Consider the following 144179-nt stretch of genomic DNA (forward strand, 5'->3'; position numbering starts at 1 on the left):
CCAATGTCACCTCCTTCTCCTGGGGTCAGCCACCGTTGCTCCCCCATGGTCTGCAAGGTCCTTGTAGCTGGAACTGCTTGTCTCCCTGCGACATCTAAAGCTTTCTGCTCAGGCTTCAGGGACCTCCAGCTCTGACCAGAAGTAGCCCAAGACTGCTCTCGCAGATGTCCCCAGGTCTGCCTGGACAGATGGAGGTTCAGCCCAGGTCCAGCTTGGAGGCCACCCTCTAGGGACCACAGCCCAGGGAACCATGTGAGGGGGCCAAGTGTGCCTAGCTTCCTTTGCCCCCGGATGGGCCTGGAAGGATCCCCAGCGCCTATATGGGACTTCGTGCTTCCCTTTCCATAGGAACCCAGGTTAGGTCAGGAACAGACAGTATCCCAGCACCCTTTTCAGCATGGCAGTGGTGGCGCCTCTCTTCAGCTGAAGGTTTCTCTTGTACAACAGGAACATGAGGGGGTAGCTTGGGACGTTTCAGGGACACCTCCTCCCCCTGTGCACAGTAACATCCACCTAGCCCCTTTCGAAGCCACACCAAATAAAAGTGGAATCTAAATAAAAACAGCGTCCTTGCTATTTAAGTACAACTTTAAGCCAAGTCATGCGATGAGAGGTCTCTCCAGCTTTCAACCAAAGCCCCATCCATATGGACGTCCAGGAGCCATCTTTCCTCTGATGTGGTTCCTGGGCCGTCAGTCCTGGAAACCCAAGGCAGCCAGTCCCTCCTGGACTCAGCTTCCTGTGGCAAATTAGCGTCCTCTGTCCTGCTGCTGACCCCAAGATTCTATTAGGACCAGAAGCCCCAAGAGGCCCCTTCTGGATACTCCACAGGCTTCTAAGAACATTCATGAAGATTTTGCATGTGATACCAAAGCCTCCAAGCCGACCCTGACTCTCTTCACTTGCTCTCTTGAAATTCCTTCAGCCTCCATGTTTATATGACTTGCAGACAATCTTTGATCAGAAAAAAAAAAACAAAAAACAAGAAAAAAACAAAACACCAAAAAAAAAACACCACCAGCAGAAACCCAGCCACCAACTTCTTGCTTGGGCAGTGGCACAATCCTCTGTAAGGCTCTGTAAAGAGCCTGTGCCCTTTCCCCAAATTCTTCAGTGTGTCAGTTGTGCAATCAAGGGAGTTTGCGCCAACTTCCTATACCTCATTTTCCTTTTTTCTAAAGGAGAGGTGCTATGGGAACAAGGCTTACTGTGGTACACTTCTAACCCCAAAGTGAAAATCAGCGCTGCGGCCTCAGGCAGAGAATGGGGCAGGCTGAGTGTGTAACTGATCAGTTCATCGGCACACCGTTCCTGGATCACATTTGCCCAAACTGCCTTTCAGAAGGAAGTCATCTGTTCTTCCTTCTTGGGTTTCTCTTACCTACCGAACAAGCTGTCATTTCAAAGCAATGAAGATTTGCCAGACTTGAAAAGAGAAAGAGAATTCTGAGAGTGGCACAAAAATAAATATTTTCCTACCACCACATGGCGTTTGCACCACCGATCATGACATAATATGTTGGCTTTTAAAAACCACTTTGATTACTTAACTGCAATTTATTCAATGTGCCATGGGAGAAGTTGGAGACATAAAGGTGAAAAACCAAAACCAAAATCACGGGGGTTCCAGTTTCTGAGCTTCTATCATGCCACGTGGGGACGGACCCACACAACTAGGAACTGTAGAAAGAGACTGTTAAATACAATCCATTGTGCAGAATTACAGTTGCAGTCTTTGATGACGAACACCAGCTGATAATCTCAGAGCAATACACATACACTCATATTTGAGAGTGTTTCCTCCTAAAGCATTGTATCCTTACAGGATCATGGCAGGAATAGAATATTGTGGAAGAGCATTGGACTATAAAGCCAAGTTCCGGTTCTGCCATCAAGCAGCTGCGTGGCTCAGGTGAGACCCATAACCTTCCAGGTGTCTGCTTCTCTATGAGTCAAATGAGGAGCTGTAACTTCCCATCAGGGAGCCCCAGAGCAGGCCGATCAACAGGATCATCTGGGGAGCTCTGAAACGTGCGGCTATCCTGGCTCTACCTGGAACTGCTAATTAGAATCTTTGGGGATGGGCTCAGGAATTCACACGTTTTTAAAAGTTCTGTCACATGTTTCTGATGATCCACCGGTTTAAGGAATGCTTTGTTAGAACGCTGGCCACATCTGGCCTTCCTTTAACCCGCCTCTTTTCTCACCCTGCTTGAAAAGATGTCTCTCAGTCTCACCAGGTTTCCGTGGAAAATCTGCTCCCTGCTCTGGGATTTCATGACATACCCCTTTGCATCTGTGGCCTTATTAAACACACACCTCTGCTCCTTCCGTGTCCTCTGTTCCCTCCTCCCCTGGGAGCCCCACACTGCCCTTACTGCTTGGGTTCCTGTCCCCCGCAGCGGACTGATCCCCATGGGTGAGGTCACCTATCAGGATGAAGCCAGCCCCTCTCTCACCCCCACCCCCACCCCCCACACATCCATACACCCAAGCTCCAGGGCCAACCCTAGCCCAAGACAAAGGCACTCCAACTATCAACTCAAGGATTCAGTGTCCAATCAAGGGGTACAGACAAGATCGTTTCCCACTGTGGTTAAAGTGGGGGCCCTGCGATGAAATATGGGGGTCTGAACACTTGTTCCACCACTTACTGGTTGTGTGACGTGGACAAGTTACCTAACCTCTCCATAACCCCCTTTCCTCACCTGTAAAATGGGAATACAAATGGCTTCTAGCTCACAGGATGCTGGGAATGTGAAATGAGATCATGTATCACAGCTAACGTTTTTTGAGTGTTTGTTATGGAGCAGGCAGGGCTGTAAGCATTGTATGTGCATTAGGACATTTCGCTGGTGCAGGGCAGTCTCAAACCCGGGCAGGGAAGCTCAAAATCCACAGTCTCAGCCACTGCTCTATAATTTATGTAATATACTTGCTGAAATGCCTAGCATATGGTAAGAGTTGAATAGATATTTAAAGAAAATCCAGGATCTGGGCTCTTGCTTTGTACACTGTGACTATTCCTTTATCTTATAGTTCAACTTCAGCCAGACTCTGATTTGTTAATCCCAGACGCCATCTTCCCACTTTGTCTACTTACCCAGTGGCCCCAGGACTCAGCCACCTCCTAAGAGCTTCCTTTTATTTTATTTTATTTATTTTTTTTTAAGAGCTTCCTTTTATAAGGTCTTCCTTCCTGACCTTGTGTTTTTAACCCCACGTGGTTTCTCTGCTCTTCTGCCATTAGTATGAGAAGGACATGACTGTGCTAGCCCGATGGAAGGTGGGAGACCCACAGAAGGGACTCATGTCACACGGGTCCTCCTGGCCAAGGCCATCCTAGACCAGTTAGCAGCCAGCGGGTCCTCAGACCTGTGAGCAAATTCAGCCAAGATCAGCAGTCACCATGCTGACTCGCCCACAGGTTAATATAAACCCTTATTGTTGTATGCCACTGAGGTTTTGTAGTGCTTTCTTACACAGCCTTACTGAAGCAATAGAGGACTGGTGCCACCAGTGATATCATGGTGATATCACATGGATGTAGTAATAAAGGTAGAAAGTGGGGAATCCTACAGGATAAATTATCCAGTTTCTTCTCTTGTCCTGTAGAATTCCCCACATTCTGAAGGGAGAAATGTTACAGATTAAAGGAGACTTAAGAAACAGATGAGCCAAAGGCAATATCTGGATCTTAGATGAACCTCATTCAAATAAATCTGCTATTATAAAATATTTATGAGACAACCAGGGAAATTGAACACTAATAGGATAGTTGATAATATTAAGAAATTATTGTTAAATTTTAGGTGTTATAATGGCAGTATAGTTTTTTTTTTTAATGATTTTATTTATTTGACAGAGAGACAGAAAGAGAGGGAACACAAGCAGAGGGAGTGGGAGAGGGAGAAGCAGGCTTCCCACTGAGCGGGGTACCTGATGCTGGGCTCAATCCCAGGACCCTGGGATCATGACCTGAGCTGAAGGCAGACGCTTAACAACTGAGCCACCCAGGTGCCCCTATAGTTATCTTATTTTTTAAAAAAGGAAACCATATCTCTGAGAGACACATACTGCAACATTTATGGATGAAACTATGTAATGTCTGGAATTTTCTTTAAAATAATCCAGTGAGGCAAAAAGTAGGGGAGAGTTATTGGTGAAATAAGATTAGCCATATATCGGTAAGTACTAAAGCTGGGTGATGGGTACTAGAGATTCATTATACTATTCTCCATAGTTCTGTGTATGTTTGAAAATTTCCATTACAGGGGCACGTGGGTGGCACAATGGGTTAGTTGTCGGACTCTTGGTTTTCGCTTGGGTCTTGATCTAGGGTCATGGGATTAAGGCCCATGTCAGGTTCCACACTCAGCATGGAGTCCACTTGAGATTCGCTCCATCCCTCTCCTGCTGTCCCTCCCACTCATGCTCAAATAAATAAGTCAATCTTTAAAAAAATAAAAAAGAAAATTTCCATTATAAAAAGTAAGGAAAAAAGGAAAGAAAGAAGGGAGGAAGGGAGAGAGAAAGGAAGAGAAGAAAATGAACAAACTGTTAGGGATGAGTGACGAGTCACAAAATAAGATCAGAACTAAAGACCTGTCACCAGTGTCACTTACGGTAGAACCCCAAGCTGAGCTCTTAAGACCTAATTCAAAGCTGTGGATCCTTCCATGTTAAAGGGGAAGCAACTATGATATGGTCTTAGATATATATGTCTTAGATATATATGAGGAGAAACTCACAATAGAATATGCATGCAAGGGGCACCTGGGTGGCTCAGCGGGTTAAGTCTCTGCCCTCAGCTCAGGTCATGATCTCAGGGTCCTGGGATCGAGCCCTGCATCGGGCTGTTTGCTCAGTGGGGAGCCTGCTTCCCCCCTTCTCTCTCTGCCTGCCTCTCTGCCTACTTGTGATCTCTGTCTGTCAAATAAATAAAATCTTAAAAAAAGAATATGCATGCAAATAATAACCTCAAGGTCAATGAGGGTCTAATAAAGTCAACAGATCTAGGAAGTGGCAGAATCCATATCCAAGGACATAAATACAATACAGCAAGTCTCAGGACATTAAGAAAAAAATAGCAAGCATAAAACAAAAACTGGAAGTTATGAAAAAGAAATCTTATAATTATGAAATAGGAGTAGGACAATAAAGAATAAGAATTAGAAATCATGAAGTGAAAAATACAGTTGATTATACGTACTGTTAAAAAATTCATTGGATGAGGGGCGCCTGGGTGGCTCAGTGGGTTAAGCCTCTGCCTTCAGCTCAGGTCATGATCTCAGAGTCCTGGGATCGAGTCCCGCATCGGGCTCTCTGCACAGTAGGGAGCCTGCCTCCCTCCCTCTCTCTCTCTCTGCCTGCCTCTCTGCCTACTTGTGATCCGTCTGTCAAATAAATAAATAAAATCTTAAAAAAAAATTCATTAGATGAGCTTGCTAGTATAACTGAAGAAATATTTAGTAAATTGGAAGAAGGAATTAAGCAAATCTCTCAAAATGTAGCTCAGAGAGATACAAAATGGAGAACATAAAATAGATGAAGAAACAAGGAGAAATCCAATTGGAGTTCCAGAAGAAAAGGAAAGTTTTTATAATAAAGAGGCAATCTTGGGCGCCTGGGTGGCTCAGTGGGTTAAGCCGCTGCCTTCAGCTCAGGTCATGATCTCAGGGTCCTGGGATCGAGTCCCACATCGGGCTCTCTGCTCAGTGGAGAGCCTGCTTCCCTTCCTCTCTCTCTGCCTGCCTCTCTTGTGATTTCTCTCTGTCAAATAAATAAATAAAATCTTAAAAAAAAAAAAAAGAGGCAATCTTTGAAAATGTAATTGCTAATAATTTTTCAAAACCTAAAAAACAAGGGAGTACCAAGAAGAGTAAGAAAGCTCTATGTAGAAAATTCTATGTCCAGCTTTATCACGGAAAATTTAAAAATAATAAAGATGAAGAAAACAAAATCTTAAAACCTGCTAAGGGGAAAAAAAAGGCAAAACAGGTAAAAGAATGACAATTACATTGATGGATTTCTTGGCAGCAGATGACAGAGTAATAAAAGTGCTGAGGGGAAAATGATAAATCTAAAATTAAATACCCAGCTAAATCATCATTCAAAATCAGGGTGAAACAAAAAAGACAAGCATAGATCTACAGAGATTCAGAAACTACTAAAAGATACACTTAAAAAAAAAAAAAAAAAAAAAAGATGAACCCAGAAGGAAATGGCATAATGAAAGAAGAAATAGTATCGGAAAAGTGTTGGTAAATCTAAGTATTGGCCCAAAGCACTTTATTTTATTTTATTTTTTACAAAGATTTTATTTACTTGTCAGAGAGGGAGAAAGAGAGAGTGAGCCAATGCACAAGCAAGGAGCTGATATGGGACTTGATCCAAGGGCTCTGGGATCATGACCTGAGTCACACGGGCATCCTGAAAGCACTTTATTTAAATATAAGTACTATAATGTGTTTGATTACATTTTTCCCCGTCTCCACTATCATTACTCCTTAGGACCGAAGTCAGCTCTCACCTAGATTACTAGTTTGGTTACTGATAACCACTTTCCCTGCCTCTAGTCTTACTTGTCTTTCTTCTCCATTCTGTAGCCAGAGTGAACTCTCTATAGCATAAATCATAAAGCCCTTTGACAATTTCTTAAGGGTTTTAGGAAAGAGGTCTTAGAATTACATGTGTGAGCAGATAAAATACAACACCAGCTTGAGTTTTGTTTTTGCTGCTCTAGATACTTTTTCCTTCTCCATCCCAGGAAAGAAGTTAGATCTCTGTGTTCACTTGGCTCTGTGTTGGAGAACTAAAAAGAGAGGTTACCAGTAAGAAGACAACTCCAGGTTCAGATTTCACTTGTGACATTTGGGCTCATGAGTGTCGGCTTGTCCCACAAAGGGAGAGGAAGGGCAGAAGAGCTGAGGATTTAAGACACAGAAATAGCCAAACTAGAGGGGTGAGAGAGATTACCATAGAGAATAGATCAGATTCTCGAAGGTTTCGAAGCAGGCAGAGACCCAGGTTCACTTATTAGCAACACTTGAGACTAAGCACTGATGGAGAATGCCGAAGTCAGGTAAAGGGAACAAGGATGAGGCCACATACACACAGAGATATCTCTTTCATATCCAAGGGGAATATTTCTGCAGACCCAGACTTGGCACTGGTGTTGATGACATCTGCCTTCAAGGGAGAATATGGCCTTGGACAATGGGCACGCCAGTAGAGGCCACCATACAGACTAAGCCCAGAGTGTCGTGGCTGAATAAGCCTCCAAGACTCTCATATGACCTGGATAAAGTGGAAAGGAGCCTCAATAAGGACTGACAACCAAGTGGGATAGAGACTCAAAATAAACTAAGTTTGATTTATTGAAATAAAGTCAACATGCCCTTATGGTGTACATTAAAATTCCTCTCCATTCCACTTAGGTTACCATCTCCGCATGACATAGCTCCCATCCCCCACCCCTAACCTATCTAGCCTCCCCCTTCACAGCCTACCCTGTGCTCTGCACTCTAGGCCCCCAGATCTGTTAGCCTGAGTACACCATGTCCTCTTCAACTCCAGGTGTTTGCACACGCCCCATTCACTCCTTCCCCAGGCAGTCCTTATGTGGCAAACTCCAAACTTTCTCCACTTCAGGTCTCAGCTTCTTTAAAGCCGCCCATGTTATCCTATAATGTCCTGCCTGTCCCCAGTATAGCTCTCATCACACGGGGTTGTAATGGCCAGATAATTTATTGTCTTTCACAATAAGGTCTATAAACTCTGGGAAGACAGAAATAATGCCTACAATACATCTAATCGTTTACCAATGCACAAAGCCTGGCACACAGTAGATAGAATCCCAGTTGATATTTTGGAGGTGAATAATAATAATGATGTTAGTAATACATAATTACTATTAATATAATAAAAATGTTGTCAGAAACATTTGTTGAAGTCTTTACTCTGTGCCAGCCTGGCTGCTGAGCACTTACCCCAGATTTTTTTTTTATTCTCATAATACTCCCATTTTATAAATGGGAAAAATAAGGTACAAGAAATTAAACAATTTGCCCATCCAGTAAGTGATCATGATGGGACTGACCTCAGGCAGTCTAACACCAAAGCCCATGGAGTTAACCACTGCCTTCTAGTCCTAAAAGGAGCATGGACCCTGGTAGGCCAGATACCACATGCTCCCAGCCTCCAGCAAGACTACCATTCTGCTGAGAGGCCCAGCTCACCGTTCATGACCACTTCTGGCAACCCGTGCATGCTGCCTGCTTTTCCCTGCCCCTACCTCTACCACTCATGCAACCTTCCCTCATCTCGACAAACATGTACACTTGTGTACTACCCTCGTGTCTAGGATGCTGCCTTCTAAGGTGAAAACCTACTGAACCCATCTTCTTTCATGCGCACGGGGGAGGAAGTTCTCATTTGTCTCTCAGCATATTTGAATCCAAATGATTTGTGATGAAGGATTTAAAGGATAATGTGATAATGTGATGAATGGTGCCTCGACTGACTCCACTCATTTAGTCAGGTTATTGCAAATCCTGAGTCCAATCTCGTGATTCAGTCAAATGATGCACTCGACAAGGTGTATTCCTACAAGAAAACAAAGCCCTTTTACTGGGTTTGTGGAAAAAACAAAAAACAAAAACCCACACTAGGAATGGCATTAACTGCCAGGTCTCCCATATTCCTTCTCCTGATGCCTGATGGAAGTCTCTTGTGTTCTTCATCTTGGCTTATTGTTGGCTTCCCTTGGACTCGCTGTTACTATCCTTCCAAGGTGGGGATTCAACTCTCAGCATCCTCACCTTTCCCAGCTCGGAGAGACAGGAAGTAGAGACAGGTCTTGGCCATCATCTAGGAGGATGTAAAGCCAGCCCCAGAATCCATGGGGCTCAGACTCCACTGCCGCCCACTCTCCCTACTGTACTTAAGTTCTCATCTCTATTGCAGCTCCCATCCTTCAGAGAACAGCCAGTTTCCTATTGGGCTCTGTTAACTGAGAAGTAAGGGGCTTCTCCCTCACTTGTCTTATTTCATTCCTAAGGTCCAAACAGAAGAAAGATGATCCATCTTATCTTACTTAGGCAGACAAATTTAACAAGACACTCTTCCCATGGGTCGTGAAACACTTAGGTGTCTTTTGACTCTCAAAACACTTTGAGCCAATGTTTGCCTTCTTCTAAACCCCAACTACGACTGTACTGCTATTTATCTAATGGGAAAGAAAGGTATCAGTCTCAGAAAATCATTAAAATACAGTCTGACACCTATTTTACATTTTTTTCTCCCTAACTTCCAAGGTTAGATCATCACAAGGAAACTGACAATTTTATTTTTTTATTTTTTTTTATTTTTTTTTTTAAAGATTTTATTTATTTATTTGACAGAGAGAAATCACAAGAGAGGCAGGCAGAGAGAGGGGAAGGGAAGCAGGCTCTCCGCTGAGCAGAGAGCCCGATGTAGGACTCGATCCCAGGACCCTGAGATCATGACCTGAGCTGAAGGCAGTGGCTTAACCCACTGAGCCACCCAGGTGCCCGGAAACTGACAATTTTAAAGGCAACTTCCCAACTTTGGTGTTTAGTGTGACTGAATGACTAATCATAGAACTTCAGGTCAGGGAGAAGTAAAGAACAGGGTCACAGCTTGATGGGCCAATAGGGTCTTGGGTTATTGATCCTCCAAAGGATCTCCACTGCCTACACTCATAGACCACTGCATACTCTGTGATAGGTAGACTTTATTTATTTATTTTTTTAAAGATTTTACTCAAATTCTAGTTAGTTAACATACATTATAAAATTAGTTTCAGATGTACCATTTGGTAATTCAACACTTACATACAACACTGTGCGTTCATCACAACAAGCACATGTCCCAATCCCCATTCCCTATTTAACCCAACTCTCCCCACCCCCACCACTGCCTCTCTGGTCTCCATCAGTTTGTTCTCTATAGCTCAGAGTCTGTTTTACGTTTGTCTCTCTCTTTTTACCCCTATGATCATTTGTTTAGTTTCTTAAATTCTTCATATGAGTGAAACCATATGGTACTTGTCTTTCTCTGACTGACTTGTTTCGCTTAGCACAACACTCTCTAGTTCTATACATGTCGTTGCAAACGGCAAGATTTCATTCCTTTTTGTGGCTGAGTAATATTCCATTGTTTATATGTACCACCTCTTCTTTATCCAGTCATTACTTGATGAACATTTGGGGTCTTCCCATCATTTGGCTATTGTAGATAATGTTGCTATAAATACGTTGGGGTGTGTGTATCCCTTCAAATTAGTATTTTTGTATCCTTTGGGTAAATACCTAGTAGTGCAATTGCTGGGTTGTAGAATGCACCAGTTTGCATTCCCACCCACAGTGCAAGAGGGTGCCCCTTTTTCCACAGCCTCACCAAGACCTGTGCTGTTAATTTTCGCTGTTCTGACAGGGGTGAGTTGATATCGCATTGTAGTTTCAATTGTATGTGGAATCATGACTTGTATGCATATAAATGAAAATATTTGATTCATTTTATCAACTATGTTGAATTCATCAACATGTTTCATATCTATACTTTAGTAATTTTTCCTTAGATGTTGAAAGCCTCAGTGCTGGAACCTGGAAATAAGAAAATACACTAAGCTGAGAGTCAGGTGCTAGATCATTATTCCTGTGATTCAGAGCTTGCAAACCCTGTCACATGGAAGCTCCTTTACTGTACTAACTAAATGCCTCTGATGACTTTGGGTATGCTAGTTTGGGCAACCAGACATGCTGTACAGAAAAAGGGGGAAGAACTTGGAGTTTGCAGAGGCATCTTTGGGAGAGAGGGGGATGAGGAGGAGAGCAAGTAGGAAGCTGAGGTGATGGCTGTTGGTGAAATTCTTCTTTCCATTCTACTAGAACCAACTCATTTGGCACAAGTGGATTTCCGTGGAAACTGGAGAAAGGGCTGAGTTTAGGCTGATGCAGCATGACAGAAGAGCTAGAGGCAGAGGAGAACATGGTGGCAGGATTTTCCACCCTGAAATATTAGAAAGGGGTTTGAACTTCCACTCACCATGGAATTGCGTGTTTATCCAAGTTTGACAGAGTTCCCAGGGAGCAAGGATCTTCCCAGATTACATATAGGCTGCAAACGAATGCTTTGTTTCTTTCACGTATTTTCATTTCTTATATATTAACTTCAAAATGGAAGTAGAAAAGTGTAAGTTTTACTCGCCATATTTTAAAATCACATCCTTGGGGCGCCTGGGTGGCTCAGAGGGTTAAAACTTCTGCCTTCGGCTCAGGTCATGATCTCAGGGTCCTGGGATCAAGCCCCGCATCAGGCTCTCTGCTCGGCAGGGAGCCTGCTTCCTCCTCTCTCTCTGCCTGCTTCTCTGTCTACTTGTGATCTCCATCTGTCAAATAAATAAATAAAATCTTTAAAAAAAAAAAATCACATCCTTGAGTGTTTCTTCCAAATGCTAGATAATAGTAATGATAGCAAATATTTATTGTGGCTCACAATGAGGCAGGTTTTGTTATTTCTGTTATTTTATTTATTATTCAGGCCAAACTTAGGAGGATGGCACTATTGTCATTCTCATTTTTTTATTATTTTATTTGTCATTCTCATTTTTTAACCTGAGAACCATAAGAGTTGAGAAACTTGTTGAAATTCACAAGGATAACTACTAGAGCCAGGACTATTCACAAGGATAACTACTAGAGCTATCCTTGCCTCTCGCAAGCTGCTCCCTGAACTATTATGAAAATGTTTAATGTCACATATGTGCTATAATTTCTTTCTAAATTAGCTATGTAGTTATACATCTCTTAAATTTATTTTGTCATTTGATGTATATCTTCTTAAGTCTGGTTTAGGGAAGGATCTTCCTTAGAATGGGTGGTTTAGATATAATCTCTTCTGAAAACAATTGGTAAAGTTAGATATCCTCTCTATGACATTTCTACTGCCAATCATCGAATACTATTTGAGTACTTAATATGTAGGTACTATGACAGGCACTGGGATAAATCCACAGTTTTAGTATTCAATATACATTTTAATATCATCTTTACGTAAATCTTTTACATCTGAATGTGAAAAACTTCACTATTTGACTCCGAATTAGAACAAAGATTTAAACAACTCTAGTCGTATTATTCAGGTATAAGTCCACTGGTTTTTAGTACCATAATATCTGTTATGAGACTCTTCTGTGTGGGGGTCAGATATTTTTCTTAAATGCGTATTGTGTTAATGGTTTGACTTTTCTAGCCATCCTGCGTCAAATGCGTTTTCTTTGGTCAGGCAGAAGAACAAAATAATATTTGCCCCATATATCTTCTTAATTTTTGTATCAAGGGTCTTATTGGAGGGAATATTAAAGATGGCTATAATTTCTTTCCTATTCTCTCTCTCTTTTTTTAAAAGTTTTTATTTATTTATTTGATGGGCAGAGATCACAAGTAGGCAGAGAGGCGGGCAGTGGGGGTGGGAAACAGGATCCCTGCTGAGCAGAAAGCCTGATGCCAGGCTCAATCCCAGGACCCTGGGATCATGACCTGAGCCAAAGGCAGATACTTAATGACTGAGCCACCCAGGCACTCCTGCTTTGTTTTTGTTTTAGATTTATTTATTTATTTGAGAGAGAGAGAGTGTTTTTACATGTTAATGGGGGAGAGGGAGAGGATCTCAAGCAGACTTCCTACCACGTGTGGGGGCCAGAGGGGAGAAGGGGTTTCGATCGATGACCCTGAGATCATGACCTGAGCAGAAACCAAGAGTCAGATGCTGAACAGACTGAGCCACCCAGGTGTCCCTAGGGTCGTTTTTAACACAAAAGCAAATAACCGGAACAAAGATTTTCAAAATACTTCATAAACAAGTCATTTCTCTAATAACTAATATGGTTACAATTATATTTGCAAATCAAAGCAGAATGAGAAAATTAGAAAATTTTCAAAACATAATTCGGGCAGGAACAGCATGAGGGCAGACATGTATAGGTCTCCCATATTTCAGGCTCTTCATACACACACAAGCTGCAACTCAAAGCAGCTGTGGTTTTGGCCTTTTTTCATTCTCATTTGTTCCCTTACAAATGTTTTCTTATTCTTTATCAAAGTAATACAATGCACATGGCAAAATGTATAATAGTCATGACAACTTATAATGAAAGCAGTACCCTCCATCCTGCTTCTCCCCTTCCACTAGCCTCCTTTTTCAGAGTCAACCACTTTCAACCTTTTCTGGTTTGGGTCCCTCCCGTGACTACTCCCCCAGTAATAGGCCTCCAAAGCCACCTATTGATTTATCGGTTTAAGACATTATCTCCTGATGAATGAGGAGGATAGACAGACAGACAGCATGAGGATGATGTTCATCACTACAATCCTCCCCTCCACTTCTAATTTGGAAAGTCCTTAGGGTTCCTTGTCTAATTGTTGCTTTTGTGCCTTTAAATAGTATTCCTTTTTTATGCACTATCTTAGAGTTTTGTTTAAAGAAATTGGTTCATCGAAACGTTGAACACTGCTGATAGCCATCACACTATAAAACCAGGTATTTGTTTTTGCCAAAGGTCTAGAGAAATTTATGTTCAAAAAGTAAATTGGTTTCAGGAGTGAGTTTAGTATGCCATTATAGTAGATCACCAGAAGGGATTCCGAAAGGAAATTTACTTTCATGCTGAAATCTATTTTCCTTGAGTATAAAACACTTCCCTATAATCTCTTATGTTACACCAAACTAAAAAGATGCAGGGACAATCATGAGTTATCACATGCCAACTCAGGGTAATATTCTGCTTAGCATTCATTACAAAACTGTCCGCTAGATAACTGAGCCACAATCTACCTTCCTTGCTGTTTTTTCATGGTAAGACGTATCACATATAGATAGGAGAAGGCGTAAAACATTTATAAATAGTTTAAAGGATCATTATAAAGAGAATACCCAAGTAGCCACTGCCCAGGTCAAATACAGAAACACAGACAGCACAGTAAAGCCCACAGGTACCCCTCCCCATCACAGCCCCACACCAACCCCCAAGGTAACTACCATTATCCCGACATCGGTGATGATTTTTATTTTCTTTATAGCTTAAAACTTTATGGATACATCTCCAAGCCACTTAGCTTAGTGAAACTTTAACTTTAAATAACTAGAATCATTCTATCTCTACTATTTTACAATTGTTTCTTTTGCGTGGTATTTTTTATGAGAGGCATCCATACTTTTCCAAAGTGGTTAACTGTAGTTGGTTTAATTCTTTTTGTTGCATAGCATGTTATTGTATAAATATATCGGGATTTATTCCTCTGTTCCACTACTGAGGGGTGCTTGGGGTTGTTCTTATTTGAGGCTCTTACGAACAACACTCCTATGAACATTTTTTTGTAACTGTCTCTGGCTTCTCTAAGAATTGCTAGGATCCAGCCTCCACATATCTTTGTCTTTCCTAGAAAAACGTGTGCTTTCCAAAGTGTTTGTACCAATTTAGACTCCTGCTAGCATTTCCATTGCTCTACACACTTGCTGACATTAAACATGGTTGGACTTTTATTTTTGCTAAGTTGGTAGGTGTACAGTATCCCACAGGGGCTTTATTTTGCATTTCTCTGATGACTAATGAAGTTGAACACATTTTCATACTTTCACTGACAACTCTAGGTCAAATTATATAGATATCTTATAGATTTTTGATACATGTAGCTAAACTGCCCTCTAAAATGTTATACCAAATTACTTCATCACTAACACGCTATAGATTTTAAGTATCTTCAACAATTGGAAAGATCAAAAATGATGTTTGGTATTTATTTCAAATTCTTTTGGTTACTAGTACATTTGAGTGTTTAAAATTATTTTTCTTTTTTTTTTAAGATTTTATATATTTATTTGACAGACAGAGATCACAAGTAGGCAGAGAGGAAGACAGAGAGAGAGAGGGAAGCAGACTCCCTGATGAGCAGAGAGCCCGATGTGGGACTGGATCCCAGGGCCCTGAGATCATGACCTGAGCTGAAGGCAGCAGCTTAACCCACCGAGCCACACAGGCACCCCATAAAATTATTTTTCTAAGGCCCTGTACAGGGACATTCATGTGTTCTTGTACAGTCCTACTGTAGATGGATTATTGGGTGATATTCCAGGTATCTGATTTTTTAAAAAGATTTCATTTATTTATTTGACAGAGATCACAAGTAGGCAGAGAGGCAGGCAGAGAGAGAGGAAAGGAAGCAGACTCCCTGCTGAGCAGGAAGCCCGATGTGGGGCTTGATCCCAGGACCCTGGGATCATGACCTGAGCCAAAGGCAGAGGCTTAACCCACTGAGCCACCCAGGCGACCCCAGGTATCTGATTTCTAATCTAAAGTCCCGAATCTAAAATTTCACAGGTATTAGTAAGATTAAGACACATCTGACTATTTTACGTGGGGCTTAGTTATAATAATGATTCTAAATGACAATATTTAAGGCAGATTTTAGGGCATTAATGTCTGTGAAGATGCTGCAAATGTTCAGAAAGAATAAAACAAAGGGGAGAGACTCCTGCTTCCACAAAGGTGGAATAGACACACTTTTCTCTATTCCTCTTGCTAAGTACAAGTAAACATTATATGTAAGACAATGATAAGACGATTAAAGGTGGAGAGAAGACGCCAGACCAGATAGGAGCCTCAGAAGTTGAAGAACAACATGCTGGTGAGTTCCCTGGGTTTTCTTTTTGCCTCATAGATCCTAGATTGAATGCTAGAGAAGCTGACAAGCCAGAGATGCTGATGGACACAGACCAAAAAAGCCCCAACAAAAACATGCTCTTTCTGGTCAAAGAACAGGGAAAATGTCAAGACAGATATGTTAAGAAAATAACATCTTGGGCGCCTGGGTGGCTCAGTGGGTTAAGCCTCTGCCTTCAGCTCAGGTCATGATTTCAGGGTCCTGGGATCGAGCCCCACATTGGGCTCTCTGCTCAGCAGGGAGCCTGCTTCCCCCTTCTCTCTGCCTGCCTCTCTGCCCACTTGTGATCTCTGTCTGTCAAATAAAGAAAATAAATAAATAAATAAATTAAATAACATCACATCTCTACTAGAGCCAAAAAGCAAAGAAAAAACTGTGGCCCTAGCCCCTACCCAGCAAAGGCTCAGTAGGGACCTAAGCTTCCGTCCTCTCCAGTGTCCCCAAATACCCACCAGGGTGATGTTGGAGAAGGCAGAGGAAGGCGCCAGAACTTTCATCCTGGCTGGGTCGTAGTGGGGCCCCTCATCTCCATGGTATCAGTGGAGACCACGTGGGGAGCCCAGACTTCCACCCCTACCCAGCAGTAACAAGCTGTCCCCCTCTCTCTCTGATAGGATGGTATCAGATGGAGCCTAAAGGAGAGTCAGGATTTTCACCAGCAGCCCCCAAAAAGGAGGCACTTCTCTGCCCTGCTTCCTTCTCACTGTAGCTTCAGCAGAAGCCACAGGGGAACAGTAATAAGATGCTCCTACCTCCCCCCCCCCGGCCCCCCCAAGCTAGGGGTTATCAGTAGAAGCCTAGTGGAGAGCTGGAATGTCCATGTCTGCCCACCTGTACCGAGCCATTCCTTTAGGTGTCTACAGAGGCTAGGTGCTGGCCAAAGGTACCAGGAGACTTGGATTTCTTTGGGGACCTATGAGGGTAATGATATTTTTTTCCCTTTTGTTTTTGCTTTCAAGAGTCCCAGAGTCAAATCTGGTATATCATAGGCCTACACATTCATGTATTTACTTTCCCTCAATCTGATATTCTATTTCTGATGTTCTTTGGATGAGTCACCCTGGCTTGGCTACATTCTTCAGTTTTTCAATCAAACACTAATCTAGGTGTTTTTGTGGAGGTATTTTTTAGCTGTGATTAAAGTCTGTGACCAGTTGACTTTAGGACAGGGAGATTATCCTAAATAATCTGGGTAGACATGATTCAATCAGTTGAAAGGCCTTCAGAGCAGAGCTGAGGATTCCCTGATGAACGAGAAAATCCACCTGTGGATAGCAGCTTCACCGCCGCCCACCCATGCCCAAGACTTCCAGCCTGCCCTTCCTGACGACCTGCCCTAGGGATTTCTACTTGCCTAGCCAGCCTCCACAAACACAAGAGACAATTTCTTGCAATAAATTTCATAGCACCCATATATCTCCTTTTGTTCCCTTGGCTGAATCCTAAGTGGTACTCATATTTTCCTAATTTATAGTATGTATTACAGTAGCTGTCTCTAACCCACTGTGGAATGAACCAGAGCATGTATAATAGGTATATGTTCCTTATATATTTCATTAGTCTCCTCAAGGGTCAAGTTCAATTGTTGTGTGTTCCATTACTTTCCCTCCTAAACTCTAATATTTTCATCCTTCCTCTTCTTTCTTCCTTGGTTCCATCCCCTCAAGCCCCCCGTACATCTTTACTTCATTACTGTCTCTCTCCAATATTCTCTTAGATTACAAAAAACTCATTTGACACTTCAATCCCTATGAATTCCCATACTACCTCTCTCTCTCCCTTCGCCTCCACACTTCCTTTTCCTCATTCCTAGCCACTACTGCCTGGTTTCTGTATCTACGACTCTACTGAAACTTACCCCCTCAACTTTCAAGGTTCAAATACTTCCAACTCACCAAATCTAACTACAGCAGCACCTGCTAGTTGCATTCCGATATCCATTCTCCCCTTCCTCCTTGGTAATAGAATCCTGAAAAACCATCTAGCCTCAAAGGTACATTTCTCAACTGCCTTTTCCCCTAGGAGAGGCCTGTTACTCAACTGTGACCACTGAGATGTAGCATTATTACGGAATGGCATTTCTATAACCCTCTTTAAAGGATGGTACACTCCCATTGCTTCCCATCCTTTCTCATTCTTTCTCAAATACAGATGAAATGTCTGGAGCATTAGCATCCCTCATGGGTCAAGGAATGACCTTTCAGGACATAAGTTGAGAAGGATGGGGCAGAGAGATAATAAGGAGCTCAGTTTCTTCCTTAAGGACATGAGAGAGTTGCCAAATCAATGTTGGACTGACTGCTTTCAGACCCACATAAGAAAATAAATGCCTGCGTGTTGAAGACACTGTAACGGGAGTCTCTGTTACCAGCCGCTAAATGCTATTCCCTAATGGATACACCAGTGGTCTCTCATTGTGCATGTATCCATCCATTATACCAACATTTGTTAAGTACTATTTTGTGCCAGTCACCATTTTAGGCATGGCATACAGTGCAAATAAGACAGGCAAAGCTGGCCAGGTTTGAAATGTTTAGATGTATAAATAGGGAAATCGCAGTGCAGTTATTTTCTTTTAAAAGCAGTTGCTTAAAGAAAAGGATGGCAGATCGCTTCTCGGCCTTTTGGCTAAGATCAAGTGAAGAAAAGGATGGCAGTGTGTAGTTTTGGGGTTTATTAGACTACATTTGCTACTTAAAATTTCAATAAAATTATTTTGGGAAAGGATGCAGAAAAAGAAAAGTCAGTCTACAAGTGAGCCCTGGCACACTCCAGTGTTTGGAGGTCTGCAAGGCCGGGGCAGAGAGGCCAGTGGTGGAAAGAGCCAAAGCAGTGTCGTCTCAGGGAAGCCTGGAGGAGATGGTGTTCCAGGGGGGAACGAAGCATCAGCGCACATCCTGAGAGACAGAGCCGGGCACAGACCGAGAACTGGCCCAACCTCATCCTCAAAGGAGATCAACTGTGAGGCTAACAAAACCTTCAGTTTCACCACCTCCTTCCAGTGCCTATACCTAATTTTGTATCTGCAGTTTTGTATTCTTTTGCTCAGATGATTCTCCAAATTGTATAAACTCAAGCCCCACAAAACCTCAATCTAGCCCTCTTCACGTCCTTCACCCCTCTGTGACAACCTGACCACATAGCCTGCACCAACATCTTTTCTTCCTGAGCTTCTTGGGACACGTGACCCTCTGCCACTGTTCTCTCCTCCACGCCTGCTATTCTGGAAACGAAGATAGGGGCTAATACTTGGCCTTAACCTTGTTCTTGATACACTATGCCTCGGTGAACTTATTCATCCTTCTCATCCCTGCAGAAGAACTCCCAAATTCCTACTTCCAACACTGATCTCTCCTACCCATACGTGGGCAAAGAATTATGCCCTTTCGAAAATAATTTGCCATGATAAAAATGTATCTTTTTATAAAGCTCAGGAGCAAAAGATGAAATGGCATGCTTGGCTCAGTCAGCATGAATCACTGGCATGCTCTTTCAGGAAAGAAATAGAAACCAGCCTGTGTTAGCACGATGGAAGTCAGTTTTTTATAACCCTAATCTGCAAAGTGACATCCATCACTCATGCCTTACGCTCCTGAGCGCTCTGGCCCCCATACAGGGAGAGGATCACAGAAAGCAACCAATACCCGCAGTCTGGGGATCATTGGGCGCTAATTTAAAAGCTGCCTACCACAGGGCCCCTGATCTCCAGGAACCCCCAGTATGGCCGAGAAAGTATTATGTTAAGTACCTGAGAAAGACAAAGGTCTTGCCAGCGCAACCGCCTATCTCTGTAGGTGTATGTTATTCTACGGTTGAGACACTGTGTTCCCATCAGAGTACTTGCGACATGTTCTAGATTGTCACTAATCTTTGGTGTATTTGGAGAAGCATTTCACAGAGGATGCCCTCCTCCCCTCCCACTTCAGAATAATTACTATAATAATGGAAAGCGTAAGCTTAAAAATCTTACTAAGAGCCGTTCTGTGTAGTTATCCGACAGTCCCCGTTCTTCCTCGCCTTGCAGCTAACTGTGTACAGCGTACGGCGTCTCCGTTTCACTTGTCATGCTGTGTCAAGGCTCCACCGCAACAGCCCTGTTCATTAAAGCAGGAGACAATTTGAGCAGGATATGAATTACCGGCATTGACCCAGACACTCAAGTTTCTCAACTCATCGGTTGAGTTTTCCTCGTGGCATAAGGAAAAAAATAGACCAAAGTGCGTACTTTCATCTCTCAGGAAGCAACTCAGCGATTTAATAATTCGCACATGGGCTCGTCATGAATGGTAGTAAACAGGCGATGGGTGCGTCGTACCGGCCTGCTTCGCGCGCACCGTGCGTCGGCTTTGCGCGGCCCTGGCGCGGTGCGGATTCTTGACCGCAGTCCCCCCTCATGTAGTTCCACCCCACACCAGAGGGGGCAGAGGCGGGCCCGGCGCGCCCCGGTTTGCGACCCCGCTCTGTCTCGGGCAGACCCGACCAAGTCAGTGTGAGGTGGGGGGGAGGCCGTACAGTCGGCAGCCCCGGGTCCGGGCTTCCTTTCTTAAAAGGCTCTTGCTCTTAAAAGGTGGGCGACTGTAAAACACATTAGAATCCCGTGGGTCCCACCTCGTGGCGCGCTACCCGCGAACCCCCGGCCGGCTCGTGCCAGGCGGGCCGTGCCCTCTCCCCGCGCCCGGCGGAGGAAGGTGCGGTCCGGGGAGGGAGCCGACGCCCGACCCGGAAGCTGCCGCGCGGGCTGCGCTCGCCTCTCGCTCGGGGAGCTCGGGGCTGGCGGAGTCCTTGGGCCCGCCGCGGTCTCCTTCCCCGGGCCTCACGGGCCCATGGGTCTCCATGGCGACGTCAGGGGCCCGGCCCGGGGGCGGGCAGCCCGGGTGGGACCGCGGCGCTCTGGGGGTCTCTGCGGCGGCGTGGCCGTATTCGCCGCCGTGGCCGCCGTGTTCACCCTCACGCTGCCCCCCTCGGTGCCGGGGGGAGACTCGGGTAAAGTATCTCAGGGCCGCCCTCCCGCCCCTCTCCCTGGTGGGTAAGCTCGCGCCCCCCGCTCCGCCCGCCCGTGCTCCGTGCCGGGTTCTGCGTGCCAGGACCACCTTCTGTTTTACATTCCCGTAACTCGTGCCTGTAGTTGTCCGACTTTGAAGAAGGGACTGGCTGGTTTCGCCTGGTGGGACTTAGCGACCTCTGCACCTGGCCAGGTCATTTTTCGGGACCCGAGTTTTCCCTTTCCATTCCCTTTAGCCCACCGATGTTACTTACTGAGTCCTCATTGCGTTCCAGACAGAAGGGGTCACAGTGGTGGGGACCAAGTATCATGGGGAGTGTTCTAGGTTGGGTGGAGACAGTACACACACCACTGACCAAACAGCGACGCACCGTCGGAGGGAAGGTGAGATAGACGGGGGCGTGGGGCAGAGTGCCGCCTCCAGAATGGCCAGTCGGGAAAGGCCTCCGAACGCGGGATTTTAGTGTAAACCTGCATGTTGAAAAGGAACCGGCCACGCTGAGTATTTGAGGGAGAACACTTAAAAGAATGGAAGCCAGTTGTGGCTTAAAGCAAGCTGCTTCTGGTAAAAAGAAAAGTGCGGACCACTGAGATCACATCAGCAATTGTTACCTATTTGTTACAGGATTGGTACACGTTTGGGATGAGGAACAAGAGCCGGCGTTCGTTTTTGGTTTTGTCTTGCTGGCAGGTTAAGTGCCCATCCGATAATGCCAGTAGTGCTGTAACTTCTCAAGGGGAATCTATAGATTGAAAGAATGGAGTGTACTAGTTATGTCTTGCTTCATAACAAGATGACCCCAAAGTTAGTGGCTTAAAACAGCAGATGTTTGTTATCTCACCTTTCCTGTGCATCAGGAATCTCGGTGAAGGTTAGCTCCGTGCCGTTCCTTGGGACAGGGTTGTTGTCATGGGTGGGCGGGAGCTGCGGTCTTCTCAGGGCTCATCCTGGGGGAGGATTCAAGCTTCTCGCCTCAATCCCATTCTTTGCCACGTGGGTCCCTTGGGAAGCCGACTGTTGTGAAGAGAAAGGGATGGCACCTTCATCTCACACGTCTGTCATTTCCTGAACCGAATCGTGGAAGTGATTGATAGACCACTGCCCCATTTTATTCTTGGCAGTTCGTCTGTAAATCCAGCCCACGCTCACGGGGGAGAGGATTATATGGCGAGAATACCAGGAGTTCGGGATCACTGGGGGCCATCTTCCCGGGCTAACTTCTAACTGAGGCTTCTTGATGTTCCTTTTATAAATCATTGCCTTTATTTTTTCTTTCAAATCCTACTGACCAAATAGGAAATGTGTTTCATTAGTATAGTTGGGAATGGAGTTACCATGTTTCCAAGGCTTACATTAAATAATAGAAATACCTGTAGTTGTGAGAGTTTTGACAGTGGAGAGCATTACTTAATGTACCTTGAGAGAAAGAGAGAGAAAGAAAGGAAAATAGAGGAAGGAAGAAAACATTGACAGTTGCTTACCGTGGTTCTTCGAGCCTGAAGTTTTGGGTGAGATGAATAAAAATAATTAACACTTACTGAACACTTACTATAGGCCGGGCACTATTCCAGGTGCTCTACATGTATTGTTGTTTTAATCCAGTTCTTAACCTTGTGAGGTGGTTACTATCAGTATCTTCCATCCAAAACTGAGGCTAAGCTGTGTCCAGAATCACACAGCTAGAAAGCAGGGGCAGTCGAGGAAAGAACTCAGGTAGATTGACTTTAGAACATATACTCTGTTAACCTCTGCTCTAAGTTCTTTGTTAAATCTGTCATCCCATATATAGTGTTATTTAAAATCTATGATTGGTGTCTTTATTAATACTGTTATTTTTTCCCAGTAGAATAAACTTACTTATTTACATTAAGTTACCAGACTCTTTAGGTATTCTCATTTGTTTAGTTTGATGCTAAATAGTGGTTACATCTAATATTTTGGTGTTCTTTGTTGGGAATGATAAACTTTTCCAAGTATTGCCAGTAAAATTTGTATAATGGTATCTTTGGTAATCTTGTTTATATGTTGAAGGTACTGTCCTCCTTGAATGTTGCGTTTTTTTTAAATCAATAAACAGAACACATCTCAAAACCAATATAAAGTATGTATTTTTCTTCTTAATGAGTCTTAAATTATGCTCCATAAATCTATCACATTGGGTAGCCTTGCCAAAATTATTTTTTACATTCTTTGATGCACAGTTGGTTTACGGGTGGGAACACTCATGATCTTTTGGAGGAGAGTATAGGAATCTCGCCTCCACATCATTTGTTACACTTGGGAAAAATAAAGTAGCCTATTTGTGTGTTTATGTGTTTGTATATTTTAAGGATACTGTCTAACAGACTTGATAGATGAGAATATAATTATGTAATTAATATTAAAAGTATACACGGAGCTGGTTTTTGTAAAGGTTAAGCATAGTCACATTCTCTTTTCTCTTTGTCATACTCAATTTTAAGAATAATGTTTCCCCTTTAGCTTTTTTCAAGGATATATTTATAGACGTTGAACTGTAGCTATCTTCCCTATTTAGATTTTAGTTTAACATTTGATAAGAGGAGGTAATGGAAGTTTGTCACATTCCTGATTTTTATACCTACAGAACTTCGGTAGAGTAACAGCATTATGATTTTTTAATGGTAAGAAGTTAGAGAAAGTAGGCTATTTTTCTTAATGTTAAGTGCAATTCTAAATACATTTTACATGGAGGAGAATAAACATTGACTTTGAAAATTTGAACTTAACTGTGTTTCACCATACCAACAGAAATACCACAAAGCTGATTAAAGCAGTTTGGGACTGAAGACAAGCTAATCCATTCTGGATAAAATGTCTTTGACAGTAGTTACAAAGGGAAGTTAGTTTAGATATTTTTAGACCATAAACTATTTCTTTAAAGAAGTCTATTAAGACACCAAAAGTGCCTTTGGTTTCCAAAATGGTCTTGAATATGTCCAGAAAACTTGAGGGTATCCTTGAGTTATCTAACTGACTTAGATAAGTAGTATCTGTCTTATGAGGCTTCCATGACACAAGCAGTCGTTTGCCCTAAGATAGGGGTGTTTGAGTAGCAAGGATGACAATAGGATTTGTCTTAACTGTCAACCTCTGTATGCAGGACTTGAATTAGTTTCTTTGTGGGACCAGAAGAAGGAGAGGTGGTGGTGTCTTCGACAGGCCCCTGAAATGGATAGGATAATATTTTCAACTTAGAAAAGACAGAAATGAAAACAACTAACTAGAATATAAAGCAATCTAAATGAGTGCTAAATAGAGAAGTTAGAGCAGGTTCTATGGAGGAGGAAGAAGTGATTAATTCTACTGGGGGAGGTTGGGGAGGAGTGTGTATAAGGAAAGGTGTCACTGAGAAGGTGGCAATTGAACTAGGCTCTGAAGGATTTCGGAGAGAATACTGGATGAGAAAATGAGTGATAAGAGGTGCAAAAGAACCATTCCAGAGGAACAGTGGGTAATCAGATTTGACTGAAGCAAACAGGTTTCACTCATCTATGCCTTAAAAAGCAACCTTGGAGCCTTTAGAGGGCTAGCATGTTATGCTAAGGAATGTGAACTTCATTTAGGAAGCAAAGAGCAGCCATTGAGAAATTTTGGATTAGTGATACAATCCAATCTGTTTCGGGGAGATGGCGTGCGGCAAGAGGTGATTTAAGTAGGAAGATGAAGTAGAAAACTGGCCAAAGCTCTTGCTGTCATCCGGGCCAGAGGGTAAAGATCTGCATCGTGGCTGGGACCTAGAAATTAAAGAAGCACTGATACCCATCGAAGGGTAGAAAATGGACATTAATACATTAACTAATAAATTCTAGTAACTCTCATAAGCCCATCAACACTGATTTCTTACATTGTCCTGTACTGCAGTGTCCAGGAATGAGTCATAAATAGTCCTTGTGCTCTGCATACTTAAAATATTAACAAATAGACATTGAATTACTGCATTGTAATTTTAGAAATAATCATGGGTGGTGAGGAATTACAAGGACTATGTAAATAATATAATGATTTAGTGGTTTGCAAAAATATATGGTAGTCAGAGATTACCAAAATAACCTGGAGCTAATAAGTGCTTGGCAATTATTTAAAGATATCCGATGTAATTAATGTAGAGAAGGTATTCAAATGCCAACTTAGGGCAGAATGGTACATGTTATGGAGTGTCCACACCTCAGAGGTCTGCACATTTTACATTATCATAAACTTGCATCTTTGTAGACATTTTTATACTAAATTCTTGAGGACCATTACAGCATATTACACTAACATTCTATGAGAAGTTTCTATGTTTTTGCAAGTGTGCACAACTTCTAGGAAGGAAAATAAGCACTTTTTAAAAACCAGAATTCACCTATGTTTCCACTGACCAGTTATTAAAGACTCTCAAAGATCATTTGTTCAGTAAGACCTAAGAGAGAAAATATCCTTAGACTATTTCATGCTGTTAAATCTCTACAGATTTACAGTTTTATCCAGTCAAATTAATGCAAAACCCCAGTGCAAGCATTTGGATTTTGAAAACTTTGGAGGAGTGTCATTTTCTAATAGTAATTATTGGTTTTACATTATTTTTTCACAGGGGAACTGATCACAGCCGCACATGAGCTTGGAGTAAGTATTAGTTTTATTGTTTAATCAATGCTCTCATTAACAGTTTTAGGAATTAAGAAAGTTTAATTAAGCATGGAGTAAAGTAGATTAATTTATTTTCAAACCCCAGTTTTTAGTAACTTATAAGTACAGTACGTGACAATTTACTCTAAGTTTTAAATCCAATTAAACTAAATTATAAGGCAAAGCCTTTACTATATATACAGTAGCTAGCTTATTATCACCCCAAATTTTGTATAAGCTATGGAGAATAAAATAAATCGGGTTAACAGTTTTAATAAGTTTATTATTTAATAAACTTTATTATGGTTCATGATCCCTTTAGGCAAGACCTTAGGACTGTCAGCATGGGGGTAATCCGATAGCGGTGTGGTCTTTCAACTTTCTAACCAATACGAAATTTCAGAACCTGCTTTTTTTCAATAGCCTTTTAAATGACCCTAATGTACTGTGAACCCAGAGAACAAACTGCTTAAGAACTGACAATGAAATATGTCACCCTTTCTCTAGGTGACACACCATGTGATAGACGCTGCCAAATCCGCTAAAGGAAATATTTATTTGTATTGGCACAAAAGGATTACAATAGAAAACCACTATTCAAACATGTAGTCCTCGCCTCTTAGTCTTTATACTTGCCCGAGCAAAGGGCTACTTTGCAATTAAAGCCAGTGTGACTCTTGCAGAGGTGAAAACCTTCTAACTCGCTGATTTTTCCATAGGTTGCCCATCCTCCTGGCTATCCTTTGTTCACACTGGTGGCTAAACTGGCAATTACACTCTTTCCTTTTGGTTCAGTTGCCTACCGTGTCAATCTCCTGTGTGGCTTCTTTGGAGCAGTAGCCGCGTCATTACTTTTTTTCACCGTTTTCAGGTAAAGTAGTTGATGAGTTAATATTAATCTTGGCTAATTGGAGATGGAGCGTCTGATGGCCTAGGTACATACATTAAATGAAACCCCCAAAACAAGACTCTTTCATTGCTTGAATGTTTTTTCCTAATCACTGCTGTGAATTCACTTTCTTAATTTCCAGTAATTTCATATGCACTTGAGCCCTCAGATGATTACACAGTTGAATGTGCTTCCTGCAATGGAGTCAAGGTGTCACCAGTTCATTATCACAGTTCTAGAGTTAGGCAGAACTAAAAAGGTTTGTCATTTTATGAAGGTGCAGATGGGCCAGTTTAATTCAACAATATGAAGTCCCTGTTTTGGTAAATGGTAAATATCATTTAATTACTCACAGTGTAGCTGATGAGTAGTTGCTTACCAGGTCCAGAGTTAATGCCTAATTATATTCTAAATATATGCATCTTGTATACTCTTTGAAATGAGGCTGTTAACTAAGGAAATCAGTGTGGGATATAGTTTTGGTAAGGTTTCACTTTGTTCCCTTATAGCCGTAGGGAAAGTATGCAAATTAGACCCCACTTACTTAATTGATGGAAGATTTTCTTAGTTTGGAAGGCTACCTTGCTTTTACAAAAATGGGTCATTAGTTTAGGACGTTGGTAAACTTCTTTGTCTTTGCTGCTCCTGTCTCCTTCATTCTTAACCAGTCTAACCTATGCCTAAGGAGAGTACAGTAAAAAATACAAGTTATGCTTTCTGCAAAGGGAGAACCAAATTAAAACACTTTTTCAAAAACTACTGCAGTTTTTATTATAAAAACAATTTTTTGTATGCAAATATAATATAATTTGAATGGACAATTTCAAATGCCATTTTTGGAGATTAATGTTTTTATTTGCGTTAGTCGTAAAATTGCCCTTTGACTAAATTCTTTCTAAATTTCCTTTTTAATTATTTATAAAAGGGTAAAAGTTAATATAATTATAACCCTAAAGCTTACTTTTAAATTTATTTGTGGAAAGCTTTCAGATTCAAATGTTGTAACTGTTGATCATTTACTACATTTGTATCTGTATTATTTAATTCATCTTTATTTCAGTCTTAGAGGTTTTCAGTGATAGCCAATCTTTCAGTATGAAATGATGAAAATAATATCTCTGCTTGGATTGATTAGTATTATGAATACTTTCTTTTTCTAAGTAATTAGAATAATCTTTAGAATTGTTTCTCCTGAATCCTATAATTAATAATCTGTTGTTATCTCTATGGAGAGAAAAACTGATCTTTATAAATTTTAAATATATAGGATGAAATGTAGAACTACTTGTCTTGTATTGAATGTGTGAATTGATAATCTTCACAAGACATTTAAGACAAAGGCATTTAAAGAAAATTAATACTTGTATTTATTTTGGTAGTTCATCTGTAATTTACTCTTTATTTGTTATTTTTTATCTGTATTTTAGAAGATCATTTCTATAACCTTTAAATGCTATAGGGCTATCAAAAGCTCTTATGCAAATAAAGTAATTTGTTTTCTGAGGAAACTTTTCCATGCTTTTCAATATGTTGATTGGTGATACCATGCCACATGAAAACCACTGTAAAAATCATACATAAAAATCATGATTTTACAGAATCCAAACAGCTTTGGACAATAATTTTCCTTTGAGTTGTCTACATTTTAAAATAGCTTTTATCCTCCATGATTGTAATGGGTTTTAGATTAGCACTTAACCTGTGACCCCCTTTTTTTAAATACAGTCTTAATGGTAAATTTGTATATTTGCTGGCATAGGCTTTAAATCAAAAACCCTTAATATGACTAAACTGGATATATGAGTGGTTTAAGAATGTTTGAGTAATATTGTGCTTGGGAAAGTTGCTTTCTTTCAGAAAAGGGATCTCACAATATTATCTCTTACATACATTTTAATATGAAAATACTTCATTATTTTGAGTACAAATAATTGACAAGGTACACGTCCTCTGGGAACAACCCAGTTCAAGTGGCAAATCTGTTTTGTCAAACAATAGACACCCTTCAGGAAAGAGCAAGCCATCTCTATGGTAATAGGACTAACAGTAGCCTATTGATTGAGTGGAAGAAGACATTATACAATGTCAGCTGGCTTGTTACAATTTCATTTGTTGTATGACCTGAACTTAACCTTTAAAACCTTTCTTCTGTGAATATAAACCCAACAGCAGGACACAGTACCTGTGCAGCCATTACAGTGACAGCTTTTTTCCAGTCCAGCGTATAGTAAATGTATTCCTTCACAGGTTGCCTCCTTTATTAGAATTTGTTGAGGAGACATTTTACTACTTTATTCATTGACAGGCCAAATCATCATTCCATTTTGTTGTGGAATATTGGAGGGTTTTGATCCAGGAAACAGTTTGATTCTTTCTCTCCCCCATCACTTCAGAGAACATTACTGTACACGTAGGATTAGCGCTGACTGGTGTGCAGTGAATTAATTCTTTTAACAGGTTTAGGTTTTTTTCAGGTAATTGTTCCCATGGCATTCACTATATTTAGCTCTTCGGGTGGACATAAAGACCTTCTGTACCCTTTAAACAAAGATTGTATTTTAAAAGCAAATTTCTGTTTAAATGTGTTGATGTAGAAAGCTCCATTTTTTTCAGTAAACATGACTTAGATTGAAAGAACAATTTATTCGTTGCTTCCAATTACTATGTAATTTTTGCCTTCCTTGCATCTTTCTCTTGCTTTTAAGAGCCATAAGATGTCATTAACACTGCATTTTTTGTCAGTCTTTCCTAATGGTTGACAAGAACTCATGTATATTTGCTTCGCCCTAATGTAGGAAAGCATAGGAGTAAAACAGCACTTTGAAAGCTGTATTCGTTTCTATACTTTATTGAATTAAAAATAGTCAGATTATGGCATTTATTTATATATTGTCTCCTTCAGGGGTATTTTTCAGCATTCACAATGTGAAGGGAGTTTAATACATTTCATTTATATGAAATAGTATTCGTTTTATTAACGTGTACATCTGTGTTTTTAAGACTACCTAACACAGGGATTTGTAGGAACTGGGATTTTTCTCCTTTAAGGCCATTGAAGTAAATGATTTTTTAAGTTTGATGGTATGATACCTTAAGTGTCATTTTGAAATTCACAAATCTTAATAATATGAAATTTTAAAAGTTACAGGTCAGATAAGTCACTGTATATGAATGTGATTTAGCGTTGCTTAGTACTTGAATTTCAAACTTATTTTCTAAGCAACCTCAGACTAAGTCCTATGTACTTAATAAGGAAGGAACACTGAAATTACTATCTTGAAACATCAACATGCTTCCATTTCTTATGCTTTGGTATCCCTAAAAGAGAATGGGGTATGTTGATAGCATTGTATAAAAATTCTTTACCTCAGGGAGGATTTAAATTGCTTATGATCTCAGATGAGGGCATATCTTGTATCGTTTATTTTGGTAGGTCGAGGGCAGGAAATCTATTCTCAGTAGGCTTGAGAGTCAGCGTATCCTTTCCAAACTATTATGGGCCAAATGGAAGTATGGAAGAATTCATTAACAATGTTTGTTGAGGACTTTTGTAAATCGAAATAAAACTATTTTAGTTTTTATAACCAAAATTCAGTGTTTATTTAAATTAAGACAAAGTCACTAACCATTGAATAAACAGTTTTTCAGGTATTTTTTTTCTAGAAGGTACTGTTCTAGGAAACTTGCATTAAAAAACTTTCTAACACCTTTAACATTGTACAGGAAGAAATCAGATCTCTTAATGTCCACCAGGTTACCTAGAATATATGAATGTTAATGATATTGAAACTATGCCTGCTCATTACAAAGAACCAACAACCAATTTCAGTGATATTTAAATATCTTCTGGCAGATCATTTTGTGCCAGTATTTTACTTATGGGGTAAGTATGGGGTTTCCTTTATTTTTTATAAGTTACATAATTCTAAACATTATGCTGCTGCTAAAAATTAATTCGATTAAACTTTCAGAAGAGGAATACTTGATTCGGAGCGTTGTGTCTGCGATTCTTAGAGCTCCAGCTAAGATTCCATTCAATAAAGAATAGGAAATTAAAATGCCATACCTTAGAGAATGTAGAATCTCCTGCTTAAGGGACATTTGGATTTTCCAGCTCAAAGAGTATTTTAGATTATTGCCATAGAGAATAATGTCAAGTGCTTCCTAATTTCAGAGGTAACTATGCATAAGTAACAAATAGTCACCAAGTTTTTGTAGTTGAAGAAGAATGGAAAGTACTGGAGCATTAATTTCCATTCAGGAGAATATCTGTCTTGATCCCTGGTTAATTGATCACATATTTCTCTCAAACTTGTCTTAAAATTGCATTGACTCAGACTGGTTAAGCATATTAAGAGCTTGGTTCATTTGCATTTTCTTCTAAGTAGAGGGACATATTAGGCTCAAATAGCAGCACTTCATTCTGAAGGGGGGAGAAAAGCAGGGCAAAAACTCTTTTTTAAGACTGTAGAGTCTTTTCTGACAGCTAGTCAGAGTTAGAATTAGTTCAAGGAAATGTTAATAATGCACTGCCTGGCCTAATCCCTTTGATATCACCAGGTATCCTCCTGTTCATGGGTTAATTGCTTTAAAAGCGAAGGCAATATTCTGAGCGGTGGGCCGCTTCACCTTTTCACAGCTGTTACCATTGAGTGACAACTAAATCCCATGTGTAAGATGAGGAAGAGCTCAATCTCCAATTGGGAGAAAATTTATGTAAACCACAATCCCTTCAGAATGTGCGGAAGTCATAGACTTTCTTGATTTACTCTGCTTTTCCCAGAAAGCTCTATTGTTCACTTTCCTAAGTCCCATCAACCCTTTGTAGCAGAATATCACAGCGGCAGCAGATAGCTTGAAATATATAAATGCTATCATAGCTCTGATTAATAGCAGTGCTTATGAGTCAAGTCTGATAACAGTGCAGCTCTCCACTCAATTTCAGATACTGCTAATGGAATCTGTCTTCTCCAATTGTAATATGAGAAGGCCTAATTTGCCATGGAGCTTGGAGCTGTCACCAGTAGGGGATTGTGGGGTCAGATGGGAGCTGCCAGGTTTTTGCCCTGCAGCTTGTATCTCTCACTTTGAATAGAGCAGCCCCCTGCCTGCCAGTTAGCTGATAGGCCGCTGTGGGGTTTATGCCACTATATACAATAGGAAAGGGCTACATAGGCTGACTTTATAATTGTGAAGCTAGCTCATATTTCCACAGCTACTGTGCTGCATAATTTCTAATAAGTGGTTTTAACAAATGTCAGATTATGAAAAGTTTCCTCAATTACAAAAACTTATAAAACATTCAAATGGCTAAATCTGTTTCCTGCCGAGATTTTGCCACCGGAACTAGGCATCAGTCATTACGGCTATAATATTTCTTAAAATTACAAATAAAATTCTAGATTCATAACTCACATAGATGGGCTGCCTTGCAGAGCCATAAAAACAGAAAGCGGTCTTAAGGAACTGAAGTACCAGGATATGCTTCATAACTTTGCCTGATAAGACTACTTAATATTAAGTGTCTGTTGTTTATCGAGTTGGTTAGTGTTGCTGATGGAAACTGTTCCATACCCTCATTCTGCTGATTTTAGTTATTTGGATCTTTTAAGTTTACCGCACCTACATTTAGTATTTTAGTGTTTTAAAAAAGTGTGCAGCACCTTATAAGTTTTGAGTGAAAAGGGACTTAGTGTAATGACAAGGCAGGGCCAGGGCCTCTGTGAAGAATATGCTGGGAAATACATTTTAACCATTCAGGTTAGCTGCTGAACACAGAGTAACACTATCAAGCTTGAGGAACAAGGTTATTTGAGGTCTTCTGTGTTTTTAAACATTTTGAACAAGATATGAAAGTTTGTAATTTGAGAGTTATTTTAAACCAGCCTGTGCTTTCAGAAGAATTGCCTCTCCTTGTACGAGTTATTTGGCATACCATGAGAACTTAGTAAAAAAGTAAAGTGTATGATGGTGAAAAAAGCCCAGCGTTTTTTCTTTTAGATAATCAGGTAGAAGTTGATGAGATAATAAAAGGTATTGTTCTAAACCTTTATGATTTATTGGTTAGTGCATAAATCTGAATTTTAATGGGAATTGTGTGATTACATCTTATTTTCAGATGCTATTCATAATCTTACTCCCTCCCCGTCAGTTGTGGGGTGTTTTTCTTGTGGATGGTTTTGTGTGTGTGTGTGTGTGTGTGTGTGTGTGTGACCGTACAGTTTTTTCTCCAATTTTATTTAGTGGTTTAAAATCAGGAATAATACTTTGTACTTTTAGTGTACCGGTAGTTGGTATTTATGTAGCTGAAAATTCAGGCCAGAACCTGAATTGAATCTCGTGAAATAGAACAAACCTTGGCAGGATTTTATCTGGAGTGAAAGTAAATTTTCATTAAATGTGGGAAAGGGATTATTTGCAAGTTTATTAAAGGTAGAAGTAAGTGTTTTATATCTTTTTTAGGTGCAGTGGTGGCAGCTTCCACGATGTTATTTTAATATACCATGCCCTAAATGATTGACTTATGTTAATTGGGTCCAAGCTTTAAAATGAACAGGAAAGTTTAGGTTCTACTGTCTTCTACATGGCCACTGGCTATAATTTGCCCACAGAGTGCCTGGAACATATTAGATGCTCATCGTGTTTTTGCTGCCACTAGGTTGAGTGAACTACCATGGAAAGAGAGGCTCAGCAGTAGCTAGCTTCCCAGTTTGACCTTTTTTCAGGTACACAGAAGAGATGAATATATGGGTGTTGATCATGTGATTGAGCCAGAAGGTAACATTTATATATTTTCATAAACAAGACCAGAAAGATAAGCACTCAGGTGGACGGGGGTGGTAGATTTGCTGTTCGTTGTGTCCTGCTTTACCTTACTTCTCCCCTCTAATCCGTTACTTTTTTTTAAGTCATCAATGGGAGTTGACACTGATAGCCATTTATTTAATGATCAGTCTCGGAGGCTGCATCGTGGCCTGCCTACTCGATCCTACAGCCTTCCAGCAGGAGTTTGCAGCGTAGAAGGAGGGTGTTGTACCCTCCATGTTGGGTTCTCCGCATGCAAGGAACACTGAAGACAAACACATCCGTGAATTTTATGAGGCACATCAAATGTGTGTTCTGAAAGAATTTCAGGTTTCTATTATTTGCCTTTTGATTGAGGGTTAGACAAACATGTGACTACACATGAAAATCAAATACCACGTAGTGGAAAGAAAAATATACCTTATCATCAATAGCAAACCTGTGTCAATGGTGTAAATTGTAACCTCCTGATTTATCCATTGTGTCAACAGATGAAGAGTATTCCATCAGTGAGAAAACTCCTGCACAACCAGTACCTTTCCTAGGAATCTTATCTAGGTTTCATGGATGTCGTGGACCAAAAAGAATGCAGTTATGTATTAACCATAGAATTCTGAGCTTCACGTTTGTTAGGATGATCTTAATCCTCACCCCATATTCGTTAACTCAGTGGAGAATTTTTGTTATTTGTGTTGTCTGGGTGAGATTTTAAATACTTGACCACCCTTCCCGTACCATCTGTCGTACTCTTGGTGTGTCTCTCCCTATTGAGTAACCACTGCTTTACTAGAATGGGAGCTACATGATGTCAGTGTTAACCCAAGCAAAGAGCAATCAGGAAGACTTATTTACCGCAAAAATCCTGGAAAATATATTACGTGTCACATAAGAGTGTTTATTTATATAAAATATATTTCAGTGACTTTTAGGTTATTTGATGTTATGAATCATCTGTATGATTGCTTTAGGCTGTTACGAGGAGCCCTTAAATTCAGCATACCTCTTTCACAGTGTAAAAACTTGATTTTGATTGTTAGTAGTAACATGTAACTCTCTTTTACAATGTAATGGTTGTGTTATTAAAATTACCACAGTCAGGGTGCCTGGGTGGCTCAGTGGGTTAAAGCCTCTGCCTTCGACTTAGGTCATGATCCCAGGGTACTGGGATCAAGCCCCACATCGGGCTCCTCTGCTCAGCAGGAAGCCTGCTTCCACCTCTCTCTCTCTCTGCCTGCCTCTCTGCCTACTTGTGATCTCTGCCTCTCAAATAAATAAATAAAATCGTAATAAAATAAAATAAAATTATCACAGTAATGGTGGTGTAAGTATGCGATCATTTCTTCATATAGCCTCATAAGATGTTATCTTCTAGAAATCAGGTTAGATTCTAAATGTATGTATTTCAGTTGAAGAAATGTCTTTTTTGATCTCCTTCTATGGGGCTTTATGAGAATCAAATTGAGAATGGGAAATACTTTTTCTTATATTGTATCTAATTTATCATAAGTTGTCCTTAAGTTAAAATGGAAAATAGTGGAGACTATTTTGCAATTTATTCTTGAGTTCTGATGAAAAGACTTCTTATTTTATTTACAACCTCATTTGACTTTCCTCTTTCTTTTTTGTTGAAGTCGTTTCATCGATGTCAGTAGAAAAATCTGTATCTTTTAATTTAGGGAGCTCATTTTAAGATGCCACTTTATCACGTTAAATGTAGATAATTAAATTCCCTAACTCTTTAGTTGCTTTGGAAAATAATAATAAGCATGTTTATTCAAAAGAATAAAATGAAAAGTAGGACTCTTTGATTGCCAACTGAAATCACAATAGTGTTTTTGATTATGTCAGTTTCATCTGGAAAAAAAAAAAAAAACCAGACCGAGTCTAGGAGTAGATGACTGTTGTTTTGCCGTATTTTGGTGCTACTTATATTTTTAGCTCATCTGTACATCTGACCTTATGGATGATACCAAATAGCTCATTTTGTGAGTTCAGAACAACAATTTCATTCAAAACCCATGCTTTAGGAATAAAATAACATAAATAAATAAACATTAGGAATAATGTCGGATTGGCTATTCTTTCCATATGCTTTAAAAAAAAAAGATTACTTAGCCAGAAATTTAATTTAGACTACCAATTCATTTAACAGTATTGCATGCAGTAAAGTATATGAATAGTGTTTCCTTCTACTGACATAATTTAACTCTGCATCTCCTCACCCGCCCTGCGCAAAATTATAAATATTTGTTACAGCCTCTTCAGGAAAAAAAAATGGTGGAGCATGTGTTCTCTTTAGAATTATTCGCCAAAAGAAGTTACAACTAACTTGTCTAATCATTCACTCTGCAGAGAACACCCTTCCCTGAGAGGGATCCTGTTTGGCCAGTCTCATAAACTAACAAAGGCCCCAGCAATCAGAATAGACGATGGATTCATTGGAGGCTCTAGGTATTCTGTGGATTCGTACAAAAATACTCTTCTGAAGATACACAGATAATAAAAGGATTTGTTCAGAATTCTTGTTTGCTTAACAAGTTTATAAATTAGATTCGCCTTCAGCCGTATTCACCAGTGTGATTTTTACAGCATCACTTAGGTAAATCTGCACATTTAATGTCTTCTATCTCAGACTTGCAGTGACTTATTGAATTGGGTGGTTCATTAATATTTGGCTCAGTAAGACATAAGATGAAAAATTTGAGGTGTTTTGTTTGAAATTTCAGAAAAACATGAGAGAATGTAAAGGACTTTATTTACACGTCAGTATGCGAAAGACAATATGTATGAATAACTATAAACCTGTATTTTCTCATTTCCTTTGAAATATTTTATAGACAAGGAATAAAGTAATCTAAAGGTTATTTTAAATAAATTATGATTTCTGTGCTCTTGTCAAAAGAATATTTAAGCACTTGAATTAAAGTACGGGGTGGAGGGAAGCCTGGGTGGCTGAGTTGGTTAAGCCTCCAACTGTTGGCGGCTCAGATCCTGACCTCTGTGGTAAGATTGAGCCCTACCCTCAGGCTTCACAGTCCGCCGGGAGTCTGCTTGAGACTCTCTCTCCTTCTACTCCCTCTCCCGCACTCTCTATTTCTTAATCTCAAATCTTAAAAAAAAAAAAAAAAAGTATGGGGTGGAGAAATTATTATTCCTTAGTTTCTGTAAGATATATCCATATAGACATCACTTGATTTTTTAAAAAATTGATGTAACAAAAATTAATGTTATAACAAAATCAAAATGAATCCTTTAATTTTTCCCTCAATTTCATTTGTCACTAAGCCACCGCTTTTATTATTTTTTTTATTTTTTTTTTTTTAAAGATTTTATTTTATTTATTTGACAGAGAGAGATCACAAGTAGCCAGAGAGGCAGGCAGAGAGAGAGGAGGAAGCAGGCTCCCTGTGGAGCAGAGAGCCCGACGCGGGGCTCGATCTCAGGACCCTGAGATCATGACCCGAGCCGAAGGCAGCGGCTTAATCCACTGAGCCACCCAGGCGCCCCAAGCCACCGCTTTTATAAAGCACAGCACCAATGAAGGATTTGGTTGTTAACATTTATCCCAATACCAAACCATCATTTCTTTCAAAAATTTTTTTGCAATTAAAAAAATAAAGAATAAATTCTAAATAATAGCATAAATAACTTTTTTTTTAGGTTTTATTTATTTATTTGACAGATCACAAGTAGGCAGAGAGGCAGACAGAGAGAGAGAGAGGAGGAAGCAGGCTCCCCACTGAGCTGAGAGCCAGATGTGGGGCTTGACCCAGGACCCTGATATCATGACCTGAGCTGAGCTGAAGGCAGAAGCTTAACCCACTGAGCCACCCAGGCATCTCCATAAATATCTTTATAATAAAGCATTATTTGGAAATACTTGAATATAGGTTGAGATAATTAAAAACTTTAGTTATTTGAAGAGCATTAAAAACTAAAAATAGAGTATGTCTGAAATATATAGGTGGAAAAACATTTAGCTTCCCCAAAATCAAAAGGCTTTTGTAGGGACACACACACATAAACATGTGAAGTGAAACAGACTTATTTTTAAAATGCACGAATAAGGGCGCCTGGGTGGCTCAGCGGGTTAAAGCCTCTGCCTTCGGCTCAGGTCATGATCCCAGGGTCCTGGGATCGAGCCCCACATTGGGCTCTCTGCTTGGCTGGGAGCCTGCTTCCTCCTCTCTCTCTCTCTGCCTGCCTCTCTGCCTACTTGTAATCTCTATCTGTCAAAAAAATAAATCTTAAAAAAAAAAAAAAAAAAGATCTGCGTCAAGGCGCCATCATGAGATTTTAAAATGCACGAATATGGGGCGCCTGGGTGGCTCAGTGGGTTAAAGCCTCTGCCTTTGGCTCAGGTCATGATCCCGGGGTCCTAGGATCGGGCCACACATCAGGCTCTCTGCTCAGCGCGGAGCCTGCTTCCCCCTCTCTCTCTGCCTGCCTCTCTGCCTACTTGTGATCTCTGTCAAATAAATAAATAAAACCTTAAAAAAATAAATAAATAAAATGCATGAATATGCTGAAATGGCTATATCAGTAGTCCAAAAATAATTCTCTTGGCTTTTTAGAGGATTTTAAGTTCCCTAAATCTGATTTCCTTGCTATGTTTATATTAGGTTACAGTTAAAAATTTCTATTCCTTAGGTTTGCAAAGTTTTAGAAATACAGAAAAACCTGTCTATTCAGTATCCATTTAATATATTTAATAGACTCTGGAGAAGGGGAAACACCCTGGTCTTAGTGAAACTACTTTAGGAAAAACTTCTTGTGGGGCGGCCAAGGGGCTCAGTCAATTAAGCATCTGCCTTTGGCTCAGGTCATGATCCTACAGTCCTGGGATTGAGCCCTGCATTGGTTCCTTGCTCAGCAGGGAGTCTGCTTCTTCCTCCGCCCCTCTCCCTGCTCACGGGCAAAGTGAGTTCCCTCTCTCTCTCATAAATAAGTAAAATAAAATAAAACCAAAAAACCAAAAACTTCTTGGAAAGGTATGCCTATGCTGAGTTGGAGACAGGCAGGGGGGATCATCCACATAAAGGCAAAACAGAATTCCTCATCTGCAAAAAAATGCAGAGAAGAAGGAGAAAGAGCTTGTAAATACGGGAACTTACAATTCATTTAGTGTTGTCAGAACACAAACTATGTGATGGGTTATGTCAAAAAATGAAGCTGCAGGTAGGCAGATCATAAAAGATCTTCTCTGTTGTAATGAGCTTGTAATATGCTTCTTTTTCTTTTTAAGATTTTATTTATTTGAGAGAAAGAGTGTGTGTTTGAGAGGAAGGAGGGGGGAGAGAATCTGAAGCAGACTCTGCACTGAGCACAGAGCCCTACACGGGGCTTGATCTCACGACTGCGAGATCGTGACCTGAGCTGAAACCACAAGTTGGAAGCTTAACCAACTGATCACCCTGGTGTCCCTTTGTTATGTTTTATAATCAAAGAGGAGTCCTTATGGGGTTGGAGGCAGAAAAATGCAAGATCAAATATGGTTTAGGTCCTTCACTCTGGTGGCAGTGGTGGGCTTAGGGCTGGAGGCAGACCACATACAAAGCTGTTGAATTGGGGTGAGCCTGACAGCGGAGGTAGGGCAGTGATGATATGCATGGAGAGGAGGGTGAGTTTTTAAAATGTTTATGAAGTAAAAGTGGCAGGATGTGGTATGTATGATGGGGAGAAGGGGACAGGAGCTTTGACAATGACTCTTAGGTTTCTTATCTCAGGTAACTAAACTAGGTGGATATGACGATCACTAAGACAAAACTAGAACAGGAATCATTTGGGGAAGAGGATGAGAAATTACCTTTGCACGTGTTGATACTAAGGGTCCGTGGGACACTGAGAGTTGGAGTGGCTTTGTGGTGAGGTGTAAAGCAGTCCATTGGAGATGTGTCCCTTTGAGACTTAAGGGGGAGGTAGCGCTAGAGAGAGATTTGGTTATTTCAGTTTGTGGTTGGCAGGTGACATCAGGATAGCAGATAAGGCCACCCAGGTAGAGTATGTCAGAGTGAGAGGAATTGTGTGAGAGTGAAATCTTGGGAACACCAGCTTTAAAGGAGATGATGGAAGAAGAGGAGCCATTCAGAGAAAACAAAGATGGAAGATCCAGAACCCCAGAGGGAACACCTGAGGGACGTGGAGCCCAGTTCAGCTCAGTAGAGTGTGCTTGGGACTGGGATCAATCCAGCAGCGAGGTCCTGAGAGCCTGTTATATGTGGCAGTTAGATGGCAGCTGGGTGCTATTTTAATAGAATGCTAGGGTGATTACAGAGCATAGAGGCAACAGATGTGGACCGCAGGAAGCTAACACTGAGCCTCACCATGATCCTGAACTGTCTTCGTGAAGTCATCTTTGACTTCAGCTGGTCTTTAGTCATTTATCTCTGTCTTATTAGGGTGAAAGGAAGCAAGCTCAGATAATATAATATGCCTTGCGCAGTACAAGTACTGCCTACCTACAGAGTCAGTGAATGAATTGAAGACCTCCAGAGTCTTCAGAAAGTCCTCATGACTTGGGGCATCTGGGTGGCTCAGTCAGTGAACTAAAAAAGTCGCCTGACTTTGGCTTAGGTTGTGATCTCAGGGTCTTGGGATGGAGCCCTACTTTGGGCTCCTCATTTAGCCGGGAGTCTGCTTCTCCCTCTCCCTCTGCCCCTCCCCCCTGCTTATGCTCTCTCTTATCTCTCTCAAATAAATAAAGTCTTAAAATAAATAAATCTCAAATAAATAAAATCTTTTAAAAAAGTCCTCATGCTGACCCCTGCTGATGTCATCCTTTGCTTGTTAGCAGATGAGACTCAGCTCTCAGCTTGCTGACGTGGGCCCTCACCCCTCCCTGATAGCATGCATACAGTGTCATGGCCCTGGGCCACACATCCGTCTTCCTACGAGCACTCACCCTGCAGACTTACTAGTGTATGCTGTACTGCTTGTCTTTGGGACAAATACTTAGTTTTACTGAAAATCTTACAATTTTGAAAACAGCTTTGTTAAACTATTTTCCATCACAGGCTGCCCTCAACAACAGTCTTGTTTAACTGAAGCGTGTTTCATCCTTTAACGGTTCCAGTGATATTAAGGGTCAACCCATTTTCTACTACCTGGCCTGACTTTAGCTTTCAGTTCACTCATCTCCCTGATGCCTCTGCACTTATATTCCATTTGACTGAGACCTAGAACCCTTTGCTCTTCTTTTTATTGCCTTCATCAGCCCCTGCTGCTTTGCTTTCTTCCCTATCCAGGGTATGCCCACCCTGGCTTATTTCAAACTTCCTTCCCTCTTGTTCTCTCCTACCTGTGTATTGAAGCCGTTAACCCGGCTCTCCCCAGCCTTTCCCGGCCAGCTCTGGCTGCTTCAGACCTTACATAGCTGTGCTGACAGATCCCGCCCCTCCTTAGCCTCCGCTGAGCCATTACTGCTGCCTACAAATCCTTGTAGGTATCCTTCAACTTGCGGAGTTTTTCCGCAACAGGTGTTTTGCGTTTTCCCTGGTTTCCTTAGTCCCCTAGTTGATACATTTACATGGCCCGTGAATGTTAATTTATTCTGAATCTTAGCATAAAGCAAACTTAAAGGCAGTATGTTAAAATACATATGTTTCAATGGACATTCACAGTTTAGTAAAGTTCAATGAAGTTCATTCAAGCTTAGCTTATATACAGTAGCCCCATGAAAACTCCACATCGAATAGTAAGATGATGAAGCCTCCAAAATGTTTTCTTTCTTTTTTTTTAAAATTTATTTATTTGACAGAGAGAAGTCACAAGTAGGCAGAAGTAGGCAGAGAGAGAGGGAGAGGCAGGCTCTCTGCTGAGCAGAGAGCCCGATGTGGGGCTCAATTCCCAAGACCCCAGGATCATGACCTGAGCTGAAGGCAGAGGCTCAACCTACTGAGGCACCCAGGCGCCCCTCCAAAATGTTTTCTATACTATATATCCTATATATGGATGCACACGTAACTTTTTGTTCTTGGACATACTGCTCTCTTCTGTTTTTCACAAAGCTATGACCTCTTCAGCATTTATTTTCAGAATTTGCTCATACAGTTTCAAGTTGCCTTGAAACCTTAATAGGAACAACAAAAAGGGAAGGCAGTGTGTTTTAGCCAGGGCTCTTAGGTGCAAGCAATGGACTCTGGCTGTGTTTAGCAGGAGAGAAATGTAGGGAAAGGAAGTTGAGAAACTCTACAATACAGAGGACAATCTAATTTTTAAGCGGGGTGTGGATGTGAATAAACTTCTCCAAGGAAGACCTACAGATAGCCAATAAACCCTTGAAAAGATGCTCCATATCATTGGTCACAGACTGTATGTGTGTGTTGTTTTGTTTTTAACCATTTAAGAGTAAGCTGCATAGATGCTATCCTTTACCCTTAAATGCTTCATAATATGTTTCTTAAAAACAACACATTTTCGGGCGCCTGGGTGGCTCAGTGGGTTAAGCCTCTGCCTTCGGCTCAGGTCATGATCTCAGGGTCCTGGGATCGAGCCCTGCATCGGGCTCTCTGCTCCGCGTGGAGCCTGCTTCCTCCTCTCTCTCTGCCTGCTTCTCTGCCTAGTTGTGATTTCTCTCTGTCAAATAAATAAAAAAATATTAAAAAAAAAACCTTAAAAAAAAAAAACACATTTTCTTACATATCTGCAATATAGTTCTCAAAGTCAGGAAATTATCACTAATACAACATTGTTATCTGTGGAGGTGATTCAGATTTTGCCAGTTGTTCCCGTAATACCCTGTTTAGCAGAAGAGAATTCTAGATCATGCCTTTTATTCTGTTGTCATTTCCCTTTAGCCTCTTTCATATAGACTCATGGTCTTTTGCTTTTCGTTTTTGTCTTTCAAGACCTTGACATTTTCTTTGATCTATATCGGCCGGTTATTTTGTAGAATGTTCTTCAATTGAGTTTGTAGGTTCAGGTAATACATTTTGGCAAGAATACCATAGAAATAATGTTCTGTTCTTTTCATTGGAATAGATCAGGAAGTATATGAAGTTTGTCCCATTACTGGTCTTTAACTTTGATCATGTGGTTAAGATTGTATCTGCCAAGTTTGCCCCTGTAGAGGCGTTTTCCCCTCTGTGATTAATCTATTTACAGGGAGATACCTTTAGACTACATACATATTTCTGTAAAACTTTTACTCACTAATATTGGTATCCATTATTACCATAATGGCTGTCAAATTCCATCGTTTCTTCTACAGTTATTAGTTGTTGACTTTCTGTGGACTTTCTCTTCCCCTGTTTATTTATTTATATAACTTTAGATTCATAGATTATTTATTCATTGGGTTGTAATCTATTACTGTAAATATTGTTGTTCAGATTATCCCTGACTTGACCCATTTAAGCTGGATCCATGTCCTTTTTGTCATGTCCTCTTTTGAACCCTTCCTTACTTTCTGGCACAAGAGATTTTGGTTTCATTTTGTACTTGACCTACCCCAGATCTGGAATCAGCCATTTTCCCAAGGAAGCTAATTTATGTTTTAAGTAGAGGAAGGACTCTTGTATCTTATGCTGACTTTCCAAAGTAGTATTGGCAGATGAAACAGAAATTTCTTTAAAAGTGTTACTCATCCTTTAAGATTCATTCATTCATTCATTCATGAAGTTTCCTTTCTGTGCTTGGAGTGAAAGACTTCCCATATAAATGAAACTTAATTCCAGTTCACATTTTAAAAACAAAGTTGAAGTAATTATTAAAGGTAACTACATGCTACACATGTCCCAAAATGAGCTAGAAACCTGGGAATTAGAAAGAAATTTGAGAAAAGAGTAAGGCTTGAATATAGAAGGAATCCGAGAAGACATTCGGTTCATGGGTACACCATGAGCGAAGGTGTGGCGCTGGGAATAGGCATGTCTTATCAGGGGATTTTGAGGAACCTAACTGGGTGATGGAGATAATAATATTGGTGATTAGTGGCTGGGTACCATTTATTGGGAATTTTAACTTTATTTTTTCTGTGATGCTTGATTAAAAGGCATAGAATGCTCCACAACTTTTTATCCAAAACAATATAGTTTAGTTTAAAAGTGATGATTTAGGGCCATATATTATCATTAACTAGTAGACATGGTAATACTTGCTGAATCATAACACTTATTATCTATTTGGTAATAGATATTTAACCATTTTAGATTTATGGGGAAATAGGAAGTTGTTTTGCTTTGATATGCTCTATCTACCACATTACTAGTCTCACATCAAATCTTGGAATTGAGATCCAGATTCCTGACTGATTTGATTGATTTGATTGATTTGAAATGTCTGGCTTTCACTGGCGTTGGGGTTGATAAATTTATTTCCAAGTATGGCTTTTGATTCTTTTTGTGCTATTGAAGTTCACAGCCCCATCCCTGTCTTGAAAAAAATACGTCATTTTCAACTTCAGCTGTGTGTAAAGAAGAAATCACTAGAAACTAAGGACTTAGCTTTCAAGATCTTAAAATCACTAGATAGTGTGACAAAGACATCTTTGCCGTATGCTGGGAGATAAACTTTAGTGAGGGCGTGTGGAAAGTGCCTAGGCCCAAACATTCCACAGGAAGTGAGAATGAGTATTCCTGAGTAGATATTTTGCCATTTCATTAATTCTTACAATTCAGTGTAGTTCCATCTTAACCAAACCATCCTTCTAATTTGTGGGTTACAGGTTTGTTATCTCTCTAGCTACTGTCTCTTCAGGCTTTCTGAACTGGCTAGAATCCTAGAGGTTCCATCTAAGAACTAAACCTCCTTCAGTCCATAGGAGACTGAATGAATTTTGTTCATTTGTTTGTTAATAAGTTAATATATGGACTTCCTAATTAAAATCTGTTGGAAGAAATTATTATACGAAGTCATGTATTAACCATATAATGTGTTGGGATAGTGCTGGGCGACTGTCATAATTTCTCCTGCTACAGTTTATAAAAAGGGAAAAAAAGTCGGTTCTTTTTGTTGGGAAAGAAGATTTCATGTTATCTGTATTTGCAGGCTTTCTGGCTCACATGCTGGAGGAATTCTTGCTGCGGGGGTGTTTTCGTTTTCTCGTCTAACATGGCAGTGGTCCATTGCAGCCGAGGTTTTTAGCTTAAACAATCTGTTTGTGGGGCTGCTTATGGCTCTAACTGTACATTTTGAGGAGGCAGCAACTGCAAACGAAAGATCAAAGGTAACCTATTTTGATCAAAGTGAAATCACTTTTTGTTTTAATTTTTAGACAGATGCTGTATTTCTTTTTAACGTTGGGTGCTGTTTATCTGTCCTGATTACCGTCAAGGTAATCTGGGCGCATTGAGAGAGAAAATATTCTGAGTTCTTTTACTGTGAACCATGATAACCTTTATAAAGCATGGGGCTTTTTTTTTTTCCCCTCTTCTTCCAGAGTTCAGAAGTTTTTTGGAGAATGAGAGGATCGAAATCCCCTCTGATTCCTATGGGAAAGTTAAGCTTGTGGGTTAATTCTACCATCGTGCATGTGTGCGTGTGTGTGTGTGTGTGTGTGTGTGTGTGTGTGTGTTAGTAAGATGCCAGATTTTATTTAGATTGACCACCTTAAATTATATACCATTATGGTACATTGACTTACTGTCTAACTGCAAAAAAAGACCAAATTTGTACTTTATTTTTTAATTATCAAATGTATAAACGAAGTAGTTCAGAAGAGGTTCCAGTGAATTATAAAGCAAACGCTAATATCAAGATCAGTTGAAATGTGAGGGAACCCTGTCTTCTAAGAGCTTACAGTCTGTACAATGGGATGTATCGAACCGTCTTAGTAAAGGCGGCCTTTTGTTGTTAAAGAATATACAAACGGAAGAACACTGTGGTTCCCATAGACAGATCTATGCTGCTATTAGAGTTCATTTTTGGTCTAAAGTAAACTTTCTTCTGATTATGAAAATTGCACAAGTTCAAAGAGAGCAAAAACAGCATCCGTAACCTGGTTTTTAAATCGAAAGTGTTCTATTTTATTTATGTAATTTAATAGGAGAAAAAGTAAAATGGAAAGAATGCTCGAGTTTTAGTTTTAGACTTTAATAGGAATTACACAATATCCTATTACTGTAGGACTTACCTAGTTATCACGCAGGACTTTCTAAAACTTACTTTGAAGACAGTCATATCAGGTCAAACTGCAGTGATGTGATGAGAATGGACAATATTATTAAAAAAATAGCAGTGCTAAATATTAGTGTCTGTGAAAGTGAGACTGTGTCTGAAGTTGACTTGAGCCTGACCTATGGTACAAATGCTTGGTTCTCATATAAAGACTAACTTTTTACTGTTGTGCTTACTTAAGAGTTTTAGATAAATTTTTAACTTAGATTTTTTTTTTCCAGGTAGCTAAAATTGGTGCTTTCTGCTGTGGCCTTAGCTTATGTAATCAGCATACAATAGTACTCTATATTTTGTGCATAATACCATGGATTCTCTTCCGACTTTTAAAAGAGAAGGTAGGTTTTGGATGTTTTTAATGAAAATTCATAATATTTTGTTAAGGCCTGATATAACATTTATGGCATAAAACACGGGGCTTTCAATTTTTTTTTTTTTTTTAGTTTTATATAAAGTGTAAGTGACCCAAGGCTCTAACAACACTGACTGAAAAAAAAATAGGATTTACAAAAATTTTGCGGTATTGATTGCAGTGACACCTGGTCTGATTCATAATTTTCTTACTGATTCTGAGCAGCACCTTGATAATAATAGGCTAAAAGGAGTGAAAACGAAATAACAGATTTCCTTGATTGTGTTATTGTATGTCCTAAAACAAAGGATAGTGTATGAATGAGAGTTTATTCATTTATCCCGCTGTCTGTTGAGGACCTGATCAATGCCGATCTAGGTGCTAGAGATTGAGCTCTCCCGACAAAACAGACATCATCACTGCTCTCATGAACCAAGTAACAAAATCTCTGGAAAATCACAACCCTGTTTTCTCCTAACAGGTTTCTCTAGAATAAAAATGATTTATTATAGTTTTCCTTTTCCCTCAAAGGAAAAATGATTATTGATTGAAATGGTGGTGTAAAGTAATGTAAGAAAATTACTATACTGTGTAAGTCATTATGAGAGGACTCAAGAAGCAGGGAGCTGAGTTAGACATGAGGTTTTGGAAAGACAGAAGCTCTTTATTCTGTCAGTCTTGCTCCTAGAGGTTAAAACAATCTTAAATACAAAGCCAGTACTGGAGTCGTTTTACTTATTATTTCTTTGTATTGTTTGTATTATTATACCTCAGCTGCATGTATTTGTTTCTCATTTCATTCTTTGCTGCTATAGTCAGAATTACATTAGAAAACACAGGTTTAGTAAAATTATTATACAGAAATAGGGAAATTATGACAAAACTTTAGGTGATTGTATTTACTGTACTCGAATATATTTTGTTTTTAGCTTCTGGCAACAAAGCATAAAGGATAATGTGGAGGTTATAAAATTCTTACTACATGTTAGAAAAAAATGAAATAACAATTGACAGGGAAGATCAGCTTTTTCTTGGAACTGAGTTCTGTGAAGTCAGTCACGTCCAACCTTATATGAGGAATACCCAGCAGCATAACAGGTTGTGTCTAACTGAGGTTTCGTAGAATATACAGAAAGTTCTTTATCTGGTCTTTTATTATATAAACGCTTGATTTTAAATAATGGAGATGTAACTTAAACAGTGTAATTCAGTGAAGACTTTCCCACAGATTGCAAACCTAAAGAGGCCCAAATACTTTTCTTGTGGATTGATGGATGGGTAGATGGGGATGCATTAACATCCTGCTGTGAGTTATCTTAGCCGGGCTTTTTTTTTTTTTTTTAATTCATTCATTTCTTTCTCTCCATTTTTTTCCCCCAGCTTATTGATATACAGTTGACATATAACATTGTGTAAGTTTAAGGTGTACAACATGACAGTTTGATATATGGAGAGATGGTAAAATGATCACCACAGTGATGTTAGTTAACACATCTATTGCCTCACATAGGTACGCTTGTGTGTATGGAGAACTTCTAAGATCTACTCTCTTAGCATCTTTCAAATATCTGGTACAGTATGATAGTCCCCATACTGTACACTACATTCCCCAGAACTTGTTCATGTTATAACTGGAAGTTTGCCGACTTTGACCACCTTTTACCCATTTCCCTCACTCCCTACTCCGCGCCTCTAGTGATCACCAGTCGGCTCTCAGTTTCTGGGAGTTCCGTTTTTTTTCAGTTCCACTGTAGGTAAGGTCATACAGTATTTGTCTTTCTCTATCTGACTCTTTTCATTTAGCATAATACCCTCTTAGCATAATACCCTCAAGTTTTGTCCATGTTGTTGCAGATGGCGGGATATTCTTGTTTTCTTGTGTCTGAATAATACTCCATAGTATGTATGTATATGTGTGTGTGTGTGTGTGTGTGTGTGTGTGTGTGTGTGTGTGTGTATCTGTTTTCTATGTCTTAGGAGTTTGATGGTTTCAGGTCTTACAATCAAGTCTAATCCATTTTGAGTTAATTTTTGTATGTGTTATAAGACAGTGGTCCATTTTCATTCTTTCGCATGGGACTGTCCAATTTTTCTAACACCATTTTTTATTTTCCATTTGAATATTTTTGCCTCTTTGCCATAAATTAATTAATCATACATGCATGGGTTTATTTCTGGGCTCTTATGTTCCAGTGATTTATGTATCTGTTTTAATGCCAATATCATACTGTTTTGAATACTGTAGCTTTGTAGGATAGTTTGAAATCAGGAAGCATGGTGCCTGCAGCTTTGTTGTTCTTTTTTTAAAATCGCTTGGACTATTTGGGATCTTTGTAGTTTCATACAATGGATTGTTTGTTCTATCTCTAAAATGACTGTGGAATTTTGTTAGAGATTGCATTGAATCTATAGATTGCTTTGGCTGTTTTAACAATACTAATTCTAACAATCCATGAGCGTGGAATATTTTTCCATATATTTATATCTTCTTCAGTTTCTGTAATCAGTGTCTTATAGCTTTCGGTGTACAGGTCTTTCACTTCCTTGGTTAAATTTATTTATAGCTATTTTATTCTTTCTGATATACTTATAAACAGAATTAGTTTAATTTCTCTCTGATAGTTCATTATTAGTGTGTAAAAAAGGCAATAGCACCTAGGTGGCTCAGTGGTTAAAGCCTCTGCCTTCAGCTCAGGTCATGATCTCAGGGTCCTGGGATCGAGTCCCGAATCAGGCTCTCTACTCAGCGGGGAGTCTGCTTCCTCCTCTCTCTCTCTGCCTGCCTCTGTGCCTACTTATTATCTCTGTCTGTCAAATAAACAAATAAAATCTGAAAAAAAAAAAAAAAAAAAAAAAAAGGCAACAGATTTTTTTTTTATATCGATTTTGTACCCAACAATTTTACTGGATTCAGTTAGTCGTTTGAACAGTTTTCTGGTGGAATCTTTAGGGTTTTCATTATATAAAATCATGTCATTTACAAATAGTGAAAATTTCGCTTCTTCCTTTCCAGTTGTATGCTTTTTATATTTTTTTCTGCTCTGACTAGGACTTCCGATACAATGTTGAGTGAGTGGGCATCCTTGTCTTATTCCTGATCTTAGAGGAAAAGCAGCTTTTAGCTTCTCACTGTTGAGTATGATGTTAGCTGTGGGCTTGTCATATATGGCCTTTCAATGGCCATATAACTACTTTGTTGAGAGTTTTTATCATAAAAGAATTTTGTAAATTTTTCTGCATTTATTGAGATGATCATATGATTTTTATCTTTCATTCTGTTAATGTGTATCATGTTGATTGATTTGCTGATGTTAACCACCTTGCATTGATAAAAATGAGGTATTAAAGTCCCCTAGTATTATTTTTATTCCTGTCATTTTCTTCCTTTAGGTCTGTTTGTATTAGCTTTATGCATTTAGGTGTTTCTCCATTGGGTACATAAATATTGATAAATGTTATATCTTTTGCTGGATTGACCTCTTTATCATTATGTAATACTTGTCTTTGTTATTATAGTCTTCTTTTAAAATCTATTTTGTCTGATGTCACGATAGTTAGCCATGCTTTCTTTTGGTTTCCATTTGCTTGAAACATCTTTCCATCCTTCATTTTAAGTCCACGTATGTACTTATATCTGAAGTGAGTCTCTTGCAGGCAGCAGATAAATGGGTCTTGTTTCTTTATCAGTTCAGCCACTTTCTGCCTTTTGATTAGAGAATTTAGCCTATTTACATTTAAAGAAATTGATGGCTATGTATTTATTGCCATTTTATTGATTCTTTTAATCTGTTTTATAATTCCGCACTGTTCTTTCTTCTCTTGATTTCTTATCTTGCAGTTTGATTACTTTCTGTAGTGTTACACTTAGATTCCTTTCTCATTATCTTTTGTCCATCTACTATGGGTTTTGCTTTGTGGTTACCATAAGGCTCATATATAACAGCCTGTGTATGTATAAATAACAAGCTATTTTAATTTGATAACAAGTTATGTTTGAATGCATTCTAAAAACTGTATTTTTATTCCTCTTGCCCTGTGGTTTATTGATGTCATACTTTACATCTTTTTATTTTGTGTATCCCTAAACTAATTATTATATCTGTAGTTATTTTTACCACTTTTATCTTTTAACCTTCATACTAGCTTTTTCTTTTTTTTTTTTTTTAAGATTTATTTATTTGTGTGTGTGTGTGTGTGAGAGACAGAGAGAAAGAGGGAGAAGTGGATGGTCAGAGGGAGAAGCAGACTCCCTGCTGGAGCAGGGAGCCTGATGCGGGACTCTATCCTGGGACTCCAAGATCATGACGGGAGCCGAAGGCAGTCGCTAAACCAACTGAGCCCCCCAGACGCCCCACCTTCATACTAGCTTTATAAGTGATTAAACCACAACTATATGTTTATATATAAACATCCCTTTATATATATATTTTTTATATTTATTTATAAATATTTAAATAAATAAATATTTGTTTATTTATTTATATTTATTTTTATTTATATTTATATATAAACTATATGTTTATATATAAATATCCCTTTACCAGGGATATTTAAAACAATTTTTTTCTTTTTATAATTAATGCCCTTTTCTTTTAGCTTAAAAAATTCCTTTAACATTTCTTATAAGGCTAGTTTAGTGTCAGTGAACTCCTTTAGTTTTTGTTTATCTGGAAAGCTCTTTATCTCTCTGAGTGATAACTTGGCCAGATAGAGTATTCTTATTTGGAAGTTTTTTCCTTTCAGCACTTTGGATATATTATGCTGTTTTCTTCTGACCTGCAGAATTTCTGCTGATAGCCTTATGGGGATTTCCTTTTATGTAACAAGTTGTTTTTTCTCTTGTTTTTATCCTTAACTTTTGACATTTTAATTATATATCTTGGAGTGGTCTCTTTGGGTTCATCTTCTTTGGAATTCTGGGCTTCTTGGATCTGGTTGTTTGTTTCCTTACCCAGGTAAGGGAAATTTTTGGCAATTGTTTCTTCCAATAAGCTTTCTGCCCTATTCTCTCGTCTATTTCTGGAACTCCTATAATACACGTTATTCTGCTTGATATTGTCCCATAAATTTCTTAAACTGTCTTCAGTTTTGTTTTTTTTCTTCTTCTTTCTGTTGCTTGGTTTGGATGAGTGTCATTGCCCTGTGTTTTAGCTCATTTGATTCTGTCTGGTTCATTTAGTCTGCTGTTGAACTCCTCTAGTGTATTTTTCAGTTCAGTTATTGTATTCTTCAGTTCTGTGACTTCTGTTTGGAACTGTCTTATGTTTTCTCTGTCTTCATTGCAGTTCTTGCTGTGTTCATCCATTCTTCTCCCAAGTGTGGTGAGCATCTTTCTGACCATTACTTTTAACTCTTTGTCAGGCAAATTGCTTATCTCAGTTTCATTAAGATTTTTTCCCAGGGTTTTATCTTGTTCTTTGGTTTGAAATAAACTCCTCTGTCTCTTCATTTTGCTTGATTCTCTGTGGTTGTTCCTAGGTATTAGGCAAAATAGCTGTCTCTCCCAGTCTTGCAGGAGTGGCCCCATGTAGTAGGTGAACCTCACTGTTTAACTTTGCTTTAGCTCTTGGCTGTCTCTCAAACCTTTATGATTGTTTAAGCAGCCTGAGTTTCTCTTGGTAGGTTCCAGTTCTTCTGTCAAGACCTGTGAGGGTTCCTGAAGGAGGGATTTCAGTCAGCACCTAGTTTCAGGCTTGGAAACTAGCCCCTCAGTCAGCATCTTCAAGGTATGCAAATATATACAGTCATGGGAGCCTGCCGTCATAGACCCTGCTAGCTTCCAGACCAGGTGATCTGGAGGGTCTCCCCTTAAGGACTGTTGCAAATTCAGGGTTCCCGAGGGATGTTTGAGCTTCTTTCTGAGACGTGCCAGCAGGCTGTGGTGAGGCCAGCTGAGAGCTCAAAGATGGTCTCCTTCAGCCAGTGTTCACTGAGAGCACTTCTGTAGCCTTTCCATGTGTGGTAAACCTGAAACCTACCCTCAGGCTGAAGTTTTTTCATAGGAAAACCAGGGGTGGTTTTAGTCTGTTGTCAGTGCAGTCCCTTGGGGATGGTAGCCTGCCAAGAACTGTCTATCCAGTTGTTTTAGACCCATAGGACCCAAAAGTGCTATTCCCCTTGGCCACCAGATCCAGACCCTTCAGGGGTATCCCCCGTGTAGGCTGTGCACCCTGGCTGACTGTGGTGGAACCCTGGTGGAGTGGTATGTGAGGTCGGGCATTTGCGTGGCTGGATTTGGCAGAGCTGCGATGGAGTGGCGCACAGGAGTGGGCACACTCACTGGCACTAGCACGATAGAGGAAGAATGCCAGAACTGGCACCCTCCAGCATCTCTGTCCCCAGAGAGAGTCCTACCAGGCTTCTGCCCTTACAGCAGACATTTTAAGATTAGCAAATGAATCTTCTTCCCTTACGGTCTAGCACTTTCCAGACTGCTGCTTCTGTACCAGGTTCTGCAGCGAGTGAGTCTGCCTGTGAGTCCTTAAGAGCAGAGTCCCTGTCCCCTACAGTGCTATAATTTTCCTGAACATTTGACCTGTTGGCTTTCAAAACCAGACATTTGGTGGGGGATTATCTCTCTGGTGCAGGTCCCAAAGGTTGGGGTGCCTTATTTGGGGGCATAAACCCCTTGCTCCTCAGGAAGAAGTCCTATATTTACAAGCCCTCCCTCCTGACTGTGGATTGCAGCACTGGGGTGGGGTTTCGGTAAGACCACGTCCCTGCTTCTTCCACACGTGTTCATGTGGCCCTTTTATTCTTGGTTGTGGAGGCCCTTGTTCAGATAGTTTCCACGTCTTTGTAGATTTGTTGTGTCTGCGGGAGGGAGTTCAGAATCTTTCTACCCTGCCATCTTGAACTCTTGATGACAATAGGTTTACAATGTGCTTTGACATCGGAAGTGTCACGCCTCCAGCTTCAGTCCTCTTTTGCAAGATTAGTTTGGCTATTTGGGGTCTTTCTTGCCCCCATACAAATTTTAGGATTTGGTTTTCTATTTCTGTTAGAAATGCCACTGGAAGCTTGATAGGGGTTTCACTGAGTCTATAGATGGCTTTGTGTAATATGGACATTTAAAAATATTAATTCTTCCAGTTTGGGAATAAGGGGTATCTTTATTTATTTGTATCTTGGTCATTTTCTTTCATTAGTGCCTCGTAGTTTTCAGTGTACGGATTTTTCACCTCCTTGGTTAAATTTATTGTTACGTATTTTATTGTTTTTGATGTTATTGTAAATGAGATCATTTTCTTTTTTTTCAGAGTTTATAGTTATATTGTTAGTGTGTAGAAACACGACTAATTTTGGCATTAGTTTTGTATCCTGTAACTTTACTGAATTCATTTATTAATCTAACAGGTTTTTGGTAGAGTCTAGGATTTTCTCTATAAAAGATCATGTCATCTGCAAATAGAGACAGCTTAACTTCTTCTTTTCTGATTTGGATGCCTTTAATTTTTTTATCTTGCCTGAATACTCTGACTAGGATTTCCAGGACTGTGTTGAACAGGAGTTGGTAAGAGCAGGCACCCTTGTCTTATTCCTGATGGGAGGAAAGTTTTCAGTCTTTCACCATTAAGTGTGATAGCTATGGACTTGTCACATGTGGACTTTATTAGGTTAAAGTATGCCCCAGATCAAGTAAATCAGAATTAGTTGAGGGTGGGATCAGCTCCTGGCTCAGCTCTACAGATGGACAGGGGGGCTTGGCTAGGAGCTCTGCTTGGGCACAGCTGCAAGCAGGAACACCGTCCTCCAGATCTGAGCGCTGGTTGCCGAAAGCCCTGCTCGCCTTCTGTCCACATGATCCCCAGTGGCTGAGCCCAGCAGACTCCTTCCCACCATGGTCGTCAAGAGGTGAGAACTGAATGAGCTCGGGAAGTGTCCTGCTGTGCTGGGGGAGCTGGATGTCTGCCTTGGACTCTCCTTTGCCACTAGAAAAACCGTTACCCCCAGGGAGTGCTGTTAGTGCTGAGCTGGGCTGGTGTGGGGGAGGAGTGATGCCGTGATGTCTTATCTGTAGATAGTCGCTAGCTGGTCTTTCTGTGAGGAAGACTGAAGTCAGGAATGATCTGTGTTGCCCTCCTGATGTCCTTACTCCTAGACAGGCTTCTGACATCAGAGCAGGTGCATTCAGATAATAGAGAGGTGCAATTGGCTGACTGACAGGAACTTAAAAAGTAAATATTTTGTGTTAGTTAATGGAAAGAAGAGCCATGTGCTTGTGTCAAACATGGAAGACTCAGAGTGGACAAGTTAGGAGGCTGGTCTGAGGACCTGTTTATTTTGTGCTCAGGTCAGCAGCTGAGGAATGATGAAATGTGGGCAGGTATGACTCTTTAAAGGACATTTCATGTTCGCTAGTTAAATAGCAGAGGCTAAAAAATAAGGCCTACCAATGAAATGACAGGGTTGGATCTCACTGGTCAGATGACTTGAGGCAGAGTAAGAAGTCCTGAGTCAGGGGGCTCCTGGGTGATTCAGTGGGTTAAGCCTCTGCCTTCCGCTCAGGTCTTGGTTTCGGGGTCCTGGGATTGAGCCCTACATCCGGCTCTCTGCTCGGCGGGGAGCCTACTTCCCCCTCTCTCTCTGCCTACTTGTGATCTCTTTCTGTCAAATAAATAACTAAAATCTTTAGGGGCGCCTGGGTGGCTCAGATGGTTAAGCATCTGCCTTCAGCTCAGGTCATGATCCTAGGGTCCTGGGATTGAGCCCCACATCGGGCTCCTTGTTCAGCGGGGAGCCTGCTTCTCCCTCTCCCACTCCCCCTGCTTGTGTTCCCTCTCTCACTGTGTCTCTCTCTGTCAAATAAATAAAATCTTTAAAAAAAGAAAAAAAGAAAAAAAAAAGGAAGTCCTGAGTCAGTTGGTTGCAACCCTGGCTCCTCAGATGATCTGGGGACCTTTTAAAAAGTGTGTGTATGTGTGTACGTGATGTATGTGCATGTATACATACATATATCTTTATATGTATGTATATTTATGCTGACCCCACTCCAGAATAATTCTCATTTAATTGGTCTGGGGTGAGGCCCAGACATTGATATTTTTAAAAAGCTCTGCAGGTGATTCTTGTGTATGTACAGCTCAGACTCAGAGCCACTCTCCTTCAGTCTTTGAAAAAGCTCTCGTGTAATCGTCTCTCTGTTGATTTCTCGCACAAAAGGAAAAGTCTCCGGCAGGTGCATCATGCCACTCGAAATCATACTTTAGAACATGCAGAGAATATCAAAATAGAACATTTGCTTTTTTAAAAACTACTTTTAAGAAGAGCAAAGGCATATTGCTCGATTAGTTATTTCTTACACTCCCTTCATGCCATTATTTTTATGCATCTCATTACCCCTTTAGAAATAGCAAATGAAATCAGTCCTGTAGTAAAAACACTCCATTTTCAATGAAGAGTGTTTATTTGAAAATGCTAATATAAGTCAACTGCTTGTTCTCTTTCAGGTGAATATGAACCTTGGTTCTTGTAGTCATATGAATTTTACCTTGTATACATATGAATTTTCCCCTTTTTATAAAGGACAAGTTGGCAATTTCCAGTTATGATATTTGTAAGAGATCCCCTTTCCCAATTACTAAAGCAACCACTATTTGAATCTTTCAGTATGCCAGGATTTTTGTGGATATAATCTTTGTAAGACTCTGTCAGTATTTTCCTTTGTTTTAGAAGAAAGCAGATGAGGGGGTGTCTACCTGGCTCAGCGGGTTAAGTGTCCAGCTCTTGATTTCAGCGTAGATCATGATCTCAGGGTCATGTGATCAAGTCCCGTTTAGGGCTCTGCCTCAGCGGGTAGTCTGCTTGTCCCTCTCCCTCTTCCTCTCCCCCGTTCTCTCTCTCTCTCTCTGAAATAAATAATAAATCTTAAAACACATACACAGATGAGAGATACATTCTCTTATGAGGCAACATTGTTACGCACAACAAATTTCCGTTGGTACTCCTTGTATGTACACTGAGGAAAAAGAGCATTTGGATGAACTGGGAGGTTATGTAAAAGCTAGCTTCATTTGTGACAAATATTTCCATGAAATATCCAAAACCCTTGCAGAAAGAATCATACCATCAGTGTGTAATCATAATAGAGAATATAGTTGAAGTCTGCTTCTGGTGACGGTGAGGAAGGGAGTTGTATTGGAACAATATTTTGGGTATGTTCAAAATCAGCCAAACAATCATTTGCAAGCGTGTTATCCCAGACTTATAATGCTGCATGTATGACATGGTTTTAAATGTAAATATGATACTCCGGAGTCTTCCCTAATATTATTTGCTTCACTTTGATTTCCCCTGCCATGCAAAGGAGTTCAGGCTGATGCAATTTTCTAGTAATCCACACCACTCAGAAGGTTTAACATAGTATTCTGTGGTGACTTAATAGAAATTGAGAGATCAGCTCTGAGTAAACATTTTGATGTTTTCCTTGATGTGTTCTTGAAGTTCCAGGGTGAATGGACTAAAAATAAACATTGTTATATGATGTGCTTTGCTGCAGGAACTCTCCCTGGGCTCTCTGTTGAAGTTCAGTCTCTACTTCTCTGCTGGTTTATTGCCTTACATCTACCTTCCTATCTCATCCTACCTCAATCAAGCTCGTTGGACCTGGGGAGACCAGACGACGTTGCTAGGATTTTTGACACATTTTCTCAGGGAAGAATATGGAACATTCAGTCTGGTAAATTTATATTAAAATTTCTTTTAAGGAAGTAAGTGATGAAGCTTCAGTGTTCTGCCTGGGCCTTGACTGAAGGAAAACAATGCCTATCAATGACAGTACAGAATTTTCATTTCCGTTTTTTGTGTAACAAACTTGCTCCTTGGAATGTGGCCTTTAGCGTACATTAGGAAAAACTTGGAATTACTTAACCTGACATCATAATGTTGTATGTTCTGAATATGTTTTTCAGGATAACAAACATTAAAAAGACTCTGCTGCCAACATTTGAAGCATTTCATTCTTATTAGCATTGGGTACCATTTTGGTCCCTTGCTCTGTGATTTAAAATATTTGGAAAAGATTAGAAGGAAAAAAAAAAAGCCTCTCAAAATTTTTAATGTACCTTGACCAAAACACTTTCTTTTTTCATATTTGACGAATAGTGTTCATGATAGTATTTAGTGTAATACCTGTGTGTAAATACTTTATAAGATATAATTTCACTAGAAGTATTTTTTTTTTAAAGATTTTATTTTTATTTATTTGACAGACAGAGATCACAAGTAGGCAGAGAGGCAGGCAGAGAGAGAGGAGGAAACAGGCTCCCCACTGAGCAGAGAGCCCGACGCGGGACTCGATCCCAGGACCCTGAGATCATGACCTGAGCCGAAGGCAGAGGCTTAACCCACTGAGCCACCCAGGCGCCCCTAGAAGTATTTTTTTTAAAGTTCCAAAGGCCTTGCTTTCCCTGAAACATAAATTAGGGAAAAAACACTGTGGTTAGAGTAAAGGTTATCTGAAAAATAAAAGGACAAACACCTATATATATATTTTTTTACTTTAATAAAAACATTGGATCTTTCTCTCATGGTTTGTGCTTTTTGTCTTAGGCAAGAAGGCAGATCTCTGAAGACTACATATTATATGACACCGCTGATACCAAATTCTAAACCAGGCAAAACAATCTATTGCTCAAGGAGGCATAGGGAAGAAGTAGAACTATGTATTTTTAGGAAGTAGGGAGTAATTAACACGAAATTCAAGGTAATAGTTATCACTAGGGGGTGAGAAAAGCGAGGCCTGTGAATGCTTTGTGAGATACTTCATGGTGTTCATGCAGTTCTGGTTCTTAAATGAATGGTGGCTCTATAGATTTTTAAAAACTCTATCCCTGGGACACCTGGGTGGCTCAGTTGGTTAAGCTGCTGCCGCCTTAGGCTCAGGTCATGATCCCAGAGTCCTGGGATCGAGTCAGCCCCAGTCCTGGGGCTCCTCGCTCAGTGGGGAGTCTGCTTCTCTCTCTCTCTCTCTCTGCCTTGTGCCACTCTGCTTGCTTGTGCTCGCTCGCTCACTCTCTCTCTCTCTGACAAATAAATAAATAAAATCTTTAAAAAAAACCAAACAAACCCTTAATCCCTTAAATATACGTTATATGTGTTGTTTGTGTGGAGGAGATATTTCATAATAAAATAATTTAATGAAAGGATAATTATTAATTACTTTTTGACTTAGAGAGTCTGATACTTTAAATTTATGCTCTGGCTTACTTATATTGGTTATTCCATTACAATATTGCTTGAGGGCCATTCCAGATTTGGAACCTGTATAATTCACACATAATTGTGAAATTATAGACTAACATGTGATAATGAGCTCTAATCAAAGTGCCTTAAAGACACTCTGTAACAAAAGTGTCAAGTCAGTTAATTCATCATGTGTTAAATCGTTCCTACCGGAATGATAGTTTGACTGGTTTTTAGCCCGTCGTTATTTCTGCAGTTCTTCCTCAAGTATGTGTGCGTTTAGTTTCCAGTGACTTCCCTTCAAAAACTCAGCAAGGCTCTGAAGCAAAGACTGAATGAAGAAAGATGTTGCATTGTCTACTTGGAACGTGTATATTCTTTTTTTTTTTTTTAAGATTTTATTTATTTATTTGACAGACAGAGATCACAAGCAGGCAGAGAGGCAGGCAGAGAGAGAGAGAGGAAGGGAAGCAGGCTCCCTGCTGAGCACAGAGCCCAGTGCAGGGCTCAATCCCAGGACCCTGGGATCATGACCCAAGCCGAAGGCAGAGGCTTTAACCCACTGAGTCACCCAGGCACCCCATGAAACATGTATATTCTAAATCCAGATAGTTAAAATGCAATAGCTTAACACAGCTTCACCTGAAGGCTTACGCAAATAAACCTCTCTTTTATGTTTAGGCCAAATCGGAAACAGGATCCAGTATGTCTAAAATTTTGCTGTGAGTATGAAATATTTGAAACTGGTTTTAAGTGAATTCTCTGTTAGTTTCTAGACGAAATGATTTTGGGGGCTTCTGGGCTTGTCTTTTGTGAAGCAGTGTGTCTGAGAAGTGGCTCTCGCGGGTACGGTCACTAGTTGTGTAGGCTGTCAAACGTTCTAGCATTTCCTTCCATAAAAGAAAGCTGAGAATGAGTGATAAATACAACAATTAGTAGTAGACTGTCAACACTAGAATGTTTCCACTTCCACGTGGATATGAAATGACCCATTGCACTGTTGCTTTACATATCATTTATCCTTTGTTCTGGTTTCATCTCTTTTTTGCAGAGACATTTTATAAAATTGTATTTAGCAATTTGATTGTTTTCTTTTTAGGATTGAGCTGTGTTCTTAAATTCTTTAGAGTTTCATTTGTTTAATGTGTCTTAAGCCTTTTTCTTTAGGCTGTCCTTAAGCTCTGTTTTTGACTTAAATTAATATCCAACTTTTTAGAGCCAGTTAAGCAAATATATTTCATCTGTATCACCTACTAGGGTTCTTTGAAAAATGGATCAATAATTGCTTTAAAACCCACACTGATTAAGACAACCTAGTAAATATCCAAACCAATCCTGTATTATTTTTATAATATTTTCAATATAAAATTATGGAAGAGTAGTCTTCTATAGCACTAAAGTGGTCTCCTAACTGATTATTAACTTGTGATTCCCCAGAACTGTTGGAAAACTGTTTTTAAAATATAGGGAGAAACAATGAATTTTGGAACACTGAAAAAAAATTAAATTAAAAAAAATCATGAAAAAAAAAAATGGGGAGAATATTTCAACCTTGTATGTGAGGCAATTCATAGGTTCTCACAGTTTCCCTCTTGCTAACTTGCTAGCTTGTTTGCTTCCTTCCATCCATCCTCCTTTCCTTTTTAAATGTCCCTTTCCCCTGCTCCCAAAATGTGATACAAAGTAGAAAGTTTATTATTATTATTTCATTATAGAAAGTTTAGAAAACCCAGGTAAGCGAAGGTAAGAAAATTAAAATTACTATAATTCCAACGTATAGAGATAACCACTGTTGTTAACCCATTAACATTTCTGTCTGTATCCTTTCAATATTTTTTATATTTTTATTTTTAAAAATGAGATCATAATGTGCACACTGTTTTATTAGCCCGCTCATTTTCATTTTTTACTGTATCTTGAAAATATTTTCCTGCCACCAGTTATTTTTATATAACCTTTTGTTGGTTCTCACAACTGATTTTAAGTATTTTTTTTTAATATCCAACTGAAACCTTTATGGCTCCTTTTCCTTTTTGATTGGGGAAAGGTAGCAAGAAGCTCAGTTACAAAGATAGCTTCACCAACGTCTGTGGGCTTTTATGGTATTCTGCTTCGCTGCAGGCCCGAAGACTTACTGCCTGTTCTTTTTAGCTTACCTTGTAGGGTTGTGATCTCATTTGAGATTGACTTAATAAATGCCACATGAACTCCAGAGAACTCTCAAGAGTACTGCTAGACTATCCATCCAACTTTTATTAGTCGCACATAAAACTCATCTATTGGGGTCCAGAAAAGCCTCCTTTATATTGAAGAAATAGCAGTTAGGTGATATGACTAGAAAAAAGACTTGACAGAAGTGATGAGCACTCACACTATTTGTTCGAACCAAATCAGAATGTAGATTGGAGGCATAATCCTAGCACTCTCTGACTGAGTGAGAGAATGTCTAGTCTTTAATTGTTTCAGGTGGACAGGAGAGTTGAGAAAAGCAACTCATAATTAACTTACTAGAAAATCCTTCAAAATGATGGGAACTAATCATCTCTCCTTTTCCAGTCAAGCAAATTAAATTCTTTCCCCATGCATATCTCTAAGTTGCAATCCTGTACAAGGAAATTATGGAATCTAACCCTAGGCAGTGACCATGTTTTAGAGCTTACATTTAAGCAACAGATCTCCAAGAATTAATTTTGAGACTGACTTCATTCCTTTTGAAGAATGGTTTGAAATGGGCCTCATGCTGGAATCAATTTTTCAAGTGTGTTTGAAAGTGAGTAAGAATATCTTCTCATAGTAGATGAGGCTCCATTAGTAAAATACACATTGTGTGGTTTCCATAATTATGGCATCACATTTTCTCCAGTAAAATTGCCAGCAGGGAGAAGAAAGTTCTTTGCGATGGTGTATAGAGTCATTATTTTTTTAAAAATTGGAGACTGCTAGAGTTATTTCAGAACTCAGATAACACTTGGGAAATGCTTATTAGTTAATGGAAGAATTTAGTTTAATTATAGGAAAAAAATACATTTCTCATGGCTTAAACATTTTTGAACCAAATAATACAGAAAAGAAGGAAGCCTTTTTTTCTTTTTTTGAGGAAGAGAGAGCTTATGCCTACACACAGTGGGGAAGAAGGGCAGAGGGAAAGTGGGAGAGAGAATCTCAAGCAGGCTGTACTCCCAGCATGGAGCCTGAGATCATGACCTGAGCCAGAATCAGGAGTTGGACGCTTAACTGACTGAGCTACCCAGGTGCCCCTAGACAATAAGGAAGCCTTTTAAGGAAGAAGAATGTTTGGAGATCACCTCTCTCGTCTTTTTCTTTTTTTTTTTTTAAATGATTGGATCTCTAGAAAATTATTTGCATTAATTTTGTTTTCTTTCTTTCTTTTCATTTTTTCTTTCTTTCTTTCTTTCTTTTAGAGGAGGAGAGGTGGTGGGATGGAGGGGCAGAGAGAGAGAGGGAGAGTGAGAATCCCAAGCAAGCTCAATCTATGACCCTGATATCATCACCTGAGCCAAAATCAAGAGATGAATGCTCAACCAGCTAAGCCACCCAGGCACCCCGCATTAATTTTCTTCTCACTTGCTAAATCACAGGAGGCCGTGTCTACACTGTTGACAGAAGTTCAAAAATTCATTTCACATGACTTCTTACCAGACCAATTGGGGATCCAGATTGGTTTTTTATTATTATTATATTGGTTTATTATTGTATTATTATAATTAGTGTATTATTATTATTCTACTATATTATCAGTACAGCATACCAGTATTACAAACACAGAAGAATTACTTGCTCCGATACTATCCCAAATATTATAAATTGGTAACCAATATTATAATTAGGAAACATCTTAGAACCATTTAACTCTTTCTTATGGTACTTTTTTCCCCAAATTTGAAAGAAGACAAAATAATTTAACATCTGCCTCCAGCCCTCAAAACTATTCAGTGCAAAACAAACAAACAAACAAAAAAACTACTCAGTGCATAATCAGATGTATTTTACGAAGAATGTTGTATTTGGAACTCACCAACTTCATTTTCTACCCATAATAAATAAGATTGTCTTTTACAGTTCTCAAGTAACAAGTATGAGGACCCAACTCTCACTCAACATTCAAGCTCTCGCAGTTTGGGCAAATATATGTTTAGCAAGAAAGTAAGTCATATAATTTATTTTCCTGTTCTTTTTCCCATATTCATTAATTCAATTCGTATTTCAATATGCCCTTGAAGAACATTGCCAGTATTATTTTATATTCCAAATAAATGACTTCAATAATTTCTGTTAGAGCAAATATATATTACCTTCTTCCTGGTTTTTTTTTCTGATAATAAATTAATGATTTTGGAAGATTGAGCAGTAGATTACAATCTAAGTAACCAAGTCATTTGATATCTTAAACTTCTGGTTTGGGGGCACCTGGGTGGCTCAGTGGTTTGAGCCTCTGCCTTCGGCTCAGGTCATGATCTCAGGGTCCTGGGATCGAATCCCGCATCGGGCTCTCTGCTCAGTGGGGAGCCTGTTTCTCCCTCTCTCTCTGCCTGCCTCTCTGCCTACTTGTGACCTCTCTCTCTGTCAAATAAATAAATAAAATATTAAAAAAAAAAACACAAAAAACTTCTGGTTTGATCCCGTACTGTGCCTATAGCTACTCATTATTGTTGCATTGCAAAAGAAGTAAACAACTATTTGAATTCCTCTGAGGAAGAAAGTAACCTCTGATGATAAAAGAAAACCTAAAAAATAACAGCACTCTTAACCTCCATTATTTTTGTCCATTTACTTTCTAACCTGAGTGTTTTATGTAAATTTGTATATGTACACACACCTATAGTTCTGTTTCCTTGACACTTAACATTATATTGTGAGCATTTGCCCTCATGGTAAAAAGACTTAAGGTCATTTAAATGTCTGTATAAAATTCGCTTCTCTGACCTAGGAAAATTAACTTAAGCGTTTTTCTATTTGGGAACCTTCAAATTGCTTCCACTTCTAATATAAGTAATGTTAAAGCATTTTTATAGTTTAATCTTTATCCACATTTCTGGTTTTGCCTAAAGATTTATGCCCACGTGTCAAATTACTGTGTCAATGAGTGTGATTTTTTTTTAAAAAGATTTTATTTATTTGAGAAAGGGCACAAGCGGGAGAGAGGGGAGGAGCAAAGGAAGAGAGAGAAGCAGACTCCTCGCTGAGCGGGGAACCTGATGCGGGGCTCGATCCCAGGACCCTGAGATCATGACCTGAGCCAAAGGCAGATGCTTAACCGGCTGAGCCACCCAGGTGCCCCAACTGTGATGATTTTTAAGGCTCTTGATATATGTTATCCAATTAATTTTTCTCAAGGATTATACTCATATACGTGTTCATTCTGTTGCATCGTTGCATCCAGTACTGAGATTTGCTGTATTAAAATCATTATGATTTTGAGGCATGAAATTATTCTTTTGTTTTGCATATGTTTAATTATATCTTTTTTAATTAACGTGATATATTATTTGTTTTAGGGGTACAGATCTGTTTAATTACATTTTAAATTTAAGAAGATTGATCATTTGCATTTCTTCTCTGAACTTGAACTTTGTATGTCTTGCTGCATAGTTCCAAGTGAAGTTGTGTGTAATATGTAGTACAATATATAGTTGATTCCTATATTTCAGTTATTTATTCCAGCTCAAATTTTTTTTAAACTGAGATCTTTCTTTGTCCCCAGTTAAGTATGGAAAATTTTATAGCTCTAATTTTTTTCCTGTAGTTTAAAACTATGTAATATTTTTGATACTCATGCACATAAATAATTTTGGACATATTTAATTCTTTTATAGGGACAGACAAAATCCATCATTGGTATGGCTTTTTACTGGAATGTTTTGCATTTATTCATTGTTCTTTGCTTGGAGAGCGAACTTAGATATATCAAAACCACTTTTCATGGGTGTGGTAAGTTTTACTTAGGTATATTCTTTGTCCAGAAAGTTGGTGGAGAGTGTACAAATTTATCTTTATGAATCTTGTAGAAGAGCAGCTGATCTCAGAAACAGTTGATTTTTATAGATCAAAAGTTAAATTCTTGAATCAAATAAGACTGAGGCCTTTTTTAAGGGGGAAAGATGCAGCAATTAGTTAACACAATAGTTAGGTAGAAAAATAAAGGTAATGTAGTTTTGAGTTAGTTATTTTATGTGTGTGCTTGCAGATATAAGTACTCCTAAAGATCTCCTGCAATTAAAAAAAAAAAACAAAAAAACAAAAAAACAGCCAAGAAAGAAAGGTTGTAGCTGGGGGCTCTTACGCACACACTCCCATGGTTTTTACGTCAGCGGTCTCAGTGCTGTGCAAAAGAGCCACCATGTTTCTGTTTACCCCTGGCTGCCATTTCTGAGATTGGAGTATTTCTCCTCTTTGTAGTAGAAACTATGAATGGAGACAGCTCCCTTTCAGTGGCTCAAGCCAACTCTTTTCTATGTGTGTGTTCAAGAGGCCTCGTAAATAATACCCTTCTTGATCGTGTGAGTTCTGAGTCAGTTGAGATAAACCCGGACAACTACAACGGGCGAATCCCCTTTATACTGGGAACGCTGAGATGGGAGAAGGTAGTTTCTATCTGTGAGCAGGGGGCTTCCTCTTACTGCATTCCAGAATGGACGGACTTACTCCCCCCCACCCTACCGCCTCACCCTGTCACAGGCACCCCTCACCTGCCCAGCGGGGGCCACATGGACAGGGTCTGTCCTTGACACATGTCTCCTGTGGGCAGATCACTTCCCAGAGGAAGTGGGGGGGCGGGTAAAGGGCAGGGCCATGCAGGCCCACTCCCAGCTGGCAGACTCCCCTTCAGCTCAGGGCCTACAGTCTCACAGGGAGAAGTGAGGGCTCTGCTACTAGGGGCGCTTCCCCACTTGGGAGGAGACCTCAGGAGTAAAGCAAAAAAAAAAAAAAAAGCCTTTCTCCACCTCCTCCACTTCTCAAGTGCCAGGAGTTCAAGGTGCACACCATAGAATTGAAACAAATATGTGGATCCAAAAAAGGGAGCTTCACGTGTCCAACGGGAAAGGAGAAATGCTTGAAAATTGGAAAATAAAGCGACAAGGAGTTGCACTTGGGGAAGTCCACGAACAAGACCCGAGTGACCGTGGTACATAGCTCGGGGTACATAGTGTATTTGTTAAATCCACAATACCTGACCGATTGTTGTAACCAGTCAGCCGGATGTCCTGTCTGCACGTCTCTGACAGGTGGAGAGGTTCTGGATGCAGAGCAACGCGGTGGTGGCCGTCCTAGCGGGCCTGGGTTTGGCGGCGTTGGCTTCCGAGAGTAACCGAGTACTGAACGTCAGGGGGCTTCAGTGTCTGGAGTGGCTTTCAGCAGCTCTTTTTATAATTTACCAAATATATTCTAATTTCAGGTAACACATGCTTATTTTTATGGAAGGAGCACTCAAGCAAGAGACACATAGATATTTAGAGTCTTGGGCTTTATTTCCATTTAACCTCCTCTAGTTTTCAGAGTGAGACAGCTGAGGCTAGAAGTAGTGCTTCGTAAACTTTTGAACAGAATCTCAGCATGCATGCTGTGTGGTTTCAGGGCATTGCAAACAAGGGCTTGGGTGGGACATGTAAACTAGTCGTACAATCTAGGAACCCTAGAGATACTTGGTAGGATCTGGAGGATATAATAAAAGTCCATGATCTAAAATACCACTTAGATGGAGAGTAAAGACATTTGGGCCTTTTTTATGTCCTAAAATAACTCCCTTTTATGCTTCGAAGATTTCATCTTTTGAGTAACACCTGGTCCTTATCTAGTGCATTCCGTAGGAGTGAATGTTAATTATTTTGAAATAAAGTTCTAAAAGTTTCTTAGCTCTTAGGCATTCAGATAGATAGATAGATAGATAGATAGATTCAAAATCTGTTGAATAACATTGCCAGTGAAAATCTCAGTCTGGTATAAAACATGTCCAAATTTTAGATCAAAGTTCCTTCATTTCCAGCAGTATTTGAGTAAACATTACAACAGTGTAGATGCCACTGGAGTTTCATTGTAGTGAGATTTGATTGGCATCTTATTTATTTCTTTCTTTATTAAAAAGATTTTATTTATTTATTTGACAGACAGAGATCACAAGTAGGCAGAGAGGCAGGCAGAGAGACAGAGGAGGAAGCAGGCTCCCTGCTGAGCAGAGAGTCAGATGCCGGTTCCATCCCAGGACCCTGGGATCATGACCTGAGCCGAAGGCAGAGAATTTAACCCACTGAGCCACCCAGGTGCCCCTTGATTGGTATTTTAAAAGGTTCAGTTTCCCCCTCCTTTTTTTTTTTTTTTTTTTTAGATTTATTTATTTATTTATTTGAGGGAGAGGGAAAGAAAGCACAAGCAAGAGGAGGGGCAGAGGGAGAAGGAGAGAGAAAATTCCAAGCAGACTCTGCTCTCAATGGGGAACCTGATGCAGGGGCTTGATCTCATGGCCCTGAGATCATGACCTGAGCAGAAACCAAGATTCAGATACTTAACCTACTGAGCCACCTAGGGTCTTGAATTTCCCCTTTCAACTTAACTTCAAAAACTGGTGTTCTTTATAATACCAGGGTAGAGCCAGTGTTAGGACGCCTGCATCACTAGGAGGTCTGGTAGAGAGGGGATGTGTGTCCCAGATACAACTCCATAGCTTGCTCAGCAAGGGCTTATAAAGCCCTCTGTGTTTCCCAAGTTTGTTTTGTCCCAGTCTTTCCCTGACTTGAGTCTTTAGGGCAACCCAGGTTCAACACCAGGGCTACTAGCACAGGCTAGGCAGTTTTATTTGTTTTAATTCTTGCATTTGTCCCAGGGGTATGAAATAGATAGCAACTTTGCTAGGGGGCAAAATGGGAACCATCATCCTGCAAAGTAGGGAATCACAGTGGGGAGCGGTTGCATCAACTACAAAGGCAAGGGTGAATATTTTGTTTCTAGCAGTGTTCATTTGCTACGTGATGCTAGCCCAGTGATTTAACTTTAGGCCGTGTTTCTTAGAACCATTACATGTGACAGACCTGATAATAACAGGAAGAACAATGCTTGTTCCATTTTTTTGATGCTTTTGCTCTCTGGTAGTCTTTTTCTTTTTTCATGGGAAGCCCTCAGAATCCACGCCAGTTCTCTTTGAAGTTACAAAGTCCACTCTATCATTGAAAGGAGTTATACTGCTGTTGTTAGCAGTAGCAAAAAATGCCTGGAGAACAGTAAACAATTCAACCAACTATTCCTTCCCTTCCTTCTCATTGGACTTATTCCCAAATGATTTTTCTGTCTAGAAGGGAGAGAGGACCACAGGGAGCCTGTGGCTTGGGGAAGTGATGGAAATGATCAAGTTTGCATGCAAGAGAGTTAAACCAACGCTACACAAAGTTATGCTGGAAACTGCCAGATTTCCTTTTGCATTTCTGAAAATTTCTTTGATCTAACTGGAATTGACTTGAAATTACCTTAATTCCAAGTGAAATCAGAAGCCTTACTTCTTTTTAGTGAAATTAGATGTCTTTTTAGGGAAAAAAGGACTTATTCTTGGGCACTAACCAATTCCCTTTTTATAGAAATGATTATAAATTCCAGAAGTAAAGCAGTATACTAATTTTTATTTGGTTGCACAGTTAGTTCCTTCTCTTTTTCTTTCAGATGATAGCATTCTTTTTTCAAATATATGCATCTTCTTTGAAGATACAAATTAGACTACTTTGAAACACTACACGTAGAGTGTGTGATGGGAAAGGAATGTGGCAGGAAATAAACCCACTCTTGTTAAAACTGTAGCAGTATGTTGCTATTTTAATGTTTCATTTTCCTTTTATTTAGCATTTGTGACCAAAGGACCAACTACGTGATTGATAAATTTGCAAAGAACCTTCTAGCCTCTATGCCTCGTGATGCAATTATCTTACTCCGAGGAGATTTGCCAGGGAATTCTCTCCGTTACATGCATTATTGTGAGGGACTGAGACCAGATATTTCACTAGTAGATCAGGAAGTAAGTATATAAAGAATATACTTAGAATATAGTAACAGTAATCACTTTAAAACAAGTATTTTTTAAACTAATTTTTAATGGTAGATGGGTATAGTTTTCACTATACCCATTACTCTTAGGTAGAATATATATCATGTTCTTTTGTTTACTTTAACTAATAGTATAAGCCATATGAATTGCTTCCATGTCATCTAAACTGAATGTTTTAAGAATTGGTATTTTTTGTGTTAGAATCAAATAGTAATTAGATCTCTAGTTCACATGACAAACCATGAAAGTACTGTATTGTAAAATTATTTTTATTTTTTTCCATTTTATTTTTATTTCTTTTCAGTGTTCCAGCATTCATTGTTTATGCACCACACCCAGTGCTCCATGCAATACGTGCCCTCCATAGTACCCACCACCAGGCTCACCCAGCCCCCAACCCCTTCCCCTCCAAAACCCTCAGTTTGTCTCTCAAGAGTCCACAGTCTCTCTTGGTTCATCTCCCCCTCCATTTTACCCCAATTCACTTCTCCTCTCCTTCTCCCAATGTCCTCTGTGTTATTCCTTATGCTCCACAAGTAAATGAAACCATATGATAATTGACTCTCTCTGTTTGACTCATTTCACTCAGCATAATCTCTTCCAGTCCCATCCATGTTGATACAAAAGTTGGGTATTCATCCTTTGTGATGGAGGCATAATACTCCATTGTATATATGGACCATATCTACTTTATCCATTCATCTGTTGAAGGGCATCCTGGTTCTTTCCACAGTAAATTTATTTTTAAATAGTTCTTTGATTGGGACAACTGGGTGGCTCAGTTGTTGGGTGTCTGCCTTCAGCTTGGGTCATGATCCCAAGGTCCTGAGATCAAGCCCCGCCTCCCTCTCCCACTCCCCCTGCTTGTGTTCTCTCTCTAGCTGTCTCTCTCTTTGTCAAATAAATAAATAAAATTTAAAAAAAAATAGTTCTTTGACATTCAGACAACCCAGCCATTCAAATTAACACTGCCTGCTGGTCCCAGGATTAAAATACATTAGGTTGAATATAAAATAAGTTATACTGCAGGGATGCCTGGGTGGCTCAGTGAGTTAAGCCACTGCCTTTGGCTCAGGTCATGATCCCAGGGTCCTGGGATCGAGTCCCACATGGGCTCCTTGCTCGGCAGAGAGCCTGTTTCTCTCTCCGCCTCTGCCTGCCTCTCCTCCTGCTTGTGTGCTCTCTCTCTCTCTCTCCCCTTCTCTCTGACAAATAAATAAATAGAATATTTTAAAAAATAAAATAAAATAAGTTATACTGCAGATGAGTAAACATTTCACTCAAAATAGAAATTATTAACCACAGTTCTGCTATAGGATTTGTGTGTAAACTTTTGGCCTTATGACAAAAATATGTTTATAGAGGGCTTGTGAAGATTTCCAGGTTTATTAGAACAGCCTTCTGTAACTGAAGAAATGTATTTAAGCTTTATATAAGATTTATAATTTAAACTGTAAATACCTAAAAGGGAACAAATCTATCTCTGGTGTTTTTAGACCAGTCAACAGGGAAAGAGAAATTCCTCATCTTGATACTAATCTTAATATTATGATTAGTTTGATTGAGCAAATTATTAGGCACAATATTTAATAAATTTTAGTGAATGGATGAATAATTTGAACTTTTTGAAGAAAACTATATAAACAGATTTGCAAATATAGGGAAATTTGCACATTACACATTTTTATAAGCAGTTTGCATTTATGTCATCTACACGAGTTGATTAATTTGATCTTCAGTATAGATTCTGACAAAAGCTAGGCTATTAGTTCATAATATGGTATCCCACCATGATTTTAAGTACTTAAAATCAGGATGGCAGCAACCATCGTTGAGAAGCATGGATTTCAAAGTTAATTAGACCTAAATTCAAGTCCTCATTCTGTCACTTCCAGGATGTGTGACACAGGGCTAATGATTTTTTTCCTCTCAGAGCTTCTGTTTCCTGATCTATAAAATGGAAATGATCATCATATAAGTTAGGATGCTTTTGAATGCAAGAAACAAAATACCTGAGAGTAGCTTAAACTATGGAATTTTTAATCTCACATAAGAAGTAGTCTGAAGATAGGAGGTTTTAGGAGGAATAATATAAGCAGTTCAGTGATGTCAGCATACTGGGGCCACTTTTCTCCATCCATCTTGAACCGATGAGTGCCCGGTTCCAAGCATCACATCCTAAAATGGAGCAAAGTGCCTCTCCCCTACTCTCCCCTCCACTCCCTTCCTCTCCCTCTCTATCCTTCTCTCTCTCTCCCCGCACCTTCCTCTCTCTCTGCTGAGAGTAACCTGAGAATAACATGTGCCCCAGAGGCCCCTAGCAGACCTCCTCTCGGGTCCCCCTAACCAGTAGTGGGTCATATGCCCATTCCTAAACTACTCTCTAGCAAAGGAGAAAGACTAGACCCAAGCATTTAGCTTCCCTGGATAACTTGATCCAAGTCAGGATTGTGTGAGGGAGAAGAGGGTTTTAGCTGTTGAGTGGGCAATCAGCGGTGTCTAATGTAATTATTCTCACACAATAAGGTTGCCTTGAGAACTATTGAGGTCATAGCGTGTAGAAGGTGTAGAATTAATGTTAGTATCCCCAAGAACTGAAACTGTTGGGTAATAAAATCTAATTCAATAAATATATTTTGAGTTTTTATAAAATACACCTAGATTAAAAAGTAATTTGTCATTTCTAGTTAACTTACTTGTATAAAGCAAGTAAAACATAAACATAGTTGTTCAAAAGAGGATATCTAAACTATAACAAAGCTTTGAAAGTGTAAATAGGAGTCTTTTCTTTAAAAAAAGTAAATCTGTACATATAAAAGTATAGATAAGTATAGAATTTTTTTAAAAAGTGATTTTTCCTAGTATCAGTGATTTATTTCAATCAAAAGAACAAGTCACCTGGGTGGCTCAGTCGGTGAAGTATCTGCCTTCTGCTCAGGTCATGATCCCAGGGTCCTGGGATCGAGCCCTGTGTCGGGCTCCCTGCTCAGGGGGAAGCCTTCTTCGCCTTCTTCTCCCTCTCCCACTCCCCTTGCTTGTGTTCCCTCTCTCGCTGTATCTCTCTCTGTCAACTAAATAAATAAAATCTTAAAAAAAAAAAAAAAAGAACATGTGATGATATGTAGTTAATTTGGATGTACTAGTAAAGTCATAATTTAGCCAAAAGGGGTTTTGTCTTTGAGGTCTAGATGATCATGCATTGAGCTTCTCAAGGGCAGGGATTTTATCTTCTTCACTATAGGTGAGCAATACTTGTTTCTTGAGTACATGCGTGAACGAAAGAATAATGACACATCTCTGTATCTCTGGCCTGGCCACCCTAAACATTTCATTTCAGCAAACAGAATTTGAGAACCAGTCAGTGCCAGGCCCCGTGCTAGGTGCAGAGACACAGAGCTGAAGACATAGTCCCTTCCCTCTAGAAGCTCACAGGTGAGCGGGGAGTAGGGTCAGAGCTGTGACAGAGGTAGGTGCAAAGTGCTGTAGGAACAATCATTCTGCTGTGGAACCTGGGGGTGGGGGGTGTATCACAGAGGAAGTGGTACTTGAGCTTGGCCTGAAAGTTGGGTACACATCCTCTAGCTAGGAGAATGGGGTAAGATCATTCTGGGTAGTCCGTCAGATGCACGGAGGTGAGATCAAACCGGGTGCTTATGTTACCAATAATAGTCACAGCTTAAGAAATGAAATCCAAGGTTTAAGTCATTAGAGGAGAAGTCAGTGCCACATATGTGAGTTGTGATATTAATGTTTAATGAGTATATCCATATCTTCGAACTTCTCCATTATACTTTATAAACTTCTTTTTTAACAAGTATATCAAAAATAATGACATCATTTGTTATTTTTCTGATAGATGATGACTTATGAGTGGTATTTACCCAAGATGGCGAAGCATTTACCAGGTGTCAACTTTCCTGGAGACCGGTGGAATCCTGTGGAAGGAATATTACCTAGTGGAATGGTCACATTTAATCTTTATCATTTTCTTGAAATAAATAAACAGTAAGCATTCTTTTCATATAATAGCTTTTCTTAAATCTTAAGCTTTTCTAAAATTGTTTATGTAGCAGCTGTGCCTCATCCAAAAGACCAATTTTCTACACTTATTTTCCTGTCACCGGTGAGATTAGCTTTGTAATTAAATTGAATATCTGTGCATAAATGAGGCCAGGCAGAAATAAATGTTATTGTTCTGGGTAAAGGAAAAATAAAGACAGATTACCAAGAATAGCAAATAAGATCTTAGTACAATTCAGAGAAATTGGAGATGTGCCTGTCTACTTGAAATCATTGCAGGTGGATCGTAAGCAATTATAGCTTCTCCCAATCAACACTGTGGCCCCCTTTTAAGTGTAAAGCAAATGTTTTCCAGGAATAATCACTATATAAAAATAGCCTAAGGATTTTTTTTTATAAAGGATAAGGCATTTTTGTAAATAAGAAAAACACCTACAGTTATTCTGGCTGAGATAACATATGAGAATTGTGAATTCTATACTTAAGAATATAAAATTATTCATAGTTAAGGTCGAGAATGAATAACTCCTTCAGTGGTACAATGTTGAACATTTTTCCTATCCACAAAGTGCTTGGGATTGTCCAAGGTGTGAAGAAGACTTGTTGGGTAGTTTCTGTTCTCTTATCAAAGGAACTTGAGAAATTCTCTCTAAATTCCCAAGTTAAATTATCCCTTACAAAGAATATGATATGTGATGTTCAGAGCCTGAGTTTACTGTGGCTCATGAAGCAGTAAGTAATTGGTATCAATGTGTTACGAGAGTAACATTTAATTGTTCTATTTGGGAATGAAATACCAAGAGCCATTAACACCCGTAAAGATGAATTTTGGGGGATGAATTTTATTTAATGCGACCCCACAAACTTTTATTGAATCTGCTATGTTCCAGCTCATGTTAGGCATTGGCAGTAAAGTGAGATGAGTTCCAGATTCAGAGAGACCACAGTCTAGTTGCATCTATACCTGGGTATGCCTGTAACTATCTGTAATATAATGGGGTACACTCTACACCAGCCAGGCTTTGTGTTTACTGAATGGGTGATTTAACTGGGAGATGGATGACGAAGCAATTAATTTTGCCTGGCAGCACTCCTTCCGCATTTACTTAATAAGCACTGAGTGGCCAAGATGCCCCAACAACTGTACAAGCTACGGACGCTTGGGCACGGCCCCTGCTCTTGCGGTATTTCAGGGAGGGTTTGGGGCCGTGCGTGACGTCTGAAGCAGATAAGTTACACTGTCATCTGGGAAGCATGGTAGTGTTGGTATGGACAAAATGTTGGGGACTTAAAGACAAGCTAGGAGTTTGCCAAGCAGGCAGGAGAAGGCTGATTCAAGGGAAGTGCTTGTGTGAAGTCCTGGAAAGGGCTGGCTGAGCTCTAGGGAAACTGGGCGTGGCCCACTAAGTGTGGAGCACAGGGCTTAGACGGCTAGGTGAAGGCACGAGTGCGGAGGGAGGGTGGGGCCCAGATGGACGAGGGCGTTATCCCATAGCCTGGATGAGGCCTGGCCTTGTTATGGAAATGCTGTATGCTCCTTAGAAACTCTAAAAAATACAGACAGAGAAGTATAAAGAGCAGTAACCTCTGTTTTAAGACAGATGTCATAGTCTTAACATCTTGGTAAACTTTATGGAATTCGATTCAGCTTTACCATCAATTTTGTGCTCACACAAACACGTACCATTCTCACACAGTCATACTGTACTAGCTGGGATCATATTTAGTTGCCTGTTCAGTTTCTTTTCAGCTGGTATCATGTCAGACACATTTCCCCATGTACTCTGAAAAATGCCTTTATTACTGTCATTTCTTGACTGTTTAATATTCTTATAAAGATGCACGATGATTTAAAAAATATTCTGTTTTTGGACACTTTTGTTGTTTCTGGACTTTGGCTATTATAATATAACATGGTGATGAACTTTCTGGGCCATCAATTTTTGTTAATATTTTTGACTAACCAGGACCTCATGATTAATGTTGCATATTGGTAACATCTTAAAATAAATATCATTGTTCATTATAGAATAAGAAATTATTTTTTACGGGCGCCTGGGTGGCTCAGTTGGCTGGGCAGCTGCCTTCAGCTCAGGTCATGATCCTAGAGTCCCGGGATCAGGTTCCACATCGGGCTCCCAGCTCCATGGGGAGTCTGCTTCTTCCCTCTGACCTTCACCTCTCTCCTGCTCTCTCTCAAATAAATGAATAAAATCTTTAAGAAAAAAAATTATTTTTTAAACTAGAAAAAATGGTTCTATCACTCAAATACAAATAAATCAAAAATGCATATTTTCTACAAAGTTGAAAGCATAATGCAGAAGAATCCTTTTTTTAATAAATATCATAAAACCATTTTTAATGCTTTTTACACACTGAATATTTTTAGTAGGTACATGTACTATATTTTAATAATAGAGGAATGGAACTATTAGTAGATATTTAACATGGCCTAATTTTTAACTGTGGTAAAATTATAGACTATATTAAATGACTGTGTGTATAGTTTTTCTTTGGAGGGGGTGGAAGTTTGAATTTTTAGGATAGATTCTCAGAAGTGAAATTACTAAGTCAGAGGACGTGAGTAATTGAGAGGCACTTGACAGAGACTTTTTCCTGCAAGCACTGAGCCATCAGTATCATATGAAAGCTCTCTAAATGGGTACTTTTTACAAGGAAGGAAGCTAATATTAACATTTACTATTTTATTTTATTTTAACATGCAGTAAAATTTTTTTTTTTTTTTGACGTAGAGTTCTATGAATTTCAACACTTGTGTACACTTGTGTAAACACCCACAATAATCAGGATACAGAACAGAACCATGACCTCAGAAATTCCCTTGTGCTGCTCCTGTGTGGTCACACTGTCCCCAGGGCCTTCACTCCCACCACCATTGGCCTGTTCTCCATTGCTGTCATTATACCTTTTCCAGAATGTCATGAATGGATTCATGAAGTATGTAACTTTTGAACGCTGGCATATCACACTTAGCATAATGCCTTTGACATCCATCCAAGTTGTGTGTACCGATAGTCTGTTTTTTGTCGTTGCTGAGTAGTGTTCCACTGTAGAAGTATACCACAGTGTCTTTATCCATTCACTTGTTGAAAGGCATTTGGTCTGTTTGCAGTTTGGGAATAGAGCTGCTATAAACATTCATGGACAGGTTTGTGTGCGAATGTGGATGGGATTATTGGATTGTTTCTCTAACTATTGAGCTTTTTTTTTTTAAAGATTTTTATTTATTTATTTGACAGATAGAGATCACAAGTAGGGAGAGAGGCAGGCAGAGAGAGAGAGAGAGGAGGAAGCAGGCTCCCTGCCAAGCAGAGAACCCGATGCGGGGCTCGATCCCAGGACCCTGGGATCATGACCTGAGCCGAAGGCAGAGGCTTTAACCCACTGAGCCACCCAGGCGCCCCTCTAACTATTGAGCTTTAAGAGTTCTTTATGTATTCTAGGTATAAATCCTTTGTCAAATAATATGATTCATACAGTTTGTAGCTTGACTTTTTATTCTCTTCGAGGTGTCTTTTGCAGATAAAAGTTTTTTATTTCAAAGAAATCCAATTATCGTTTTTTTCTTTTACAGATCATACTTTTCTCTTTTTTTGGATCATGCTTTTTGGTGTCACATCTAAGAACTCGTTGCCTAATGCTGGGTCACAAAGATTTTCTCATGTTTTCTTCTAGGAGTTTAATAGTTTTATTTTACATTTCAGATCAATGATCTACTTTGAGTTACTTCTCATAAGGGGGGCAGGGAATTGAGACAGGGTTCTTGGGGGTTTTATATTGTTACTTCTTTTTGGCATATAAATGTCAGATTGTCCTCATATTTGCTGAAAATGCCATTGAATTGCATTTACATCTTCTCTGTTTTTACAAAAAAAGAATTCTTCTGGGTTTTTTTTTTTTTTGGTTTTAATTTGACTAGTGTTTTCATAGTATATTTTTTATCCTTTTTTTTTTTAACCACCTATATCATATTTGAAATGGGGTTCTTGTAGATAGCATTTATTCAGGTCTTGTTTTATTTATCCATTCTGACAATGTCTGTCATTTCATTGGGGCATTTAGACCATTTGCCCTTAGTGCAAATATTGACATATTTAGATGTCTGTCTACTATTTTATGATTTGCTCTCAGTTCTCTCTGGTTTTTAGTCCACTGCTTCCCCTTTCCTGCCTTATTTTTGGGAAATTTGATTTTTTCTAGTACTCTATTTTGAATTATTTTTTGAGATTTTTAGTGTGTCTTTTGGTAGATTTTTTTTTTAGCAGTTGATCTTGGGAATCGTGGTATATGTACTGAACTCTTCAGTCTACTCAGATTAATATTTTGCTACTTCAAGTGGAATATAGAAAATTTAGTGCCATTTAAGTCCCTTTAACCTCCCCACTTTTGGTTATGTTGTCAGGTATCTTATATCAGACCCATGATAATTTTTGTTTTCAGCTGTCATATGTACATTTTCAAATTTAAAAGAAAAAATAGTCCAAGATATTTTTGCAGATATTTACCAGATATGTTGCCTTTCTTTCGATTCTGATTGTCCAGTTGCCCTTTTGTATCATTTCTCTTTCATCAGAAGATATTCCTGTAGCTTTTCTTTTAGGGCAAGATGGTTAGCAGTGAATTCTCTTAGTTTTCCTTTATCTGAAAATGTCTTTACTTCTTCCTCATTTTTGAAGAATTCTGGATATGAAGTTCTGAGTTGTTAGTGGGGGGGAGGGTTGGTCCCCCCCTCCCACCAGCACTTCAGAAATGTTATTTTGCATTCTTTTGACCTACATGCTTTCTATTTGAGAAACCCACAGTCATTCAAATTGTTGTTCTCTGTGCAATGTGTTGTTTTTCTCTGGCTGCTTTGAAGATTATTTGTCTTCAGTTTTTAGTGGTTTGATTATGGTCTGTTGGCATGGATTTGAGTCTAATCTGTTTGGGGTTCACTGAGCTTCTGAAGAAGCTCTATAAGAGGGTGTCTTTCACAAAATTTGAGAGCTTTTTAGACATTATTTCTTTACTTTTTATGCTTTACATTTTTTCTCTTCTCCATCTGGGATTCTGATGATATGAACATCAGACCACAGATACCTGAGACTGTACTTTTTTTTTTTAATCTTATTGCACTTAAATTGTATTATTTCTCTTGATCTGTCTTCAAGTGCCCTACCTGCCAGTTCTCACTTTCTCTCTCTTTTTCTCTCTTTCTTATCCTCTCTCTCTCTCCAGACAACATTAAGCCCATCTGGTGAATTTTTAATTTACATCATTGTATTTTTCAGGTCTGTAATTTCCATTTGGTTCCATTTCATATCTTCTATTTCTTTGTTGAGATTTTCTGTTTTTCTGTTCATTTCAAGAGTACTTGCCTTGTTGGTGCATGCTCCTAACAGGTGTTTTAAAGGCTTTGTCTGACAATTCTAATATCTGTGTCATCTTGGAAATGACATCTATTGATTGCATTTTCCGATGTGAGTTGAGATTTTCCTGGTTCTTCGTATGCTAAATAATTTGGGGTTGTATCCTAGACATTTTGAATATTTGGGCCTTACTTAAATCCTAAAGAGAATGTTGATTTTGTTTGTTTAGCAGGCCGGCAGGTAAATCTCAGGCTGCAAGTTCTGACTTGCCTTCTGAGGCCTATAGTTCCAGTGTTGGTTCTGTTTTCAATGCATTTGTAGGGCTATCTAAATCAGTCCCTGTGTTTGCTGTCCATTACCCAGTCTGGGACCTGATGGCCATCTGTCCAGTGGCTCATTTCTCAAAGTCTGTTAACAGTCAGGTCCACACATACTGAGCTCAGAGATAAGCCAGGAGATCATACACAACTTTACGGGATTACTATCTTGACCTCCCTCCTTTCCGTCTTCACCCTGGCCCTTCCCCTGCCTTGAATCCTTCTTTCCAGTTCTCTGGTCAGAAAACTGGGGCTTTAATTTCCCTCTTCTGCCATGCACTTTCTCTGACTATCTATGTCTGGGACCATCCTGCCAGAAGACACGGGGAGGTAAAGAGCAGTGAGGATTTGCTCCCAGCTCTTGCAACCACAGCTCCTCCGATTAGAGAGACATGTTCCTTTACCTCTAAACTTTGGGAACCAGAAGGGCAAAGATGGCAAACTCACTACAGGTTTGGTGGAACTTAGAATTCTGGTGTCTCCAAGTCCTCCAATTCCACACATTCTGTCCAAGAAGTCTAGTGTGCAGTGGGAGAGACAGGGGAGAGTGTACTTACTCCGTCTTCCCCAGAACCAGAACTCTTCTCATGTTCGAACATTGTATTTTGTATCAGTTACTTCATTTAATCTTAAATAGCTCTGAAAGGGTTATACCCATTTCACAGATGAGGAGACTAGACACAGGTAGTGAAGTAATGTTCTCCAAATCATAGGGGTCATAAATGGTGGGGAAAAGCCTAAAATCTATGCCAAAAGTATCTCATTTCAACGTTCATGAAGTTTTTCCACTTTCAAGTACTTTCTTCTAATATGCTTCCCCGCCCCTCACCGTACTTAGTAATAGCTACTCAGGTATACACCATGAATTGGAATAGAGCTATTCAGTTATAGTGAGTTTGACCCAAGCTTATTTAAACCATTTCTATTCCTGATTTTTGCAGGATTCAAAGCTCCTCAAACTTTATTCAGTTTAACTAATTTTATTTAGCAAATACTGTGAATTAGCTAAGCATTGTGCTATGTGTGACTCAGAGTTAATTTAGACTAGAGACACTATCCTCAGGTGCTTCTGGGCTACTCGGGGAGATCTGTGAATGCAAACAATAAGTACAATACAGCAATGATAAAAGAGACAAAAAATAAAGGGCAGTGGGCATTGAGGAAGGAAACATCTAAGAAGGGAAATAATGCAGCTGTATTTTTCCACCTGTAAAATGGAAAAAAAAAAAAGGTGTAAAAGTATCTGTTTACTGTGAGACAGGACCACAGAAATGGACAGTAACAATGTTTGTCCCCACGTGATTTCTTACAATGTTATGAACAAATCAATTTTATCGTTTATGTGTGTTAACTTACTCCCAGCTCCCCCAGACAGCTTTTTTACATTAATGTAAATTCTAAACAGCCCATATGGGAAAGATTTAAATAAACCAGTATGTTTACACATGGTTTTAACAATGGTTAAAGGAGTCAAAAATGACCTTTCGTAAATTATATTTATTAACATTTAGAACTTTGAGTTAAAATATATACATATTTTTCTGTTTTCAATAGAAAAAAAACGTTTGTTTGCATAGGAATTCATGAAGGTGACCCAACCTGGAAAAAGAACTATTCATTGTGGCCTTGGGGCTCTTGTGACAAATTAGTTCCTTCAGAGATTGTGTTCAACCCTGAGGAGTGGATTAAACTTACAAGAAATATCTATAACTGGACCGAAGAATACGGAAGGTATGAATGGCAGCTGTATTTTTCATCAGATCACAGCAGTTTTGTGTGCTTAAAAAACCTACTAAATATTGAGATGCCCATGCATATATTTTTTATTTTTTTAAATTAGTTCTTAATATTGTTATTTGCTGCCTGTGTGAATCCCAATAGAGAACATGTATTTCTTGTCCTCGTGTTTAAAGAACAATAGGGATATTGGAGGGCAAGCGGGGCTGTGGTTGAGTGGGCTCCCCGACAGTTTGGGGCACAGCATCTTCCACTTCCAGCTCTCATGACGCCATCTGTCACTCTCTGTCTCACACCCTCAAAATGGAAGACATCCATTTTGAGGAGTAGAGCTTTGCAAAATACTCTGTGTTTCATGAGAGTTTGCACAATGCATGAATTTACCCTATTTGTCGTTCTTTAGGAACAGCATATAACTTCTCTCTGGGGGAAACTGGCCCTTGATGAGTAACTTGTTCTTCACAGTTGTTCGTCAATAGCCTCGTTATGTTTTTCTGGGGGATGATCAGTCTTCCTGTAAGCATCTCTACAGAGCTGACTCTCCCATGGAAATTGAGTCACCATCGATAGGAATGTGCCTCCCTTGCATATTTTTAAGTTATGAATTATTTAAAGATTTGATAACTATTGCTTATAATTCAAGAACAGGCAAGATGATATGAAAAATGCTACAAAGGGGTTTTGGATCCATTTATGAGCAATCAGACCACATTGCACCAACTGGAGGTGGATAAGTAGGTCTATATCAAAGCACTCAGAGACCATCGTGAGGAAAAGTTAGAAAATAATCTATTCTGGGGCGCCTGGCTGGCTCAGTCATTGGAGTGTATGACTCTTGATCCCAAGGTTGTGAATTTGAACCCCATGTTGGATATGGAACTCACTTTAAAAAAAAAAGAAAGAAAGAATATAACCTTCTCTGCAAACAGCTGGCCAAAGTACAAGTACCCAACACCACTTGTTATGTCCATTCCATCAGAAAAGACACATAATAAGAAAGTTTAATTAAGAGAAAGAAAAATTCAGCAGATGGTTTAGCAAGTGTCCAGTGAGCAGCATCCTGGCTCCAGCAATGATGGTAGCAAAGCCAGGAGTCCCTTCTCTCAGGCTTATCGCCCTGCTTCTCAGCTCTTTGATTCTTGGCTGCGTCCGAAGAGCGACCCAGGCCTCGCCCCATCCCTGTTGCCCAGCTAGCACTTCTTAAGGAACAGCTGGCTCTTCCATGCCTCCAGCCTCTTCCCACTAATCCTTAGTCTGCTCCCATGGGGCTCTAGGGCTCATTATGCAGATTAAGAACACATTTACCAAACTTTCAAATTCCTAGCGATCAGACTTTTCTAGGAGAAGTTTATTATTTCCATCCCTATCAGTACTTCAAGATCCAACCTATTTTATTTTCCCTGTGAGATTATAAAACAGGGATTACATGTCCATAGCAATAAATGTAGCCAGCAGAAAAATGTCACTGTTTTCTTGTAATTGCAGGTTTAATCCATCTTCTTGGGAATCTGTGGCCAACGAAGAGATGTGGCAAGCAAGGTGACTAGCCCGCACTTGTGTGTTTGCAGTCTGTTTGGGATTCAGTGGTGATAACAAAATAGCATTTGTGAGCATTTTGTTTGAGGCATGGTGCTGATCGCTGTACGTTCATAATCTCATTTTGCCCTCATAACAACCTATAAAGAGGTTGCTATTATCCCCATTTTACAAAAGGACAAACTGGAGGTTTTACAAGACAGAGGTTACTTGTCCAGAGCCAAATCGCTATATGTGATAGAGTCTGGAACTCACCTCTGCCTGACTCAAGAACTCTGGGCTGCTCTGAGGCTCTCCTGCCTCAACTAAACCGAAGTGTAATTGATTGAGGGGAAGTTGATAAGGCCCTGAATTCATGGGTAATGTGCTAATTATTTAAGCACTGACCTAGTACTTCCTAGAGGCCAGACACCATGCCGGGTTTGGAAGCTACATCTATGAATACAACACGGTTCTGACCCTCAAGGAGCTCACATTCCAGTGGAGCAGACGGACTTGTTGAATGCTGATATGCTGCTGTTCCTGCATGGAGCCCTTTGCGGGGACGTTCTGGATGCCACTGGTTCCTGTCGTTATTTTAAATATTCAGAATACCAGGGCGCCTGGGTGGTGCAGTCGATTAGGCATCTGACTCGTGGTTTCAGCAGGGTTGGTGATCTCAGGGTGGTGGGATTGAGCCCCAGGTGGGGTTCCACCCTCAGTAGGGAATCTGGCTCTCTCCCTCTCCCTCTGCCCCTCCCCACCACTCTCTCTCTCTCAGATAAGTAAATCTCTTAAGAAATAAATAAAATACTCAAGATATCTAACACTCACAGACTTTGGCCTAATACAGTATTAAAGTCCTCGGGGTGCCTGGGTGGCTCAGTGGTTAAGCCTCTGCCTTTGGCTCAGGTCATGGTCTCAGGGTCCTGGGATCGAGCCCTACATCGGACTCCCTGCTCAGCGGGGAGCCTATTCCCCCTCTCTCTCTGCCTGCCTCTCTGCCTACTTGTGATCTCTGTCTGTCAAATAAATAAATAAATAAAATCTTTTTTAAAAAGAAATTTTTAAAATATATTTAAAAAAATAAAGTCCTTAGTGGCATACCGACAGGGATATCAAGTACATGGGAAGCATTCCTTCAGCAAAGGAAGGGGGCCCTGTCTGAGCCAGAGACTGTCTTTGCACTGAGGATTGAGTTATGATATAAAGGATTTACATAAGTGTAAAGAGGTTTTTTTTTTTTTTAAAAAAGTCAAGAAATGGAGCTTCAAAATAGCAGTTACAAAAATAGCCATACTGCGGTTTAGGCAGCAGTGTTTTTGGAAGAAGTTGGAAGACAGTCTGTTTGCAAGTGATCAGCCTAGTTATAGGGACAAACACTTGCTTTGAAGAACTGATCAAAGATGCACCATATGTTTGCACAATGCTTCACTATGACTGAAGGTAGGAAAGCTGGGGAGGAAATCACATAAAAGAAGAAAGCAGGTCATGATCCAGGTAGTATTGACTTAATGGGTTTGCCAAAGACAGTTTGGATGAGACACATGGTCCGAGTCTGAGTGCCTTTGAAGAACAAATCACACATGGCATGAGCCATTGTGATGGGCACTTCAGGCCATGCTGACGAACTCAGTGCCCCTGTGCCCCTCTTCCCAGCTGCTCTCCCATGACAGTTATGTACATCTGGGGGAGAACCGATGTATAATCGTGATGAAGAATTTAAGCTTTTTCCTCAAAGTTTTGGCAAGCAGTTTGAATGCCGCGTGTTGGCAGCGGGGAAAGAAGTTGTTGGTGGTGGTTCTGAGGAAACTGTGACTATGAGAGAGGAAAAAGCATTCAGTAAAATGTTTGGTATATTCTCTATCAGTAGGAAGTCAGACAGATATAACTTTAAATGTGAAACTTAACAACATGGTTTTAATGAAAGTTCCTCTTCCTCCCCAAACCCTGACTCCCAGGATGAAAACACCGTTCTTCATCTTTAACCTGGCAGAAACTGCGAACATACCTTCAAGTGTGAAGGCTCAACTCTACACCCACGCGTATAACGTATGTTACACTTTTATATCCTTAAATATGTTTGGTAGGAAGGTGGTGGTGATTGGAATGGAGAGTTTTTAGTGAAGTCTTTACTTTGTCATGTCTAGTTTTATTTGATTTGTAAAGCAGTATAAATGGAAAACTACTCGTGTATCACAAATAATGTCCAAAGTAAATGGTGCAGTTGGCCTATGATACCCCATCCCCAAAGATGTCCGTGTCTTCATCTCCACAACCTGTGAATGGATGGATGGGCTTACATGACCGAGGGGACTTTGTACATGTGATTAAGGGTCTTGTGGTGGGAAGGTGATCCTGGGTCATCCAGGTAGACACAGTGTAATCACATGGCCCTTCTAAGGAGGCGAGAAGCCCTGAGACAGAAAAGGAGAGGTGATAATACAAGTGGAGGGCGGACGGAAAGATTCAAAGGCACTGGGTGGCTGGCCTGGAAGGTGGAGGAAGGAGCCACAAGTTGGGGAGGGCAGGTAGTCTCTGGAAACTACCAAGGGCAAAGAAATAGATTCTAGAGCTTGGAGAAAGAACACAGCCCTGCTGGTTTTGGAGAAAAACAAAACAAAACAAAACTTGATTTTATGATTTTAACTGCCAGAAGTGGAAGATAATACACACGTGTTGTTTTAAGCCACTGTGTTGGTGGTGATTTGTTACAACAGCAACAGGAAACACATAGGAAGCAATTTGAACAGGACCCAGCCCCCACCAGACAAGTTCTGACAGGTGGCCCTCCATGCAAGCGTCCTGCCCCTCGCTGCACTTGAAGCAATAGGTTTGTGGCTGGTTGGGACTATGTGAGAAAGATAAAGGGTCTTGGAGACTGGCTCTGTCCTGGGACTATGGCCCCAGGAGACCAAACTAGCCGTCGAGGGTGGGGGTCCTTGCTGGTGGGGAACAGGAGGACAGAACTCGCTGTTCCCCAGTCTTAATGAGTCCCTGCTTTTCTGCGATTCATAGCCCTGGGCTCTTGAGACGCCTTCAGAGACCGTCTCAGAGCCTGCTGTCTGGCAAACAGATGTCCTGGCAAGGGCCAGTGAGACCCAGGCCCTGGAGCCGTGTGTGTGAGCAGCCGAGGTGTCTGTGCTACCCCCGGGCTGCTATGAGGCTGCCCACCCAGCACCAGTTCGGTGCTTGGTCCAAATCGCACGGTGTCCCGTCAGCATGACTCGTTTGACTCCTAAATGTTGTGATCATGGGTTCATTGTTTATTTGTGTTCTCATTTACTCACAGAGCTTTTCTTGAGCGCCTAGCCTGTACCCAGTATTGTGGCAGAGATGACCAAGCATTGCCCCTGCTACCCAAGAGGTAGCAGCCTACAGAGGGAGACAAAAGATAGAGTCCTCAGTTACATTCAGTCTTGCAAGGGTCATGCAGGATTTACAGAGGAGCTGTGGGGACAGCAAGCTGTACATGTGTCCCCTGTCCTGGAGAGGGGCTGGTGAGGAAGGGAGGGGAGCCTTTGGAGGAGATGTCCCTGGAATGTCACCTTGAAAAGGTCAGAAGGAGCTGGCCAGACACACGGTGGGTCAGAGTAGTGAGAGGGTGGGTGAGGGAGGACAGTCCACAGGGACAGAGGCAGAACCCTCCGAGGCACCACTCAGGGACAGCAAGGGATAGATTACAGGAGACAACAAGCTGGAGTTCCATCTGGCAATAGCGAGGTCCAGGTTCAAGGCCAGCTCCACCATTAATTGCCAACTGTAAGCTCACCTTTCCAGGCCTTGATTTCTTCTAAAAATAGAAGTGGGCTTTAAGCTTTATCAATGAGCTCTCGTATCCTTCTCATGTCATACCCTGTTCATCTCTAATACCCTGTGATTGTGTGAAAAGAGGCTCATTGGGACAGTGCTCACTGAAGGGCTGGCCTCTGTTTTGAACTCCAGAACCTTGGTAGGACTTTGAGCACTCAGGAAGGTAAAGAACCTGCACAGTTCTGAGCATGTGCTCTGTGCCGGGCAGCGTGCCGTGCGCCTCACACGCATCCCTCCCTCTTTGGAGGGACAGTTGGGAAGAGAAGCAACAGTAGAGTCAACAGACCATGAGGAAAGGTAGAGAAACACTGAATATCTGACCAAGAGAATGGAAGAGTGGGAGGCTAGCTTCATAGCTATGATGTCCATGCAAGCTCAAGGTGACTGTTTCCTTTGTTCTGGAGGGAAAGAAGCAAAGGGGAAACTGCTTTAAAAGCCAGCTTAAAGACTAAAGCTTATTAAATACAAAAATGACACATCGAACATGAATTCTGAGATTTTTCCTGTGGATGCGATTTAAAAGTAGGTTAGGTAGGGGTGCATTTATCTGCCCTGGAGTGGAAGTTGGGGCAATAGCTAGTATATTGGGTCTCTTTCCACTGAATGATATGATGGATACAGTTCTAACGGCAGAAGCCCCATCCCTGGAGAAAGCATCATTCCTTGCTCCTTGTTCTGTGTGTTCACCGCATCTGTGGCCGACTTCGTGTTCCTGCAGATCCGACTCCCAACTTGCCAATCTTGCAGAAGGCTGTGGAATTTCCAAATAAGCAAGTCTAGTATTCCAATGCGCAGATTTGGGTCTACTTTATTTGTTAAATTTTAATGTTTCTCCCTGGAAAACTCAATATCAAAGGCTCAAACTCTGTCCAAATTCATATGATCTCTGATGTTGCAAAACAAAATTCCTGATTTCTGTGGGCAAAATTTTAACTGTCGAAATTGTAATTATAGGATGCCTTTAAGATTTTTGGTATCTCGCTCTAAGGATGTCTCTTAAATTCTCCTACGCCCAGCCTATTCAATGATGGATTTGTTGGAGCTGGTTTATTGTTGCCATTGTTACTACTGTTGTTTCTAATGAGAGAGAAATTTACGTGAAAAGGAGGGTCAAAATTTAAATTCCTTCCAGTCCTTTTTCTATGCAGTTTTCTAAAGAAAGCTATTTCTTTTCCTCCAACAGCTAAATTTAGAGTTTCAACCTTTCTGCCTGTTGAGTAAATAGCTTTCCATGAATTAGAGCTAAATCCCTTTCCCAGAACATCTTTCTGGAGGAAGAGCATTTTGTCCTGACACAGTGTGTCTTAGGTTCCTTCTGCAACATCCGAAAAACCCCAGAAGCAGTTTCAGATGAAGCACATTTGCCTCCTGCCACCATAATAATTACAGTCACATTCTTGCATTTTCTGCATGGCCTAGCAATGATTCGATTTTTACTATAGGCTGCTTGGATTTTTCCTCTTGTATGATTAATTCCTCTGTGTTTTCTGTGTTTTGAAAAAAGTCAAGGGATAACAATGGCATACCAACATCTTGCTGTTTTTCAGCTTTATAAGGAGATTGTCTCTTTACAAAAGGAACACCCAGTGAATTGGCACAAGAACTATGCCATCGCCTGTGAGCGGATGTTACGTCTTCAGGAAAGAGGTGTAGACCCCGAAGTCTTGTTATCGGAAACCATCAGACACTTCCGTCTCTACACTCAGAAAGCGCGGAATGATCCACAGCTGCCTGATCTTTTCGTTGCTCTAAAGCACCTAAGAAAAGAACTGCAAAGTCTGAGAAATAGGAAAAATGTCTAAGGCAGCAGGATGTGAAAAAGCTTCTCATCATTCAGCTTCCAGAATTCCAAAGTCCAAAAGTTTTTCCTCTAAGAAAAATAAAAATAAAAAAATTTTTTAAAAATTGAAGACAGTCATCTCCCAGATCTGGTACAACAGTACTGTTTAGTGGGGTGTTTGAATGACTGTGATGTGCTATGTATGCAAATTCTGTGTATCCCGTGTCAATTAGCATTTCAGAGAGAATCTTCCTGAAAACCTTCCTACTTCCTCAGTCTCTCCCTAATGACTTTGCTTGATTAGATGCTAGAAGCGAATGGGCTGTTTTCACTTACTTTAAATATCGATTGTGAGTCTTTTATTGGGATCAGTTTTGAAGATTGCTTATTGCTTATTGGGATCAGTTTTGAAGATTAAATTCATAAAATTTGTAATACCAGACCAAAGACACATTTTTTTGTTTCCCAAAAGCGATTTTTTTTTTTTAAAGAGCGAACTTTGCTCTGCTTCAAGTTAAAAATCCTTTTTTTCCCCGAGTAGCTATGGTTGTTACATAATCTCACACTTCAAGCTAAACACCAACCCAGTGAACATTCTGAAAAAAGTTGAGAGTTTTATTGTCTTTGACAATTCTCTGAAATGATTTAAAAATAAAGCTAATTTGTTTGCTTTCTTTCAGTTGCATAAAGTGGCAAATAAAAAGGATTTTGTATTTCCTTAGTTAATTTTATATTTATGTTTTACTTCTGTTTGGGCTCGTAAATCTGGGCCCAATAATTAGTAGGCTCCTGCTGCCAAAATGCAAAAAAAAAAAAAAAAAAAAAAAAAAAGAGAGAAAAAAGGCGGGGATCGGGGGGCGGGGGGGATGGGGAAGTGGTTCAATAAATTCATTTCTGTTACAAGCATCTTTTATACATATTACTAAAGAGAACATAGTAAGAAATGCAAATAATAGTTCTTTATTTTATTATGACAGTTAATTAATAGCAACCTGTTTTAATGAATAAAGTCACTCCGAGTCCTTCAGCATTTCCTAAGTAGAGGCCAGAATCTGTAGGGATTCTTTTCCCCCCAATTGTATAGCTCCTAGACTCCAAGCGCTATATAGGCCCCTGTATAGAAATGCTCACTAATGAAGAGGGAGGGCTAGAAGCTTGTCTGCATTCAAAGATCACTGGTGAGTCATTCAGCAAGAAAAGGCCCCTTACCAGGAATAGTCACAGTTCCGTGGCATTGTACTAGCAAAAGGGTCTGATCAAAGGTCTCCCGTGGAGCTTGCATGGTTCCCTTTCATACTACGACCATAATTAAAACCACTAATTCTCTTTTAAAATGCTGCAGGATGCCATGTAGGCATCTGTCTGGAGTGTCCTTTGTGATGTCATAAGCTGTTAAGGACCAGTGCCGAGGGCTTTTGAGTGAAATGCCAGTCATGAAGGTGCTTCAAGACAAGGGTGCCTCTCAAAGCTTGACAGGGCCTTGACTGCACAATTCGAGCTGAATTTGCCCCTTGTCAGCTGCCAGTAAATAAATCTCAAAGGGGGAAAAGCTGAAGTTTCATTACCTGATCCATGGGGCTTTGTTGGTTTTGGCATCACACGGGGGAAGCTCTTGCCCCTCCATTCTCTGGATTTGAAGATGTCCATTGGAGCCTGCAGTGCCTGGACAGGGTTCAGAGCGGAACCTTTTGAAGAGTGTCAATAGTTGTAACAGTTCAGCTGTTAGGAAGACAAATAAATGGAGGAGCTCATTAATCCGCTTTTGGCTCTCGGTGCCTTTTGCCCTTTTATCACAGCCTTATTAGGCTCCTACTCATCTTGAACCAGAAAAAAATGAATTGGAGTTGTTGAGTACTAATTGGCAAAGACTTTTCATCATGGGCCAAGAACTTTCACTGACTTGAAAGTAACTTCTCCACAGGGAAGGACCAAAAACCTGGTTTACCTTAAAACAAAAAACTGTTGGATGCGGCGTGGTGTAAAAATGGACGGAAGCCCTGAGAAATCATCTAAGTTTATCCGTTTGAAAGAAATCGTGTGCGATTCGGATTTCCACTTTTCTTCAAGAGGAAAAGTACGATCAAATTCAAGTGAACTTTCCCCAGCCAGGCGTTGTTTTTCTCGGTTCAGGAAGGAGATGGCGGGCACCGGTGAGACAAGGGAATATCTGGAGATCCGTGGGCATCTGTCCACACGAGGAACAACCTCACGGAAAGCAACATTGCCTATTGGTGGCCTTAAGGATGGCAAATGGCGGCCTCTTTCTGAGGATATCCCCTAGTACATTTGTGTGTCTGCGGAGGCGCTCCGTACATCCGTCTGGATGGACTTCCGGTTCCGACTGTGGTCACACCGGTGCATAGATTGTTCTGTCCGGTATTGTGTGTGGCAGTGGCTTTGGACTGCTCTCTCTTGACGAAAGCGATATCTACGTGATGGCCCAAAGTAGATAGGGTCATAATTATTTAAATTGCTAAAAACCCTCAGTACCTGCAAAAAAACAGCAAGCTGAGCTGAGACTTAGGCATGTTGGGCTTGTTCCCAGATCAACTCTTCTGAAGCATTCTCTCCCTTCTCTTGTGTGTGGTTAGACAAGTTGCTTTCTTTTTCTTGCTCTTCCTTTTCCTTGGCTGATGCACAAGCACCACAAAACCTGACAGAAGGGGTCTTCTTTCGTCTAACCCCCCGACGTGGAAGAGCATGCGAAGGAGGTAACTTCTCATGCAGGATTTGGCCAGGATTCTCCTAGCAATGTCCCCGGAGTGCCAAGGGTTGGCAGGACGACAGGAACCCCACAAGGCCAACTTCTGCCTGGACTTTGGCCTGAGAGGACTTCATTTGCCATTCTTAAGGCCATCAGTAGGCAATCTTGCTTTCTGTGGGAGCCAGCAAAATCGCCTGCCTCTCCAGGCGTTGCTTTGCCTTCCTGCCCAGCCCCGAGGCTGGCGCCCAGCCGAGGGCATGCAGGGCAGGACACAGCGGCTCCGTGCCCTCTAACCCCCCCACCCCCACCCCCAGCCCCATGCACACTGATGAGAGCTGGGCTCCATTCTTACTGTTGAATCCTCTTCTTTTTGCTTTTCAGAGGCCCCATTTTTTTGGAAAACGTTTTTGTCCTACGACCCATAATAAAGCCAAAATGGAAGGGCATCAATTTCTAGTATACTTTCTTGAGATCGTCTAATAGACATTGTGAAGTGTTATCTCTGTCCATCTTTCTAGTATTTTCTAATGATAGGACCATTGTTTCCTTAGCCTTTATGATATCTAAACAAAGCCCATTTTGATTGAGTGTTACAGTGATTTTTTGATACCCAGCTGATTTCTTTAAGTCATCAGGCTAGGACATATGAAGACTGGTTTTTAAATTTATATTTTAAAAGTTAAACAATGGGAATCCTTAATCACAGTTCCCATCAGTATCCCTTGGAATTTAGAAATGTTAATATTTTTAGTATCGAGAAAGAAGAGTTTTAATACCAAAGGTTGAAGAAAAAAATGGATCCTGTTACAGCAAATCCTTTTACTCTGTTTTAATGCTGGTATATTTTGTAAATGCACCAACATAGAGTATTACTTGTCTTCTCAGTGGCTCCAAGTCCTGTGGGTAGGTGAAGAGAAGAAATTGCAGCCCAGGAAAAGATTCACACTGCTTTATTCATCCTCCCGTTTTGTTGTGGATGCAGAATCATTCTAGAGCTTATACTCACAAACAAATAAGGAACGTTTCCAGGGATTCTGGGAACATCTAAAGGCCAAGATCTTGGCACAGCATTACCGAGCAAACAGGGAGCTACAGCTTTAGCAGCGATCATATTCGATGAAGACGTCATTGTCAATACCCTCGAAAGGTCTGTTTGATTTGGATCAGCATAGGACAGTGCAAAAAAAGCCTCAGGAATAACACAATGTGCTTACCTGGATATAGGAAAGCAAACTAATAGGAATAGATCTTGAGGAAGGGATTTTTCTGAAAAAAATTCTGATTTGCTTTTTAACACTGTAATGTACATCTGGTGAAAACGGTATATACGGAAAGATTAGCTTAGGTCACAGTGCAAAAAGAACAAAGTTGGGGGTGGAGAGGTGGGTAGAGGTTCCCAAACTATAGATAATAATAAAATAATAAAAAATAAAAAATAATTGCGGAAGACCACAGTTATTGACCTATAAATGGAAATTTCTGGATCTTTTCCTCAGATCCCAGGTGTTACTGGTGGGGTTAATTTTCAGTGACATAGGTATTGTGGTGATTTCAGAAAAGTTGAGTTGATAAGGTAGAGAAACTTGCAAGATGTGGATCAAACACAAAGGCAGATAACTGGCCAGAGTTTCCATCCTAGGGATGGAGCTTCTCCAGCTCCCCAGTAGTCTTGCCTCATCCATAATTGCCATTAGGTGAGGAAGATGTTAAATAACATTCTAATGAAAGGTAAATAGAAATCCAAATCTGAGATTTAACCTTCTCATAACTTCAATTGTTGTAAATCTGTATAAGTAATACCAGGGAACAGAAATACAAAAGGTGGAGTATAATCTCTATATATTCTAGATTACAAACTGATAAATGGACATTATGTCCTGTTTTTTAAAAAATGCATACCACAATCATCATCTATGTAGAAGTGTTACCTAAAAAGAGGTAATTTTGTAGTGAAACCTTTTAAAGAAGATATTTTGAGATTTCTCTCATCTCAACGAAATAATCCCAGGATGGTGGAACCATTGGAAATACCCTTCCTACCTGTGGCTGTTGCTTGTTATGGGAAAGTGCAAGTCATTGAACCCAAAAGAGAACACTGCTTGGGAAGTGAGACCCAGTTTTCTCATCGTGGGCTAATGGTGGGATTGGACCTACATGGGCCACCTGGTACCCTAAATCCTTGAGTATTGTTCGAGACCCAAGAAATCTCAGGGATACCCTGGCATGCCAAGATGTGAACTCAAAAACTGCAACAGAGGGCCGTCTGGGATCTGAGGACAGGGTAAAAGGTTCAAGGACTAGAATCTTCTTGTAGTATTGCCCCTCAAAATAGGTTCCAGAAGGGGAAGGAAAACATTGTGTAACTCTACCTTTTATTAACAGTGCTTTTAAAAGTTACTATACAAAAAGCAAAGGCTCTTTTAAAATACTCGAGCAAGGGCACCTGGGTGGCTGGCTCAGTTGGTTAATCATCGGACTTCAGCTCAGGTCATGATCTGGGGGATTGAGCCCCGCATTGGGCTCCCTGCTCAGCGGGGAGTCTGCTTGTCCCTCTGACTTTCCCCCGCACTTGTGCTCTCTAGCCCGCTCTCAAATAAACTCTCTCTAAAAAATACTCTTAGCAAAAGCTACAGAAACTTTAAAAGGGGTTGTTTATAAATGGAAGATGATTCATTTATCAAAACACCTGGGTTCCTGTGACTGAAGAGTTAAAAGACAGTCTAACAGGTAAGAGGAAGTTTCAAAAAGTTTTGTTTATAAAAGAATGAAAACCCGAAGTTCAACTATGCAGCACTTAAAACACGTAAGTTCACTGATGGAAAGCGCTTGTACTTAGTCGTTGTTTTTAGTACAGCGTCATAATTTGTTTGCTACAATTAGAATACATTCCTCCAATATTCCTTCCACTGTGTATCTACCTAGTGTTTATGTTTTTCTTTCAGTGATCAGAATTTTTTTTTAAGATTTTTAAAAATTTATCTACTTGAGAGGGAGGGAACAGGAGACAGAGAGCACAGAGGGAGAGGGAGAAGCAGACTCCCCATTGAGCAGGCTGCCTCACACTACAGGGAACTCGATGGATCCCAGGTCTCCAGGATCACCACCCGAGCCGAAGGCAGACACTTACCCCCACTGAGCCACCCAGGTGCCCCTCAGTGACTAGAATTCTACCCCATCACCTTCATTCCCCTTGAGACCATTCCTCAGCATACGGGGCTGTGCCTGGTTATGGTGTTTGTCAGCCTGGGTCATGGCGTCAATTTAGTGGGAATTGGGACCATCTTTTTCTTAATGAAATAGAATAAAAATATGATGATGCATCCAAGGTAACAGAGGTCCGTGTTCTTTCATGAAACTTTTAGTTTCATTCCTTACGTACGGGTGTGTGGTTACATGTGTAATAGATGTATCAGGCTATGTATTGAGAGTGTGTGTGTGTGTGTGTGTAAAAAGCACTTGCATATACATATATACATGTATGTAAACTAGGTCATAGTATAAAATGTATTTGTTATTGTGGTTCACAGAAAAGAATACCTTGGAAAGCCACTGGCTGAGAGGGATTTATCCAACTTTGTTGGATGTGAATGCCAAAAAGTTAGGCATCATCTAGTATAACCAGCACGGCAAATTCAGTTTCGTGGATGAGGAAATGGGCCTGCACTCAGTAAGCGACTTGATTGACTTCACACAGCCAGGTTGTAGCAGAGCTGGGACCAGAGCGTGAGCTGTTTGGCTCAGTAAATGTGATTTCCATTACAGCTAAATAAAACCAGCTACACTGTACTGTCCACTTTGTGCCACGTTAACGATCCCAAATAACGTGGCCATATGAAAATGATGATAGACTTTTCTAGACGTTAATAGTATCTAAAACTGAGAACTATGTTGTAGGATATTGTTTAAAAGCCATACACTGACCTGCTTTCTTCCCCTTCTCCAAACCTCTGGGATATAATTTCTTTTTTCCCCCCTTCCCTTTAGACAGAGCCTGTGTCCTTAGCCTTTGGCAGAGAATTTCCCTATCCATTCTGGGTTTAGGAACATATATCCAAATTAAAACACTGTAAGTGTGATAAGAAAAAAGTCACTTTGAAATCTTGGAGCTTGTTAGGATAGATTATTTTAGATTATTATTCCAGCTGAATCAACTACTGGAAGCTCCATTCGAAAAATGTTGCACTAATTTATATATTCTTTAACCCTTCTGAGCGGGGTTCATAACATAGTAGTATTTCTGTGTTTTGCAGAAGGAAATATGTCCCAGCTCCACTGGAATGTTCACTGAGTTGGGGATTCGACTTCTGTTCCCAGAAACCAAGGCCATCTAGAGCTAGTGTTCATGATCATTCTATTTGCTTCCCCCACTCTATTAAATTTTTTTTAAGTGTCCAAAAAGGCAGATTCCTCTTCAGAGACCAAAATGTCTGGTTTCCTGGTTGTGAACATTACCAATCCAGTGTTTAGGTAATAGTGATTTCTTTCCAAATTTGGCTCTTGAGTCATATGTGTGATTTGTAAAAAAAAAAAAATATAGAACAGTGGTAATATCACTAACTATGATGGTTGTTGATAAAGCAACTAATTCCATTTAGTAGCCATTGAATGGCTTCCGTGATCTGAAATCCCCCTAAATGTCCCATGTTTCCTGGCAGAGTTGAAAGGAGTTTGGCCCTTCATCTTTGGGAAGCAAATACGTCTGGTGTAACCCTTGAGACAAAGACCACACGAGCCACGCTGCAGAACTCTGGGCTAAAGGTAAAGGAGACCCATTTCGCAGGGTTAGCATTTATGTGACCGTACTTTTCTCCTCCTCCACATCCCCCCTGGACAGTCAATTGATCTTAGGTCCTGAACCTGTTGACTGTTACAAGCCAATAACAAGGTGATGTGTGAACAAAGCAGAATGTATGAACCTACAGAAGAATCAAGCAAAACTAGAACCTGGTTTTAAAGCGATTTCTTGAAATTTTAGTAAGATGGAGATTCCATGTTCCTTTTTTATTATAGTGCAGGACTGTTACAGGATTAAAGAAATACCCTAACAAAAACCTTCGTCTCATCCCTGAAAGTGCCCATCACAGAGCTCAGTCTCCCGCAGGAACTCACCACGGCCCCCCGCAAAGGGCAGGGCCCCTCCCGTGCAGATTGCCTGGGTGGACAAGAACACGCAAGGATGTGTGCCTGCCAGGCTCATTTTGTCCCTGCAAGAGCAAAGAGCAGGAACTCAGTCCTTCCCAACTCTTCCATTCACTCTCCCAGGTTCCAGGCTATTCCAGAAAGCACGGGCCTTTTGTGAATTGCACTAGAAGCGCTGTATAGTGTCATGATAAGAGCTAGACTCCCAGCTCTGCCATTTACTAGCTGGATGACGTGGAACAAGTGTCTTTGTGCCCTGATTTCCTTTTCTGTAGAATGGAGATAGAAGAGATTCACTGAGGATACATCGGTAAGGATGAAGGCATTGCTCTGTATAAAGTACTCATGGGCTTCATACCAGCTGCTCACAGGGCCAGCTGTTTCCATTAACATGCCAGTAAAACCAGATCCCATCCATTTTATACACTGGAGTAAAACAAGTCTAAAGAGCCCCCTGCTGCCTGCTGCCTTGCCTCTCTCTTCTCTATTTTATTTTATTTAAAGATTTTATTTATTTATTTGACAGACAGAGATCACAAGTAGGCAGGGAGGCAGGCAAAGAGGGAGGAAGGGAAGCAGGCTCCCTGCTGAGCAGGGAACCCGATGTGGGGCTCCATCCCAGGACCCTGGAACCATGACCTGAGCCGAAGGCAGAGGATTTAACCCACTGAGCCACCCAGGCGCCCCTCTCTTCTATATTTTAAAAAGGCCTCCCTTTTTATCTGGAAAACTTAAATAGTTCAATTTAGATGATAAATGGTTAATTATTGATTGAATGATAAATTACTTACTTAACTTACATGGAAAACTGGCAGTTATAAGAGAGTAACCAAGAAGCACTGAGCAGACAAAGAATCGAAAGCCGTCCCATTCATAAGGAAAGCATCCGAGCACGCTCACAAGGAGGAGCCATCCCGTGTGACCCCAGTACTGTGACGGTCCTTCCCTCTTCCTGTTGGCTTCCCCAAAGCGTGGTCCACCTGGAAGGAAGCTTCAACATCACTACCATTTGCCTTCTCTCCTGAGACTTAGATTTTGCCATCTCTGCATTGGATCTGGATCTGATTCTACCTTCCCCCAAACAGCCTGGATTCTGTTGGTCCCAGAAACCTCTCCTATTCTCCAGAATAGTCTCCTTGACACAGATTCGCAGAGCACTTAGAGGACTGGCACGGGGCAGAAGGCTTGGAGTCGTGAACTCGGGACCGCTGCTGGGCTTTCGAAACCACGCTTGGGCCAGAGTCATGGGTTTCCCGGTGGGGATAAGTGGGGTGCCCGTCAGTATGTTCTGCAGATGAGTACTGCACCCACTCGCCTATTTTTTTCTTCATTCATTTCATCAAAACCTTTTCTGAGTCCCTACAATGTGCTAGGCCTGGTTACCAAGTTTTTGGAGGGAGAGGGGGACCTAGACAGACAAGGGCCTGTCCCCTATGGAGCTTCTGTCTGTAGAAAGGGAGAAAGCCAAAATGCAAACCTTACAGATCTGCGGAAGGGTCCTTTTTCACCACCGCTGCTACCCTCTCACCCCACCGAGGGTAACCCGCCTGCGTCTTCACTGTTACAAATGCTGATGGGAAACTTTACCACCACTCCCTCATACGAATGAACAAGCTCCCACACAGCAGAGGTGTGCATCTCATCCTCCAGTTATCCAGAGCCCTTCTGAGCCCACAGAGGGCTGCGCTGGACCCACTGCCATGTGGTCCTCCTCTGGCCACGCCCCCTCTTCCCCACCATCATCCACGATCCTCTGCCTTCCCTGGCCACTCCTCGTCCTGCAGAGCTCAGTGGCACCAGATTTTAAAAAGGCGCAAGTGCTGGGGTGCCTGGCTGAGTCGGTAGTGGGCAACTCTTGATCTCAGGGTTATGAGTTTGAGCCCCATGTAGGTGTCTATACTTCAAAAACAAAACAAAACCAAACCCACAGTGCTGTCTGCCAGTAGCAAAGAAACGTTCTCACTTCTCCCTTGGTCACCCATAGTAACAGAGAAAGGAGGAGGCAGGTGTGAGAAGCCTGTCACGTGCCCTTAGGCTCATGCTTACCTCCCCTGAGACCCAGCACTCTGGTTCCAGAGGCAGACTGGTCCATTCAGGCCTTCCACACATGCCCTCGCTTTACTCCGCTGCAGGAGAGGACCAGGTCCCACTTCTACAGAGCGGTGAGAAGAGATCAGCACTTCTGTAATATTCTTGCCCAAAATGTATAACCTCACCTTCCTTGTGAGAAAACATCACACAAACCCAAACAGAGGGACACTTCACCAGCACTCTTCAAAAGTACTCTTCAAAAGGTCATGAAAGGCAAGGAAAGACAGAGAATGTCCTAGATTAAAGGAGACAGGACAACTAAGTGAAATATGGGATCCTGGCTCGGCTTCAAAACAGAAGAATGGTATCAGTGGGAACGCTGGTGAAATTCGAATTGAAGTCTGTAGTGTAGTCAACACCACTGTACTAAGAGTTTCTTGGTTTGGATCATTGTACTGTCACGGAAAATCCTGAATTAGGGAAAGTTGGGTGAAGGGTATTCAGGAGCTCCCGGAACTATTTTTGCAACTTTTCGTAATTCTAAAATTATTTCAAAATAAAACTTTTTTTTTTTAACTACTTTAATGCAAAGTACTCCTCTTCCCTTTTGCTCCTTGTCATTCTGTGTTGCCTGTTTTAAGCCTCAAGATGAATAGTAGTTACAACAGTGATCTTTACTACTTGGGTACACCACTGATCAAGAGACAAATTCCTTAAGGCCAGAGGCCACAGGCCTGCCGCCAGCCCTGCCATCAGGGTAGGTGGCCCTCATTGGCCCTGGACCTGAGCTCCCTCCTAGCGGCCACCCGCTGGGAACTGGGTGAAGACTGGGCATCTCAGGGAGCCTTTGGCTGTGTTTCCAGCATCTTAGGGAGATTCAGCAGGGGTCTGTGGGATTAAGTTCCCTGCAAGCCACTGGACTCACACCCAGTTTAAAGACAGCAGGATCTAGTCTCGGATTATTCCTGTGGCCCCGGTTTCTCTCTTCAGGCAGTCACTACAGGAGAAGAGGGAGTGAAGGAGAAGCCCCCTTAATACCCTAATTCTTCCCGAAGATGATTCAGGTTTTTGTAGCTTCATTAGCATTTGCAGATAGAAATACATTTTAAGTGGCATTATGCTAAGTAATTATTCTTACAGGATGTGAAATTAAACACATTTTACTCAGCATGAAATTATTCCTGCCACGTACTGAGTCTGGTGACAGCTTGAGAGTTTGGACAGAGGGTTGCAAGAAGGGGAGAAGCAATCTACGTATTAAAAAAGAAATCCACCCCCAAATATTCCACCAAAGGTAAGTCCTTGTAGCGAAATAATTTTGGCTGGATGGAATATTAAACCTGCTACTATAAATTTCACGCCTTGCATTCCTAAAGCAGATGCAGTGTGATGATGCCAAAAATTAATTGGAAATAATGCGACTTGCCTTGTGTACTCTATCCAGTAGAGGGCATAGCAGATAAGCGTTGTGTGCGTCGGTGACTTAGCGACTGATAAGGCTTGTGTGTAATTGCTTCTGTAAAGATATGTAGCAACATGCTTGGATGCTTATTTACATTTAGGAATGCGGTTCAGAATAGGAGGTTTAGATTTATAACTTTGTTTTTGTCTGTCAATACATGGGAGACTTTTGGTCGTTGCGAGCATTATATTTACCAATGGGCAATGTTAAATTGCTGGATTTAATTGTTACAGTACAGTGAATTATTCTATTATTTCTTACTTTTTTTATCCTGAGGAAAATTCAAACTTTCCAGGCTTTAGGGCAGGATAAAATGGCTCTGAGCATGTCAGCGTCTCAAGAGCACATTATTTTCTTATTGGATTGTATTAACTTTACAGATGGAAATTTGAAGGAGAATTAGAAGGCTTAGGGATGGGAAATTTGGAGAAGAAAAGAATAATGTCTTGAGATTTCTGGAGGGGTTAACTGGTAAGTCATTTTGAAAGCTGCTGATGCTAATTCTCATAGCAAGAGACATAGCGGACCCTAAAATTATCAGGAACGAGGCACAGAATCGCTAAGAAGGAAGAGAATCTTGTGTCACACTCAGAATTGCCAAAGGATTATTCAGGTTTCCTCTTCTCTTCTCCCTTGTTCTCACTACCTGTTATAACTGGCACAGATTTTTTCTTGGGTAAACTAATGGGGCAACGTTCCATGATGGGGGCAGAGGGTGTTCGGCAGCCCCTCTTAGTTTAAAACCCGAGCAGCCTTCTGCCTCACGTGCATATACTGCGACCCGAAAGCACAACGACATGACATACATAAACAAACACTCGCCACAAGCACCATACCCTGCAGCCGAAGGGAAAGCCGTGGGAATGAAGCGCTGCATCACAGAAGCTGACACAACATGGCGCTAACCGGAAGGGCGTGGACCCACCTCCTGCCAGCCGATCAGCGATCTCCGGAAGGGCGGCCAAGAGCTGGCAAGTGCCCACATCCTGCCCACGGGTGTGATCTGACCCCTCCACGACCGGGCACCAGCCAGTGATTCTGGAATCCTGGTTGCCCCCACCACAGACTCTTCTCCCTCTGGAGCTCTTCCCCACCATTTTGGAGGTTTCCACACCCCACCCCACCCCCACCACCCCCAGAGCAGAGGCGCTCCACGGGGAAAATGGGCTGAGGAAGAAGCCCACCGGAGAGCGGGTCCCTGGAGGGGGAACCAGGAGCGTGGGCGTAAGGGTGGTGGGAAACTTGCTGTGTGTCCTTTTTAGCTGTGGATTTTGTACCTTGAGCAAGTATTGCCTAATCTTAAAATTGTAGTGAAGTGGAAGCAACATCTACAGATATGGAGAGACTTGCCTGTCCCTAGACCTGTGCTTGTTGTCAGCCTCTCCCCCTACCTTGGGAACTACTTTCTTCTTCTTGTGCTTTTCATATAGGAATACTGGCCCCTTCTCCCAGGCATGTGCTCTACCGCAGATCTTGTCATCATGTCTCCCTTGAAACTTTGGTGTGTCGTTTATATCACAAGGTTTCTTTGCAAATGGAGTCCCCTGTGTGTGTGCATGCGTGTGTGCGTGTGTGTGTGTTTGTGTGTATCTTGTGCGAGAAGATGGTGGCACTGAAGGATTCCTGCAGGAGAGGAGGGAAGGACAGAGAGACAATAGGGAGATAAGAGGGAGAGGCCATTGGTCATTAGAAAGTTTGTGGCAGAAGAATCAGACCTGCAGGCTCATCAATTTATAGTTGAGTTTTAGGACAAGTTCAAGTTAACGTGAAGGTTAGTGTCTCCAGCTCTCTGCCTCCCATCTATGCCTCAAAATCCTATTGGTGGTGCTGTCACAAAAAGTCCTAGGCACACCCCAAATGGCAAGAGCCCTAACTTGGCTCCTCTGTAGCTGCAGCTGCCAATAAAAGACCTAAATCTTGCCTTTCAGATAGCTGCTTCTCCTGCCTTGAGATCTTTCTAATCAGAAACTATATTTAATATTAGAAATAAGTACTTCCATGGTATATGAGTCAGGTCCTGTTGCAAAGGACAGTATCCATACTAGCAAGGGAGGCAAGAAAGGGACCATTACAAGACACTAAATGGCTCTCAGAATTGGAGGCAGGTCTGAAGAGACAGGCTCATTAACCTTCCAGAATGACCTCAGCACTGCTCTGCAGCATCTGACCACTGTCAGAGCTAAATACAGCCTTCTACAACCTGGAAGCTCTGTCAGAATTAGAAGCAACTGCTCCTGCCTTCAACTCCAGAACCTCAGCATCACTGTCATCCTCAGGACGCCACCATGGTCAGGAGGTCTCTGCACCTGCTCCAACCAGAGCCACCCAAGGGCCCACTGGAATCCCTGCCAGCAAATCACTGGCCCACCACACTCGCAAAGATCATGATCAGACACAGGGAAACTGAATCTACGTGACTGAGCTTGCCAGCAAAATGAACAGAAATGAGAGCTATGTCTCGGTCCTGCCTTACAAATCCATGAAGTGCATCTGAGTGGGCTGAGCCATGCTCACATCTGAAACTCCAGCTGCAAGGGCATCTGGGAAATGCAGTTTTCATTGCCCAGGCTCTACAGTACAGAAAGCCTTCTAGAAGGTAGTGGAGTAAATGTGGAACATTAACACAGTGTATTTGCTGTACTTCAAACGATTACAGAGATGAAAATGTGCTTTTTTAAAAAAGAAGTTTATTTATAAACTATACACAAGAACAAATAGTTGTTTTTTTTTTTAACAAAAGATTTGCATTCAGAAATGGACAAATTAGTAATATAGGATTGTTCCACCTGGAATTTACAGGTACTGAGTCAACACAGAAAGGGCAGGGGAGGGCGGGTATTACTTTATTTCCTCTGTAGTAGCAGTAGAGGAATTAGCAAAGATCAGTGTGTTATGTCTCTTTCTCTGATCAGGACCTGGTTAGAACACAGCAGAAGGACAAGAGGCAGGTGATTTTACCTAGTAATGACATGGAAGCTGGTGGGAACTTTCTTGCTATGAAGACTAGAAGTGAGAAAGGGAACAACTACATCATTAATGGAATGGGGAAAGGTACAAAGCGGTCATGGCCATTTGTAGGAACTCAGTGTGCATGCAAGAGCAATGAATCAACATGCTTCCAGAAAAGACAGAGAGCCTGCCCACAGGAAAGCAACACAAAATAGAAATGGGAGCCCCTTCTACTTTCCATTGTCACTTGAGAAGCCATGTTAGGACAACATGGATGTGAGCAGAAGTCCATGCTTGGGACGTTGCTGGAAGGCAGTGTGGGAGGTGCCCCTCACGTGTCAGAACTGGGACAATGCTACAGGAAAAGAACAGTTTAAAGAAGGAATTTCTGGGAACCGAAGCCAAATGACCAAGAGACTACCGGACCTATACTGTCCCAAGCCTTCAGAAGCTAGAAGTCACTTATAAAGAAAAGCATAACCTACAACCAAATAAAAGAGACTAAGGATTGCAGAAGAGACAGGAGGTGAACGGGAGCAGCAAGAAACAGCAGAGATTATCCTGGGGTGGGGGGAACCTCACAAAGCTTCATGCAATTTAAGATGGACAGTTACAAGTCCGACTGAGAACCAGAGCATGAACAGGCAGTAGTGTCCCGACGGCCACGCAGAGTGGGGTTCTCTGATGTCACCAGTGCAATGGCATTGTGCCTGGAGGGGAAGCAGGATCAACTGTTCTAAAGCTCTGAGGTAGGGCGCCTGGGTGGCGCAGTCAGTTAAGTATCTGCCTTCAGCTCCAGTCATGATGTTACGGAGTCCACTTCTTTCTCTGCCCCTCCCTCTGCTTACGCTACCCGCCCCCCCCCCCAAATAAATAAATAAAATCTTTAGGGAAAAAAAGCTCTGAGTTACTTATGACCTTCAGCATAGACATGAACTGTTTTACTTATTTAACAGATGTAGGTATTTTTGTTTTGGGGATTTTTTTGAGCACCCGCTATATGTCAAATAATATGAAAAACAAAGCTATGGTCCATTAAGGGGTTTATAGTTTTAGAGGGCCATGGGTTGGAGAAGCAATTACATTACAACATGGTAACTGCTCTAGTAAGGGAAGCATAGAGGATTATGCAGAACCCATAGCCAGACTCAAAGTGGGAGGCTGTCCTGGGGAGCAGGCCAGTCTGAGAGGGAAGAGGAGAGCTAGCAGGCAGAGGAGGGGAAGGGCTTGTGCAGCAGGAACGAGAGAGTATTGCGGGAAGAGGAAAGAGCAAGTGCAGAGTCTTGGAGGGAAAAGGGAGAATGGTACCTTTAAGGATCCTAAAAGAATTCTGGCTGGTTGAGAGGTGGAATTGGAAGTGGAAGAGGCAAGAAAGGAAGCTGGGAGGCAGTGTGATGGACTGGCTCATATGGGGTCTTAGGAGCTACATTCAAGAGTTTAGATTATATCTCTAGGGCAAAGGGACTCTCTGGGAGGTTGCAGACAGCGGTGGGATGCTTTGTGAGTTTGGTGATGGGGTGGAGGAACTAGCACGGGAGCAGAGTCAGGGCGCGCAGAAGAGAAGCCCATGGAAAGTGGCTGCCATCAAGCAGGGGTGCTGGCCTGATGGGGCTGGGTGGCCGCGGGCATGAAGGAAATGGGCCTGTCCTGGAGACCCGCAAGCCCCCCCAGCCACCCCCATGCGCGTGGTCTCTCACCCTCAACACAAACCAGGTTGCTTCTCTCCTCTCAACTCCTGCCCCCTTCCCTTATCTCTTAACTGTCTCCTATGTTTTTGAGAAAGCAGAAGCCATTAGAAAGGGTTTCTCTCTCCCTCACCATCAGTCCCACTGACTTCTGTGCCCTTCTTCCCCTTTTGTGCTCCGGAGACCTCGTCCCATCACATGCCAACACCATGCTGACCTGAAATTCTGTGCTGGCCGCCTTCTCAAGGACTCCTGTCCTGTGGGCCTCCGCTGCTTCACTGGTGTCTCCTTTCCTCTCCGTCTCTCTCTCTCCCTTTCTCCTCTTTCCATGATCCAGCTCTGCCTTTGTCTCCAAGCTCCCTCCTCTGGGTCCTTTCACATTTCAGCCTCACTGGCCTCAACTGTTGCAAGCCCTTTCCTCCCTGAGGGCCTGTGTGAAGACCGCTCCACCTGCCTGCAAAAGATCTTGCCATTTGCACCAGGTTGAATAGTGGCTCCCAAATAATCAGGTTCACCCAGACCTCAGAACGTGACCATCTTTGGAAATAGGATCTTTGTAAATGTAATTAAGATGAGGCCATACTGGATTCAGGGGGGTTCCACATCCAGTGACAGGGGTCCTTTTTTTTTTTTTTTTTAAAGATTTTATTTATTTATTTGACAGACAGAGATCACAAATAGGCAGAGAGGCAGACGGGGGGAGGGGGCTCTCCCCTGATGCCGGGCTCAATCCCAGGACCCTGAGATCACGACCTGAGCCGAAGGCAGAGGCTTAACCCACTGAGCCACCCAGGCACCCGACAAAGGTACTTATAAGAAGAGGAGCAAACACACAGAGATATGGACCCAGAGCAAAGGCGGCCATGTGATGATGGAGGCAGACACTGGAGCGGTGTGTCTCCAAGCCAAGGAGCCAAGGAGTGCCTCACAGCTAGGAGGAGGCGAGGGAAGATACTTCCCAAGGGCGTTTAGAGGGAGCACGGCCCTGCTGACATCTTGATTTCTGACTTCCAGCCTCCAGAACTCTAAGAACAAAATTCTCTTGTCTTTAGGCACCGCACATGTGGTCACTTGCTATGGCAGCCCTAGGAAATGAAGACCCCATTGTCACGAGACCCAGCCCTTCTCGGCCCTGTGTCTTCCTCCGGAGGGCCTCCCTGGCCACCTTATTGAAGATTTCTCTCATGTTTTCTTCTTTGCTGAAACTAGTTCATTTTCTTTATAGCCCTTATCGTGAGAGGAAATCATTTTTTTGTTTTTATTGTCTCTTTCCCACACTAAGCACTGAGAGGGCAGGGATCACGTCTGTTCACCTCGCTGATACTGGCCTGAAACCTGGTAGGTGTTCAGTAGTATTTGGTGAATGGGGGAAATAATGAATGCAAGGACGAATGAGGTATTCAGATGCTAGAATGGACAGGACTCGTGACTGGCTAGATGTGAGGGAAAGGGGCAGGGATTCTGGGTTTTGGCTGGAGTCAGGAATCTGGGTGCCCTTCATTGGGTCACAGAACATGGGAGGAAGAACAAGTTTGGAAAAAGGTGATGAGTTCAATTTTGAGTCAGAAGTGCCTACAAAGTACTCAAAAGTAGAACCCAATTAATTAGTATCCCTATTTCTGTCTGCCCCCCAACCCCTTCTTTCACCCCATCCCCATCTATTTGTAATACAACAGCCAGCATGAGCTTTTATTATTTATTTTTTAAGATTTTACTTATTTACTTGAGAGAGAGAGCGGGCACGAATGAGGGGTAGAGGTAAAGGAACCCCGAGAAATAGACTTCCCGCTGAGCCGGGAGCCTGATCCCAGGACCCTGGGGACCATGACCTGAGCCAAAGGCAGACACTTAACTGACTGAGCCACCCAGGCGCCCCTAGGGTGAGCCTTTAAAAACCTGGACACATGACATCCCTCCTCTGCTCACCACTTTCCAGCGGCTCTAACATTCTACTTGTCTTTCTTGTTTATTTCTTGTCTGACTTGCCCTGCTCTAGTAAAACAGATGCTCGGCGAGGGCAGGGCTGTTCATCTGTTTTGTTCATTACTCTATATCCAGCACCTACAACAGTGTCTGGCAGCCAGAAGTCCTCAAGAAAAAGTTTGTTGAATGAATGAATGAGATTCCATGCAGAGTCCGGATTTATGAGTCTGGCCCTCAGGAGCGAGTTCTGGGCTGAAGGGGAGGGTTGGAGGCCATGGGTGGATGGGTGATGCACGAAGCCTCCAGAGTGCGTGTGATCTCCCACAGGCAGGGTGGAGAGTCGGAGAAAAAGAGGACCCAGGATGGAGCCCCAAGGAACACGAAAGAAGGGCAGAGAAAGGAGCGCCCTGGAAGGAGACGAGGAGGCAGCAGCCCATGAGGCATCACACGACTGAGGGGAGAGAGCTGGGTGGGGATAAAGACGGCCACAGTCAAGTGTGGCCCAGAGGAAGCAATCCAAGACTGGCGGCTTTAGGACCTGGCAGAGGCAACCCTCCAATGTCAGGGCAGAGGGATGAGGCAGGGAAATTGAGCAGCCGGGATGGACCACTTTCCAGGAAATCAGACTGAGGAGGAGAAACAGGCAGATTCCTGGAGGAGGGCTAGGGGTCAACAGGGAGGTTTTAATGTCAGGATTGGAGAAAGCAGAGCTGGCTTGAGTGCTGATGAGAAGGAGGTAGCCAAGAGAAACGTGTGCACACCGCTGAGAGACTGAGGTGCCTGACACAGGAGGGAGAGCAGGCAGAGAGAGGGACTCATCCTTCTGTGCAGGAGGGGCTGCAGGAAAATGGGCAGCAGCTTAGACAGCAAGGATTTGTTTCTTGCTTACACATCTGCGATTAGGTTGGAGTTCGGCTGATCCTCCGAACTGGGTACAGCTGGCTTGGGTTCCAGGCTGTTCAAAGTACCTCTCGTTTTTCTGGGACCAACATGAGAGCGTGTTCTTCTCATTGGAATGGCTGAAGCCAACAGAGAAAGTCCAACAACACGAGCGCGTCTCTAGCCTTTGCTGACATCCTATATGCTAACATCCCACGGGTGAACGGGAGTCACTTGGCCAAACTCAACATCAAGAGGTGGGGGAGCTCTGCTCTGCCCTCGTGGCAAGGCTGTGAGTGGGTGGGAGAAGCTGAAGAATGGAGGCAAAGATGTAGCCTACCAGAGGTGCCAGCGTCACCATTTTTATTACCACCACCCCATCGGGGCTGCCTGTGGTACATCGCTATAGCTCCCAACCAGCCTCTAAGAGATCCTGCAAGACACCAGGCTCAGACTCCTCACATGGCACTGTCACATTGTCCCTCCTCTTTCCAAACCCTGCCTGTAAGAGAAAGCCCAAAGTCCTCTGCCAGGTATCCAAGGCCTCCAAACCCAGCTCTTAAAGGGCCTTCCCATCTCTAGGATGGGCTCCCCACTCTGGCGTCTAATTCTACTCCCCTGCCCCCCACCCCTTCTCAACTGCTTCATCACTTTCCTCATGTTCCCTCCTCCGTGGTGAGGCTTCCATGATTTCACCCCAAACCAGTCTTCTGAACTCCTATAATTAAATGTCAGTTGAGTTTGTGGTCCCCTTTTAAAATGTAATTATATAGGACCTTAAACATAGTGACTTGAATTAGGAATACCTTTTGTTTATATATTTACTGGACAAACTTTTGTTTCTCTCAGAGGCCACCTGTCAACCAACTAACGGGGTTGGTCCCACATGGCTGGCCACTGAGTGGAAACCTGGCAGTTTTGCCCCTGACAGGTTTCCAACTGAGGACTAGAAACTGGTGGGTCAACAGAGCAACAACAGCATAATAAATGCTGCCCTGGGGGTGAGCCTAGGCCGTCATGGGAGTCCAAGGGAGAGCGCCATAATGGATTTAGAGGAAATGGAAGGCTTTCTAGAGAACCGCGAGAGCCGAATGGTAAGGGGCTAACCAAGCCTAACAAGGGTAAGGTGTCCTGGGTGGGGAGAGCAGCATGGGCAAAGGCAAGGGGATTGAAAGCATGGGGTGTGTCTGGGCAATAAGGTCTGTGGGCCTCGTTAGTGGGTGTGGGGGCTGAGCCACAGGGAGATGGGGTGGCATGGTAGATTGAGGCCATCTTCTGAAGGTGCTTGTGTGCCACCCTCAGGAGTTGGAACTTTGTAGGGGAGGTGAGGACGGCTTGAGGCCAGAGAAACAGATGTGGAGGGAGTGGAAGGGCCTCCCCTTGACAGTTGTGCTCAGGGTCACCGGAGCTAGGATTTAGCTCCCCACATGACAACCAGCTGCCAAAGTATAGTGAGAGCCCTGTGCCATTGCACGGACTGCTTCCCCCATTAGGATGCCTGCCTCAGCCCAGACCTGAATGGGGGTCTTGGAGATGACGGAACAGTTTCCCATTCGCAGATAGCCCCTGGATTCCCCGTCCAAACCACCTCCCAGTGGACTGAATAGTGATTCCCCAGCTGCCGCAGGCCCTCTTCACGCTTGTCCCTGCTAGTCAGGGAGTGGAGTTGCCTCTGAGGCCCTGTTAACTTAGAATTGACCTCCACTTTATCCTTGATTTGGAGGGGCTCTTCTCTGTGAACTGAAGTTGGCTTTCTTGTACACTGATCATGGTTTTGCTTCCTGGAGCACATTAGGTGAATCCACATGGTTTTGCTTCCTGGAGCACATGGTTTTGCTTCCTGGAGCACTTTCCATATTTTATCAAACACAAGGCCTCCCTCAGCCTTCTCCAGGTTAGACACGACTAATCTCTTCACACACACACACACACACACACACACACACACACACCGCCCCCCTCTCAAAAAATTGGTCTCCACAGGTTCATACTGCCCATTGTGGTCACTTCTGGGGCCATGGGGTTAAAGGTCAATTTTCCTCTGGAAATGTGGCTTCCAAAAATGAGTCCAAAGCCATAGGTACGAGCTGAGCAGCACAGAAGCTAGGTGGGGGTGAATAGGCCCCTCCCTTTGCTGATGCTGCTTCAGATCAGCAACCCTCAGCTGGACCCACAAGCCATGATCATTACCACTATTTAATTCTTTTTTAAAATAACAGAGAGCCAGGGGCACCTGGGTGGCTCAGTGGGTTAAGCCACTGCCTGCTTGTAATCTCTCTCTGTCAAATAAATAAATAAAATCTTAATAAATAAATAAATAACAGAGAGCCAGTTTCCATTCCAAACATAATGGACTTATTTTATAGCACCCTTTTGGAGTTTCCTGATTTAGAAAACTGGGAGTTATCTTGGTATCAAATAAAGAAAATTCACGAGTTTCAGAGTCGAATAGAATTGGGTTTAAATCCAGACTCTGGCACCTATTATCTTTGTGACCTTAGGCATGCGATGACCTCCAATGAACCCCAGTTTTCTCATCTCTAAAATGGCAATATTGATATCTAGCCCCCAGGACTGTGTGGACATTAAATTATATAATACATAACAGGTGCTTAGTAAATGTTAACCTCCTTCCCTTGAGCCGTGCTACTCACTGAGCCTTTGCTTCTTCGAGGATAGCTCTGAGACACAGGGAATGCACCCTGCCCTGGGCAGGAGGAGCCTTGGATTCTGGTCCCGACTCCTTCATCATAGCATGAGAGCTATGAATTCTGTTTGACATGGTCCTTATGGCTAATGTGCACATCAGCTACAGTGCAGGTGGAAGTGTCTTTGAAAAGATAAGTACTTAATAAATATCAGAAAATTAAATATTATTTATTTTTATTTGGCCAGCAGATATTTAAAGTGCATATGTTGAGGGCCAGACACTACACTAGGAAGAGAGGATGCCCTAGTGTGAAATTTCAAAATGCCCTCCTCTGCCACACTGAGGTTTTGAGGAGACCGAGTCCAGTGCCTCTATTTATTCATGGAGTTGAAGAATCTCTTGAGTCCTTCGCTTTACAGACAGACTCTACTAGATTTAGCTCAGGTTTTTGAGAAGACCCATCTCCAGTCTGAAATGAACTCCCTACCAGGCTACTTTCTGGGCCATCTGGATGAAGCCACGAGCAAATGTTAGGTATTCTGTTCTTCTAAAGACCTGAGTTTGAATAGCACCTCCACCATCTTTAAGCAACCTTACTAAATTCCTGAATTTCCCTGAGCCTCAACTTGCTACCCTGTAGAATGGACACACTACTCACATGGAACTGCACACATGGGTAAAATACCAAGGTGCACAATTGCTGAATTGTATGGCAAGACTTTGTTTAGCTTTGTAAGAAACTGCCAAACTGTGTTCCAAAGTGGCTGTACCATTTTGCATTCCCACCAGTAATGAACGAGAGTTCCTGTTGCTCCACATCCTTGCCAGCATTTTATGTTGTCAGTGGTTAGCCACTCTAATAGGTGTGTTAGTGGTAGCTCATTTTAATTTGTAATTCTCTGTTGGTATATGATGTTGATCATCTTTTCATATGCTTATTTGCCTTTTATACACCTTCTTTGGTGGGGTGTCTATTCAGAACTTTTGCCCATTTTTTAGTCAAGTTGGTTTTTTTGTTGTTGTTGAGTTTTAGGAGCTCTTTGTATAGTTTGGGTACAAGTCCTTGCAAATTTCTCCCAGTCTGTAGCTTGACCTCTCATTCTCTTAACAATGTCTTTGGCAGAGTAGAAGTTTTTAATTTCAATAAAGTTTAACTTAGCAATTTTTTCTTTCATAGTCATGCTTTTGATATTCTATCTAAAAAGTCATCACCCAATCCAAGGTCACCTCGATTTTCTCCTGTGTTATCTTCTACAAGTTTCACAGTTTTGCATTTTTACACTTAGGACAATAATCTATTTTGAGTTAATTTTTGTGAATGGTGTAAAGTGTCTAGATTCATTTTTTTGCATGTAGATATCCATTTGTTTCTGCACCATTTATTGAAAAGACTATCTTTTCTCCAATAAATTGCTTCTCCTCTTTGTCAAAGAAGAATTGATAATATTTGTATGAATCTATTTCTGTGGGTCCCTTCTGTTCCATCGATCTATTTGCCTCATCTTTTGCCAATACTATAATATCTCAATTTACTATAGCTTTATGGTAAATTTAGAAGTCAAATAGTACCAGTCCTCCAACTTCATTCTTCTTCAATATTGTGTTGACTTTTCTGGGTCTTTTGCCTTTCATATAAACTGTATACTCAGTTTGTTAATATTCACAAATTAACTTGCTGGGATTTTGATTGGAATTGCAGTAAGTCTATAGATAAGGTTGGGAAGAACTGACAGCTTAACAATATTGAGTCTTCCTATCATTGAGCATGGACTGTCTCTCCATTGATTTAGATCTTACTTGATTTCTTTTATTGGAGTTGTTTTAGTTCCCTTCTTCTAGATCTTGTGCATATTTATTAAATGTATATGTAAATATTTCATTTTTTTGTGCTAATGCAAAGATTGTTTACATTATACTATAGTAGATAGGACGTGAAATCAGTTGCTAAGGAGGGGAATGGTATTGTATATTTATTTATTTATTTATTTTTAAAGATTTTATTTATTTATTTGACAGACAGGGATCACAAGCAGACAGAGAGGCAGGCAGAGAAAGAGGAGAAAGCAGGCTCCCCGCTGAGCGAAGAGCCCAAGGCGGGGCTCAATCTCAGGACCCCGGGATCATGACCTGAGCTGAAGGCAGAGGCTTTAACCCACTGAGCCACCCAGGCACCCCTGTACATTTATTTTTAACAAGATTATTCTGCTAACAGTGTGGAAGACAGATTCGATTTGAGTAAACTTGGAGATAGGAAGACCACTTTGGAGGATTTTTTTTTTTTTTTAACATGTACAAGTAGAATAAAGACCTAAACTGAGGAAGTGGCAGAAGGTATGGGAAATGGTTAGTCTAGCTCAAGAAATAAGGCAAATTGTAAGGATCTTCTTTTCTGGAAGGAAGCCAAGCAGACAGACCTTCCAACAGCCTCCATCACTATTCACCTAATCTTGATAACACCTGGAGGGGACACTGAAAGACCAAATTGGCAGTGTTAGCTGCCTACCTCAACATCCATTTATCCCCTGCCTCTTTTCCTGCCTAACACAATACTAATTTTGCTCAAGAACCCTCCTTTCCCACCTGACCAAGTACTACAGGGGAAGCCGACTCTAACCCAAACTTGAGGGGTGGCGCATGAGAGGTGGGCATGGGGGCCAATTCTGGCCAATGATACAAAAGAGAGAGTCTGCTGAACGGGGTGGGTACAGAGGCTAAAAAACATTTCCTCCATCCTAAGTGAAAGCCACAGGAAGAAATAGTCTCTTGATTTGCTCTGAAGGTTGTCCTATCTCTGTGGCTCCCAGAATTTCAGTAGCCATATTGCTCTCAGCCGGAAGATGGAGGTGGTATAGCGTAGAGAGAGCATCACTGAGCTGCTGACTCAAGGAAACCACATCTCTTCATTGTTTTAGGCAATTTGAGGTGGGATTTCTGGACATCTGAAAGTACCCATCTGTTAAAACTGCCCTTATTCAGCAACTAAGCTGAAGGAAGCTTGCCTGCTATCCACCCATCGCTCTGAGGGTACTAAGTTTTTCTTAGTATCTGACAGTTAAGAGTTTGCCTGCTTGCTTTCTGCTGTATCCCCCACATCTTAACCTGACTTAAGAAATATCTAATGAGTTAATGAGTGAATGAAATACTCAGGAGCCAAAACTTGAGACATTTGTCTGGCTACTGCTCATTTCCCATTTTGTTTCCTCCCATCAGGATTTACCATTATTGAATTGTGAGTAATGTAAGTATGCTCTTGACAATTGCCAAAAATTATAGTAAGAAATAGCTGTATCAGAGTTGCCTCTGCATTTGCTATATAGAAAGATTTTCAAAGACACTGTATGATGCTTTTGGAGTTCCTATACAAAGTCCCCTCAGATAAACTTAATGCCAGAAAAAAAAAAAAACATAACTCTTTTGGAGAATTGTTCTGCTTCCTTCCAGTAGGTTGTATGGACTATCTAACAGGGTATCCTTTTTTGCCCTGGCTACCAGGAAGCTCAGTACCTAATCTGAAGCTAAATCACAGTGACTCTATTACACCTGACAGTCAATGCTTGCTTCTTTCTCCTTTCTATGGCTTTGCTTTTTTAATTTTAGTTGAATGACCTTATTGTGTTTGCCTTTATTGTAAGTTGCTACAAATCCTTTTCAGAGAGAGGTGTGTATTAAAAAAAAAAAAATTAACAGCTCAATTCTAAAAAGCCATGCAGAGCCTGAGTTGGCACCACTTGCTCTTTGTAATAGCCTGGGAGGGCCCCCAAAGTAGCCTGGTGCTTTATCTTTACAAACACATGTCAGCCAGAGCAGCGGTGCTCACCAGAGATCTCGGGAGACAAGGGCAAAAATCACCCGTCATTTTCTACTGAATGGGTGTCTGGAGGACCATTCAGGCTCCTAGTGGCTGGATTTGGTGGGGCGGATTAACGTGGAGAGCCCTTGGAAAACCAGCATCCACCCTGCCTGCCCTGCCTATTGTTCCAGAGGTGAGTCGCTCTGTCTGATTTGGAAGATGGATCTGTCTGGGCCCTGGCCCCCAGCCCCTCTGACTTAGTACACTCAGGGTCCTGTGTGCCCTCTCCCCCACCTCTGGGCCACCAGCCTCTCCAGCCAGCCCTCCCTGCCAACTGGCAGAGGGTGCTCTTGGATAGCAGATCTGACTCCCTCCCCACGAAGGAGCTCCCTGGACTTTCCTGATCAGCTGGGCTGCCTCCACCAGCTGGGGGCCCTGAAACCCTCACTTGGGCAAATTGCTGGGTTTTTTCCAAAACCTAGCCTAGGCCGTGCCCTCAAACCACTGCTGAACCGGCCTCACTCCCCTTTGAGCTTGTGTGCCTCTCTCTGCACCCCGGTTTCCCCTGCAGGTAAAACAGAACGAGGCTGTTGATGGGGGACATAATTTGGTTTGCGGATAGCATATGTTGGTGGGGGCGAGAGAAAGAGAGAGAGAGAGAGAGCGCGCATGTGCGGAGACAGGCCGCCCTCTCAGAGCTCTGCAATAATAGATTTCATGATTTAATTGGAAATTTAGTAAATCTGCTAAAACATTTAGTGGTTTAAATTTTTCCTGTTCTGCAGAGAAACAAAGGCTTCTGGTTTACCCTGTGTCTTTCAACAACTTTAATTTCATTTGTAAATTACGGATGGAAGTAGCATTTCCACTCGATTGCATACTGGGCATTAAGAAGACAAAAACCTTCATTGTTTTCAGCCCTTGGGATTTTTTTTTCAGACATTAAGCTGTAGGTGGCATTCTTTATACTTGACATCAGAGCACTTTTGTCAGGCGTTTAGTTGACAGGGTTTACTGCCAGCCCATCCTAGGTGTGTGAAGCAGAGAAAACAGGAAAATATTTCGTTCAGGTGGGCAGAGAGAGGAGCACAGAGGCCCATCAGCCCGACTGGGTAACCGCTGCTTTTCAAACTGCGTAATTAAAGATATTTAGAGTTCTTCGAAGGGAACTAATTAGTAGAGAAAGGCTGTTTTGTTTACAGTCTTTATCATCAACATAATCAAAAGCCAGCCTAGACACTGGTGGCAAATTGGACTGAATTCCCCCAAGCCAAGGGCGCCTCACGCCGAGCTTGCTTTCAGAGGTTTGCTCCATCTGTGCCTTAACTTGCCGCTGGGCAGAGGGGAAAGGCCGGTGGCGGGGAGTGGGGGGGGGGTGTGTGTGTGTGCTGGGGGCGGCGGAGTGATGCACTGTGGAGGGGTAGAAGAGAGGTGTTCAGGAGGGTCAGAACATCCGTGGGTGGTGTGGAGTTCCCATCACTGGTACCCACCTGTGTGTATCAGTCTTTAGAGTCCCCTGTCCAGATGGCTTGTCCACGGGTGACTGTGTTTTCCGGCCCAGACCACTGCACCTGGGAAGCCCTAAAGAAACCGTCCAGTAATGGGTCACAGTGGATATCACCATCCTGGCCTGGTGGCATCAGACATAACCTGGAGTGCTTCGTAATAAATGCAGATGTCTGGGTCTCACTCCGACCCACTGAACCAGAACCTTCTGGGATGGGACTCAGGAACCTACGTTATTAACTCACTAGGTACTTCTGTTATTTGGCAAGGTTTGATATGCAGAATGATTGGTCTAGACCCCCAGGAGACCTTATTAGTCAAAGGGCTGGGCAGGAAATGGAGAAAAGGGCAGGGGTACCCAGGAAGATTACGCTGGGCCAGACAAGGCTCGTCACAGGGTGTTAAACCCACCGCCTCTGAGTAAAGACTGAAGCTACCGCCTCTGAGTAAAGACTGAAGCTGCAGCAGGGAAGCAGCGAGAGTCTTTGCGAAGCACGAACAACCCTCACCTTGAATGATCATCCGAGAAACCCGGCCTCAGCAACAGGGACCATTCTCCAAGCCGAGGGAGACTGCCGGGCAGCTGCTGCCCTATTGTTCCCCGTCCCTCCAAAATCCCATTTCATGGTGCCAAGACGTGTTTGAAAGGACCAGCAGCCTGAAGGGAGGGGCCGTGTTGGTCAAACCATTGTCCAGCTTGTGAGAAGCAAGTCTCACTAGGACCTGGGTGTTATAGGCCCAGTTCCATCAGATTGCGTTGGTGCTAATATTCCAGACCCTGTCTTGCCTGAGCTTGACAAGAGCTCAGAGACGGCTTCCTCGGCTGTCCCAAACTGTGTCTTGACTTGGCCGCCTCTGCAGTCCATGCATAGCCTTAAATCTGGGTCTCCCAGAGCCTCTAGTCCTAGCCCTTTACTTTAATTTCATTTTCAAAAATTATATCACAGGGGCACCTGGCAGGCTCAGTCGGAAGAGCATGTGACTCTTGATCTCAGGGTCATGAGTTCGAGGTTCACATGGGGTATAGAGATGACTAAAAAAAATTTCATAAATACACTTCAAAAAAAGTTTATATTATGAAAGTAATACACACATGCTGTTAAAAAGAATTTTTTTTTAAACGAGTCGAGGTATTCCAAGTGGGGAGTGGAAGCTCTTTGTGTCATCTTACCCTTCAGAGATAATCCCTCATTTTCAAGATGTGGACACTAGGGTTCGGAGAGGTGAAGTCAGTGATTCTGTGGCAGAGCAAGGACAGGGATTCCTGACCCCTCCACCCAATGCTCTTTCCACCTACTCCTCTTTGAAGGAGGCCTGGACCAGCACCCCCTGTCTTCAGAGAATTTTTGATGCCACCCCAAAGGAGGGGGCTAGCTCTTTTCTCATGCATCAGTAAACATGATCAGCACACTTCTCTGGAAGCCTGAAGCCACAGCTCCAAACTGGATTCTTCGGGATTATAGGAAACATACCGAGTGGCTGATTTCCCCCTCCACCCCTCTGGTCTTTACACCCATCAGTCTCTCATCGCAAGGCTTCGCTTTTCTGAACCAGGTTCCCAGAGCTTACAGATTCTTGACAAAGAAAGCAGAATGAGCATTGTCAGTCACCGTTGGTTGAGTGGGGTCTTGGGAGCAGAGCACCTGTGGCCATCTTGGAAAATGCCCTGGGGAGAGCCTAGGGGAGAGGGCAGGCAGGGCCACAGTGCCCCTAGCGGAGCCCACTGTGCTGTATTCTGAGAATTCCCCTATGAGCCTGTTCACTTTGTCCCAGGACTCCTGGGCACTCAAGCCCGCCCGGTGGTGGTTCTCGCCTTCTCCCACATACCATCCGGGGAGCAGGGTGTGGAATTAAATATCCCTGGCTCCCAAGTGGGGGGGTGGGAGGACAGACACGGGCGCTGTGTGGTTCTAGGGAGAGGCTTTCACAACCCTTAGCCAAGTGGAGGTTTATGCCTTGGGGCGTGTGTGCTTTCTTCAGGAGTCCCCATGGACAGACACCCTCAGGCCAGCTCTCAGTACTTGCAGAGTCCTCCTGGGACAATAAAAACTTTCATGACAGAAACTGTTGGATATGAGGCACCAAGCACGTGCCAGCGACAAGGCTAGGCGCTTCCCACAAAGTATCTTATTTAATCTCTCCTTGCAGAGGGCGCTCCTGTCTTCTCTTGGAGAAGCTGGCTGCCCCATGAGTCAGGTTTCCAGTCCAGGTTGATTGGATCGCGAAGCCTGACAATCGGTCAAGCCTGACAATCGATCAATGTTAATGCAGGCCTGGTATTGGCTCTTGGCCCATTCCTTTCCCAGCCTGAGACACAGCCTGCGGAAGAAGGCCAGGTCGGCTTGAGGGAGGACCGGTTTCTCACCCTTAATCCCAGCAAGGGGATGTCGACGAGCAAGACCGTCCTCCTGTCCTGCTGGGTGGAACTTTGAGGGACACTGTGTTACCTCAATACAGGACAAGGACACGTTCACCTGGAGCTAGGAGTCTGTTACCTGCCTGGCTGATTTGTTTATTTTATATTTAATCTCTTTCTTTCCCCATAGAAAAATGATCTCCACCTCTTTCGAAACCCTTCGCCAAAGGTTCTGTCGGCTGCAGTGACGTAGATGGCCCACGGCCACTGATAAAGAACCAAAGGCCTCTGTCAGACGTCAGGGTGCAGAGGGAAGCTGAGGTGGCACTAATCAGGACGGACACCCAGCCAGCCTGGAGTTAAAGTTCAGGGGAGCCCAGAGCCCAGAGCGGCTTTTTTTTTTTTTTTTTTCCTTTCACCGTTTTAAAATTCATGTCTGTGAAGCCAGGTTCATGGTGCACCCCCTCAGAGAAACCTCTTGCTTCTTAAGCTGAGTCCCGGATCTCCCCCGCCTTTGCCGTGCCATTGTTGGAAGAGACCTTCATTTTAATTCTTTTCTCTCCTCTGCGGGCCCCTCCTTCTCTCCCTCCTCCCCAAATGTTTTAGCATCTGTTAATCCCAGTTGGAAACCTTAGCAGATAAAAGTCGTGGTCCGTGTAGATTGCTTCCAGAACAAATACGGGGTGGGAGATAATTTAGCATTCGGTTTCAGGAGAGCTTAGGGTGGGGGTTGCCGAGGCCGGCACCTCTCCCTCCTAAGACATCCAGGAAAAGCAAAAGCAAAGTAATTCCCAAGCTCAGATGGAATGCATGTAGATCAGGTTCATTTCCAGAACGGCCGCTGCCTGCATTTAGGTGATATTAGAAGCCACCATGAAGCAAAGTAGTTTTATGCATAGCGGCTTAGCAAACACTCTGAGAACTAGTTCAGTGAAGCTATCAGGTTGAAAAATACCAAGTCACAAAGTTTTAATGAAACTAAGTGTGGATCAACGTATCATAAAGGGCATCCAGGACGACTTAAGAGATCCATGGGTGGAAATTAGAATGGATCTTCAGGATTTATTTGGCAAAGCCTGTCTATTTTGACCTTTTTTTTTTTTTTTTTTTTTTCCGTTTCCTATTAAGGCTACTGAAAGTGTGTTTTGTTTGGCTTGGGCTGGAGGAGGACAGCCGCTCTTGGGGCCGTTCCGCGGAAGCTGCCGCTGAAGTTGAGCGGCATTAATTGACTGATAAGGGCTGGGCATCAAACAGCAGAGAGAAAGGCCATCACAGATTTTCTTGCTTTATTTCTCTCTGCACTTCATTTACATCTTAAGCCATATTGGTGATTCAGATTTGAATAAAGCCACCGCTTAAGCCGTGATTAGATCTCAATAGCTTGGATTTTCTATGAAATTGCTGCATTTTTACTAGATGTATTTAGAAATACTGGTGAAAACTGACACCTTGGGTAACTTTATCATTTAAAATGGTGCTTCGGGTGGATAGAAAAAAAAAAGGCTAAAATGGGGGTATTAGTCACCAGGCCTTTGACTTAAGCAGTGTCAGGGGTTAGAATTATACAAAAGCCAAACTGAGCGCGATGTGGGCAAAAAAGAAGGCAGATAACCCAACCCACCACCTTCCCCTAAGCCCACTCTCCCCAAAAATGTTAATCGAAGCAGTGATCCCATAACCTGAAGAAAAATAAGGAAGGCAAAAGGAATATATAATGCAACAAGGAGCTTTTTTTAATGCAGAGATTTTTTTTTTTTAATCACGAAGCAATATTTTTAACTCTAAGGTTAACCTGCTAATCTTTAGCTGGTGATATGACAGTGTCAAATGTGATGGGATTTTGTGATTCTCATTATTGTTATGTATTGTTCTTTCCCTGGTATTCCATATTAATATTTATAAATGCCCTTTTTATAGAACCAAGAGGGCCAAAACCCATTATTAAATTTTTAAAATGGACAACCCTCGCATCCAATATAGTTGATTACAATTTAAAACAAAAAGGATTTCGGTAGTAATCCACTTCTTGCTTCTCCTGGTTGTTGATTTCTGTGGGCAGCAGAGCTCCTGACATTACATAAAACAGCAACAACCCCCCCCCCCCGCAAAAACCCCTCCCGCTTGCCCAAGGTTAACTTCCAAATGACAGAGAATAAGAGAATATCGATCCTGTTTCACGAGGAGAAGGTGAAAGTCTCCGAGAGCAGGTAAGAGGGCAGGATGGAAAAAGGTGTGCATTGAAAATGCTAAGTCCCCCGCCAAGAGCAAGGGCAAAATGAAAGAATCGATTAAAATTTGAGAAAGGAGGTTGTTCATTCAGTTGTTTTCAAGAGCCTCATTTTACTTGACAAGTGGCCTCCGAAGGGTTCAGTAGGCATCCGTGTGTGTGAAAGAGGACGTCTCGTAATAAAGAGAGGCGGATCAATCATCCCACAGCCTGACCGTCAGGGAGAGTCAAAATCGACGATGGATCTAGCCAGTGCGTTCTCCTTTCAGCACCGCGGGATGCAATCCAACATCCTTAGAGTCAAGAAAGGAAGGAAAAGTCTCTCGGCTCGACATTACTATGTCCTCTGCTTTGGGTCGCCAAGAAGAGTCTTCAGCCCCAGAAAGTGAAACTCCTCATGGAAGAAAGATATTTTGAGGCCAGCGGGCCCCACCACTGCCTCTAACTCTGGGTAATTAGCAGGAGTGTGTAGACCGAATTGGCCGTAGTTTGGGGAGCCCCGGGGGAGGTGGTGGCTGGGTGGCCTCATTTTGTAGAGGAATCATCAAGGAGGAGAAAGGGTAACTAACATCTCTGCTCATGAAGCCAAGAACCTGGAACAGTTTTGACAAATTATTAGAAATGGTTCCACGGGGACACCACGGGGACACCCCGGGGTACTCAGTCGGCGAAGTGTCTGCCTTCAGCTTGGGTCGTGATCTCAGGGTCCTGGGATCCAGCCCTGCATAGGGCTCCCTGCTCAGCGGGGAGCCTGCTTTCTCTCTCCCTCTGCCCTTTCCCCCTGCTCCTGTTTTCTCTCACTCATTCAGATAAATAAATAAAATCTAAAAAAAAAAAAAAAAAGAAAGAAAGAAAAAAGAAATGTCTCAACTCTACCCCTTTGGAGAGAGGGTGTTTTCATGAGTTATATTTTTATTCTTGTTCATAAAAATCACTTTTTTCCCAACTCAGCGTCTGAAGACTGGGGTACAGAATCAGCCCCAAATGTGAGTCCTGGCTTTTTCCCTTCAAACTGGGTAATGGGGGCAAGTTACTTTATCTAATTTCCTTAATTGTAAAATAGGGAAAATGAGGTGCGTGGGCAGCTCAGTCTGTTAAACGTCCAGCTCTTGGCTCCATCTCAGGTCATGATCTCATGGGTTGTGGGATCGAGTCCTGTGGCCCCGTGACAGGCTTCTCACTGGGTGGGGAGTCTGCTTGAGAGTCTCTCCCTCTGCCCTTACCCCTACCCCCCATGCTATGTCTCTCTTTCTCTCTCTCAAAATAAATAAATAAATCTTAAAAAAAAAAAAAAAGGAAAGAAACTCTACTTCATGCTGTATTGGGAGAGCCAAATGCAGCCTGGCCCAGAGTAAGAGTTTGAGAAACAGTAGCTCTAATTAATAACTATGCCCATGGCTTGTGAGATTTGAAACTCTGGTTCCTTTTTCGTGGCTCACTTTCTCTCTTTTATCCTGTCCTGGTTTGAGAATTACAGCTGTGGATCATTGTAACTCCAGGTTTGCACGTTCAACTGAACAAACTAAGTGGGGTGTATAGGAGCCCAGGTTGCTTAAGGAATTCCAGACTATGTTTAGCCTTCCAAGATAAAATACTAGGGCATTTTTTTTTTTAAGATTTTATTTATTTAGTCGACAGAGATTACAAGCAGGCAGAGAGGGAGGGGAAAGCAGGCTTCCCTGCTGAGCAGAGAGCCCGATGTGGGGCTCAATCCCAGGACCCCAAGACCATGACCTGAGCCGAAGGCAGAGACCCCAATCCACTGAGCTGCCCAGGCGCCCTTAAGATTTTATTTATTTATTTGACAAAGAGAGAGATCACAAGTAGGCAGAATGGCAGGTAGAGAGAGAGAGGCGAAGCAGTCTCCCCACTGATCAGAGAGCCCAATGCGGGGCTTGATCCCAGGACCCTGAGATCATGACACGAGCCGAAGGCAGAGGCTTAACCCACTGAGCCACCCAGGCGCCCCACTAGGGCATTTATTTTGAAACACATCTAAAGTATTTTCTAACACCAGTAAGAAAAGAGGAGTCAGAACTGACGCCTAGGGGTTCTGACAGTTACTCCATTATAATGCAGAATTATGGCCTCGGAAGCGGTGTGTCAGCTCCCAGCTCTGTGTGTGGAAAGCAGCAGTGGGGTAACTCAACTCCAATGAAACCCAAGTTTGGGGAAGCAATGAGAAAGCTTACCTCGTGACCCATCTTTATAGAAACCGGCCTCGCCTTCTGCGAGCATGTCTTCTGTTTCAATCACGTGGACTGGCCTGGTTTTGCAATGTGGTGTTCGTTCGGAAAGTAGGCTAAGGATACAGGCTTCTCAGACCTCTCAAAAGCGTGTCAGCCTCCCCCTCTGGAAGTCCCTCACGTGGTCCTGTCTTGAAGCATCTTCATCTGAACTCTTCCTAGAGGGAGTCCTCCTGAGGGAGGTTGGAGGAATTTGCTTTGATTGCCTTCTCTTGTTTTCACAGGGGACCCCAGGCTTCTTGCCAGGCTCTTCTCAGGCAGTTGGGGACCTGAATCGGCCCCCTGGGCCTCCTCTCTCTACCATCACTCACTGCCCCCAAACTGTTCTCCTCCCGGCAACGTGTCAAGTTGTACCTGTCCTCTGCTCCATTTCCTTAGGAGGACCCTGAATGAGCATCCCAGCACCCTAGTAGAAAGCTTGATAAAAGCTTGATTAGGATTGAATAATGTGTGATGAGCACTGAATAGTACAGAGAATTACTGAGTCATTATGTTGTACACCTAAAACTAATATAATGCTGTATATCAATTATACTTCAATAAAAATTGATACATAAGTACTTGAAAAAAAAAAAAGAATTGAATAATGTGAATAATGCATTCAGCCATGGGTGCTAGCCTGATGTAATAGTGACTTCTTCCCCCAGAGATAACGTTTCCTTTCTGCCAGACAGGTTTGGTGCCGGAGCTTGTGTAGACTCAGACCGCCTGTTCCCCCAGCGGGGACTATGGCAGCGGCTGTGCTGTTGCAGCCTGGAGCCCCTTTTCTCACCTGTGCTTCCTTCCCTCTGCGGTCTGCCCCCCGGGGCTTCTCTGCACAGGTGCAGATGCGTGCGCACACACACACGCACAAACATGCAGGTGTGCCATAGTCAGCACTCCCCCAGAGCACACCTGGACCGACAGAGCCAGGGGCCCGTGGCTAAGACTCCCCTGTCTGTGTCTTTTGCACGGTTCCTCAGAAGCTCCTCCTGGGGGACCGACCCACCTGCCCGTGATGGTAGCCAGCTCCCAGATGCACCTTGTCTTGCCTTCCCCTTCTTCCCTGTTTTGTTCTCTGCGGTCCCCCCACTCTAGATCCCCAAGGTTACTTCTCAAAATAAACTGCCTGTGCACAGGTCCTTATCCCAGACCCTCCTTTCTGGGAGAACGCAAGGCAAAACATCTTCTGAACAGAGGACTTCCTAAGAAGACTTTCTTGATTGAAGACAACACATCTGCACAGGTAGAATTTCTGTGCTGTGGGATACATGTTGGGGACAGCACTCTTCCTCTGTGCTCCTAAACCATAGTTACCAAGGTATAATCTCTTATGGCCTTTGTCATGTTAGGTTATCTTGACCTGCTTCTTGGTTCGTCTCTCCAATACACTGAATTCAGGGACAGTATCTCCTCTGTCTCCATGTGCCCGGCACCGTGTCTGGCATGGAGTCATTACTTAATAAACATACTCTCAATGGATGGAAGAATGAATGAGTGTGTGCAAGGGACCCAAGATGGCCCCCTATCACTTATCATCATTAACAATTCACCCTATATAACCACATCTGCATCCCCCAAAATACAAACATAACGTGATATAAACACAATCTCACAGGATTCGGTACATTTTAGAGGAAGAAACGCTCACACACACAAAGAACACCCTTGTCATCACTTGTGTCCCTCCCTGTCATCATTCCTGCACCTCTTGCTTTGTAGCCACTGAGTAGCTGGTCCCAACTTGGTCCCTTTTTTCTGCCTTCCCAGGTGATCCTTTAGGCTTAATTTGGATCTGCATCGACTTTCCTTCAGACATTCCTCTAGGGGATAAGTGAGTCCTATCAAGAATTTCAGGCTGTCTCTGAGTTTTTAGGATCCCTCAGAACTGGAGTGACAGGCACACAGTCTCCATATTTTACCTGGGTCCCTATAATAAAAGATCACGCCATCTTGGGAAGCTGGCACCAAGGAGAGTAACTCATCTTGAAAGGCGTCTCAGGGTGCGAGCAAGCTCCATTCAGATTTCCTTACCCTCCGTCTGAAACTCCCTCTGCAACTGTGATGATTTTTCTCCACGACCTGTGTATTCCCCCTGGGGAGATGCTGAGCCCAGCAGGCGGGGGCTGGAGGAGGGCAGGACCTCCATGGGGAGACTGGAGCTGGAGTGACCATGCTCCCCTCTTTGGCCAGGAAGGCTCAGCACCCTGTCCCTGCAGCTGGAAGGCAGATTCTCTCTCTAGCTCAAGTGGAGTCTAAAAGCCTTACTATGAAGCATTTGAAACAATTGCAAGTTTGTACATGATCTTTTTTAAAAATGTAGTTTCCCATTTAAATGAGAAATTGAGCTCAGAGCAATGTCTGCTACGAGAGTGGTAGTTGTAGCCTACTGAGGTAAGGTTCACTTACCTTGCTAATAGCCAGGGTTTATCAGTTAGGAGACTTTTGATTACAAGTAACAGAAACTCTAAATCAAATCTCTTTGAACAATAAGAAATGTATTAGCTCACATAACAGAAAGAAAAGAGGTACGTTAAGTTCCTGGGCTGGTGGAGTCAGCAGCTCAAAGATGTCATCAAGGACCCACGTACTCTTTACTCCATCAGGTTTAGTGTTGGCCTCACCTTTGAGAGCAAGAATGTTGTAGCAGTCAGTCCCGGGCTTCACACCCAGACCCCAGAATCCAGAGGAAAAAGAAAGACTCCCTCTTCCAGTGTTTTCCTCTTAGGAGAAAGGACACATTTTCCAAAGATTCCCCATCGGACTCTATCTCCTATCTAGAAAGGGGTCTTAGCTTGAAATGTAATCACACTCTAGAAACAAATAATCCCCAGAATGGGAGGGTGACCTGGCTGTAACATCTGTCATCTCATTGATGGCCAACGTTGATTGGGCCGATCTGGTTGCCTAGGTGAGTGTCCCCTTTCCCCCTCATGGCTCCGTGTGTGTCCCTGCCAAAGCTGCCCAGTCAGTGGAAGAGGGCAACCTTAGTTGATAGAGGAGGATTTCCCTTCAAAGGTATTCACGTAACTTCAAACAAGTCCTAAAGGTCTAGTTGTAGAAGGCGAGGCCAGTCAAGCTTCTAAGATTCCAGATACGTTCAAATGAGGTGCTGCATGGGGCAGCCTTTGTCAGGAAGGAAGGAAGGAAAATAGGGAAGGAGGGAGGAAGGATGGACTCCCCAAATCTCACTGGTTTCACATAGCAAACATTTACTTTTTGTTTCATGCAAAGTGTACCGTGAGTCCAGAGACTTTCCAAGATGGTGATCCGCATGGGTTGGCTCAGAAATCTTGTGGCACCTGCATCTCCAAACATTCTTCCATAATCACTGGAGCAGAGGAAGAGGGGGTGGAAGGTCTGGTGCAGCAGTCTAATGCTAAACCCTGGGGCCGTACTTGTCACTTTCCTTCATGGCCCATCCAATTGCAAGGGGTTGGAGAAGTGTGATCTTCCCGTGCCCTAGGGATGGACTTTAAGAACGAAAAAGGGAGGGTGTCAGAAAGTCTCTGTCAGTGTTCCCAACTTCCGAGGGGGTGAGAGAGAGGTGAGCAGTGTTTATAGGCTGATCTAGAGTGGGATGTGTGTTAGGGACTGAGCCATATATCTGTTCCAGGTGGTTTGTACACTAAGGGGACAACAAATATAAAGCTTTGAGAAATCACAGAACAGGTCATTCTGGAGTGACCATACGTTGACTACCCATTCCTCAATTTGATCATCAGAGAAAAGAATGACAATTCCAGTTACGTGTCTTAGAATCTTACCTAAACACACCACCACCCTCTACCTGAAAAGTCCCTTCTGCCTAAACAATTTGAATCGGGAGATAGAGTTTTTGACATCAGGGTTCATTTGCATTTCACAACCGACTATTTGAGAGTCCATAAAATATGCTTCTCGACCCTGGGGAGCCGTCTCTGTTGAATTAAAAGTCTATTAAATCTCTAGCAATCACACCCAGTCCTGGGTATGAGAAAGAAGTAGGTGGGCAACTTTTGGAAGCTCTAACTTCCTGCAAAACTAAACCTAGGACACACCTTAAAGGGGTTTATCATGTCCCCTCAAGTCCCCCAAATGGGACTGGACTCCTCTTCTCTAAAAGATAGCATCTGCCACATTTTTTAAAACTTCTTTTAGTCCTCTTGCCCATCCAGTGACCAGCTGCACGAAGGAGAACTTTCAAACCTTGCACAAACGGGAAAAAAGGTGAATAAATAAATATAAATAGAAGCAGCTCCAGCTTGGAGACTCTGCTCAAATGGCTCCAGAATCTGGATTTTTATAGTCTCTTGAGCCATCAGGACACAGTGCCAGGCTTCCCATCCCAGCAGTCTGTCAACAGGTAGAGGGCCCCCTATGGACACTGTTTTTTTCTTCGCTTGATGGTTACCGTATTGAACAAATAACGAGTCTCATTAGCTTGGGAGGGAAAACAAAGTGATGTTTATTGAGCCTAATAGACTGATAAAGCCAGTTGGCAGCCACTTTATTGTGTCTGAGATTAGTTATTTTGTGTCTTGGTGCTTTTCTGATAAGCTGGATGAGGAGGTCTCCAAAGCAAGCGTGGATACTTCTTACTGATTTGACTTATTGTAGAATGACTTTTAATGCCACTGAGCCCATTTTTAATATAGTTTTCTCCCTTTATAAGCAGAGGCGTTTGCTAGCATTCATGGGTTGCCCCTTACAGTAGCAACTACTGGATGATAGGAACTTGCTTCCACTCTGCTCCTCGGTTTATTCATCTGTGAAATGGAAATAGCATTAGTATCTATTGCAAGTAGAAATGATAATAAGCACATGGAAGTATGTTCACCTTCATTAGGGAAATGTAAAAAAAAACTACAACGAAGTATCAGTATACATCTACCAGAAAGACTAATGTAAAAAACAGTGACAACACCAAATGCTGTTGAAGATGTGGGAAAACTGAATCACTCATATGCTCCTCGTGGGAATGTAAAACAGTCTGGCAATTGCTTAAGAAACCCAACATGAAACTACCATACAACCCAATAACTACTCCTAGGCATTCACCCCAGAGAAATAAAGACCTATGTTCACACCCAAACCTGTATGGGAATGTTTACTTGTAACAGCCTAAAGCTGGAAACCATGCAGATGTCCTTGCCCGATGAATGGTTAGACACTTGGTGGCATGTCCATACCGTGGACTAGTACTCAGCACTGAAGAGGCATGAACTATTGGCACATGAAACAATCTGGGTGAATCTCCAGAAAATTATGCTGAGTGGAAAAAACTCACAAAAGATTATGTGCTGCATAATTCCACCTATATTAATGACAAATTTATAGGGATGGAGAACAGACTAGTGGTTGTTAGGGGTTAAGAAGGGGAAGGGCTGAGAGGGAAGTAGGTGTGTCTATAGAAGGCCAACAGGAGGGTCCCAGTGGTGATGGAAATACTGTGTATCTCAACTGGATGGATGTCTATATCCTGGTTCTGACACTGTTCTATGGTTCTGCTGGATGTTACCACCAGGAGAAACTGGGTAAAGGAGACACAGACTCTCTCGCATTTCCTGCAATTACATGAGAAGCTACAATTATCTCCAACTAAAAAGTTGATATCCATGACAGATGCATAGTAAGTCTTTAATAGATTTTAGCTATTCTTGATTGCCCTTTCTGCAGTCCCTTGATACAACTTCTATTTCGCCCCTCTGTCCCTTCTGAAATACCATGTGGGGACAGCACTGTGGTGACTTAGGGCCAGCCAGAGTCACCCTCAACTTCCAGTCATAACTCTGACCATTATGAATCAGCTCTGCAATATCAGGCAAGACAAAATCTTCCTCGAGCCTTATTTCCTTCATCGGGAAAATGAGGGTAATAATCTCCCTCTATCCTCATCGAAGGGCTTTTCGGTTTGTTTGTTTGCTTGTTTAAGAATCAGATGATGGATGGAGGGGGGAAAGCTTTGCAAAGTGTTAAGTGCTACAAAAATGCTTCTCACTGAACATACATTTATTAAATACCTCATACTCATCTAACTACGGGCTATTACTAATAAATATGACCACTTACTCGCTTGCAACCCTTGTTGGAATTTGGCATGCAAATTTCCTGAGTGTTGCTCATTTGCATTGGAAAAAAGGAAAGAGGTGGGAGGCCTTTTGAAGCCTTTTGAAAATTGAGCTCAGGGGGGGATGAATTCTTATCACTGGGCCCAAGGTATAATTGATTTTCTACACAATGGCTCACAGGTGCTACATTTAACACCCTGAGTAGTAGGAGGATGGAAATGTATCCCAAGGTGCAGCTTTAACTTAAAATATCTACATAGCTAGCCCTTTTCCTCTGGGGAAGGCTGAGAAGCCTGGGGGGCTGGAGTACTCCACCTTTCTACCAGTTGTCTGAACATGCTGATAGAGGCACCTGCTCCTTGCTTACTTCTCATCCCACTCAGAGAATTGGGCCTCAGGTTTCTGATTTTCAGTGGCCAAATGCCAATATCCCCTCTTTTCAGGTCTGGATCACAAGGTTAGAGAAGAACACAGGGCAAGCCCACCATGAAATACATATTAATATTATAACAACCCTTTCAGAGTTCGCTGTTGCTATGTCAACAAAGCAGCTGGGGAAATTGGGTCTTTGGGAAATTGGGAAATGAGGTCGGCTTTGGCAACATGGCAAATGTTTCCTTCTCTCAGAACAATTGGTCTGTGACACCAGCCAGCCTTTTCCAACCTACCCTTTCTCCTGCTTATTTATGGGAAAAATTGAGAAGCAAAACAATAGTCATTAAGATTTGGGGCTGGTGGTACTTGAGTGGTACTTGAGTTGGTTAAGCGTCTGCCTTCGGCTCAGGTCATGATCTCAGGGTCTTGGGATCGAGTCCCACATCGGGCTCCCTGCTCAGCGGGGAGTCTGCTTCTCTCTCTCCCTCTGCCCCTCCTCAATCCCCACCTGTGCTCTCTTTCTCTCTCAAATAAATAAAATCTTAAAAAAAAAAAAAAAGGTGGGGTTCGGGTTAGGAAGCTTCTGCATCATGGAAAAAGCAACAGAAATAAAATTATTTCCCTCTCCCCTTTCTCACTAATTTATGTTAGTTTCTCAGTCCCAAACCAGACTCCACTGGACTGAACATTGGGTACATTCTGTACCCAACCCTGCAACTTTGGGTAAATTACTGGCTTCATCTCAGTCTTAATTAGCTTGTTTTATGAAATAAAGGCATATTCATGGGACCAGCTACATAATTTCGGGGGCTCAATACAAGATAAAAATGCAGGGCCCTTTATTCAAAAATTAGTAATTTCAATATGGCGACAGCGGAACATTAAACCAAGCACAGTGCCTTTCTAAGGATAGAGCCCCGTGCAAAGGTCCAGGTCTCAGACTCATGAAACTAGTTCTATACCTCAGTTATGACTCTAGGCTTCTAAATGAGAGAAACAAAATCATCCTCTTACCTCAGAAAGATAATTTAGTGGGTAGTTACTGTGGTATCGTCGAAGCCAAGGGAGAGTCGAACAAATGAGGGGCCATCACCGACCCTGGTGAAAAAGCAAAGCCCAGACCATTCCCGAGTTTTCTGTCTTATAGCTTCAGCCACCAGAGAGACTCATTGACTTGCTCCCCTGGCCTCCCAAATGTGAACCCTTGGGAAGGGCCTCCCCACCTAGATTAGGTCAGGTGCCCAATCCAGACCAGTTAACCCTGAAGGGGAGCCCAGCTGAATTTCAGAATACTGGTAGAGGCCCAGCAGGTAACCTCACAGCTGTCCTTGGTGCTGTAAGAACAGAGATAGCAGATCCCACCTCAGTGCTGCTGCAGCTCTGTTGCTAACAGGGGCCTAGAGAGAGGTGGAGATGAGACTCCTGGGGCCGCATTGGACAGTCGTGAGGCCCAGCCGCCATGCTCTCTCCCAAGAGAAGGGTTGGCCCTTGCATCCGCCATCTGTGGACTAGAGTCTGTGATCTCAGAGTTTTCTTACAGGCCTAAAATTCTGGATTATTTCTTCTCTGCTCATGCTTATCCCCCAAATCAACTTTTAGGAAGTCTTTGTGTGTAGGGATAATTTATTTCATTCAATGGATGTTGGTGAAATGTGATTAAATCTTTTAAAATTAAATGGATGTATTTGGAATACACAAGAGTAATGCTCTAGCTTAAGCAATTCTGAAGTGAATCCTGTGGCAAAGCAGACTCTTATTTAAATTGAATAGCCACTTAGCTCCTTAGCAAATCTGAATTTTTATCTAGAGTGCTTTGCTTAACAGAGCAAAGGCTCCGACTTGGAAAGACCGCCGCTGAGAAGGGGATAGGTCTGCCGAGGGCAGAAAAATGTACCAACCGGCCTCACTCTATCCCACTCCCGCCTGAATGACAGTGGAAAATTTTGCTTTACCTGGACATCCTTGGGTGCGTTGTCCCCTTCCAGGATTCCTCAGCGTTTATCCTAGTTTATCCTAGAGCGGTTGCTGTTGTCGTTGTTAACTTTTTTGATGCAGTATGAGGAGGGGACAAGTAAGAGTGACAGAGCTTTAGGCCACTGCTGTCCAACATGGTAGCCATTAGCCACACGTGGCTGTGGAGCCCCTGAGAGGTAGCCGGACTGCACTGGACTGAATCGGGAGAGGCCGTCTGTGTAAAAGACACACTGGATTTTGAAGACTCTGTATGAAAAAAGAATGTAAAATATCTCGATATTATTATGTAATAATTACTTGTTGAAATGATCTTTTTTCCCGTACATTCGGGCAAATAAAGTGTATTATTAATTTCACCTTTTCCTTTTCACTTTTCATGTTTGTTTGTTTGTTTGTTTGTTTATTTATTTATTTTTCAGTATTTTATTTTTAAGAGGGGCTTGAACTTACAACCCGAAGATCCAGAGTCACATGCCCGACCAACTGAGCCAACCAAGTGCCCCCCTCTTTTTACCTTTTTTTTTTTTGTATCAAGTCGGCTCTGTGCCCAGCATGGCACCCAACATGGGGCTTGGACTCATGACCCCGAAATCAAGGCCTGAGCTTTGATCATGTGTCAGATGCTTAACCAGCTGAGCCACCTATGTGCTCCTCCTTTTGCTTTTTAGTGTAGCTCCTAAGAAATGCAAAGTTCTTGGAGGGTCTTGTGTTCTGTTGCTGTTGGACAGAGCGTCTCTAGAGCCGGCTGTCCCGCGGTGGTCCCGGGTGTGGTCATGACGCCTCATTCGTTAAAGCTTTCCCAGGGCAGAAGATGGGAGCAGGTCAGAGGTAAAATAGGTGAAGTGGAGATTTGTTCTGCGTCAGGGCTAGACTAACAGCAGTGTCTGAAAGAAGTCTGTAGAACAGCAGAAGTGGGAGCCGCAGATTAACATCTGTGCTGTTGTACCCACAGTTTCATCTACCCTGTTGTGGAGGATTCCCGTCAGCTGCAAATCCTCGAGACCCCTCCCATCAGAAGGTGCTTCTGCGCCCCCGGCCCGCGAACCCCCCACCCATCAAGTCTGGGCAGGTGGGAATGCTCTCCCAGTTCTGGGCCTTTAAGTTTCCAGCCTATGGTTTCTGCTTCCTTCTTCTAGAGCCTCGAGCCAGCATGGAAGAAATTGCATCCCCCCTCTGGAGCGTGGGACCACATGGGAGAGAGGAATCCCGCTGAGCCCAGCCTGCCCAATGTCTATGCTGAGGCACCAGGACATCCAAGTGATGCTCTCTTGGAGTCCTCAGGCCAGACCAGCCACCAGCCCCACTGATACCAAGTATCCCAGCTGTACCGCTGGAACAAACAAATCACCCAGCAGAACCTGCCCAGATTCTTGATCCAAGAATTTATAATAAAAATAAAATTGGTCGATGGTATAAGCCACCAATTTTTTAGTGGTTTGTGAGGCAGTATTAGTTAACAGGACAACCTACAAATCATCCACTGTTGGCTCATGTTTGCAAAAAGACATCAGCGCTCTGGTCAAATATTCATTGGGTCACTCACCTTTCTTTCAAGAACATAAGGGTCTTGAAAAGGAAGCAATAGAGAGGAAGGGATATTAAGGCCAGTTGGTACCGAGTCCTGAACTCCAGGCTAAGGAATTAGATTTTATTCATGGGCAGTAGAGAGAGAGCCACTAAGTGATTTGAACAGGGAGTAATGTGATCAGAGCTGTGGTTTAGAAACAGTACTTAACAGCTTTGTGCAAAATGGGTTGGAGAAGGGAGAGATTAGGAGCGAGAAGGCCAATTACATCATCCAAAAATCCAACATCTCAGATGAAAAGTAAATTGTCAGAATCCAAGGTAGGGACAGAAGGAAAGTTCCTATACTTTGCAGCCGGGAGGCTAGCTAGCATTGAGTGGGCAGGGTCAGAAACGTTCAATGACCTGCAATGAGAAGACAGTCCCACAAAATGAAGGACTGTCTTACCCACTATGCCCTGTTGAATGATATGGGTAGATAGGATGCTCTATGAGAGGCTGTGTCAACAGAGCTCAGTACATGATCAAAGGGAGGAGAGCAGAGGGGGAGATGCGAGTGGATGGCCTTGTGGAGGTTTCTAGATCTGATGACTGGTATCATAGACAGATGGAAATTCAGGGAGAGAAGCCGGCGATGGTGGAAACCACAGAGATGGGGTGCTCGTGAGGCCTCCAGCTGGAGGTGTATTACAGACAGCTGAGTGGGTGTAGGGACCCACTCAGAAGACAGGTCATTGCTGCTGGTTTTGTAAAGCCAGAAGCTCGCTGTCCCACCTATGGTCTCCACCAGTCTGTAGGGTCCGCAGACCCCTGCTTCAGGTCTCCCTCCTCCAGCGGGCTCTGCTCTGGCGTGGGTCTGGCCTTAGCACATAGTGATCGTCAAGGCCCAGCAGGTGGAGGGGAAAGGGTCTTCCTTCATGAGGGGGAAGAGCTCTCCAAAAGGAAGAAAAGAACATTCCAGGGAAACATAAGCTTCCCTCTTTTGTGCTCTTCCTCGAGTCTATCCGAAGCTAAAGCCTGTCTTCCCAAGGGCTCATCTTGTGCCTATTCTCTTCTTAAGGACCGGTGAGGAGCAGCCCACTCCATTTCACTGTGGGCCCACATCAGATCTGAGCCTGTCCACGGCTTCAATCTGTTCCCTCTCCTGTTCCTCCGGACTGGGGCCAAAAGGCCCGTCTCCTGTGTGAAAAAGAAAGCAGGACTCGGCAGTGGGAGGGTTTATTGTCATGACTGAGGTGCATTCCATGGCAAGGGGATTTGGGGCCCAGAGCAGCTGAGCCACACCTTTGCTCCCCCGGGGGGCAGTATTTGAAAGTGACGTCACCCCAATACCTGATTCAAATTCACACCTTTTAACCTTAACAATCATCTGAGATCCGTATCCAGTTTGATTCGGCTAAGATGCCTCGATATACTAAATTATTTGTCTGCCTGGCACGGCAAATAAACATTTGTGAAATTCATTTCAAAAGATGTTAACACTGGTGAAACCCACGTGCCCCCAGAGGGATTATACAAATTTCCATGTCAAATATTTGAGGCAAAGCACTTGTAGAGAAACAGTGTTTTTTTGTGTTTTGATGCCTTTCATTTCCATAAACTAGATTACTTTCTGAAATTACTTTCACACAGAGAACAGTTTCTATTGAATTCCAGTCAGTGAACTCCTCTGAGTGTGAGGTGAATAAAATATCTCGGGGCTGTGGGGCTTCCTTGATGCATACGCACCCGTGTTGTGTAAGGAAGGCAAACCAAGTTGAGATGTTATCTTTAGAGAGCTCGTGTACCCAGATCTGCTGTCTTACGGTAATTGCTAAACAACCAATTCATTTAGAGCCTAACAAGGAAGCTCTAGGGCTTTCTCTCCACCCCCCCCACCCCCATCTCTCCTACCTGGCTAACAATGACTCCAGCTCTGTTGTTAACTGGAGATTTGCTGGCAGGCAGCTGCTTGCTACTGCGAGGTTCTCCAACAGTCAAGTTTTATCTGCTTCTTGCAAACACTGATTCTGCCAAAAAAATTCTCACAAAAAATTTGATCCGAGGAAACATTGTCCTATTGTCCTAGTTCTGTCAAGCCCATAAAATTAAAATGGACGTACTTTTCTTAAAGGGGAAAAGAGAGAGAAAGAGAGAGAGAGACTGGGAAAGTAGTTGAAGTCCCAAGGAGAAGAAAGCCGCTGAGTTAAATGTTACTTGAAACAAACAGGCATTTCCTGTAGGTGTGGGCTCTGAGCTGCTGTGTGGCCACAGAACCGGGATTCCTGTGGGGGCCGGATTCCTGTGGGGGCCGGGGGTGGGGACAAAGGGGACAATCTCTCCTTAGATAAAGCCACTAGAAGGTCTTATCTTCCAGGGCTAGTAAGGAGAGCACTCGGATCTTGGGGAAGACTTTTCTTCGCAAATCTAACCTTGACCAAGTTTCAAATAACCAAATGATTAGCACGTGAGCGTTCCTGGGCAGCCAGGGTGTGGCCCTGTAAACAGTTGTTGCCTGGGCGCTCCCACAGGGGAGGGAGGGAGAATGCAAGGGAAGGGCCTAGAGCAGGGAGGGCTGGGTTTTTTTGTTTTTGTTTTTGTTTTATCCAGAGAAGCAGAGGTGAAAAGAACGGTTTCCAGCTTGACTCCTCCAAGTGGGAGCCACTGGAGGGTGTAAACCCAAGGGCCAGCTGATGTGATTTGCTTTTTTAGTCTGATCACCCTGGCTGCCAAGTTTAGGATAGATTGAAAGGAGAAAGGATTAGAAGCTCGTTGGAACTGCCAAAGCGAGATGTGATGGTGGTTTAGAGCAGAGTGGTGATGGAGGAGATGCTGAGGAAAGGTTGAATCCTGGATTTATTTGAAGGCGAACCAATCCTTTCGGGATATGGGGCTAAAGGAAGAGTAAGGGATGACCCCAGTTTGGTGTCCTGAGTAGCTGGGACAATGAAGTTGCCACTGACTTGCATGGAGAAGGCTGTCCATGGAAACCAAGGCTTGGGCATTCAGTCTTCATTTTGAGATGTCTGTTGGACTTCGTGGTGGAAAAGTCAGGTAGGCAGAGGGCATGACTTATCAATTCAAGAGTCATCTATTTACAGGTGTTTTTTAAAGCCTTGAAACTGGATGAGATCACCAAGGAGGTGAAGATGAAGATAAAAAGAGGTCCTGGGGCGCGTCAACATTGGGCATATTTGCAGCTTATCAAACTAATTACAAATGCAAAATAAGCTAACTTTGTATAGAAAAAAAAATTAGCTATCTGATCCCTTCATGGACCCTGAAGGATTGAAACACAGGATGTGTACATTATCAAGGAGACAAGGCAAGGTCACTAGGAAATGATGACATCCAAGGGGCTGGGAGGGACAGGGGTGATAGCTATCACCTTCGGAGCATACTGGCTCAGGAAGGGGAGGGTGGAACAAAGCTCACGGTGCACATGAGAAAGACTGGCTATGCCGCGAGTTCATTACGGAGTTGACAGAAGGCAGACAGGAATGGACCAAAGCCCAAGGAACTATCCCTCATTGCACATTTTCTTTGGGCTCCTGGTTCCTCCTCACTCTTCACTGCCCTCACCCACGACCTTCCAGGTGGTGCAGGTGCCCATGTGTGTGCACATTCTCACGAGGAAGAGACCGGAGACACTAGACTCCGCAGGGCCGGCCTGGACTCCCGTTCCCCATCCCCTCACCTCTTCCTTTCTTCATCATCTCCCTGCCACTGCCCAGCATCTCACCAAGTCTGTTTACTGTCCTAAGCACTGGCTTGGAAACCCCCATGAGGATGGTGACTTAATCCCTAGTGCCTGGAACTGTCCTTAGGATACAGCAGGCGCTCAGTAAATACGTACTCATGAAATGGGTGATGTGCTAAAAGGCAGTGAGGGTTAGCGATGTCAATACCTACTAGTTTTTTTCATCAGCCGTCCTAGCCTCAGTTTTCTGAACTCCAGAATGGAAATCCTATCTACCTATAAATTGTGAGAATTAAAATTAAATGAGATTATTTTTGTAAAGTGCCTGGTCTATAATGGCTATACAAGAGACGTTTTCTCCCTACCAGTCCTCCCCTTTGGTCCCAAGAAAGTCAAGGTAGAGAGTCCCCCAACTCTGATGTCCCCAGTGCAAACTAGCTTCCAGGATGGTGGGTTCTCTCCGGCATTTCAGCTTCATATGGAGGAAAGTTCTAAGTGTCAGACAGTGAATGTTCATGATTAAGAACTGCATTTTATAAGATGCTCTCATAACATAAAATAACAGGATTACCAACAACTACATCAGAAAAGAACCATATAACATTTTCTCAATGAGAACTTGGCGCATAGTAAACACTGGATAATATCTGATGAATGAATCAATGAATGGGACAGTGAGATCAATTAAAATTTAACCTAAAAGTAAACGCTCTACTATAGCTTTCCCTTGATTATCAATACATTTCATCCTAATGAAAGTGGCCTACACTGCATTTTCAAGTGCTCTCATTTGTCAGTGGAATTCCTTTTGATCACACACTAAAATGCAAAATTTACATTTCTGCATTGAAAAAAAAATTTCTATTCGATTCCAAATATCTTTAATTTTCCCAGCAAAGATGTTAATTTCTTAGTAATTTGGCATGAGATTTAAGCACTTCAAACATCCCTCGTTCTCCCCAGTCCTTTTTTATGCTTTCTACACTGTATAGAAGTTGTTTCTTTCTACTTGTAAGATCCTCATGAGAGCCCAGGGAAGTTCTGGGCACAGAATAAATAAACGGAAATGATGCCAAGGGGAAGGTTATGATGTTTGCCATCAGTAAGAGAGTAACGGTGTGCTCAGGATAGGCTGTGGGCAAAGCTCCTGAAGGCTCAGTCCCAGAAGGGTAGTTTGAGGTCATCTTGGAGAAGTTGTTCTCGGCGCTGGAACCCCCAGAAGATTGGGGTGGGCCGGAACTCTACTTTGAAGTAACTTCTCCCGGGTCAAATGGACTGAATGACTATGATTCAAAGTCTATCAAAAGGAAAAAAATTAAAGCTTCTTCTTGGCTTGAGACATCCATGCCAGATTTCTGCCTGCAGCAAATTTTCGTGGACAAGCCAGGCGACAGTGAACATACGGGTGTGCTACGGAAGATGGCAGCCAGTGGGAGGCCTCTACTGAGGCAGCTTCTGCTGAGACTTGGCTGAGGGGCCCATCCAGGAACTAGTGCTCAGTCTGACCATCGTCCCACCAACCCCCCCCCCAACTCCAACCCCATCCACTCGTACCCCTGCCTTCACTTCTTGGGCTTTGAGTCTGCTCTGCACTGGGACAGTCTCTCCAGGAAAAACAGGAAAGTGTTCGCCATTTGCCCAGAGGGTCTGCGACTGCAGGCCTTGCCTCTGATGCTCAGGAAAGCTTGGAACAACCTGAGAACCTATGTTTTCATGCGGAACAGGGCTGGAGAGGGCAGAGGTAGAGCGAGGATAGTGATTCTGATCAGCAGCCAACTTTACAGCCACTGGGCTCGCTTCCCTCTTCGCCTCAGTTAGGACCAGGAGCCAGGGCATCCCAGAGGCTCCCCAAGGGGTAGGACACATCCGAATGTCTCCCAAGGCATCCCTTCTGGGAAGTGGCGCTGGAGCACTTGGCCTGGTTCGGTCACTGACAGCCTCCTGGGGTGGCTGTGGTTTGAGGGCCACAGGGCGCTAACAGCTTTCCTGTGCTCATTTTTGTTTAATAGGTACAACCCATCTCTGAGGCAAGAATTGACTCTCACATGGATGAGGAAACCAAACTCATGGAGACTTTGGGGTACCGTCTGCACTCGAGGAGCTAGTAAGGGGTGGAAAATCCTGGAATCAAAACACGACGCCAAATTTAGGCTCTCGATGCTTTTTCTGCTCTATAGATTGTTCTCTTCCCTTCCAGCTGGTGAGGAAACTATGAATCGGCTGGGTTTACTACTGGAGAAAGCCTTGCTGGGTCATCCAGTCGCCTCTGCACCATCTCCCCAACCCCCACCTTGAGATGTAGTAAACCCAAAGGAAAAACACAACTGCAGCTTTGCATTGTGCTCTTTAAAGAAAGCAAACTTGATCTTTGCGGATTCAATGCCGATTCCGAGGTCATTGGTGGTCCTCACCCAAATTAGCTCACATGGCTTGTCCTTGCTCGGTATTATAGATAGTTATGATTTATACTTAACTTTGGTAGAATCGGATAAGGGCCTTAGAGGGACACAAATACAGACCTTAATGCTACCTGGCCTTTGCCATTCTTAAGGGAGAACAAGGCTATGGGAGCTCTCCTCCATAACTTTGTGAGCGTCTGCCTGGCTAATCTTTATGGCCAGGGATGTTGACTTTATCTGGGTTATTAGTTAACAGGATTGGTTTTCTCCTTTCCAGTGTCCCACGGATGACTCTGGTTGCTTTGTATGGATCGATGACCACCTGTTGAGAGACAGACGACCTACAGACAGCATGTAAACTATCTTTCTTCTGGTTATGCTAACACGGGCAGCTGGGGAAACCTTAGACCCCTCTGATGTCTGATTTTTGTGGTCACATAGAAAGCTTTCTTGATAGAGCCTCAAAGGTCACCTCCATACCCAGGCGAACAGAGCACCCCATAAGTCCAAATAAAATCAGTTCCTAGTAACTGAATAGTTAGTACTTCACTGACTCAAAATATCTTCCAAAATACCTAGGAACTTGGCTGATGGAAGATAGCAGTCCCCAACTGACCATTCTCTCCCCAGGTGGGATTAGGCCTTGCAATACTGCTCAGTATGGCTTACACTCCCGGCAGCCAGGTCAGCTCTGGAGGGACATTTCCACCTCAATCCCCTCCATCCGGCTACCCCCTTCACCAGCTGACCCCTGCCCCTCCCCCCACAGCCACACCAGCACAGACATCCATCTTCACCTCTGCCTTCTCCTGATGCTTCCTCACCTCTCTCCCTCCCTCCCCTTCCTCATCACACACCACCCCTCAGGCTTGGAAGCAAGGCCTTCCTGCTTCTGGAGGGGTATTCACCAGGCTCTTTTCTTGGGAAACGAAACACTGTATTAGAGTCACCTCAGGAGAGAAATATTTGAGAGTTGGTGTTTTACTCTGGCTCCTTGGAAAAACCTTTAGGCTCGTGTGAAGAAGGGCGAGAAGCCCCCCAACCACACACCGAGGGCCTCTGTTCTTGCCTGTGTTCCCACCACCTAGAGAAGGAATATCTGGCCAGGGAGCTCCCGGTCTAGAGGAAGCCCCCTGGCTAGTGAAAGTGCTACGAAGGGGGCTGCCTGCCATTTTTGGTAGCCAAGCAAGGCCTCTTCTCCAGGGCCTCTCAGGCCAGAGTGACCTGGGAGACAATAGTGGGGTGGCATCTCCCCCACCTCCCTGGGGAACCGGGTCACCCACCCCCCCCCATCTGCCTGTGTGGGGTTAATGCACCTCCCCCAGGAACTTCCTGGCTGGGCCTTCTCAGGAGGCACGTGGCTGGCCTCGCCACACGGCATCATCTTTGGAAGCTTTGGCTCTGTTCTTCAGGTGCTTAATGCATTGTGAAAACAAATACCTGGAGAAAGCAAACTTTTCTCGGGGCTGCAAATAACCATGGATGTGCTTTGTTTTGTAAAGACGGCTGAACACTGCTGGTTGCCTGAATGGCTTTATTACATGTGTGAGCCATCGGAAATGCCGCCGTACTCCCAGTCAACAGGGGCGATCTGTAACCACAAACTCGGTGACAGAAAGACAAATGAGGAAATCTCAGGACCCAGTGAGGCCTAATTAGTATCCATACAGGAAACTCTCCAGTAACCTGGCAGTTTGCAGCCGGGGGGAGGACACGCGCGGCATTGTCTTAACCACAAGTTCATCAAACGCGTAATTAGCCACCGGCCACCAGCCACCTTTGCAAACTGGGTCTGAGCTGCTGCCAATCCCAGACCGGCCAGCGGGCGTCTCTTAACAGAAGGCTAGGTAGATGTACAAACACTGTGCTCTCCAGCAGGGCCAGATAGCCAGGCCTGTCTGGCTTTTTGACGTGGCGGACTCACAATATTTTCCCCTGTGTTAATGAACTTGGATTTCAGGGGTCGGTTCCCCTCAAGTTACTTCCGAAAGAAGAAAGCCCAGGGCATCACTTTCTGTCAGAGTTGAGTGACTGCTATGGAGAGAGTTGGCCTGTAGAGGATGACCTTGGTTCAGACAATTAGTTTCCATCCTCGAGAGGCATCAAACACTTCCAAAAAAGAGAGATATTAGAAGCCTGGCACTTCTAACCTCCCACATCCAGCATGGTGAGAAAGGCCTCGGGATCCCCACCTTCCCATTTCAGCACTGCAGAAAGAATTAACTGGAAAATATTGTCTCTGCAAATAAAAAAATAATAGTACATCCAATTAAGCATGACCAATAAAGATTAAAGTGTGTGGCTTTTCTTTCTGGACATATCTGTCAATTCACTCTAGGACCAATATAGACTATTTCTCTCAGGAGGTGAGATTACAAAGGAAGAAAAATGTTCTCAGAGCTCAGTTGGTAATTAATCTTTGCATATGACTTCCTCATAGTTCCCATTAATTATCAATATTCAATCATGCATTAAAAATGGATTTTTCTTTGACAGAATTTAGCTGTTTATAAGACTTACTATATCAAACTAACTTCTAATATAATCACAGAGCTTGGCCTTGCAAACCTTCATTACATTTTTACAAATCCTTTAGCAGAAGTTTCCATACAAACACATTAATAATAGCCAATTCAGCAAAATCAACATGCAAAAAACAATACCAAAAGCAAACATCAACCAACTGCAATGTGAGGCCTTTATTTGGATTCCAATTCACACAAACTGGATTTTTTTTTCTTTTAAATTATGATATTTGAGATGATTGGAAATTGAACAGTGACTGGATATTGTTAAGAAACATTACGAATGTTTAGGCATGATAACTGTACTGTGGTCATGCTTAAATGTTCATGGATAATATGATGTCAAGATTTGCTTCAAATTAATAGGGGAAGGGGTGACCATAGGTAAGACAATATTGACCATTAATTGAAAAATGTCTTCTCAGCCAGATATTACAGGAAAAAAAAGCAAAATATATGAAGTCGACACAAAGATTGTTTTTCTAAAGATTATCCAGTAACAATCACTTAATAATATCAAAAGCCACTTCTTTCCAACTGATTGACCATTAATTGAAAAATGTCTTCTCAGCCAGATATTACAGGAAAAAAAAAGCAAAATATATGAAGTCGACACAAAGATTGTTTTTCTAAAGATTATCCAGTAACAATCACTTAATAATATCAAAAGCCACTTCTTTCCAACTGACAACTCTAACCCGGAGGAGTCAAACCAAAGACCTGCTGATTGAATCAGGCTTGCCGGGGCGCCTGGGTGGCTCAGTGGTTAAAGCCTCTGCCTTCGGCTCAGGTCATGATCCCAGGGTCCTGGGATCGAGCCCCGCATCGGGCTCTCTGCTCAGCGGGGAGCCTGTTTCCTCCCTTCTCTCTCTCTCTGCCTGCCTCTCTACCTACTTGTGATCTGTCAAATAAAAAAATAAAATCTTAAAAAAAAAAAAAAAAAAAAAAAAAAAAAAAAGAAATGAATCAGGCTTGCCCTTGTGCTTTGTCAAGACTCTGAATTGTTTACTAACATAACAGTTTCTTAACTAACATAAAATCAGGATCTTCTGCCAGATTCCTGGCTTCTTTTGAAAAGTCACAAGATTGGGGCACCTGGGTGGCTCAGTCAATTAGATGTCTGCCTTTGGCTCAGGTCATGATCTCGGGGTCCTGGGATCGAGTCCCATGTCAGGCTCTCTGCTTAGCAGAGTCTGCTTCTCTCTCTCCCTCTAACCCCCCCTCCACTTGAGCGTGCGCGCGCGCGCGCGCGCTCTCTCTCTCTCAAATAAATAAATAAAATCTTTAAAAACGGAAAAGAAAAGGAAACTCAACTGCTTCGCCAACCCCAGGCCCGTGTCCCTACTTAGCTGCAGTTGTTGGTAGCTGAACAGAGGCTGCCCTAGTGGATGGGGCAGGACTACTGGATGTCAGCCCCTATTGCACCCACTGAACTCACTGCCGTTATGGATAGACTGGGCTTTGGCCCTCACTCTTAGAACAGTCCTCCAGGCATTCCTGGGTGGCTCAGTCAGCTAAGCATCTGCCTTTGGCTCAGGTCATGATCCCAGGGTCCTGGGATCGAATCCTCCATCAGGCTCCCTTCTCAGTCAGGAGCTTTTCAACAAATACAACCAGCCACCCACATTTGCAAACCAAGCCATTTTTACCAGAAAGGGCATGCCTCTCTCCAGGGCTACAAAGGACCTGATAGACATCTAGCCTGACTTAGCTACAAATTAGACTCCCCGGGGGCGTTAAAAATTTTCAAAGTACAAACTTCATTGGAGGCCTTTAAATCAGACTCCTGCGGGTGACATGTAAATCCATCTGGCCCTTTCATGAGTCTAGCCTTAGGTCTACAAGGGCTCCACCAGTGGGCGGCCTTTGCTGCTTGTGATCACCTAGATAAGCCCCGGACTTCTCCTGCCTTCACAGAGCCTTCCACCGTTCGTGCTTCAAAAATGTCCTCTGCCTGCTGAAATACCTTTCAGCTCCTCAAATGCCACCTCCTCCTGAGGCCTTCCCTGATCTCATTCCCCACGCAAGGTGTTTTCCCTTCTCCGGACGTCCCATAGCAAGTCATTTATAGCTCTCTTATAATGTGTACTCTGTGCAACAGCCATTTCATACACCTGCCTTTCTCTAGATCCTAGATCCTAATCTGCTTAAGGCCCAGGGTTGGGACTCCATTATTTCCCCCCCCCCCCGGCATAATGTTTGGAAACAAGTATTCCAAGATGTGAATGAAATAAATGGATGCAAGTTGCGTTAAATAATTGGGATCCCATTCGTTTGATCATCTTAAGTAACACCCAGATATTTTTTAGGTTTGTTTTGCCTTTTGTCGATTTTTAGGATGGGGAGTTGGAGGATGGGAGGTATTAATTTCATTTTTGAGGTGGGGATATTGATAGTAACAAGAGTATCCTGCTCCAAGCCATTTGGAGCTGATGACAGAAAAGGAGCTGGAAGCCCAGCTTGCTGGCTCTCCCACCTGCCCTTCTTTCCTCACTGCCCCACTCTGTGTGCGGCAGAGTCATGACACATGATAGGATTATTCCTGTCAGGGGGTCGGGAACGCTGGGGTCAAAGAGTAGAGCATCATATTAGAAATCCAAGCTGCCTGGAGACTTTCTATAGTCAGCAGCTGTAGGACACCCTGTTCTTATTACCATCCAGGTAGGATTGAAGGTCCTTCTACCACCTTGCCCTGGCTCTTCCCACGAATGAGAGCACTCAGGCAAGCTGGCACATAGTAGGTCCTCAACACATGGTGGTTATTGAGATACTATTGTTACTTAAGTACTCTGGCCAAGTCCAAGTGCAGAATGAGGAGCATGTATGTTGAATGCCCCAAAGCCCTCGGTCACTGGCCTTCCGGAAAACCCAGGGCAATAGTGCTTATTTTCTAAATGATGGAGCCTTTTCAGAATTAAAGAAGGCTATGGGTCACTCTTCCAAACGGGGTGCAAACATGCAAATTTTATATAACATTTCAGGGATTTCGTGACCTGATGGACGCTCACCATTCTTAACCCCTGGCTAAGAAACTCTGCCACACAACAGGTCACCCTGTGCATGGGGGCCTAGGAGACAATGCAAAGTGCCATCTCTGTGGGACATGCAGTTGTATACATAAAAACTGCTTCCTGGCCACGTGACTTTGCACAGATTACATATCCTCTCTGCTTCCGGTTGTTCTTAGACATAAAATGGCGATATTGCCCCATTCACCTACAGGACTTTGGAGAGATAAAAATGGGACACAGTTGGTTTTGTTTTTTTTTTTTTGTAATATCTGGCACGTTATAGATGCTCAGTAAAGGTTATTTCCATCTCCCCAAACAGAAAGGACTAGAATTCTGGCTAACTGATAACGAGGCCAAGAGAACATGAACAGTCAACATACTCGACCTGTCAGAAGTCTAATCAAATCAGAGGACTTGTACCACATCCCGAAGGTCAGGCCCTGGGACTTTGTCAGGGCTGGGGTGGGACGCTCTGCTTGCAGAGGCAGACTTTTCTTTTTCCTGCAGGACAGAGAGATGATTCGGCACATTTGAATTGCAATTGAATGTAAACAGAGCTCTCTCTTGAATCACTGGAGAGTGTAGCCGGGTGCCTGGTGGATGTGCGAATCCTATTTTTGTATTACACTGTGGTCCTGTTCTCCAATACCACACTCCAAACAAGGAAATTAAATTAAGCATTGCTTAAAATGCCTCAGACAATAATATAAATTTGTATTAAATGAATTTAGTGTCATTTTCTTGTTTGGAGTGGAGGGTGGGAAAACACTGGAGTGGTGGAAAGAGTAAATAGCTAACTCGATTAATCCTATTGAAGGGGAGGATGGAGCCACACGAGCGACTTTTGTGTGTGTTTGGTTAATATTTTACTGAAAATTGCTATTAGCTCTAACTGATCTGAATCAAAATCCACTGTGTAATATAGCCAACAACTTAATAGCTGAAGTATGGGATGGTAGGCTTGATGTGATACCATGCTATTCAGGGAAACAGAAAGAAAAACAGAAAAATTAAGGGGGATAAGGGAGGACCAGGGCTTGAGATTTAAAATCCAGTGAATGGAAAATTCAGACCAAGTAGGGAGATAGGATGGTTGGGGGAAGGAAGGTTGGGGCAGGAGGATGGAGGCTGGTACCTGATCCTGCTCTACTGGAAATCTGCTTTTTTTTTTACATTCACAAAGGACAAAGAGAGTGTTTGGGAATGGGCATGGAGACTCTCAAAAAGAAATCCCAGCCCTGCCCTCTAAGAGTCACCATGGTAGTAACTCTCATTTCCCTTAGGATCCACCAAAGCTGGAGAGAGAATGGCAGACAGTCCCCATGCCGGCCCTGGCCTATGAGGAAAGTGCTGTCGGGAGGACTTTTTCCCCTTAATTTGAGAAGGGAGGGTTATTTTTTATTTCTTTTCACAGGGGCATGGAGGGGGAGTGCCAAAAGGAGGGATCCAGTGGAGGGTGCCTGGTGGACCCCTTGCCTCAGAGCTCATGTCCACTTGTCCTCTCTCCAATGGTGTGCCCCATGAGGCAGACGCACTGGGGACAGGGGAAGATGCTCTGAAGGGCCCAGCTGGGTCCAGAGCTTAGGATTCTCCCTGTCCTGAGTCAGTACAACTGGGAAGACATGTAGCTCTCTCCACACCATTGTCCTGTCCTAGGGTACACAGGCTTCGCAATCTGGGAGTTAGAACCCGATCTTGGGGTGCCTGGGTGGCTCAGTAGGTAAGTGTCTGACTCTTGGTTTTGGCTCAGGTCATGACCTCAGGGTCAAGATTGAGCCCCTCCGTTGTAATTGTAAATGACCGGGCTCAGTGGGGTGTCTGCTTCAGATTCTCTCTCCCTCTCCCTCCCTCCCAGTCTCTCTCTCTCAAACCAATCAATCAATCAATTAATCAATCTTAAAAAAAAAAAGAATCCTGGGGTGCCTGGGTGTCTCAGTGGGTTAAGCCTCTACCTTGGGCTCAGGTCATGATCCCAGGGTCCTGGGGTCCAGCCCCGCACCGGCCCTCTGCTCAGCGGGGAGCCTGCTTCCTCCTCTCTCTCTGCCTGCCTCTCTGCCTACTTGTGATCTCTGTCCGTCACATAAATAAATAAATAATCTTTAAAAAATAAAAAATAAAAAAAAAAGAATCCCGACTTTGCACTTCCTTGTTGTGAACAGACGATTCATGCAGACAGTTAGGGCTGTTGTGGAGGACTGGAAGTGTTTAGCACTTTACTTTCCTGGGTAGAAAGGAAAAGTCCACTTTTACTGTTATTACTGCTTCCAGAGATTCTCCGATTCCCTGCTAAGAAATGTGAGCCTAGACCAGAGGTGCTGTCCACAATTCAGAGGATATCTCACATCTTCCTCACATCGCTGTGACTTACAGTGTGAAAAATCAAACTGAACGGAACAATTAAAGATAGAAACAGAACGGAGACCATCTGGGGAAGTAGGAAAATGGGTCTTCCAGGAACTCTCTAAGAGGAGTTAATTAGTGTTGCCGAAAATTGATTTTGGCTTCAAGTCTCTAGGTAACTAAAACAAGGGGGAAAGTGTATTGGGTTACACGGCGTCCTTCCTCACCAAATCATGCACATGGGTGCGCGCACACACACACACACACACACACACACACACACACACACACGCTTGACTAAGGAGAAATTCTTTTCCAGGAACTAATTTCCAGGAGAAATTTACGAAGTGATTTCATGAATACTGTGTATTGGGTAACAGGACGATGCTTCTCCTCTGGCCTTATGTACTCAAAGAGAACTCTTTCATCCACTCTTTACTGTGATGTCATAAGGCTCATCGTTTAATCA

General features: G+C 42.4%; 1 protein-coding gene and 1 long non-coding RNA gene across 2 annotated transcripts; one reads left to right on the forward strand and one right to left on the reverse strand.

Annotated features, from left to right (window-relative positions):
- Positions 1-8069: 8069 nt before the first annotated feature.
- LOC123944259 lies at positions 8070-22811 on the reverse strand. The gene is made up of 3 exons (XR_006818769.1): positions 21000-22811; positions 19714-19837; positions 8070-8607 (listed from the first exon to the last, which is right to left on the reverse strand). It is a non-coding gene; the product is annotated as an uncharacterized LOC123944259 (long non-coding RNA).
- On the forward strand, positions 20469-87033 carry TMEM260 (transmembrane protein 260). The gene is made up of 16 exons (XM_046009196.1): positions 20469-20726; positions 25341-25372; positions 26095-26246; positions 44055-44232; positions 45404-45517; positions 56030-56209; positions 58396-58436; positions 61795-61878; positions 63549-63663; positions 64959-65128; positions 67555-67726; positions 71613-71761; positions 79017-79193; positions 80685-80738; positions 82676-82766; positions 86075-87033. The coding sequence occupies exons 1-16, from the start codon at positions 20567-20569 to the stop codon at positions 86327-86329; spliced, it is 2124 nt and encodes a 707-aa protein (XP_045865152.1). The 5' UTR covers positions 20469-20566; the 3' UTR covers positions 86330-87033.
- The last annotated feature ends 57146 nt before the right edge of the window (positions 87034-144179 follow it).

The sequence above is a fragment of the Meles meles genome, chromosome 6 (genome assembly GCF_922984935.1).
Source record: "Meles meles chromosome 6, mMelMel3.1 paternal haplotype, whole genome shotgun sequence".
NCBI lineage: Eukaryota > Metazoa > Chordata > Mammalia > Carnivora > Mustelidae > Meles > Meles meles.

Coding starts and splice junctions, on each gene's coding strand:
- TMEM260 (XM_046009196.1), top strand. CDS start 20,567: ATGGGTCTCCATGGCGACGTCAGGGGCCCGGCCCGGGGGCGGGCAGCC. Junction 20,727..25,340: donor GGTGCCGGGGGGAGACTCGG/GTAAAGTATCTC, acceptor ATTTTTTCACAG/GGGAACTGATCACAGCCGCA. Junction 45,518..56,029: donor TCCGACTTTTAAAAGAGAAG/GTAGGTTTTGGA, acceptor GCTTTGCTGCAG/GAACTCTCCCTGGGCTCTCT.